This window comes from Bos grunniens, chromosome 3, assembly GCF_055505025.1.
Source record: "Bos grunniens cultivar Pamir isolate PY7600 chromosome 3, Bosgru_T2T1.0, whole genome shotgun sequence".
Classification (NCBI taxonomy): Eukaryota; Metazoa; Chordata; class Mammalia; order Artiodactyla; family Bovidae; genus Bos; species Bos grunniens.
This window is the reverse complement of record NC_141167.1, coordinates 96570364-96714542: the sequence shown is the minus strand read 5'-3', so window position 1 is coordinate 96714542 and position 144179 is coordinate 96570364. Positions and strand designations below refer to the sequence as shown.

Here is a 144179-nt window from a genome sequence, read left to right as displayed (position 1 = left end):
ACAAACTGGAATCAGGATTTCTGGGAGAAATATCAACAACCTCAGATATGCAGATGACACCACCCTTTTGGCAGAAAGTGAAGAGGAACTAAAGAGCCTCTTGATGAAGTTGAAAGAAGAGAGTGAAAAAGTTGGCTTAAAGCTCAACATTCAGAAAACTAAGATCATGGCATCTAGTCCCATCAATTCATGGCAAATACATCGAGAAACAGTGGAAACAGTAGCAGACTTAATTTTGGGGGGCTCCAAAATCACTGCAGATGGTGATTGCAGCCATGAAATTAAAAGATGCTTGCTCCTTTGAAGAAAAGTTATGACCAACCTAGACAGCATATTAAAAAGTAGAGAAATTATTTTGCCAACAAAGGTCCCTCTAGTCAAGGCTATGGTTTTTCCGGTAGTCATGTCTGGATGTGAGAGTTGGACTATAAAGAAAGCTGAGTGCCAAAGAATTGATGCTTTTGAACTGTTATGTTGGAGAAGACTCTTGAGAGTCCCTTGGACTGCAAGGAGATCCAACCAGTCCATCCTAAAGTAAATCAGTCCTGAATATTCATTGGAAGGACTGATGCTGAAGATGAAACTCCAATACTTTGGCCACTTGATGTGAAGAGCTGACTCATTTGAACAGACCCTGATGCTGGAAAGATTGAAGGTGGGAGGAGAAGGGGAAGACATAAGATAAGATGGTTGGATGGCATCACTGACTCAATGGGCATGAGTTTGAGTAAATTCCGGGAGTTGGTGATGGACAGGGAGGCCTGGCGTGATGCAGTCAATGGGGTAGCAAAAAGTTGGACATAACTGAGCGACTGAACTGAACTGAACTGAATTGCTCTTAGGAGCTAGAAGTAAGTACAGTTGACATCTACATAGTCATCTTACAGGAATTCCTTTACTAGTAATGGCTTTCCTTAAATTAACTCATTGATTCAAACTATAGGTTTGCTAAAAATATAAAACAGCATCACTTATGAATAAAAGCAGTTTTGATTCTTTCTTTCCACCTTCATCCCTTTACTTCTTTTTCTTATTACACTGGAGTACAATGGTGAATGGTAGTAGTGAGAGATATTGTTGCTTTGTTTTTGACTTCAGGGTGAAATTCTCAAAGTCAGAACATTAAGAATACTAATTTAACATAAACATAAGTTGAGTTTTATGAAATGCTTGCATCTATTGAGATAAATAAGTCCTTACCCTTGCTTTCTTCTGTTATTAGTTGATTTTTCTGAGTATTAAGACAAGCTTGGATTAAACAAATCCCACTTGGTTATAATGTATTATGCTTCTTGTATATTGCTTTTTTACTGACTGCCTGACGAGTTTGGGCCCTAAAATACTATGTGAGATTCAGTTTTACCCTGAAGAGATTTCAAAGCTATCTTTTGAGACAGTTACCCCATGCAATTTCAAAAGATGGCAATAATTTTGAGTCTTCCACTCTGATAGAACTTAATCTCCTAAGTCCTTAAAGACAACAGAGATTTCATTATGAAAGTTTGTAGCCCACATCCCTAGCTTCCTCTGCTGTTTCAGAACTCAAGTATCTTGCTGGAAAAACTGGTCATGTGTTTCAATCCTTTTGAAATTGTAGAGTTTAAATTTATAATTCAGGTAGGAGATTTGCAACTGAGGAGAATACATAAATTATGTGGAAAGGAATCATTCTATCAGATAGTGCAGAGATATTCCTGACCAATGTATAGCTTGTAAACTCTGTCTTTAAGCCAGAGAAATAAAAGGAGGGGCTGAAGGATGCCAATCCAGGTACTAGATTAATTTAAATGCTATTGTATCTCCAGCACTTGTTCTAACAGTCTCCTCCTAAACACTCAATACCTGCATTCATAATGGCTGGCCCTAGGGACTCAAAACAGCTCACTGTCCCCACTGAAAGGAAATGAAAAATCGACTGATGCTAAACAGACCTCCTTTAGCAACTACAGCCATCTAATAAGCACTGTATCCAGCAGTGTGATTAATGATTTTTTTCCCTTTACATTTAAGAGCAACGTGTTTCAGAAAGTAGGGGAGAGAAAAAGAATGGATAAGGGGGATGAACAAGAAAGAGGGCAGAGATGTAAAAGTGAAAAAAAAAAAAAAAAGAAAAACTACATGTGAGAGGAAAGGGAAGAAAACAATTACTCAGTATGAAACAGAGTTAGCCAGAATTGTATATTTTCTCCTAATATAAAGGATTACACCTTTAACCTATGTAAGAATGCCAAGTTATTGGCATTTATTGTTTATTGAAAACAATAAAGAGAAAGGAAAACCAAAAGAGGCTCTGTATCAGCCTACAATACTTTTGTTTTTATCTGTTCCTAATCTCAAAAATGAATGAAGCTTCACTACTACACTTTACAATTGCACATTAATGGCTTTAAAATTTAAATTCATTGGGAGGGGCAAGGAATTGAAAGAAGTGCTATTTGGCACATTAATATTCCTCTAAGCTTTCTATTTCATATATACATACATATATTAATATATATTGCATCATATATGTTATATATATGATGCATGTATATTTATCTAGCTAGTTAGCTAGCTGTGTATAAATAGATATAAATGTATCATGAGGAATATGAGATTGTAATATCCACCTCCTCATTTATTGACATCGTTAATTTTCCAAATCTGATTGCTTAGGCCAATGTCTGCTCTCTCCTTCACTTCCTCAAACATGTCAAGTAGTTCTACAACATGGAAAAAAATTCTGCCAGGGAAGAAGTTTATGCATTATGCATTATGAAGTGTTTTTTTTTTAAATCAACCTCAGCCTAGGTTAAAGATATTTCCCTTCTTCATTTTAAGTGCCTACTCTGGCACTGAATTCTCAACAGCTTCCCATAATGCTGTAGATATCCCATTAATATGAACTCCATACACTGGGGCCTGAGTGTTGAGTCATGTATGACGACAAGAGAACATTTTGCAGAGGAACCTGGTGGAAAGAGAGGGGGAAGCTATTTAGGGGTGTTTTGTGTAATTAAGGTTTGAAGCAGCCTGCAGCCAAGAGTCAAACACTTGTGCACATGAGAGAACAAGCCGGTTTGCTTGGCTGAGGCAAAAAGTAATTGTGGGTTAAAGATCAATCATAAATAAGAACCAGAATGCTGAGAGATGTTGATGGACAATCTTAAAGGCCCATTTGAAGCATTTGTAATTGATTTTTTTAAAAAAAAGACAAAAGAAAACCATGTAAATTTCTGAAAGCCTATCAATAGATCAAAGATAAGATTCATGCTTACCAGTCAAAGCCCTGGAGTATAACTTGATCAAAATGTTTGAGAAGGAAGAGTCTTTCTACTGTATAAATGGCAGACAGAAGGGGCAGACAGCTGGCAAGAGGGATGATTTGTAATATTCTAGGTGTCATATGATTAGAGAAGATTCAGACTAGAATATAGACTAGAATGAGTTGGAAACAATGGCTCTGAAAGGTTTTTCACATAAAGAAGCAGGAGGTCTTAGAGACACACTAGTCACGGAGGTGCTGGAGGAAGTAAGCTGTAACACTCCAGGTGATGCGCCAGGAGAACAGGATGGTAGAATGCCACTGATGGGGACAGAATGTTGTGAAGGAATCAGAGTCCTGTCTAAGCTGCAGTATCAGTTTCCTTGCCACCTCTTTATTAATGCAGGTTTTATGACACAGGTGTAATAATTAATCCAAATGGCTAGCAGATGTGGCTATCCATCTTTGGGCATACTGGCCTCCAGTCCCCCAATCAGCAAATTCTCAAGCTAGGCCAAAGAAAATTAAAGAAAATAAATTCTGTTGAGATATTTATGGAGGCCACCTGGATTGAAATTTGATGGCTAAGAACTTGCCTGGGTGCCAGGCAACTAAGGAAAGGTCAGAGCCCCTGGAGCAATAGGGCTTGGGGAGCCAAAGAACAGAAATAGAAGGGGGGTGTTCAGTCACATTTCTTTCCAAAAAGATTAAAACTGGAGTTTTACTTTTCAGGAAGAAGCACTGCTAAAATCTTTCCCTGGATGCACTGGAGAAACCTGCCTCGTCGCATGACAAGGGTCCCCCCATTTTCCTGAATTGCTCTCTCTACTCTAGCTGAACCGATCAATCAGGGTTCATGTTTACATAAATGGGTTTTGTTTACATAAATAGATCTCATCACTTCTTTGATTCATGCTCTTAAATATAGTTCCTTCAATATAGTTTCTAACTAGTCTCCCTGCCTTCAATCTCTTCCTGCTCATCATAGTAATTATTCTAAATTATAGCTTTGAACATATACTTTGCCTGTTTTAAACTTTTATCACTTCCTCTTTGCCTACTGAGTAAAATCTAAATCCCTTTGCCTGCTATTACAGTCTCTATATAAGTTAGATTCAGTTTATCTTTCTGGTCTCACTACATACTACCAATATCTCTTCTACTTCAGTCTTTTGCTTCCGATAAATTTATTAGTCTCTACTCTTCAAAATAATTTTTGCTCCTCCTATGCTGTTTACACAATGCTTGAATGACTGGGAACTCCTTTTTTTTCCTCTGCTGTTGCTGTTGCTGCTAAGTTGCTTCAGTCGTGTCCAACTCTGTGCGACTCCATTGATGGCAGCCCACCAGGCTCAACCGTCCCTGGGTCTCCAGGCAAGAAAACTGGAGTGGGTTGCCCTTTCCTTCTCCAATGTATGAAAGTGAAAAGTGAAAGGGATGTCGCTGAGTTGTGTCCGACTCTTCACGACCCCATGGACTGCAGCCCACCAGGCTCCTTCGTCCATGGGACTTTCCAGGCAAGAGTACTGGAGTGGGGTGCCACTGCCTCTACACAGATTCAAAACCATAATCTCACACTTTATGGTCAACTTACAGCCTACTTCCACCCTGTCATGAAAAAAACAGTGTAAAAGAATGAAGTTAGTGGAAGCATTCTTTGACAGAAATAGAATTAAACCAGAAACTAATACTAATTAAACAAGAAACTAAAACTAATACAAAAAGATAACAGAAAAATCCAACCACTTGAAAGCCAAACAACTTTCTTTTGAAATCTCAAAAGAAAATTTTAAATGTTGAACATAATAAAATTAAAAATCCATCATATACAAAGTTGTGGGATATAATTAAAGCAACACTTTTAGGAAAACTTATAGTATTAAAAGCTAAAAAGAAAGACTTCAAGTCACACTGAATTTCCATCTGAAAAAATTAGAAAAAAAAAAAGTGTTAACTCAAAGCAAGCAGAAGAAAAAAAATATAGACCAGAAATCCACAAAACTGTAAACATAAAAACAATGGGAAAAAATCAATAAAAGCAAAGTCTGGTTCTTCAAAAAGAACAATAAACTGATAATGAAAGTGAAAGTCGCTCAGTCATGTCTGATTCTTTGTGGTCCCATGGACTATACAGTCTGTAAAATTCTCTAGGCCAGAATACTAGAGTGGGTAGCCTTTCCCTTCTCCAGGGGCTCTTCCTGACCCAGGAATTGAAGTGGGGTCTCCTGCATTGCAGGTGGATTCTTTACCAACTGAGCCATCAGGGAAGCCCCAATAAACTGATAAACCTCTAGCAAAAATGAGAACACAAATTATCCATATCACGAATTAAAGAGGGGATGTCTCTGTGACAGGTGGGAAGGGGGCAGCATATAACCTTTAGAGAATGACATAATGACAAAAACTGGTTAGAACCAATTAGGTCCAAGATCCTAGAAGATTCAACTTCCAGTAGATCTTGAATCTTATTATACACTCACTGTAATACATTAGGATTCTAAATAACTCACCCACAGACACCAAGACAGTTCCAAGGCTGACCAAAAAAGGCCAAAAGGGGGGTGGTGGCCCAATCCCTGAAAATCCCCACCCCTTTCTCCCAAATAACTAAAATAATCCTCACATTTGTCAGCCTATGAAATTACCCAGCCCATAAAAAACCACCTCATATTTCATGGCCACTCTCACCATAAAGCAGACACATTACTTTGTCAACAAAGGTCTGTCTAGTCAAGGCTACGGTTTTTCCAGTGGTCATGTATGGATATGAGAGTTGGACTGTGAAGAAAGCTGAGCACAGAAGAATTGATGCTTCTGAACTGTGGTGTTGGAGAAGACTCTTGAGAGTCCCTTGGACTGCAAGGAGATCCAACCAGTCCATTCTGAAGGAGATCAGCCCTGGGATTTCTTTGGAAGGAATGATGCTAAAGCTGAAACTCCAGTACTTTGGCCACCTCATGTGAAGAGTTGACTCATTGGAAAAGACTCTGATGCTGGGAGGGATTGGGGGCATGAGGAGAAGGGGACGACAGAGGATGAGATGGCTGGATGGCATCACCGACTCGATGGACGTGAGTTTGAGTGAACTCCGGGAGTTGGTGATGGACAGGGAGGCCTGGTGTGCTGTAATTCATGGGGTTGCAAAGAGTCGGACATGACTGAGTGACTGAACTGAACTGAACTGTACACTCTGTCTATGGAGTGTGTAACTCTAAATAAATCTGCTTTCCTACGTAGTTCTTAGGGCAGAGCCCCCTTACTTGCCTACTTGTTTCCCTTACAGATGTCCTATACTAATAGATCTATTTCTTTCCTATTACTTTTCCTCTTGCTGAATTCCTTCTGTACTGAGTCATGAAGAACCTGAGCTTCAGTAAGTCCTGATACCAGGTGAGTGATTTTTAACTAAAAGACAGTAGGTTCAAACCCCATCTGAGGTGTGACTGGGTTAGAGTCCTAATTCCAAGGTGTGTGGTTTCATCACCATACACTCCACAGACTTAAAAAAAAAAATCCTACAAATTTATGTACATAAATTCAACAGCACAGAAGAAATGAACCAATTCCTTAAAAACTACTATATTAGTTTTCTGTCGTTTTGTAACAAATTACAGAAAAACTAGCAGCAAAAAACAATAAAACATCATCTGGCTGGGTTCTCTGCTTATGGTCTCACAAGGCTACAATTGAAGTGTTTTGGGTTGGTCTCAGCCTACTGATAGTCATGGTATAAGCTAGAAATGCCTGAAGGATCCTACCTGAGTCTGTACTATTTGTGATGAGTCATCACAGATACTTCCCTTTTCAGAGTAAATTTTGTGGTTGGACCAGCCCTTGAGGTCCTTATGATTGTAAGACATACTGCAGCAACAACCATCTGGGAACTTTGAAAAAACAACATTCATTACTCACAAGTCCTGGAGGGTATATGGCACACTTGGGGTCCAAGAGCAAGGTTGAGTAGAAAAAAGGATAAAGAGAGAGGACACAGACCTAGAATTCTGCCTTACTGGGATCTAAGTTAGGATGCATAGAATTTCACAGGTTCACTATTTACTGGTGAATTTAAAACATTAAACGTGTGTGCTCAGTTGTATCTGACAATTTGCGACCCCACGGATTGTATTCTACCTGGCTGCTCTGTCCATGGAATCTTCCAGGCAAGAATACTGGAGTGGGTTGCCATTTCCTATTCCAGAGGATCTTCCTGACTCAGGGATCAAACCCATGTCTTTTGTGTCTCCTGCATTGGCAGGCAGATTCTTTACCAAATGTGCTACCTGGGAAGCCCAAAACATTAAGAACAGGAATTAAAGCATAGCAAAGGGAAAGCAAGCAGCCAGTCAGTTGGTCAGCTATCTAAATCTGATAACTGAGGTCCTTATGACTGCAGAGCTATCTAAAAGGGGGAACTTTATGTGTAGAATGGCATGGCTCTTTATCTAGGTGGGTAACTGTGCAAAGTACATCATGCGAAATGCCAAGCTGGATGAGGCACAAGCTGGAATCAAGACTGCTGGGAGAAATATCAATAACCTCAGATATGCAGATGACAGCACCCTTATGGCAGAAATCAAAGAGGAACTGAAGAGCCTCTTGATGAACATGAAAGAGGAGAGTGAAAAAGTTGGCTGAAAACTCAGCATTCAAAAAATTAAGATCATGGCATCTGGTCCCATCTTCATGGCAAATAGATGGGGAAATAGTGACAGACTTTATTTTCTTGGGCTCCAAAATCACTGCAGATAGTGACTGCAGCCATGAAATTAAAAGGATGCTTTATCCTTGAAAAAAAAGACATACCTGGACAGCATATTAAAAAGCAGATATATTACCTTGCCAACAAAGGTCCATATAGTCAAAGCTATGGTTTTCCAGTAGTCATGTATGGATGTGAAAGTTGGACTACAAAGAAAGCTGAGCCTTGAAGAATTGATGCTTCTGAACTGTGCTGTTGGGGAAGACTCTTTAGAGTCCCTTGGACTGCAAGAAGATCCAACCAGTCAATCCTAAAAGAAATCAGTCCTGAATACTCATTGGAAGGACTGATGCTGAAGCTCAAGTTCCAATACTCTGGCTACCTGATGCAAAGAGCTGACTCATTAGAAAAGACCCCAATGCTGGGAAAGATTGAAGGCAGGAGGAGAAGGGGATGAGAGAGGATGAGCTTGCTGGACAGCATCACTGACTCAATGGACATGAGTTTAAGCAAGCCCTGGGGGCTGGTGATGGACAGGGAAGCTTGGCGAGGTTCAGTCCATGGGGTTGCAAAGAATTGGACACATTGAGCGACTGAACTGACTGAACTGTCAACGTGTTCATTTGAGATGGATGTCTTTGAAGTGGATGCCTCAGCAAATAAAAGCTTAATCAGGCCTTTAATTACAATCCAAACAGCTAATTTTCAGGCACTTACATCACACAAAATGTCAAGCGGGCATTATTCTCATCTGGATGCTCGAATAAGGAAGGAAGACTATGCTTCCATGCTCATTCAAGCTGTTGCCACAATTCGTTTCCTTGTACCTAAATGACTGATGGCTCTGGGTTTTGATGACTGTTGGCTAGTGGCCACCTTTGGGTCAGACATGTCACTACAATTCCTAGAGGCTACCTGCAGTCCCATGCCACAGAGGTTTCTCCAACATGAATATGTACATAATTCAGCCCATATGGAGAATCTCTAGAAAAAGCCTACTAAGATGATGTTATATAACAATGTCATTACAGGACTGACAACCTTTGCCTCGTAAGGCAACTTAATTATGGGAGTGATACCTTATTGTGTTTACCATATTCTACTGGGTAGATGCAAGACACAGGGACTGTCCACACTTGAAGGGAGTAGATAGCCTAAAGGTGTGAACACCAGGAGGCAAGCAGAATTGGGGGCCACGTTATGGTCTGTGCATGAGTGCGTGTGTGTCTGACTCTCTGTGACCTCATGGACTGTAGCCCCCTAGGCTCTTCTGTCCATGAGATTTCTCAGGCAAGAATACCAGAGTGGGTTGCCATTTCCTCCTCCAAGAGATGTTCCGAACCCAGGGATCGAACCCCCATCTCCTGCATTGGCAGGTGGATTCTTTACCACTGCACCACCTGGGTATGTCTTACGGTCTGTTTGACACAACAGTTACAAGTTACTAAAATTCACTGAAGAGAAAATAACCTAAATAGCCCTATAGCTGTTTTTAAAATGGACTTTGTAGTTTAAAATCTTTTAATAAAGAAACCTCCAGGTCCCCAGGCCCAGATAATTTTACTGCATTGAGTAAACATTATGAAACACTGATATTAAACATTAAAAAGAAAACTGCAGCAAACTGGGAACAGAAGAAACTTGCTCAATGTGAGAAAGAACATCTAAGAAGAAACCCCTTCAGTTAACATTAAAATTAATGGTGGAAAACAGAACGCTTTCCCCCTAAAGTCAGGAAAAAGTTAGGCATGCCTGCACTCACTACTCCTATTCAATACGTAGAAGTCCTAGCCATATAAAAAGGCAAGAAAAATAAATTAAGAAGACATAGAGATTGAAAATGAAAAAACAAAAATGCTTTTATTCATAGACAACATGATTGTCTTTACAGAAAAATCTTGATTCTATCAAAAACAAAACAACCTCCTAGAATCAATAAATGAGTTTAGCAAGGTGATATTTCTACATTCTAAAATAAACAAATTAGAAAACTAAATGTTTAAAAAATACCATTAACAATAGCTCTAAAAAACCTGAAATATTTATGTGTAAATCTAACATGACGTACAGGATCTGTTTGCTAAAAACTATAAAACGTTAATAAGAGAGACTTTAAAAGATCTAATTAAATGGAGAGTTATATTGTTTCTGGAAGATTCACCAGAGTAAAAAAAGTAAGTTCTCTCCAAATTTATCTATAATTTTAACACAATTACAATAAAAATCCTAGCAGGATTTTTGTAGATACAGACAAGTAAATCTTAAAATGTATATAGAAAGACAAAGATACTAGAATAGCTGAAACAATTTGGAGAAGAAAGAATAAAGTTTGGAGAATTACACTACCTCACTTTAAGACTTAGTATAAAGCTATAGCGTACAAAGAGAGTCGTGCTAGCAAAGGGATAGACACACAGATCAATGGAAGACGGTACAGCTTCTACGATTAGACTTACACAGATATGATCATTTTTTTTTGAAACTAAAAAATAATTCAGTGGAGAAAGGATAGTTTTATAACAAATTGTTTAGAAACAATTGCACATCCATTGGCAAAAAATAAACCTCAGCCCATACCTCATATAAAAATTAAGACAGCTGAATGATAGATCTAAATGTAAAACTATAAGGCATTAGAAGGAAACAAAGGAGATAAGTCCAAAAGTTAGGTAAAGAATTCTTCAACATGACACCAAAACATGATACACAAAGGAAAAAATTGATAAATATGAGTCCGTCAAAATTTAAAACTTTTGCTCTGACAAAGTTCCTGTTACAAGCTACAAGCTAGGATAAATATTTACAAATTACATATCTGAAGAAAGGCCTTGCATTCAGAATATATAAAGGAATCTCAACATTCAGCAATAAAGAAACAAACTTGAATATATCCTTCAAAAATGAGAATATGTGGATGACAGTAATTATATACATAAAAAGATGTTCAGCATCATCAGCCATCAGGGAAATGCAAATTAAAATCATGATGAAATACGCCATCCCTCTATTTAGAATGGCTTTAAAAAAAAACAAACTGACAATGCCAAGTCAGTACTAGTGAAGAATGCAGGGCAACTGGAACTCTCATGCGTTTCTGGTAGGAATGCAGTATGGTACAACCATTCTGGAAACAATTTGGTAGCTTCTCATAAAGTTAAACAAATGACCCAGCAATCCCCAATCCTGAGTATTTTCCTTAGAGAAATGAAGACTTATGTTCACACAAAAACCTATGCAGGATTGTTTATATCAGTTCTATTCATAATAACCAAATAAAACAATCCAAATGTCCTTCAACATATGGGTGGATAAACAAACTGCAGTATACCTGTACAGTGGAATGCTATTCAACAATTAAAATGAATGAGCTATTGATATGAACAACTTGGCTGAATCTACAAGGCATTAGGCTGAGCAGTTTCAAAAGGTTATATACTGAATGTATTATTCTATTTTATGACATTCTCTAGAGAGAGACATGAAAAAGACAGAACTATAGCTAGTTCACCGGTTGCCAGGGCATAGCAGTAGAGTGAACTTAATACTCTTTAGGAGTAACATAGGGAGCATTTTCTGGAGGTAACAGAGCCATTCGTGTCCTAATAGTGGTGATTATGGTGGGTTGCCATTTCCTACTCCAAGGGATCTTTCTGACCCAGGGATCAAACCCACATCTCTTGTGTCTCCTGCATTGGCAGGTGGATTCTTTACCAACTGTGCCACCTGGGAAGCCCATGAGCTGTACATGTATCAACATTAAGAATCAAAGAACTACCCCCCATAAAAGTTAATTTGACTACATTATCATTTTAAAAATTAAAAACACTCTGTGTTTAGAGTGTGACAGCATCTCTTTACATTGGCAATCAAGGAGAAGTTAACTTAAAAATTTGAGCAAAAGGTCTAAATAATGAAAAATGTTAAAAAAAAAAAAGGTCTAACCATCAGCTTCACTTGAGACGTGATGTACACAGTAGCTTTCCAATAAATGTTCCTGGGATGACTAAAAACTGGATTATTGAATTCCAATAAATGAGTTTTAGAAACCATGTCTTTGTTTACATTAATAGTATAGATGCCACACATATGGTCATTCCCTGGTGGCTCCGTGGTAAAGAATCTGCTTGCCAATGCAGGAGATGAGGGTTTGAACCCTGAGTTAGGAAGATCCCCTGGAGAAGGAACTGGCAACGCACACCAGTATTCTTGCCTGAGAAATACCATGGACAGAGGAGCGTGGTGAACTACAGTCCATGGGATCACAAAAGGGTGGACATGATTCAGCAACTAAACAGCAACATACATATTAAAAGTCCCATGAGGGAACAGAATGTACCTTTCTTATAGGTTCCTACTTCTTTATATATTCAGGTGAATCTGGCAAGGAATCATCTAGAAGAACCTTAGAATATAATCCTAGGGAACAAATGATAAACAGGAAAAAAAAAAAAAGTGCCTCTGTATTATACCAAGCAACAAGATAAAACCTGAAAATGTTGGATGTTTATAAACTTCCTGCAAGTATACAGCAAATATCTGCTACTCTATAGATACAGCCCAGTGCATGATGGCCAGGAAGAGACTGTATGTACAATCTTTGGACCAAAACAAGCCTAAAGGAGATTGACTGAACTGTGTTCCGTGTTCAGCTTAATAAGATAAATGTGGGTTCAACCATCACCCATGTTCCAAATCAATATTCCATTGCCCTTTCACAAGAGTTCAGAACCTAAAAATACAACTTTCTCATTTACCTAAACATGGTCTTTATTCATTCACCTATACCATCCCAATCTTGTGTTCAATAAACTAATTTGCCCCACCAGGCTGAAAGTATTCAATTCAGCTTAAGAACTTAGCTTCTATAGAACATAAATGATACAACTGCTTGGAGAAGCCATGCCTCTCTAGTAGGTGAGTCCTTGCTTTTCATGAGTAAGAATTCCTCTCTTCTTTCCTACTCAATGTTCTATTTTTTTAATTTTATTTATTTATTTTAATTGGAAGATAATTACTTTACAATATTGTGGTGGTTTTTGCCATATATCAACAGGAATGAGCCACAGGTGCACATGTGCCCCCCATCCTGAACACCCCCCCACTTCCCTCCCCACCCCTTCCCTCTGGGTTGTCCCAGAGCACTGGCTGTGAGTGCCCTGCTTCGTGCATCGAACTTGCACTGGTCATCTATTTTACATATGATAATATACATGTTTCAATGCTATTCTCCTAAATCATCCCACCCTCGCCTTCTCCCACCAAGTCCAAAAGTCTGTTCTTTACATCAGTGTGTCATTTGCTGTCTTGGGCATAGGATCATCATTATCATCTTTCTAAATTCCATATACATAATTAAGAGAATTCATTTCAGGATCAGCCTGGTAACTTGAGATATGTAATTAGCTTTGTAGTTTAAGAGAAAAACAATGACAAAACCTGCCCTCTTCCTTAGAATATAATAAAAGATCCTAAGAGAAAAGGGGATGGAAAGGAGTGTGGACAAATAATTCTGCCTACCATTATGACTACAAACGTAAGCTATGAAACAACAGGGACACCCACAGAAGTATTCATGTGGGAATCTCTGCCATTTATTCATTCATTAATTCCATGTGTAATTATCAAACTAGTGCTATGTACAACTATTATCAATGTTAAGTTAAATAGGCTGATGCTAAAGAACAAGTAAAATGGAATTCAAATTCTTGACTAATATTATATACAAAAATATCCCACTCTCCTATCCATCTATCCATTAATGGATACTCTCACTGTATTTCAGAGGCACTCTCCTTTTATGGGCTCACAAGCCCACTGATGACGCTTGGGTGACAGAATCAGTAGTTCACAAAGCCAGAGTTCAGGGATCTTATAAGTACATCCTTCTCCTTTTAGGAATGAAAAATCTCGAGTTTGAGAATGGGAACTTGGTCGGGCCAAACAGCCTGTGAGTAGTAGCACCATATGAAAAACCAGGTCTCTTAAGTGACATCTATTGTTTTTTTCTCCTCTGATCCACCTTCTAGCAAATTTCAAGGAGATGGAGAAAAATATCTCCCTGCAAATTTAGCTGTCTGAGGTAAAATTTGAGTTGATTTCTCTCTTCTTGAACTTCATCTTACTTAAAGATTTTGGTGGTCTTTTTCTTAGACTTTTTTCTTTTCAAGTCTTCAGTTACCCTGTAAGTCTCCAGGGCTTGGCCTGGCCTGACTTACGTGGATCACTATGCCTTGGTTTGCCCCTACTCAGCCTGGCCATTCCTGCCCTCTGAAACATGCCTTCCTGATAACTCCAAGGCAAACCACCTTTTCCACATCTGTGTTACCTCTGGGAAACTGCTGCTATTTATTTACCTGTCAATTATCTGGCTATATGTGTAATTCAAAATACAATTTAGAACTGGTGTGTTTGACAGTGATCTGTAAGTGGAATGGCCTAGGTGCTATTAGGTCTAGGACTACATTATTTGACTGGATTTTAGCACTCCCCTCCAAAAGAAAAAAAGATAGTCTACACTCTCCTGAACATTCATTCAGAGTAGAGTTGAAAGGCAAATTTGAGGTTTCTAAGGGAAACAGGGAAGCCTGCAAAAACTGAAGGTTGGATGTACACCAAAATAAGGCAGCCTTGACAGGCTTTGCAAACTCCAAGACACCTACAAAGACACTTCCTAAACACTGGGTTGGCAAAAAAAATTTCATGTGGATTTTTCCATAAGAGCTTATGGAAAAACCCAAACGAACTTTTTGGCCAACTCAAAATATTTGAAGAAAGATAAATATAATGGTTATGGTGAAGCTCATTAATAAAATCAAAGTGGTAAAACAACTGAATGACATCTTTATCTTAGTGTTTATTGAAAAATATTTTAGCAAATTTACAGTCCAAATCATTTTCTGAAATGGTCATTCAGGAATACTAAATCAGAGTGCCCCCCCATGCCAGTGATCCTTGCTCATACCCCAGCCCCATCCCTCGACCATGTAACAGTGAATAAAGAGTGGGCACACAGGCCTGTTATCTGGAATTAAGAAATAAAATACAAAGCTGGAAAGGTAAAAATAATGAAGAAACTCCAACATACTATAGTAATAAAGGATATGGATAACTTTTAAGTCTAAACTTGATGAATTTTATATATAGTACTGCCCTAAAATTCACTGGACTAATTCAAATGTCTACTTACCATAATAGAGTATTGATAATTTACAGTTTGAAAGCAGCCCTCACATACCCCATTTGACATATATGTGTTTATCAAAGACTATGATGATAAACCTGCTAACCTGTTTTCCATTAAGCCCTGCATAGGCCAATTTGCTTTAATGATCATCTTGACTATAAGCCCCATTATAGGATAAAGTATTACTCTTAGAGTAAAACAAAAAAAGAAAGAAAAAAACCCAACTAGTAGCTGCTGCTGCTGCTGCTAAGTCACTTCAGTCGTGTCCGACTGTGTGCAACCCCACAGATGGCAGCCCACCAGGCTCCCCCGTCCCTGGGATTCTCCAGGCAAGAACACTGGAGTGTGTTGCCATTTCCTTCTCCAATGCATGAAAGTGAAAAGTGAAAGTGAAGCCGCTCAGTTGTGTCCGACTCTTAGCAATCCCATGGACTGCAGCCTACCAGGCTCCTCCCATGGGATTTTCCAGGCAAGAGTACTGGAGTGGGGTGCCATTGCCCAACTAGTAGAGTCCACTTCAATTCAAAAGCACAAGACCACTGGATGAAAAACAAATGCTGTTATGTTTGTTACATTAAAATAACCAGCAAAATTGGTGTCAAAGTACTGTTAGAAGGTAGGGAGGAGTAGAAGCACCACTTTGGAGAGTTCAAAGAAGAGACGCTCTATTGGAAAATGAATCAGTCTTACTCTTTCTGACATTTCCTACTTGGAGGGTGAAAATTGATTTGCTTCTCCTTGGTCTCTCCTGTCACATTTGGGCTTCTGTTCTAATTAGTTACTATTTGGCCATCCACTTGCAACCTCTCCAAAGTTTGTTAACACCTCTTATTCATTATCTCTTTTCACATTTATTCATGGTTATGAGTTTAAGCTTAAGAGAATTCTAGTATTATCTTTATACTGGGATCTCAAAAGGAAGATATATGCACCCCAATGTTCACTGCAGAACTATTTACAATAGCCAAGACATGGAAGCAACCTAAATGTCCAGCAACAGATGAATGAATAAAGAAGATGTAGTATATATAGAGAATGGAACATCAATAAGCCATAAAAAAGAATGAAATAATGCCATATGCAGGAACACAGATGGACCTACAGATTATCATAATAAGTGAAGCAAGTCAGAGAAAAGACAAATATTATATGATATGACTTATATGTGGGTTGAAACTCAACATTAAAAAACTAAGATCATGGTATCCTGTCCCATCACATCATGGCAAATAGGGGAAAATGTGGAAGAAGTGACAGATTTGATTTTCTTGGAATACAAATCACTGGGGACAGTGACTAAAGCCATAAAATTAAAAGATATTTGTTCCTTGGAAGAAAAGCTATTACAAACCTAGACCACATATTAAAAAGCAGAGACATCACCTTGCTGACAATGGTCTGTATAGTCAAAGCTATGGTTTTTCCAGTAGTCATGTATGAATGTGAGACATGGACCATAAAGAAGGCTGAGCACAGAAAAATCAATGTTTTCAAACGTAGTGCTGGAGAAGAAGCTTGAGAGTCCAGTGGACTGCAAGGAGATCAAACCAGTCAATCCTAAAGAAAATCAACCCTGAACATACACTGGAAGGACTGGTGCTGAAGTTCCAATACTTTGGCCATCTGATGTGAAGAGCCAACTCAGAAGGGGGCAACAGAGAATGAGATAGTTGGATAGCATCACCGACTCGATGGACATGAATTTGAACAAACTCTAGGAGATAGTGAAAGACAGAGGAGCTTGGCATGCTGCAGTCCATGGGGTTGCAAAGAGTCAGAAATAACTTAGTGACTGAAAACAACCACCAAGGACACTTTTCCTTCTGATTAGCTCAAAGCTAATGATTTTTTCAAATCATCTTTACAAAGTTATATTTGCAAGTTCCTTTCACCTCTGTCATATCACTACAGGAGTGAACTACACAATATTCAAGGTGAGAGGTGTATAAATGGCACACATACAGTGGGACAGAAATCACGGGAATCACAAATAAACTACATGACGGTTTTATAGATGTAAAGAGTTTACTTGACAAACAGTTGTTCTACCAAAACAAGAGAGCAGATATAAAGTGGATGGACATTTTTGAAGAGCTAGGAACTGATTCCTAAAAATTGGAATTTCTATTGTTAATAAGGAAAATTCTAAGTGTACCATCCAACAAGTATTCTTGAGGAGATATAACAGATTGATACCATCACACTGGACTGACACAAAAATCAGTGTAATATAGGTTTGATAAGAACACAACTATAAGTCAAAATAAACTTACATCTGACTCTATTAAATTTACCACCATATAAAAGATGTCCAAAAGGCTGAAAGCAGTTCAAAGAAATACTATTAGAAAAGAAAGCAGAAAGAGTAAACAGCAGAGTAAGCTAGAACTAATCATCAACTCCTGAGAAAACAAGAAGTGGTACAAGAATGGAAATAAAATCATTGTCTTACCTTTAGCTTACTTGTGAATAATATTTCAACAGTCCCAATAGCAAACAATTAGCATTTTATGAGAATTGGAGACGGCAAATGCATTCATGTCAGGGAAAAAGATACATTAGAAGTTAAGCTTCATTTTACATTATGAAATTCAGTAGAAGACGACCAACTAAAACTGAAAAACCAACAACTAGCAGTATAAAGATGGTTATTAGTAATATGGTATCAAATACAAGCAATATGTCAAAGAGTTGCAAGTTATTGCCACTTGGTGTATACTGGGAGATAGGGTGACAAGGAATCTTCCTCTTGTAAGCTCCGTAGTGCTATTTGCTTTTTCCTTTAAATTGCATACGGATAAAAGTAAAAACTAAAGAAAAAGACTAAAATATTTCTTAAGAGACACAGAGGCAGAAACAGGACTTTTTGAAAAGAACAGGTACTAATAGAAGGGTATGCATTATCTCACTCAATTCTTAATTCATTCTACGAGATACGGTATTTTTTACTCAAGAAATCAAAATTTCAAGAAAATAATTACCGTGGCCAAAGCCACAAAATTGCTAAGTGGAAGTCAGTTTTCAAACTGAAATCTTTAAAGTCATGACTCCTAGATAGAAAGAAGAATATAATACTGGTAGGAAAAGCTGACATTTTAGATGCAACATGAAATGTTGACAGTATTTGAACATATAAAAGCATAAAAGAATAATATTATGAGCATAGTAAATAGCTTTTAAAAACCAGAGTTGAAAAGGAAGGAAGGATTATAGCAAAGGACTCATCTGACTAAAATAGTGGGAGATGAAATTCAAGGTCAGGTCAGGATTTTTATACAATATTTATTATCATTATAGCCCACATTCATTTTTTCTGTTCTATTTATCTTTATTGAAATGTAGTTTATATACAGTATTACACTACTTTTATGTGTACTATTGAATATATAGTAAGTTGATATTTGCATACATTATGAAATGATCACCATAAGTCTTACAACCAACTGTCCCCATACAAAGTTACAACAATATTTTTGACCACATTCCTTATTGTGTATATTACATCCACATGCCATTTATTTTATACTTCTTAACCCCCTTCACCTACTTCACTCATCCACTCTCCTCTGGCAACCATGCATTTATTCTCAGTATTTATGTCTATTTTGTTTTGTTTTGTAGATTCTACATATAAGTGAGATTACATGGTATTTGTCTGTCTGACTTATTACACATAGTACACTCTAGATCAATTCAAAGTGTTGCAAACAGTAAGATTTAATTTTTTATGGCTGAGTAATATTCAATTGTGTATGTGTATCCATCTGATAGATGTCCCTTTGACATCTATCTATCTATCTAGATATATAGACTGATTGATATTAAAGGGTGTACTGCCTGTGTTTTCTTCCAGGAATTAAATTTAAATTTTTCATACATTTTGACTTCATTTTTATAATATATAGCATGAGAAAGTTTCCAGTTTCATTCCTTCATACATAGCTGTCCAGTTTTCCCAACACCATTTACTGAAGAAACTGTCTTTTCCACATTGTATAATCTTGCTTCTCTTGTCTTCCTTAGATTAATTAATCATAGAACTGGGTTTATTTCTGAAGTCTCTATTCTGTTCCATTGATTTATGTGTCTGTTTAGCTACATACACAATACTGTTTTCTTCACTGTAGTTTTGTAGTATAGTTTGAAATTAGGGAGCACAATACTTCCAGCTTTATCAATATTGCTTTGGCTATCCAGGATCTTTTGTGCCCATGTACAAATTTTCTAATTATTTTTTCTAGTTCTGTGAAAAATGACATTGGTATTTTGATAGAGATTGCACTGAAAATGTAAACCTTCATGGGTAGTATGATCTTTTTAACAATATTAATTCTTCTAAGCAATGAGCAGGATATTTCTTTCCATTTGTTTGTGTCAATTTCTTTCATCAGTGTCTAATAGTTTTCTGGGCACAAGTCTTTACCTCCTTGGTTAGATTTATTCCTAAATGTTTAATTCTTTTTGATGTAATTGTAAATGGGATTTTTCTTAATTTCTCTCATAGTTCATTTCTATTGTATAGGAAGACAACAGATTTCTGTATATTAATTATGTACACTGCAATATACAAAATTCACTTATTCTCAGTTTATTTTTTGCTGGTATTTTTAGAATTTTCTATATCATAGTCTCATGTCATTTGCAAATGAAATTTGTTTCTTCCTTTCCAATGTTGATTCCTTTTGTGACAGTGGACATCCTTCTCTTGTTCCTGACCTTAGAGGAAATAGTTTCAACTTCTTAACATTGAGTGTAATGTTGACTGTAGGCTTTTCATAAATGGCCTTTATTATGTTGAGGTACACTCCTTCGATATCCATTTGTGAGAGTCTTTTTTAAATCATAAATAGCTATTTTTTGTCAAAGGTTTCTGCAACTATTGAAATGATCATATAATTTTTATTCACCATTTTGTTAATGTGGTATATCATGTTGATTGAGCTGCAGATCCTGAACTATCTTTGTACTCCTGGGGTAAATCCTAACTGAGACATGGGCAACCCCATACGGATGGGTTGCAGTGGAAAGTTCTGACAAAGCATGGTCCATTGGAGAAGGGAATGGCAACCCACTTCAGCATTCTTGCTTTGACAACCTCATGAACAGTATGAAAAGGCAAAAAGATATTAACACTGAAGATAACCCCGTAGGTCAGTATGTGTCCAATATGTTACTGGAGAAGAGTGGAGAAACAGCTCCAGAAGGAATGTATAGGCTGTGCCAAAGCAGAAACAACACCCAGTTGTGGATGTGACTGGTGATAAAAGTAAATGTTCAATGCTATAAAAAAAAAATTGCATAGAAACCTGGAATGTTAGGTCCATGAATGAAGGCAAATTGGAAGAAGAAAGACAGGAGATGGCAAGAGTGAACACCGACATTTTAGGAATGAGTTCAGTTCAGTTGTGCAGTCGTGTCTGACTCTTTGCGACTCCATGAACTGCAGCACGCCAGGCCTCCCTCTCCATCACCATCTCCCAGAGCCTACTCAAACTCATGTCCATTGAGCTGGTGATGCCATCCAACAATCTCATCCTCTGTTGTTCCCATCTCTTACCACCTTCAATCTTTCCCAGAATCAGGGTCTTTACAAATGAGTCAGCTCTTCGCATCAGGTGGCCAAAGTATTGGAGTTTCAGCTTCAATATCAGTCTTTCCAATGAACATTTAGGACTAATTTCCTTTAGGATGGACTGGTTGGATATCCTTTCAGTCCAAGGAACTCTCAAGAGTCTTCTCCAACACCACAGTTCAAAAGCATCAATTCTCCGGTGCTCAGCTTTCTTTATAGTCCAACTCTCATATCCATATATGACTAACGGAAAAACCATAGCTTTGACTAGACAGATCTTTGTTGGCAAAGTAATGTCTCTGCTTTTTAATATGCTGTTTAGGTTGGTCATAACTTTTCTTCCAAGGAGCAAGCTTCTTTTTATTTCATGGCTGCAATCACCATCTGCAGTGATTTTGGAGCTCAAAATAATAGTCTGTCACTGTTTCCACTGTCTCCCCATCTATTTGCCATGAAGTGATGGGACCAGATGCCATGATCTTTGTTTTCTGAATGCTGTTTTAAGCCAACTTTTTCACTCTCCTCTTTCACTTTCATCAAGAGGCTTTTTAGTTCTTCTTCGCTTTCTGCCATAAGGGTGATGTCATCTGCATATCTGAGGTTATTGATATTTCTCCCGGCAATCTTGATTCCAGCTTGTGCTTCTAGTCCAGCATTTATCATGATGGACTCTGCATATAAGTTAAATAAGCAGGGTGACAATATACAGCCCTGACGTACTCCTTTCCTGATTTGGAACCAGTCTGTTGTTCCATGTCCAGTTCTAACTGTTGCTTCTTGACCTGTTTACAGATTCTCAGAAGGTAGGTCAGGTGAACTGGTATTCCCATCTCTTTCAGAATTTTCCACAGTTTGTGATCCAGGCAGTCAAAGGCTTTGGCATAGTCAATAAAGCAGAAATAGATGTTTTTCTGGAACTCTCTTACTTTTTCGATGATCCAGTGGATGTTGGCAATTTGATCTTTGGTTCTTCTGCCTTTTCTAAATCCAGCTTGAACATCTGGAAGTTCGTGGTTCACATACTGTTGAAGCCTAGCTTGGAGAATTTTGAGAATTACTTTGCTAGCATGTGAGATGAGTGAAATTGTGCGGTAGTTTGAGCATTCTTTGGCATTGCCTTTTTTAGAGACTGGAATGAAAACTGACCTTTTCCAGTCCTGTGGCCACTGCTGAGTTTTCCAAATTTGCTGGCATATTGAGTGCAGCACTTTCACAGCATCATCTTTTAGGATTTGAAATAGCTCAACTGGAATTCCATCACCTCCACTAGCTTTGTTCATAGTGATGCTTCCTAAGGCTCATTTGACTTCACATTCCAGGATGTGTGGCTCTAGGTGCATGATCACACTATCTTGATTATCTGGGTCATGAGGATCCTTTTTGTATAGTTCTTCTGTGCACTCTTGCCACCTCTTCTTAATATCTTTTGCTTCTGTTAGGTCCCTACAACTTTTGTCCTTTATTGTGCCCATCCTTGCATGAAAATTTCCCTTGGTATCTCTAAGTTTCTTGAAGAGATCTCTAGTCTTTCCCATTCTATTGGTTTCCTCTATTTCTTTGCACTAATCACTGAGGAAGGATTTCTTATCTCTCCTTGCTATTCTTTGGAACTCTGCATTCAAGTGGGTATATTTCCTTTTCTCTTTTGCCTTTAGCTTTTTTTTCTTTTCTCAGTTATTTGTAAGTCCTCCTCAGACAACCATTTTGCCTTTTTGCATTTCTTTTTCTTGGGGATGGTCTTGATCACTGCTTCCTGTACAATATCATGAACCTCTCCCCCATAGTTCTTCAGGCACTCTATCAGATTTAATCCCTTGAATCTATTTGTCACTTCCCCTGTAAAATCGTAAGGGATTTGATTTAGGTCATAACTGAATGGTCTAGTGGTTTTTCCTACTTTCTTCAATTTAAGTCTGAATTTGGCAGTAAGGAGTTCATGATCTGAGCCACAGTCAGTTCTCAGTCTTGTTCTTGCTGACTGTATAGAGCTTCTCCATCTCTGGCTACAAAGAATGTATCAATCTGAAATTAGTATTGACCATCTCATGATGTCCATTTGTAGAGTCTTGTCTTGTGTTTTTGGAAGAGAGTGTTTGCTATGACCAGTGCATTCTCTTGGCAAAACTCTGTTAGCCTTTGTCCTGCTTCATTTTGTACTCCAAGGCCAAATTCACCTGTTACTCCAGTTATTTCTTGACTTCCTACTTTTGCATTCCAGTCCCCCCTAATGAAAAGGACATCTTTTCTGAGTGTTAATTCTAGAAAGTCTTGTAGGTCTTCATAGAACCATTCAACTTCAGCTTCTTCAGTATTAATGGTCGGGGTATAGACTTATTAGACTTTTCAGATTACTGTGATACTGAATGGTTTACCTTGGAAACAAGCTGAGATCATTCTGACATTTTTGAGATTGCATCCAAATACTGCATTTCTGACTCTTTCATTGACTATTATGGCTACTCTATTTCTTCTAAGGGATTCTTGCCTACAGCAGTAGATATAATGGTCATCTGAGTTAAATTCACCCATTCCAGTCCATTTTAGTTAGCTGATTCCTAAAATGTCAATGTTCACTCTTGCCATCTCTTTTTTGACTACTTCCAATTGCCTTGATTCATGGACCTAACATTCCAGGTTCCTATGTAATATTGCTCTTTACAGCACTGGACTTAGCTTCCATCACCAGTCACAGATGACCATCATATCTACTACTGTGGGAAAGAATCCCTTAGAAGAAATGGAGTAGCCCTCATAGTCAACAAAAGAGTCTGAAATGCAATACTTGGGTGCAATCTCAACCGAATACAAAAACAACAGAATGCTCTCAGTTTGTTTCCAAGGCAAATCATTAAACATTACAGTAATCCAAATCTATGCCCCACCACTAATGCTGAAGAAGATGAAGTTGGATGGTCCTATGAAGACCAACAAGACTGTCTAGAACTAACACCAAAAGAGAAGTCTTTTTCATCATAGGGGACTGGAATGTAAAAAGAGGAAGTCAAGAGATAGCTAGAGTAACAGGCAAGTTTTGCCTTGGAGTACCAAATGAATGAGGGCAAAGGCTAACCAATTCTTGCCAAGAGAACACATTGGTCATAGCAAACACCCTCTTCCAACAACAGAAGAGATGACTCTACACGTGGACATCACCAGATAGTCATTACCGATATCAGACTGATATTCTCTGCTGCCAAAGATGGAGAAACTCTATACAGTCAGCAAAAACAAGGCCAGGAGTTGACTAAGAGCTTCTTATTGTCAAATTCAGACTTAAACTGAAGAAAGCAGGGGGACTTCCACTTCAAGATTGTGGAGTAGAAGCACATGCACTCATATCCTCCTGCAACAGCATCAAATCACAACTAGCTATTGAACAGAAGGATGCTGGAACCTACCATAAAAGATATCCCACATCCAAAGTCAAAGAAGAAGCTACAGCAAGACAGCCGGAGGGGCACAATCACAATAAAATCATATCCGATATGCACTGGGTGGGTGACCTACAACCTGGAGAACAATAATGCCAAAGAAGTTCTCCCACTGTTGTGAAGGTTTGGAATCCCACATCAGGCTTCATAGTCTGGGACCTGACAAAAGCAGTGGGAATCCCCACGGGATCTGACCTTGAAGGGCAGAAGGATTTGATTATAAGACTTCCACAAGGCTGGGGGAAACAAAGACTTCAGGCTGAAAGAGCACAAAAAAAAAAAAAAACCATGTACACACCAAGAGTCAGAGGAAAGGGGCAGTGATTATATAGGAAACTGAACCAAAACTACCTGCTAGTATTGGGGTGTCTCCTGTGGAGGTGTGGGTCGGCAGGACTCACCAAAGGGGTGAGGGACTGGCAGCAGCTATCTGGGAAGATCCTGCTTGGCATAAACCCTCTTGGAGATTCACCATCAGGAAGCTTACACAAGCCTTTTAGCCTCCTCCATCAGAGGACAGACAGATGCAGCAAAACAACCACCCCACAGGGACTAAAACAAAACCACATTTCAGAAAGTCAATCAGCATGAAAAAGCAGAAAGTTATATCCCAGCTGATGGGACAAGATAAAACTCCAGAAGAACAACTAAATGAAGTAGAGATAGGCAACCTTACAGAAAAAGAATTCAGAATAATGACAGTGAATATGATTCAGGATCTTGGAAAAAGAAGGGAGGCAACATTCGAGAAGATGCAAGAAATGTTTACCAAAGACAAACAAGAACTAAAGAACAACCAAACAGAGATGAATAATACACTAGAAGGAATCCATAGTGGAATAGCTGAAGCAGAAGTACAGATAAATGACCTGGAGGGCAGAATGGTGGAAATCACTGCTGCAGAACAGAATATAGATAAAACAATGAAAAGAAATGAAGACAGCCTATGAGACCTCTGGGACAACATTAAACACATGAACATTTGCATTATAGGGGTCCCAGAAGGAGAAGAGAGAGATAAAGGACCAGAGAAAATATTTGAAGAAATAATAGCTGAAAACTTACCTAACCTGGAAAAGGAAATAATCAACCAAGTCCAGGAAGCAAAGAGAGTCCCAGACAGGATAAACCCAGGGAGGAACACACCAAGATATAGTAATCAAACTGACAAAAATTAAAGACAGATAAAATATTACAAGCAACATGGGGAAAACAACAAATAACATATAAGGGAACTCCCATCAGACTATCAGCTGATTTCTCAACAGAAACTCTACAAGCCAGAACAGAATGGGATGACATATTTAAAGTGATGAAAGGGAAGATCTACAACCAAGCATACTCTACCCAGTAAGACTCTCTTTTAGATTTTATGGAGAAATCAAAAGCTTTTCAGACAAGCAAAAGTTAAGAGAATTCAGCACTACCAAAGCAGTTTTACAACAAATGCTAAAGAAACTTCTCTAGGGAGAAAACAAGAGAAGGAAAAGCCCTCAGTTCAATTCAGTTCAGTTCAGTCACTCAGTCGGGTCTGACTCTTTGCGACCCTGTGGGTTGCAGGACTCCGGGCTTCCCTGTCCATCACCAACTCCAGGGAGTTTACTAAAACTCATGTCTGTTGAGTCAGTGATGCCATCCAACCATTTCATCCTCTGTCATCCCCTTTTCCTCCCACCTTCAATCTTTCCCAGCACCAGGGTCTCTTCCAATAAGTCAGTTCTTCCCATCAGGTAGCCAAAGTATTGGAGTTTCAGCTTCAGTATTAGTCCTTCCAATGAGTATTCAGGACTGATTTCCTTAAGTATTGACTGGTTTTATCTCTTTTCAGTCCAAGGAACTCTCAAGAGTCTTCTCCAACACCACAGTTAAAGAGCATCAATTCTTTGGCGCTCAACTTTCTTTATAGTCCAACTCCCACATCCACACAAGACTACTGGAAAAACCATAGCTTTGACTAGACAGACATTTGTTGAAAAAGCCCTACCTACAGAAAACAAACCCCAAACAATTAAGAATATTGTAGTAGGATCATACCTATGGATAATTACCTTAAATGTAAATGGATTAAATGAACCAACCAAAAGACATAGACTGGCTGAGCAGATGAAAACATGTGCATGTATGCACTTCCACTTATCACATCACTCTGCTTGACCCTTCAAATTGTACACAATTATTTTATACTGTTAGGTTAATCGTGTTTCCATTATGGCTTGTAATTGTAATTATTTTTTATTTTTTGATTATGAAAACTGATAAACATCTTTTACTATTGCAATTATTAACTATTACTCACTTAATACTTTGGTATCATGATTGGTCAACAGAAAAATTATAGATTTCTATATCACCAGAACTACCATTTAATAGAAAAATGTGTAATCACTTTTAAAAAATCTATATGCATATCAGAATTATCTTAGAGAGTTTTGAAAAACACAAATGCCCAGGTACTGCTTTTTTTTTTTGGCCTGAATTCTAGATATGTTTCTAATAAGTAGCCATGTTTACAAACAACGGGACTATATGAGGATCTTTTACTTTTATCTAGTTTCACTTTTTCTATTTCATATTCAGTGCTCCCATTTCATTCAGTTATGTTTTCCAATTTCCTCATCTCCTCTTTATTTTGATGTTCTTTCTCAAGCCTTTATCAAGTGTAGTATAAAGCTTTTGTATACATATATATATATATAAACAATATGTATAACACATAAATATTTTAGAAAACATGAATTTTTGCTTAGCTAAAAAATTATGGCATTTTGATTCCATTTGTTTGACTTAGTATGAATAGAATGCTAGATTTCTAATTAAAAAAACAGATATGCAACAAGCAACAAAGGTTTACTGTGTAGCACACAGAACTATAGTCAATATCTTGCAGTATATCAGAAAATAATTGCAAAAATAACATATGTGTATAACTGAATCACATACACAAAAAAGACTTCTACTTTTTGAAATTTAGTAATGTTAATCTTTTTGCCAGTTGTTTTAAAGGTCCTGCTGCTGCTGCTGCTAAGTCGCTTCAGTCGTGTCCGACTCTGTGTCACCCCACAGACGGCAGCTCACCAGGCTCCCCCATCCCTGGGATTCTCCAGGCAAGAACACTGGAGTGGGTTGCCATTTCCTTCTCCAATGCATGAAAGTGAAAAGTGAAAATGAAGTCGCTCAGTCGTGTCCGACTCCAGCGACCCCATGGACTGCAGCCTACCAGGCTCCTCCATCCTTGAGATTCTCCAGGCAAAAGCACTGGAGTGGGGTGCCATTGCCTTCTCCTTTAAATGTCCTAGGGACATCTAGTAACAAAGTATGAGATACAAAAATTTAAATATATTTGTTTAGGATATGATTAATATAAATTAATTAAATGTAAATATATTTGAATTATTAATGACATCACTTAAGATGCTTCTATCCTTATTTTTCCTGCATTTGATAAAACATTCTCAGAGAAATGTTAATAAGTCTCACTATGATTATATTTTTTCTTTTCCCTTATCTTTCTTCTGATGTTTGCTTTATGTATCTTTGTTTCTTTGTTGTTAAGATGTCTAATGCTTTATGATGTCTTCTTTGTGAACTGTACCTTTTATCATTAAAAATATTCATCTTGGTTTCATTTAAAATAAATTTTAAGAAAAGAAGGTAGGGAAAACTTCTAGGCCATTCAGGTATGACCTGAATCAAATCCCTTATAATTATACAGTATAAGTGACAGATAGATTCAAGGGATTAGATCTGATAGACAGAGTGCCTGAAGAACTACGACAGACACTGCAACATTGTACAGGAGGTGGTAATCAAAACCATCCCCAAGAAAAAGAAAGGCGAAATGGTTGTCTGAGGAGGCCTTACAAAGAGCTGAGAAAAGAAGAGAAGTGAAAGGCCAAGGAGAAAAATAAAGATACACCCATCTGAATGCAGAGTTCCAGAGAACACCAAGGAGAGATAAGAAAGTCTTCTTAAGTGAACAATGCAAAGAAATAGAGAAAAACAATAGAATGGGAAAGACTAGAGACTGCTTCAAGAAAATTAGAGATACCAAGGGGACATTTCACACAAAGACAGGCACAATAAAGAAAAGAAATGGCAAGGACCTAACAGAACCAGAAGATATTAAGAAGAGAAGGCAAGAACACACAGAAGAACTATACAAAAAAGGTCTTAATGATCCAGATAACCACAATGGTGTGGTAACTCACCTGGAGCCAGATATCCTGGAGTGTGAAGTCAAGTTGAACTTAGGAAGCTTGCTATGAACAAAGCTAGTGGAGGTGATGAAATTCCAGCTGAGCTATTTCAAATCCTAAAAGATGATGCTGTTGGAGTGTTGCAGTCAAGTAGAGAACAGTCTTAGGGACATGAGGTGGGAGCTGAGAAAGTACAGGTTGAGATGTATGGAGAGAGTAACATGGAAACTTACATTACCATATGTAAAACAGATAGCCAATGGGAATTTTCTGTATGATTCAAGAAACTCAAACAGGAGTTCCGTAACAACCTAGAGGCGTGGGATAGGGAGGGAAATGCAAGGGAGGTTCAAAAACAAGGGGACATATGTATACCTATGGCTGATTCATGGTGATATTTGGCAGAAAACAACAAAATTCTGTAGAGTAATTATTGTTCAATTTAAAAAATAAATAATGTTTTTTTTAAGTGCTGCAGTGAATATGCCAACAAATTTGGGAAACTCAGCAGTGGCCACAGGACTGGAAAAGGTCAGTTTTCATTCAAGACCAAAGAATGGAAATGCCAAACAATGTTGAAATTGCCATACAATTGCACTCATTTCACATTCTAGCAAGATGATACTCAAAATCCTTCAAGCTAGGCTTCAGCATTACGTGAACTGAGAACTTCCAGATGTACAAGCTGGATTTAGAAAAGGCAGAGGAACCAGAGATCAAATTGCCAACATATGCTGGATCACAGAAAAAGCAAGGGGATTCTTCTGCTTCATGGACTACTCCAAAGGCTTTGACCATGTGCATCCCAACAAATTGTGGAAAATTCTTCAAGAGATGGGAATACCAGACCACCTGACATGCTTCCTAAGAAACCTGTATGCAGGACAAGAAGCAACAGTTAGGGCCACACATGGAACACCAGACAGATTCAAAACTGGGAAAGGAGTATATCAAGGCTGTATATTGTTTACCCTGCTTATTTAACTTATATGCAGAGAACATCATGCGAAATGCCAGCCTGATTAAACACAATCTGGAATCAAAATCGCCAGGAGAAATACTAACAACCTCAGATGATACCACTCTAATGGCAGAAAGTGAAGAGGAACTAAAAAGCCTCTTGATGAAGTGAAAAGAGGAGCGTGAAAAAGCTGGTTTAAAACTCAACATTCAAGCCACTAAGATCATGGGCTACAGTCCCATCACTTCATGGCAAATAGATGTGGAAACAGTGGAAACAGTGACAGACTTTATTTTGGGGGGCTCCAAAATCACTGCATATGGTGACTGCAGCCATGAAATTAAAAGACACTTGCTCCTTGGAAGAAAAATTATGGCCAACCTAGATAGCATATTAAAAAGTAAAGACATGACTTTGCCAACAAAAGTCCATCTAGTCAAAGGTCTGGTTTTTTCCAGTAGTCACGTATGGATGTGAGAGTTGGACTATAAAGAAAGCTGAGCACCGAAGAACTGATGCTTTGGAACTGTGGTGTTGGAGAAGACTCTTAAAAGTCCCTTGGACTGCAAGGAGATTCAACCAGTCCATCCTAAAGGAAATCAGTCCTGGGTGTTCATTGGAAGGATGGATGCTGACACTGAAACTCCAATACTTTGGCCACCTGATGTGAAGAACTGACTCACTGGAAAGACCCTGATGCTGGGAAAGACTGAAGGCAGGAGGAGAAGGGGACGACAGAGGATGAGATGATTAGATGGCATCACCGACTCAATGGGCATGAGTTTGAGTAAGCTCCAGGAGTTGGTGATGGGCAGGGAGGCCTAGCATGCTGCAGTCCATGGGGTTGCAAAGGGTCGGACACGACTGAGTGACTGAACTAAACTGTTAGAGTATTCTAGCTGTTAGCTTTTTCTCTCTTCGTCACTTTAAACATCTGTGCCACTTCCTTCTAGTCAGCAAAATTTCTGCTGAAATGTTGGCTTATGTTGTTATGGAAGTTCCTGTCTATGTAACTGTTGCTCTTTTGCTGCTGCTTTTAAGATTCTCTATGCATCTTTAATTTGCTATTGTAATTATAATGTATGTTGGTGTGCACCTCTTTGGATTCATCTTACTTGAGCTTCTCTGTGATTCCTTTACCTGGATGCCTGTTTTCTTTCCCAAGTTAGGGAAGTTTTCAACTATTATTTCTTAAATTATTTCTGTGCCCCTTTCTCTCTTTCTTCTTCTTATGGGACCCCTATGATAGAAATCTGACACATGCTGTTGATCTGTCATAGTTCTCTTCAGTTCAGTTCAGTTCAGTCGCTCAGTCATGTCCAACTCTTGAGACCCCATGGACTGTAGCACGCCAGGCCTCCCTGTCCATCACCAACTCCAAGAGTCTACTCAAACTCATGTCCATCGAGTCAGTGATGCCATCCAGCCATCTCATCCTCTGTTGTCCCCTTCTCATCCTGCCCCCAATCCCTCCCAGCATCAGGGTCTTTTCCAATGAGACAACTCTTCGCATGAGGTGGCCAAAGTATTAGAGTTTCAGCTTTAGTATCAGTCCTTCCAATGAACAGCCAGGACTGATCTCCTTTAGAATGGACTGGTTGGATCTCCTTGCAGTCCAAGGGACTCTCAAGAGTCTTCTCCAACACCACAGTTCAAAAGCATCAATTCTTCAGCACCCAGCTTTCTTCACAGTCCGACCCTCACATCCATACATGACCACTGGAAAAACCATAGCCTTGACTAGACGGACCTTTGTTGGCAAAGTAATGTCTCTGCTTTTTAATATGCTATCTAGGTTGGTCATAACTTTCCTTCCAAGGAGTAAGCATCTTTTAATGTCATGGCTGCAATCACCATCTTCGGACTTTTCTAATTTCTTTTAATTCTTTTTTTTATTTTTTTCTGTTCACCTTGAGTGATTTTCACTACTTTGTTTTCAAGACTGCTGGTCTATTCCTCTATATTACCTAACTTACTGTTGATTCCTTCTGATGTATTTTGTATTTCAGTTATTTTATTCTTCAGCTCTGTTTGGGTCCTCTCTATATTTTCTAACTCTTTTGAAATTCTCACGATTGTCAACTACAAATTGGCACTTTCCAAGAGCACTGCCAATGACTGAACAACAAGGGCATTTGCAACTGCCTTTGCAGAGACTGAACCCTGTGCTGTTGCAGGTGTGAATTCAGGGTGGACTGAGGCACTCTGTGCTCCAGGGAATCTGGTGGGACAAAGTGAAGTGAAAGTGAAGTCACTCAGTCATGTCCAACTCTTTGTGACTCCATGGACTGTATGCTACCAGTTTCCTCCGTCCATGGGATTTTCCAGGCAAGAATACTGGACTAGGTTGCCATTTCCTTCTCCAGATCTTCCTGACCCAGGGATTGAACCCAGGTATCCTGCATTGTAGGCAGACACTTTACCATCTGAGCCACCAGGGAAGTCTGGTGGGACAAGTATTTAGATAGGTATTTTTAGGAACGAATTTTATGATCTCAATCCTTGTATCTCCTCATATCTAGAAAAACACTAAATTCCTTCATGGTGACATCAGATCTTCCTGACTAGCAGAAAACCTTTTGTAAAATGAGTGCTTAATGGTACTCAACTACCCTCTTCACCAAAATCTTGTCTATATTGACCTTCCACTATTGCCTGTTTGGAGCAGTCTCTCAGAGCTATCTGGGGTGCTGCTTCCTCGGCTGCAGTCCTCATTTTGCCCCAAATAAAACTTAACTCTCAACTCCCAAGTTGTACATCTTTTTAGTTGATACTGTGTCCATCCATTCTTTCCTTAACTTCAATTAGCATCTTTGGGATCACTGCTTTGAACTCTTTATCAGCTCAAGTGTTTATATCCACTTTGTTTAGTTCTTTTTCTGAGATTTTGTCTTGTTTCTTCATTTTTTCAAACATAGTCCTCTGTTTTCTCATTTTACCTAATTTTCTGTTTTTATTTCTCCTTTCACAAGACTGCCTCTGTGCAAGGACTCCGAGAATGAGAGCCTTTGTGTACTCCCTTTCCAGGGCTCTGTAACAACCCAGAAGGGTGGGATGGGGTCAAGAGGGAGGGGACATAGTACAACTATGGCTAATTTATGTTGATGTATGGCAGAAATCAAACCAATATTGTAAATCAATCATCAATCAATTAAAAATAAATAAATATAATTTTTTTTTTTAAAGAGTGGAGTTATCTGTTTCCTATAGCCCTCCGGCTCTCTGGACTATAAGCCCAGCTGGTTTTTAAGAGCCAGATGTCTTCCTAGTGCAGGTCCCCTGACCAGGACATCCCAGTGTGGGGCTCAAAGCCTTGCTCTTTGTGTGATTGTGATATTCTTTCTATTTGTGGGTCAGCAACCTGCAGGTGTGTGTCTTGACTATGTTGCATCACCCTTTTACTTGGTTCATTTGGTTCTTTATTTCTATCTTTAATTGTGAAAACTCTTTTGTACTGGTCTTCAGGTTGTTCTCATAAATAAATTCTCTGTAAGCAGCTATAACTTTGGTATGCCTATGGGAAGAGATGAGTTCAGGGTCTACCTGAACTCTCTGACCTTGGCCACACTTTCTATTTTTTCTGTTTTAAATCTCTGCTTTTCCAATGCTTTTAAAATTCCTCATATTGACACAAACCTGTGCAGATACAGTACTAATTATGCCCATCTATATGGAAATAGAAACAAGAGCACTCATATCTAACATAGGCATATTTTGCTGTTTAGTCGTGAGGCATATATACACACACATAAATATACACAGTTAACAAAAATGTTCACATTTCATATCTCATTAGATTATCACAATAAACCTCAAGTCTGGAGGTCAGTTATTATTATTACTACATTTATTTCATAGCAGACAAACTACTATTAAGATATTAATATAGCTGCCCAATGTTATAGAGTTAGTAAGTCAGGGTTTGAACTTTGGACTTTTGATCTGCATTTATTCACAGTGTTCTGCCAATTATCATCCACTATCTTCTCCTCTGCTGCTGCTGCTGCTGCTGCTAAGTCGCTTCAGTCGTGTCTGACTCCGTGAGACCCCATAGACAGCAGCCCACCAGGCTCCCCTGTCCCTGGGATTCTCCAGGCAAGAACACTGGAGTGGGTTGCCATTTCCTTCTCCAATGCATGAAAGTGAAAAGTGAAAGGGAAGTTGCTCAGTCATGTCCAACTCTTAGCGACCCCATGGACTGCAGCCCACCAGGCTCCTCTGTCCATGGGATTCTCTAGGCAAGAGTACTGGAGTGGGCTGCCAGTGCCTTCTCCACTAAACACCTACAAATACTTTCATATTCTTGCTCAACACAACAAAGTAAACTGAAAAAGAGGAACACTACTTGACTGTTAAGCGAGGTGAGATAGTTTGGACACTGACTTAGGAGTTCTATTCTTAAGCCTGTTCTCAGCTGATCAGTCTCAAACCAGACCAATGACACGGATACAAAAATTCAACTCAGTATTTTAAAAATTCAGCAACATTCAGACCAAGCAACTGGAAAATTATCTTTTGCAGTTGTCAAATACCTACTCAAGACTGAACATCTGGATAAACATTCAATTACCCAGATGTTTTTAAATGGCTAAATACTTTGCAACATGACTACCAAATATATAACTGATAGAATGTTTTATAAACATCCAGATGTTTTAAACTTTAAATGCAGTCTTTAAGCAATTATGGATGAATTATCTCCTTCCTTTATTACACCTGTAATATTCAATCACTCTCATAAGATGCTTAAATATGATGAGGTCCATTGAGATACTTCACAGACTCAGAGATGAAAAAATATTAATTTTCCAGCTGGATATTCATATGGTCAAAATAATATATTACTCACCATCATGGGGCGGGTTATGAAGAACCCTAACATTTCATTTGTAAGTAATTAACACTGGCTCACCCACCGGAACCATGGGGGATGATTTTGTTTTCCAAAGTCTTCCTGTTCAAGTAGTATCCATTTTTTTGCCCTGCAAATAATTATATTCTTCTAGAAGTTACATCCTGTCTTCTACCCTTTAGCAATAAAAAAGCACACAAAAAAGAGGAGGAAAACTAAAGCAATATATCAGTCCACATTCTTCACTGTCCTCTGCCTAATTCATGCCTTTTTCAGGAGAAAATCAACTGCCAGTTCTCTTATTATGGCCCTGTGAGTAGTTTATTATCCTCTAACATCAATCAATTCATTAATTTTTTTTTCTTATATTGAGGACTGAGTTCCAGTGAATGAAACATTGCACAAGATTTTATAGTAAAGAGTAAAAAAGAGACATAATATCATAATGATTTGAAGTTTATATTCTCCTATTCATTCAATATTTATAATAATTTTGAGAGACGGAGACTATAATGACCATTTTATCTATGAAGGCACTGCAGCTCAGAGACGTTAAACAACTTAAGGAAATGGGTCTTTGGGTCAGACCTCATTCCAAATCCAGTGGTCTATAGGTTTTCTAATATTGTGCTCAGTGGAAATCTTAGGTCTTGAGATGTTAAATATCTTGTGAAAAGGACTGCTGTGACTGAATGGTTGTGTCCCCAGACTCCAGATTCCTATGTTGAAATCTAATCCTTAATGTGATGGTGTTTGGAGGTGGGTCATTTGGAAGGTGATTAGGTCATGAAGGTAGGGCTTTCACAAATGGAATTAAGACCTTTATACAAGAGGCTTCTGAGAAGTCCCTTCCTACTTGCACTGGTAGAAGCCAAGAAAATAATGGAAGATGGTCATCTATGAGCAAGAAAGCTGAACCCTTATCAGACACTGAATCTATGGGCACCTTGATCTTGGACTTCTCAGGCTCCAGGACTTCTTTCTCCAGGACAGAGAAATAAAATGACTGTTGCTTGTAAGCCCCCTAGTATCTGATATTTTTATCATAGCAACCCAGAAAGACTAAAACAAGGATGTTCCTTAGAAAAACACTTTATAGAATCAGTTTAACTTTATTTAACATTTCCCACACTTATTGGGCTTTGAAGGCTTTCTACCAAAAACACTTATTAAATTCCTATAGTTCTAGCATTCTATAGAATAATTTGGATAATGATACACTAGCTATTATAGACTTGTTCTCAATTAAAGCTTACAGTCATAACTGTCAGTACATTCTCCATCATTTCCTTTTAGAAATGTTTTTTCTAATCTCCTTGCTATCAGCTAAGATCAGGTACTCCCATATTATTTTCCTGATATGCCTCTTTAATCTTTTCTTGTTCTTCTTTCTTATTGTTTGCCTGAATTTTATTTCTCTAAAGCTATCTCCCTCTTTATTCTATATCCCATCCTTTATTTTATGCCCCATCCCCATTTTTTTTTTTTTTTCATTAACATACTGTATTTTTTCTGAGATAATGTCTTGCTCCTTTTCTGGTACCTTGCTGCTTAAAAGTGTAGTTTGAGAACCAGCAGTATAGCATCACCATCACTTGGAAGTTTGTTGGAAATGCTGAATCTAAGACCCTACTGCACACCTAATCAGTCAGAATACACTTTTAGAAAGAATTTGCAGGCAATCTCATGAACATGGGAGACTGAGGAACCTGCTTTATCATAGTATTTACACCCCTCCTTGGCTCAATAATAACTATGTCCTCAAAGCAGTGAAAAGATTACTTGTGAAGGGTGGGTCCCATGATGAGGAATGAATTACATATAGACTATTAAACATGCATGTTTACAAATACACTTATATAACTACAATTATTATATCATTCAGCTACTACATATCTTTCAAAATTCCCCACGAATTCATGATAAAGTCTAAGCTCCACAGCATAAAAACCCCTCGTGATCTATTCCTACATAGCCCGTCAGCCTCATCTTTCCCATCTTGCCCCAAAATTCCACTGTTATTTATCTTCTAGCCATAATGAATGACTGTAATTTGTTAAACAGTCTGTGTTTTTTTTCTCTTGTCCTTGTTACTTTGCCCATTAACCCCTTGCTGTCTAGTATGCTTTGTCTTTCTTCATCTGGCCTATGCCTACTTGTCTTTAAGCTCCTATCATAAGTGGCAATGCATCTGAATGTCATTACCTGATCCCTTCACACCCATATATATTCACTTATTTCCTCAATAAATACTGATTACATGCCCATCAGCTACCAACTACCTCTATTATAGCACTCAACATGCGTTACAATTGTATGACATATTGTCCTCACCAGATGAGAAATTCTCTGAGGACAAAACTATCTTCATTCATTCAATAAATATTTGCTAAGTACCTTAACTGGGCTTCCCTGGGAGCTCAGCTGGTAAAGAATCCACCTGAAATGCAGGATACCCCAGCTCAATTCCTAGGTCAGGAAGATCCTGAAGAAGTACTTTAACTACATGTTTTATAAATGGTGCCACATACTGAGATGTACACATGAAAGTCATTCATTAAAGGGATAAGGAAGAGGAACTGACTGATATCCTCACTGTATCCTCTATGGGATATGAGAAACTTCATCTTAGTCTTTTTGGGAAGAGCTCCAACTCAAAATTCTTACTTCTATATTCCCCAAAGTTTCCTAAAAGATGTATCCACCATAATAATCAAATACAGTATTCTCATCTTGAAAAATTAAACAAGGACTTAAATCTGGGTATGCTGTGTTATAGGAGAGATTAGAGATGATAAGAGGGGACATGGGTTATAGCAAAAAAGAATATGGCTCTACAGCTAGACTTTCCTGATACAGACTACCATTCTAATGCTTACTTGTTTGACTTTAGCCTACTTATTTCAACTTTCCAAGAATCCACATACTCATCTATAAGGTGAGAATAATAACAGTACCTTCAACTTTTATATTTATTGAGGGATTAAATGACAAAATGCACACAGAGCACTTAGGGCAGGGACTAGAATAAAATAAATGTTCAATAAATGTTTACTACTATTACTATTTGTGCATGGGATTTACATTTGGACTATGTTTTCAAAACAACATTATACCACCACCAAAAGGAATTGCTAAGTGGAAGAAAATTTGGGGTTTCTTGCCATATACTTGAGACAATGGTTTATCCTCTTTCCTTCTCCAAGAAAATGAATGGAAACAAGAGTTTTTCTAGTTATAGTCCACTCAGTTTACCCAAAGAGTCCCCCCAGACCAGTTGAAACAAACTGAAGGCAGTCAACTGCAAGGTTGTAAGCAAACTCCCTTTACTGCACAAACCATGGGAAATGCCAAAAAATTGTGAAAAAGTACAAGACGTAAAAGAATCTCACTTGACACTCCAGTCCTTGGCTTGGGACAGCAACAAAAATGTTCTCAAGGACAGCAGAGACCTTTTCCATTGTTCAACTCAGCATTCTACTTAGGACTTAATGACAGAAGGCGTTGCAGTTCTAATTATTTTCCTCTGGGTCCCACCCAGGCCACCCTCCAGCAGTTCCTCTGCAGCCCTGCCCAAGCTGTGTAGAAGAGAAAAGGCACAAAGCGGGATGTTTGTGGCCAGACTGTCTCCAATTAGTCGGAATGAGAACAATGATTGGCCTTTCCTCTGGGCCAGCCTGGAAAAAACATCCTACATTGTTGGGTGGGATGGGGAAAAAGTTTCTGGCCAATGGATCAAATTCCAACCTGGAGTCTTCAGGGATCCAAACTGACTGTGACCCATTTAAACTGATTAGTCAGAGCCTCAGAAACTCAGAAGTATATGGTAATAGCCCTAGAAAGGATGGTGGTGTGGCTATTAAACCATGTCTATTAAGTCTAGAGCACTTAAAATCACCAGCTTGCTTGTTTTAAAAAGGCAAGTTCCCATTCTAAGTAAGCTGAGTCAGTAGGCTTGGGATAGGGCCCAAGAATCTGAAATCTTAACAACCATCTCTCCTCCCCCAGAACCATTCTGTTCCAGGTGACCTGTCCATCAGTGTTTTAGGGGGTAAAAAACTGCCCTGAATGGATCTGAGGACTGGCTTTAAACAGTCTGATGCCCAGGTCATAAGAAGGTGACACTTCAGATCATACATAATACAATTATGAAAAGACAGTAATGATTAATAGTTAGCATTGAGTCAGAAATAATGACCAGAATTAGTCAAATATAAGATTCAAATTCTAGCTCCTATACTTCAGGACCAAAAACATACTTTTCTGAGACTCCTGATTCTTCTAATATGGTGAGGAAAAATATGGTTGTTGTTTTGGGTAAGTGAGTCATTGTATGTAAATACACTTGTAAATTGCAGAATGCTCAACAAATATTTATGGTGATTAATATGATTCTCTCATAACTAAATGTATTTAACAGTGAGATTGTAACAATTTTAAGAACTAAGCCATAGAAACAACATTTGAGTAGTGGAGAGAGATTTTAAAGCCACTAATAAATAGATTTCAGAGCAAGTAAGGGGCTATTCAGGATGTCCAAATCTCATTATATAGATTATGAGCATATATTACTAACATGTAATACATATTTATGCATATGCATCTAAGTATACTGAAACACAAATGCAGCATATATGACAGCATTTCTAGGCTCCAGCGCCATCAGTGACCTTGGCTCACTCATTATTTTCTCAAGTCCAGTAAGCACAATCCAATAAAAAGAACTCCTGTGACAAACTTTTCCACTTTGTTTTAAACCCATCCACTCACTCGTCAACTGCTATAATTCTCTTAAGCTGTGGAGAATTTTCTAGCTAGCTCTAAGTCTAAAGAAACACCTCTGTTACTGGGGCCAGCTCACCCTAGAATGCTGTAAGCTCCTGGAAAAATACCTCAGCACCCAGCACTAAGACTAGGATTCACAGGAGCTTCTTCTCTGTACCTTGACGCTGACACAATTTGGCTATAGCTTACGTGAGAGGAAAAAAAAAATGAGGATTAAAAACTGGGGGCAGAGAGAGTAACAAGGTAAAGAAAAGGCTTGAGAAAAAAGAATCCCCAAGAAACTCTAGCCAAATACATATAATAATTTTTACATCTGGTGGGGAAATAGCCAGGAAAGAACCCCTATGTAGGTGGTGGGTCCTGAGGGAATGTCAAGTTGATGAAGCTATCATTCACATGCTCCAGGTTTGGCTTCCCTCAGCCCCCTCCCCAACTCCCCTACACACAAGCTGTTCCTTAGATCAGCAGAGGGTCTCCTCTCTGCAAATGTACCCTTAAAAATCTAGATCCTCTGTAGTCCCAGTGCCTCAGTCTTTAGGAGAACAGGAGGCTTAAGTCAAATGACCGCTCAGGGGAAGAAATTCAGAGGAAATGCATACTTAACCTCCACTGTACCCAGCATATCGCACCTCCCTCACAGCACAGAGGTGGCCCCCGAAGAGTCAGGCAAGTTGAGAGCTTGTAAGCCTGAGTGCTGGCAGTGCTGGAAATTGGTGGCAATACTGTGCAAAGACACACAGAGGAAAGCTGCTGCTGCTGCTAAGTCACTTCAGTCGTGTCCGACTCTGTGCGACCCCATAGACGGCAGCCCACCAGGCTCTCCCGCTGGTGGGGGTAAAGGGAAGTCTAGAGTGGCTTTCACCTTTATTAGTTGTGTGCCCTAAAGCAATCTGCTTTAACCTCTCTACACCCAGTTTCTTGATCTATCCAGTAAAATGGACAATATCTGCTCCTACTCTAACAGCAGAGGACTGCTGAGAACATCAAAGTCAAAATTCAGTATAAAATAGCATTTAGCCATTTACTCGGGATGTGTTCTCTCCCTCATTTCTACAAAAAAATCTAAGAAGGCATAGAACAATAACTCTGTATACGAGACAGCAAGAGTCACTGATGTATAGAACAGTCTTTTGGACTCTGTGGAGAGGGAGAGGGTGGGATGATTTGGGAGAATGGCAGTGAAACATGTATAATATCATATATGAAACGAGTCGTCAGTCCAGGTTCGATGCACAATACTGGATACTTGGGGCTGGTGCACTGGGACGACCCAGAGGGATGGTACGGGGAGGGAGGAAGGAGGAGGGTTCAGGATGGGGAACACGTGTATACCTGTGGCGGATGCATGTTGATATATGGCAAAACCAGTACAATATTGTAAAGTTAAAAAATAAAATAATAATAAAAAAAAGAACAAAAATGGAGATCAAAATCCAAAAATGTATTCTTGCAGTTTACATTAGATAAATTAGGAAGAAGCAAGCTCATTTGTTACACTAAAAAATTTAAATATTGATTTGCATGAGGTTGATTCAAAATGTGCAAAATATGGACTTAAGGCTATTTTTGCACATCACATTTTGTTTAGTTACAAATGAGGAAAAGATAATGAATACAATAATGACTGTCTATATGAATCACCTATACACATATTTTAAATAACCAATTTATGCATATTTTGTAGTCATTTTTCTATGCAATATTTCTTGTGGTTATACTTATCGAAATTTGATTTTATGTTCATTAAATCTAAGCATCTTGTTTAGTCTGTGTTTGCATTTTGGATGTCTTTGCCTTTTCACTTTATTTTTGTTGTTAATTCATTTTTTAAATATTGGTACCTGAGGTACTGGGTATAAAATAATAACCAAAACCTGGTTCTTTACCACAGTTATTTTGAAATATATTGTTCTGAACAGGAAATATACTTCTTTTGTCCAAATTATTCTTGGTATTGCTTTATATCTAAAAATAATTCATTACTGTATTATACTAAATACATTATTTCTGGTTGAGGGATTATGATAAACTTATGAAATTAATTTAAAAATGTCAAGTACTAATGATGCTCTCAGCATAACATCATTTAAACTAAAATTGTTTAATAAAAATTGTAACAAAAAAAAGAAGGCATAGAACAAAATAAAATTTTAATGATAACACTGAAAACTAGAACACATTATTAGCTATCCCTCCCTATTTTTCTCTATCAGTATTCTAGTGCAGCATCAGCTGCTGCTGGACAATTGGAACAATATAGCTGATTTCCTGGCTTCTGCTATTGGTTCCCAACAGGGCGGAGCCTGGTGGGCTGCCGTCTATGGGGTCTCACAAAGTCGGACACGACTGAAGCGACTTAACAGCAGCAGCAGGGCATTTTTTATAGATAGCACACAGGATTTATAAACGGTTTTTTATGAACTATATCATACATACAAAAGAGTAGGTATAATGATATATAGAGCAAACATCCAATTTAATAAATAGGTTTTCACCAATTCCTACAGCTTCCTGTGAGTCTCTTTCTGATTATATCCCCCCTGCCTTTTCCTGAACGCTAATCATGCACAATACTATATTTTATCATTTCCTTACTTTTTTCTTTGTATCATTACCATAAAGGTGTGCACGTGCTTAGTCATTTCAGCCATGTTTGACTCTTTGCGACCCTATGGACCACAGCCCACCAGGCTCCTCCGTCTATGGGATTCTCCAGGCAAGAATACTGGAGTGGGTTGCCATGCCTTCCTCCAGGGGATCTTCCCAACCCAAGGATCAAACCCATGACTCTCAAGTCTCCTGCATCAGCAGGTGGGTTCTTTACCACTAGTGCCACCCGGGAAGCCCACAAAGGTATATGTCCTCAAATAACAAACCGATTAGCTTTGCCTCTTCAACTTTATTTAATGGAATCATCCTAAGTACTCTTTGGTTACTTGCTTTTTATTTTTCAATGTTATGTTCCTGAGATTCATCCAAGTTGATGAATGTGCGTGCATGCTCAGTCATGTCCCACTGAGCCACGTGGAAAGCCCATATTGATGCATACACTAGCCCTTTAAATTTCACTATTGTATAATATCTCACTGTATGGATCAACAATTTGTTATCTTTTCTTCTAGTCATGTACATATGGGTTATTTTCAGTAATTTACTATTATAAGCAATACTGCTATGGATTTGCCTATACATGTTCTCTGGTACACATTTTAGAGTTTTTCAAGGAATGTTTCCAGGAGTGAAATTGCTAGTCTTGAGATACACACATCTTCAACTTTATCAAATAATGCAAAAGTGTTTACTAACAGAGGGATTAATTTACCAATTTATGATTTCACCACAAGTTCCTTTTGCTCCATATCCCTATCAGCAATTGGAATTGTCATATTTTATAGTTCTAGCTAATCTTTCAGTTTTAATTTGCATTTCCTGATTATTAGTGAGGTTGTATATGGTCAGATATGATTAGTAGTCACTCACATATTTTCTTTTATAAGTTACCTGCTTATATCTTTTGTCTCTTTTCACTTTGGGTTGTTTCATTTTGTTATTTATCTATTTTGCATGCTAATCCTTTTTCAGTTATGTATTACAAATATCTCTGTTATCTTTTCATTTTATTTATGACATCTTTTGATGAAAAATAATTCTAATTTTTTTTTTCTTCTGCCAAGACAGCTTTTTCCATTTATTTATATAGGTACAGGGCACAGATCAGCAAGCACATTGTATGAACAGAACCCAAACTAAGAAATAAAATCTCAGTAAGACACTCTGAGAGTTTCCACTTGAAGTCCTTTTTACAACGTAGGGATTTGAACAAAAGCAGCTTCCCTTTTCTCTCCCGGGGGAAAGGAGGAAAAAGCCACAGTGCCTGCATCCTTCAGCAGCACCCCCCTCTCAGGTTTCTCCTTTCTCTCCCTAATCTTCTGATAGAATCTGGATGTGGAAGGACATGTGGGGCAGAACCTGATGGTTCCAGAGTCCACTTGGCCACTTCTTAAGAACCCTGGAAGAACTGCCACTTGGTCTTGTTTCTCTTTCAAATCTGGGGCATTTCATACCTCCTTTTTCTCTGAGCACTTGGTCATGTCCCATCAACATGCTATTACACCCATTCCCTGAACATTCTTGTAATCTCTGGACAATTGTTCACATTCCATTTAGTAGTCTATTATATCCATTCCATGGCTCAGCTGGTAGAGAATCCACCTGCAGTGTGGGAGACCTGGGTTCAATCCCTGTGTTAAGAAGATCCCCTGGAGAAGGAAAAGGCTACCCACTCCAGTATCCTGGCCTGGAGAATTGCATGGACTGTATAGTCCATGGGGTCGCAAAGAGTCGGACATAACTGAGAGATTTCCCCTTTCACTTTTCACTTTCACCTGAATATTTTTCCTCAAATTATTTCTTTGATTTTTTTTCACATTCATTTTCTCTGTTTTCTCTTTCCAAAACTCTCAATATTCAAATATTGGCCTTCCTCTTTCGCTTTATACAATGCTTTATAAAATAATGTAAGGGTTTATATTTTCTATATAAAATTATACATATACAAATATAGATTTAATTCTAATTTTAGTGTAAAGTTTATCGGGCATTTTCCTTTATTGTTTGTATATTTTGAGTCTGTACAATAAGTCTTTCCATATCCCAAAGTCATAAAGAATTCCACAGGAGTGACTTAAGTTTTGCCATCCAAATTTGCCCTAATTCTATCTGGGTATTTTAAAGACTTTTTTTTTTATTTCAAAGTGTACTCATATATAGAAATGTACATAAACTGTAAATATATAGGTTAATTATCATAGAGTGATCATCTGTGTAACTACCACCCAGGTCAAGAAATAGCAAGTATGCCAGTCCTCCAGAACTGCCCCTGCAGCTCTTTCAATTACTATTCCCTGCCTACCACATCAAGTATAACTACTATTTTAACTTGTAACAAAGGAGTCCGATTTTGCCTGCCTGTTTTCAAAGTTCATATAATGGAACCTTCTTCATATAGTGCAATCTTCTGTACTTGGTTTCTTTCATTCGACATTATATTTTTCATATTAACCTATGTTGTTGCATTTATGAGTAGTTTGTTTTCACTGATATACAATATACTGTTAAATGAATTATACTATAATTTACTTATCCACTTACTGCTGATGGACACTTGCATTGTTTCCAGTTTGAGTTATTACCAATAATAATCATCAATATGAACATTCTTAAACATATCTCTTGGAAAACATCTGTCACAATTTTGGTGGGTACATACCTAACAAGTGTGGAGTTGAATTGCTGAGTATGCAATTGTTGGATATGCACAGTGTCAGTAAATATTGTCCAAGAGTTCTCTGAAATACTTGCACCAATATATAATTCCATTCACAGGGTATGGGGGCTGTGGTTGTGTCACATCCACACCATCAAATGGCACTGTTAGTCTTTTTAACTTTAGCCATTCTGATGGCTATGTAGCAGTACCCTGTTTTGCTTTATTCTGAAAATTTCCATTTTATTATTAAGTATGAACATCTCTTTATATGTTTATTGGTCAGATGGACATCCTGTTTCATGAAATGTCTATTCAAACATCTTGTCCAGTTTTCTATTCAACTGTTTTCTTTTCATGTTGAATGAAATTTTTGTATATTGGGTATACAATATTTATACTATACTGGATATTTATTACAAATTAATACAATTCTTTGTTAGTTATATATGTTACATATATATATATCTTCTTCCCATCTGTGTTTAAAGCCTTTGACTGTGTGGATCACAACAAATCGTGGAAAATTTTTAAAGAGATGGAAATACCAGGCCACCTTACCTGTCTCCTGAGAAACCTTTATATAGGTCAATAAGCAATAGCTAGATCTACACATGGAACAATGGACTGGTTCAAAATTAAGAAAGGAGTATGTTAAGGCTATATATCTTCACCCTGCTTATTTAACTTATATTCAGAGTACATCATGCAAAATGCCAGGTCAGATGAATCACAAGCTGGAATCAAGACTGCTGGGACCTATGGGATGAAGCAAAAGCAGTTCTAAGAGGGAAGTTTATAGCAATACATAATAGCCATACATGTAGCAATACAATCCTACCTCAAGAAACAAGAAAAACACCAGACAACTTAACTTTACACCAAAAATAACTGGAAAATGAAGAACAAAACCCCCCCAAAATTAGTAGAACGAAAGAAATCATAAAGATCCAAGCAGAAATAAATGAAAAAGAAATGAAAGAAACAATAGTAAAGATTAATAAAACTAAAAGTTGGCTCCTTGAGAAGACAAAAAAACAAAAAACAAAAAACTGACAAGCCTTTAGCCAGACTCATCAAGGAAAAAAGAGAGAAGAATCATATCAACAAAATTAGAAATGAAAAAAGAGAGGTTACAACAGACAATGCATAATGAACAACTATATGGCAATAAAATGGATAACCTGGAAGAAATGGACAGATTCTTAGAAAAGTTCAGTCTTCCAAGACTGAACCAGGAAGAAATAGAAATTATGAACAACTCAATTACAAGAATTGAAATTGAAGCTGTGATAAAAAAAAAAAAAATCTAAAAAACAAAAGCCCGAGACCAGATGGCTTCACAGGAGAATTCTACCAAACATTTAGAAAAGAGTTAACGCCTATCCTTCTAAAACTCTTTCAAAAAATTGCAGAGGAAAGAACACTTCCAAACTCATTCTACAAGGCTACCATCAGCCTGAACCAAAACCAAACAAAGACAACACACAAAAAAAGAAAACTACAGGCCAATATCACTGATGAACTTAGATGCAAAAATTCTCAACAAAATTTTAGCAAACAGAATTCATCAACACATCAAAAAGCTCATACACCATGATCAAGTTGGGTTTATTCCAGGGATGCAAGTATTCTTCAATATATGCATATCAATCTATGTGATATACCACATTAAATTGAAAGATAAAAAACATATGATAATCTCAATAGATGCAGAAAAAGCCTTTGACAAAATTCAGTAACCATTTATGATTCAGTTCAGTTCAGTTGCTGAGTCATGTCCGACTCTTTGCGACCCCATGAATTGCAGCATGCCAGGCCTCCCTGTCCATCACCAACTCCCGGAGTTCACCCAAATTCGTGTCCATCGAGTTGGTGATGCCATCTAGCCATCCCATCCTCTGTTGTCCCCTTCTCCTCCTGCCCCCAATCCCTTCCAGCATCAGCATCTTTTCCAACGAATCAACTCTTCTCATGAGGTGGCCAAAGTAGTGGACTTTCAGCTTTAGCATCAGTCCTTCCAAAGAATAACCACGACTGATCTCCTTTAGAATGGATTGGTTGGATCTCCTTGCAGTCAAAGGGACTCTCAAGAGTCTTCTCCAACACCACAGTTCAAATGCATCAATTCTTCAGTGCTCAGCCTTCTTCATGGTCCAACTTTTACATCCATACATGACCACTGGAAAAACCATAGCCTTGACTAGATGGACTTTTGTTGGCAAAGTAATGTCTCTGCTTTTGAATGTTCTATCTAGGTTGGTCATAACTTTCCTTTCAAAGAGTAAGCGTCTTAATTTCATGGCTGCAATCACCATCTACAGTGATTTTGGAGCCCCCAAAAATAAAGTCTGACACTGTTTCCACTGTTTCCCCATCTATTTCCCATTAAGTGACGGGACCAGATTCCATGATCTTAGCTTTCTGATTTAAACTTAGTTTTATGATTAAAACTCTTCAAAAAATAGGCATAGAAGGAATCTACCTCAACATAGGAAAGGCCATTTATAAGCCTACAGCAAACATTAGTCTCAATGGTGAAAAACTGAAAGCATTCCCCCTAAGATCAGGAACAAGACAAGGGTATCCACTTTCACCACTATTATGCAACATAATTCTGGAAGACCTAGCTACAGCAGTCAGAGAAGAAAAAGAAATGACAGGAATCTGGATTGGAAAAGAAGAAGTAAAGCTCTCACTGTTTGCAGATGACATGATATTGTACATAGAAAATCCTAAAGATAGTTTCAGAAATTTACTAGAGCTAATCAGTGAATTTAGCAAAGTTGCAGGATACAAAATCAATACACAGAAATCACTTGCATTTGTATACTAAAAGTCAAAAATCAAAAATAGAAATTAAGGAATCAATCCCATTCACCATTGCAACAAAAGAATTAACTAAGAATAAACTTACCTAAGGAGACAAAGGTTCGTCTAGTCAAGGCTATGGTTTTTCCTGTGGTCATGTATGGATGTGAGAGTTGGACCGTGAAGAAGGCTGAGCGCCAAAGAATTGATGCTTTTGAACTGTTGTGTTGGAGAAGACTCTTAAGAGTCCCTCGCACTGCAAGGAGATTCAACCAGTCCGTTTTAAAGCAGATCAGCCCTGGGATTTCTTTGGAAGGAATGATGCAAAAGCTGAAACTCCAGTACTTTGGCCACCTCATGCGAAGAGCTGACTCATTGGAAAAGACTCTGATGCTGGGAGGGATTGGGGGCAGGAGGAGAAGGGGACGACAGAGGATGGGATGGCTAGATGGCATAACTGACTCGATGGACGTGAGTCTGGGTGAACTCCGGGAGTTGGTGATGGACAGGGAGGCCTGGCGTGCTGCGATTCATGGGGTCTCAAAGAGTTGGATACGACTGAGTGACTGAACTGAACTGAACTGAAGGAGACAAAAGAACTGTGCACAGAAAATTACAAGACACAAAGAAATCAAAGACAACATAAACAGATGGAGAGATAGTCCATGATCCTGGGTAGGAAGAATCAATATTGTGAAAATGACTATACTACCAAATGCAATCTACAGATTCAACGCAATCTCTATCAAATTACCAATGGCATTTTTTTTTTTTTACAGAACTAGAACAAAAAATGTCATGATTCATATGGAAACACAAAAGAACCCGAATAGCCAAAACAGTCTTGAGAAAGAAGAATGGAGCTGGAGGAATCAACCTTCCTGACTTCAGATTATACTACAAAGTGACAGTCATCAAGACAGAATGGTCCTGGAAGAAAAACTGAAATATAGACCAATGGAACAAGATAGGAAGCCCATAAATAAACCCATGCACCTTATTTTTTACAAAGGAGGCAAGACTACACAATGGGGCAAAGAAAGCCTCTTCAATAAATGGTTCCTGGAAAACTGGACAGTTACATGTAAAAGAATGAAATTAGAACACTTCCTAACACCATACACAAAGATAAACTCAAAATGGATTAAAGACCTAAATGTAAGACCAGAAACTATAAAACTCTTAGAAGAAAACATAGGCAGAACACTCAATGACATAAATCAAAGCAAAATCCTCTATGACCCACGTCCTAGAGTGTGGGACCTGATTAAACTTAAAAGCTTTTGCACAGCAAAGTAAACTATAGGCAAGGTAAAAAGACAGCCCTCAGAATGGGAGAAAATAATAGCAAATGAAACAACTGACAAAGGATTAATTTCCAAAATATACAAGCAGCTCATACAACTCAATGCCAGAAAAACCAACAACCCAAACAATCCCAAAAGTGGGAAAAAGAGTGAAACAGACATTTCTCCAAAGACATATGGATGGCTAACAAACACATGAAAAAATGCTCGACATCGCTCATTATTAGAGAAATGAAAATCAAAACTACAATGAGAGATCACCTCACATTGGTCAGAATTGCCATCATCAAAAAGTCTACAAACAATAAATCTTGGAGAGGGTGTGGAGAAAAGGGAACGCTCTTGCACTGTTGGTAGGAATGTAAATTGATTCAACCACTATGGAAGACAGTATGGAGATTCCTTAAAGAACTAGGAATAAAACCACCATATAACCCAGCAATCTTACTCATAGGCATATACCCTGAGGAAACCAAAATTGAAAAAGACACATGTATCCCATTGTTCATTGCAGCACTATTTACAATAGCTAAAACGTGGAAGCAACCTAGTCATCCATCGACAAATGAATGAATAAAAAAGTTGCACTACAAAAAAAAAAAAAAGAAGTTGCACTACATATACACAATGGAATATTACTCAGTCATAAAAAAGAAAGCATTTGAGTCAGTTCTGATGAGGTGGATGAACCTAGAACCTATTATACAAAGTGAAGTGAGTCAGAAAGAGAAAGATAAATATCATATTCTAACGCATATATACAGAATCTAGAAAAATGGTACTGAAGAATTTATGGGGCAGCAATGGGAAAACAGACATAGAGAATAGACTTATGGACATGGGGAGAGGGGAGGAGAGGGTGAGATGTATGGAGAGAGTAACATGGAAACTTAACATTACCACAGTAAAACAGATAGCCAATGGGAATTTGCTGTATGGCTCAGAAAACTCAAACAGGGACTCAGGATCATTCTAGAGGGGTGGGATGGGGCAGGAGATGGGAGGGAGGTTCAAAGGGAGGGGATATATGTATACCTATGGCTGATTCACGTTGAGGTTTGACAGGAAACAACAAAATTCTGTAAAGCAATTATCCTTCAAGAAAAAAAAAATAAATAAAAAGACTGCTGGGAGAAATAACAACCTCGGATATGCAGATGATACCACTCTAATGGCAGAAAGCGAAGAGGAACTAAAGAGCCTCTTGATGAGGATGCAAGTGGAGAGTGAAAAACCTAGCTTAGAACTCAACATTAAGAAAACTTTAGATCATGGAATCTGGTCCCATCACTTCACTGCAAATAGAAGAGGAAAAAGTGGAAGCAGTGATATCTTAGGCTCCACAGTCACTGCTGATGGTGACTGCAGCCATGACATTAAAAGATGCTTGCTCCTTGGAAAGGAAGCTATAACAAAACTAGACAGCGTATTAAAAAGCAGAGACACTTTGTCAACAAAGGTCCGTCTAGTCAAAGCTATGGTTTTTCCAGTAGTCATATATGGATGTTAGAGTTGGACCATAAAGAAGGCTGAGTGCTGCAGAACTGATGCTTTTGAATTATGGTATTGGAGAAGACTCTTGAGTGTCCCTTGGACTACAAGGAGATCAAACCAGTCAATCCTAAAGGAAATCGTTCCTGAATATTCATTGGAAGGACTAATGTTGAAGCTCCAATACTTTGGCCATTTGATGTGAAGAACCAACTCACTGGAAAAGACCCTGATTCTGGGAAAGACTGAAGGCAGGAGGAGAATGGGGCAAGAGAGGATGAGAAGGTTAGCATCACTGACTCAATGTACATGAATTTGAGCAAACTCCAGGAGATAGTGAAGGACAGGGAAGCCTGGTGTGCTGCAGTCCATGGGGTCCCAAAGAGTCAGACATGACTTAGGGACTGAACAATAGCAACAACATCTGTGGTTTCCTTTTCATTCTCTACATGCTATTTTTTGATTATCAGAAGTTCTTAAATTTAACATCATCCAGTTTATCAATATATTCCTTGACAGTTGGTGCATCTATGTTATTTTCTATTAATAGTTCTGCTTTTTTATTCTTCTTGTTTAGATTTATAATCCACATAAAACTGATTTCTTTGTAAGACAGGTGCTATTATAGATAGCTAGATAATGACCAAGCATGATTTTTGAAAACATAATCATTTTTCACTTATCTACAAAACAGAAATAGTCACAGATGTAGAAGACAAACTTATGGTTACTACAGGGTAAGTTGCAGAAGGGATAAATTGGGAGGTTGGGAATGATAAACATATTCTACTATATGTAAAACAGATAACTAATAAAGACCTACTGTATAGCACAGGGAACTCTATTCAATACTCTGCAAAGACCTATATAGGGAAAAAAACCTTTTAAAAAAGTTGATATGTGTAAATGGTAACACGTATACTTAATTCAGTGCTGTACAACAGAAATTAATAGAACATTGCAAATCAACTATATGCCAATAATTATTTTAAAAAAGAAAAACAAGAAAAGTTAATCATTTTTCATGTGTGAAGTCCATAAACACAAGGCTTGGCTTCTTGGCTCTCTGTTCTATTTCACTGGCCTATTTGCTTCCCTCTGTATCAAAACCATGTGCTTTTAATTACTCTAAGTTTATAATTTGTCTTTTTATCTGTAGAGAAAATCTACTCTTGTTCAAACATGACATTGCCATTCTTAGCTTTTTGCTATACCATGTAAATTATGGAATCAATTTGCTAAATTCATAAAAAAACTATTGGGATTTTTATCAGTTGAATTCAGTTCATTTCAGTCACTCAGTCGTGTCCGACTCTTTGTGACCCCATGGAAGGCAGCATGCAGGGCTCCCTCTCCATCACCAACTACTGCAGCCTACTCAAACTCATGTTCATTGAGTTGGTGATGTGATCCAACCATCTCATCCTCTGTTGTCCCCTTCTCTTCCTGCCTTCAATCTTTCCCAGCATCAGGGTCTTTTCAAATGAGTCAGCTCTTCACATTAGGTTGCCAAAGTATTGGAGTTTCAGCTTTAACCTCACTCCTTTCAATGAACATTCTGGACTGATTTCCTTTAGGATGGATTGGTTGGATCTCCTTGCAGTCCCAGGGACTCTCAAGAGTCTTCTCCCACACCACAATTCAAAAGCATCAATTCTTTGGCACTCAGCTTTCTTCATAGTCCAACTCTCACATCCATACATGACTACTGGAAAAACCATACCATTGACCAGATGGACCTTTGTTGGCAAAGTAATGTCTCTGCTTTTTAATATGCTATCTAGGCTGGTCATAACTTTTCTTCCAAGGAATAAGCGTCTTTTAATTATATGGCTGCAGTCACCATCTGCAGTGATTTTGCAGCCCCCCAAAATTAAGTCTGCCTCTGTTTCCACTGTTTCTCCATCTATTTGCCATGAAGTGATGGGGCCGGGTGCCATGATCTTTGTTTTCTGAATGTTAAGCTTTAAGCCAACTTTTCCACTCTCCTCTTTCACTTTCATCAAGAGGCTCTTTAGTACTTCTTCACTTTATCTGCCATAAGGGTGGTGTTCTCTGCATATTTGAGGTTATTGATATTTCTCTTGGCAATCTTGATTCCAGCTTTTTTTTTTTTTTTTCTGTATACAGAGATTTTATTCAATTTTAAAAGAAAACGAGAACTTTAGACAATGCTTTGACCCTATTACAAAGCAAATCTGTCCAGCTTTGAACCAAATTCCAAGAGTAGCCAGCTATTTTTCAGCAGCTGGCAAGAGCACCCTTAATGAGCTCTACTGACATTTCTATCTTCTTTATCCATATGGTAAAAAACCAATCTAGACTCCTTGATAAGCTTTATGTGGCCATTTGAGTTTTACAAATGGTTTCTCTAATGGTATGCCAAAATCATTTTTGTGTTCTCTCGAGACAGCTTTACTATACAATGGCACCCCACTCCAGCACTCTTGCCTGGAAAATCCCATGTATGGAGGAGCCTGGTGGGCCGCAGTCCATGGGGTCGCTAAGACTCGGACAAGACTCAGCGACTTCACTTTGACTTTTCACTTTCATGCATTGGAGAAGGAAATGGCAACCCACTCCAGTGTTCTTGCCTGGAGAATCCCAGGGATGGGGGAGCCTCATGGGCTGCCGTCTATGGGGTCACACAGAGTCCGACATGACTGAAGCGACTTAGCAGCAGCAGCAGCAACAGCAATGTTTATCTTGGTAGTGAGTCTTCTGTAAACAGTCAACCAACACTCTATGTTATGGAAACCAATCTATATGCAATTGAAACAATCCACAGGTTCTAACCTGGAAACACTAGAAAAAGAATCTGAATGCATAAATCACAGCACTATGAAGACTATATCTACCCTATGAAGAATGATGTGAACAGCTACCCTAATACAAGCTTTACTTTCCTAGAGCCAATAGGTCTGTCATTTAAGTCAATGACAGCAGCTGTGGCTTCATCCCGAGATCCAAAAGCCACCATAGCTTCACTGGTGGGCATATCTTTTTCATTGTACTTTAAACAAACTGAGCCTGGGGTCACTTGATAACTGTAAAAGAAATCTAAAATCTCATCAATAGACACAGTGAAGGGCATGTTCTGTACTTTAATTATTGTTGGTCCTGGTTTTCCAGAACTAGATCCAAAGCCAGGAGGACCACCAATGTGGATTGGGCCAGAGCCAGGGCCAGAGCCAGGGCCAGGGCCAAAGCCTGGAGGCCCAAATGCCCGGGGGCATTTCCAAGGCCAGGGGGCCCACTTCCAAAGCCAGAGGGGCCACCTAAGCTACCAGGGCTATTTCCAAAATTCTAAGGGCCCCCTCCAAATCCTGGTCCACTTAAATTATTTGGTCCACTTCCAAAACCTGGAACATCCAGTCCTAGACCAGGCAAACCACTATTTCCAACTGAAGGCATTCCAGGCCTAGCATCACCAAAGGCCCTTCCTAACCCTGGAGGAGGGAGTGGTGTTCCAAAGGCATTTGACCCACCAAAATTACCAGGAAAGTTAAATGGAGGCCCACTGTTGGCCTCCTTAGATCCTACAGCCAAGAAGGCATGCTTTTCACCTCCTGCACTAGGCATTCCTGCACCGGGCATTCCCACACCAGGCACTCCTGCACTGGGAATTCCTGCATTGGGCATTCCTGCAGCAGGCATTCCTGCATTGGGCATTCCCGCAGCAGGCAGTCCCGCACTGGGCATTCCTGAACTGGGCAATCCCGCATTGGGCATTCCCACATTGGGAATTCCTGGAACTGCAGGATTACCTGGCACAGACCTCTTTAACCCCTTTTTTCCTTGGGCAGGAGGATTTTTCTCAGTCTCTCTCATATCTTCTAAAGTAACTACATGAACAAAAGCTTCTCTCCCATTAAGTTTTTTACGGTGTAAGTGTTCAGACTTACATGCATCATCTTCATTTTTAAACTGAACCAATGCCTGTCCTAGACCTTGCCCATTGTTATCAACAAGAACATGTACAGCATTTTCATCCACTGGGATTCCTTCTAGGAACTGAAGAACATCCATCTGGTAATGCTGAAGGGAATATTTGTTATATGGGCACAGACTTTGGCAGAGGTGACATCCCCCTCCGGATTTAAGATCATTTCCCTCTGGTCATAGCTGAAGTTCTGCAGTCTTTTTCGAATCATATCTATCTTTTCTAGCATACCTTTCTTGGTAATTGGATGAACTTGAATAAAGCAATTACCCATGTATTGTTTATGATGACACAGAGCAGCCTTATAGTCAGCCTCATTCCTGAACTCTACGAAGCCTTCACCCGTTGCTTTCCCATTGGGTCCATAAGCAATATAAATACTATCTTCCACAATATCCAACTTTTAAAAAAAATCAGTGACATGTTTGTTTTCTGCTTCAAATGGCAGCCCTTTCAAGTAAACACAAAAACCAGCCTCATGTAGTGATCTTGACCTTGGCCTTTTCTGCCCACTGGGCGATTCTGACCTGGGAAGTGGCTGAGGAGGGGGATGGGTTTGTCCAGAAGGTCCTAAACTTTGCTTAAAAGTGATATGGCCTCCAGCAGCTACCCACTGTCTCTCTGTGGCAGGACTAACTTCCACATAGCACTAAATCATCAGCATTCTGTTTCGTTTCAAAGCTTCAAATGTATCTTGAGGGGAGAGAAACTTAACCAATCCATTCCTGTTATTTCGATCTATATGATCTTTCAACAAATGCACCGCATCAACACGGAGCCCATGGAAAAAATCTCAGACATCACTTTCCATTGCAGAAAAGGGCATTCCATGCACACTGACATACAGATAGATCATCAGGGTTGATGGGAAGTGGTTCCACATTGCTTTGCGAGTTCATCTGGACAGGGTTAATAGGATTCAACGGACCCAGAAACACAGGGTTCAGGTTATTGTTCAGATTCACAGGTGCTCCAGAGCCATTCATTCCAGGAGGTAGAGGTGCCACAGGTGGTGGGTTCAAAGGTAGGATGCCTGACATGGGTGGCAGTGGGGTCATGGGTGACCCAGAAGGGACTGGGGGAATTGAGGGCACAGGAGGCATTGTAGGTACCAGAGGAGGAACTGGAATTGGGGGAATAGATGGAATTGGCGGCAAAGATGGCATCGCTGGGATTGGAGGAATTGGTGGAGGTGGGACCGTGTTCATCGGAGAGGCTGTGCTCGGAATAGTTGAGCTAAACGTTGGGCTCCCAAAGGAAGCCCCCATATTTGGAGGAGCTGTTCCTATGCTGGCTGTGGAAAATGTCTGTACATTTTTGCTGCTTTCATGAACAGAAGTGGTGGCAGTAACTACACTGGATGAAGGATTATTAAAGTTGGGGACTGTTGTAGGCAAGTTCACCCTGCCACTCATTCCTGAGCTAGGTGGTGGTCCTGATCTACTAGCATTTGCTGGTGGTATATCTAGGTTGGCAGTTTCAAAACGCCTACGACTCAGTTCAATCATATTCTGCATTTCTGTTTTACTACTCAACAACAGTGTTACTTTTGATCCTTTAATTGTACCACCTGTGCACATCACACCAAGCCTTGCATCTTCATCAGTGGCAAAAACGATGAAAGCCTCACTCAGTTCACCCCCTACAATATGCACACCCCCATCAGGAATGGTCAATCCAGAGAAGAAGCAGCGAATGTCCATAGTCCCCGCCACAATTGGGAGACCTTGCAAATGGATGACCACAGCTATGCTGTGCTGAAACCACACATACCTCCTTCTTCTCTGCTTCACCCAGCTTGTGCTTCTTCCAGGCCAGTGTTTCTCATGATGTATTCTGCATAAGCAGGGTGACAATATACAGCCTTGACATACTCCTTTTCCTATTTGGAACCAGTCTGTTCTTCCATGTCCAGTTCTAACTGTTGCTTCCTGACCTGCATACAGATTTCTCAAGAGGCAGATCAGGTGGTCTGGTATTCCCATCTCTTTCAGAATTTTCCACAGTTTACTGTGATCCACATGGTCAAAGGCTTTGGCATAGTCAATAAAGCAGAAATAGATATTTTTCTGGAACTCTCATGCTTTTTCAGATCCAGCAAATGTTGTTGTTTTGATCTCTGTTTCCTCTGCCTTTTCTCAAACCAGCTTGAACATATGGAATTTCACAGTTCACATATTATTGAAGCCTGCTGCTGCTGCTGCTGCTGCTGCTGCTGCTGCTGCGTTGCTTCAGTCATGTCCAACTCTGTGAGACCTCAGAGACGGCAGCCCACCAGGTTTCCCTGTCCCTGGGATTGTCCAGGCAAGAACACTGGAGTGAGTTGTCATTTCCTTCTCCAATGCATGAAAGTGAAAAGTGAAAGTAAAGTCGATCAGTCGTGTCCGACTCCTAGTGACCCCATGGACTACAGCCTACCAGGCTCCTCCGTCCATGGGATTTGCCAGGCAAGAGTACTAGAATGGGTTGCCATTGCTTTCTCCGATTGAAGCCTGGCTTGGAGAATTTTGAGCATTACTTTACTAGCGTGTGAGATGAGTGCAATTGTGCAGTAGTTTGACTATTCTTTGGCATTGCCTTTCTTGGGGATTGGAATGAAAACTGACCTTTTCCAGTCCTGTGGCCAATGCTGAGTTTTCCAATTTACTGGTATATTGAGTGCAGCACTTTCACAGCATCATCTTTCAGGATTTGAAATAGCTCAACTGGAATTCCATCACCTCCACTAGCTTTGTTAAGCTAATGCTTCCTAAGGCCACTTGACTTCACATTCCAGGATGTCTGGCTCTAGGTGAGTGATCATACCTTTGTGACTATCTTGGTTGTGAAGATTTTTGTTGTACAATTCTTCTGTTTATTCTTGCCTCTTCTTAACATCTTCTGCTTTTGTTAGGTCCATACCATTTCTGTCATTTATTGTGCCCAGCTTTGCATGAAATGTTCCTTTGGTATCTCTAATTTTCTTGAAGAGATCTCTAGTCTTTCCCATTCTATTGTTTTCCTCTATTTCTTTGCATTGATCGCTGAGGAAGGCTTTCTTATCTCTCCTTGCTATTCTTTGGAACTCTGTATTCAGATGCTTATATCTTTCCTTTTCTCCTTTGCTTTTCATTTCTCTTCTTTTCACAGCTATTTGTAAGGCCTCCCCAGACAGCCATTTTGCTTTTTTGCATTTCTTTTTCTTTGGGATGGTCTTGATCCCTGTCTTCTGTACAGTATCATGAACCACCGTCCATAGTTCATCAGGCACTCTATCAGATCTAGTCCCTTTAACGTATTTCTCACTTCCACTGTATAATCATTAGGGATTTGATTTAGGTCATACCTGAATGGTCTAGTGGTTTTCCCTACTTTCTTCAATTTAAGTCTGAATTTGGCAATAAGGAGTTCATGATCTGAGCCACAGTCAGCTCCTGGTCTTGTTTTTGCTGACTGTATAAAGCGTCTCCACCTTTGGCTGCAAAGAATATAATCAATCTGATTTTGGTGTGGACCATCTGGTGATGACATGTGTAGATCTCTTGTGTTCTTGGAAGAGGGTGTTTGTTATGACCAGTGCATTCTCTTGGCAGAACTCTAGTAGCCTTTGCCCTGCTTCATTCTGTATTCCAAGGCCAAATTTGCCTGTTATTCCAGGTGTTTCTTGACTTCCTACTTTTGCATTCCAGTCCCCTATAATGAAAAGGACATCTTTTTTGGGTGTTAATTCTAGAAGGTCTTGTAGGTCTTCATAGAACCGTTCAACTTCAGCTTCTTCAACCCCAGCCTTACTGGTTGGGCATAGACTTGGATTACTGTGATATTGAATGGTTTGCCTTGGAAACGAAGAGAGATCATTCTGTCATTTTTGACATTGTATCCAAGTACTGCATTTCGGACTCTTTTGTTGACTATGATGGCTACTCCATTTCTTCCCCGGAATTCTTACCCACAGTAATAGATATAATGGTCATCTTAGTTAAATTCACCCATTCCAGTCCATTTTAGTTCATTGATTCCTAAAACGTTGACATCCGCCTCAGTCAGTATATCCTATCAAGAAGCTTTCATAGGCCTCTTATCCTTCTCCACCAGAGGGCTGCTGCTGCTGCTGCTGCTAAATCGCTTTCAGTCGTGTCCAACTCTGTGCGACCCCACAGACAGCAGCCCACCAGGCTCCCCTGTCCCTGGGATTCTCCAGGCAAGAATACTGGAGTGGGTTGCCATTTCCTTCTCCAATGCATGAAGGTGAAAAGTGAAAGCGCAGCTGCTCAGTCATGTCCAACTCTGAGCGACCCCATGGACTGCAGCCTACCAGGCTCCTCTATCCATGGGATTTTCCAGGTAAGAGTACTGGAGTGGGGTGCCATTGCCTTCTCAGGGCACAGAGACTGAAAACCACAATCACAGAAAACTAACCAATCTAATCACATGGACCACAGCCTTGTCTAACTCAATGCAACTATGAGCCGTGCCACGTAGGGCCACCCAAGACAGATGGGTCATGGTGGAGAGTTCTGACAAAATGTGGTCCACTGGAGAAAGAAATGGAAAACCACTTCAGTATTTTTGCCTTGAGAACACCATGAACAGTATGAAAAAGCAAAAAGATAGGACACTGAAAGATGAACTCCCCAGCTTGGTTGTTGCCCATTTTGCTACTGGCAATCAGTGGAGAAATAACTCCAGAAAGAATGAAAAGACGGAGCCAAAGCAAAAACAACACCCAGTTGTGGATGTGACTTCTGATGGAAGCAAGGTCCAATGCTATAAAGAGCAATATTGCATAGGAACCTGGAATGTTAGGTCCATGAATCCATGCAAATTGGAAGTGATCAAACAGGAGATGGCAAGAGTGAGCTCTGACATTTTAGGAATCAGCAACTAAAATGGACTGGGATTCTGATCAAATCTTTACTAAATCTGACAAGAATTAACTTCTTTTTTTTTTCTATTTATTTTCAATTTATTTATTTTAATTGGAGGCTAATTACTTTACAATATTGTGGTGGTTTTCAGCATACATTGACATGAATCAGCCACAGGTGTACATGTGTCCCCCCGCCCCAAACCCCACTCCCACCTCCCTCCCCATCCCACCCCTCTGGGTTGTCCCAGTGCACTGGCTTTGAGTGTCCTGTTTCACGAATCAAAGTTGGACTGGTCATCTATTTCACATATTATTTAGGTCTTTCCCTCCATGAATTTAGTATATTTCTCTCTCTCTCTCTCTCTCTCTCTGTATATTATATTTTGTTTTGCATATAAATAATTACATTACTTGCTACCACTAGCACTTTTGTGTCTTTTCCTCTACATTTCTTATGCCTTCATTTTTTTTCTTACATTTTTTTCTGTATCTGTTGAACAAAAATCATATAATTTTCTTGCTTGAGAGGCATTACTCAATACATTTTTTCCCCCTACTTCTGAACTAAACTGACTTCTGGAATATTCACTACTTGGTCATAGTGTATTTTTTCCCACACACTGCTAAGTTCAGTTGCTAATATTTGTTTAAGATTTTATAATACTTGTTCATGACTGATTCTGACCTGTACTATTTCTCATTCTTTAAACTGTTCTCATCTGGTTTTGTTATTACAATTATACAAGACCATTATGGTTTCCCTCTTTCCCTCTATGATCTGAAAGACGTTTTGTAGTGTTTGCATTTTCTAATCCACGGATGTTTGGTAAAAGTTACCTACAAAATTAGGCTTGTTATTTTCATCATAGGATGTTTTTTAAAACAGTATTTAAATTCTTCAATAGTTACAGAACTATTCAGTTTTTCTGTTTCTTATTGAATACAGTTAACTTTATATTTCTTCTAGGAATTAAATATTTCATAAGCTTTCAAATGTGTTAAATAAAGTTAATCATAATTTTATTTTACCTTTTTACCCCTGTTAAAACTGAAGTTAGAGCATACCCTTTCAAAGTCTGATGTTTATGCCTTCTCTTTTTCCCCTTATTTTAACAAGATTATTTCTTTCTTTCTACTTGACAGATATATTCTTTTTTATTTTTCTCACTTAAGTTGTATGCTGCTGCTGCTGCTGCTAAGTCTCTTCAGTCATGTCCAACTCTGTGCGACCCCATAGACAGCAGACCACCAGGCTCCCACGTCCCTGGGATTCTCCAGGCAAGAACACTGGAGTAGGCTGCCATTTCCTTCTTCAATAAGTTGTACGCATGGTACATCAATTTTCAGGCTTTATTCTCTTCCAATATAAGTAGGCAAATCTATAAATTATCTCTTAAGCACTACTGTAGCTATATCCCACACACTTTTATATATGCTGCTTTTCTTAGCATGCAGTTATACAAATTTAGTAAGGGATATAGAATTGTGTTTTAAAATTTCTAATGTGAAAATAAACAAAAAGATTCTCCCACTGAAAAATTTTAAAAATAAATTAAAAATAAAAATAAATTTTAAATTAAATTTAAAAACTATTTTAAAATATATAACATAATACTAACCAAAAAATCAGTTGTGTTTCTTCCTGTACATTAACAATTGAACAATATGAAAAGGAAATTGAGAAAATTCTATTTACAACAGCATCAAAAAAGATAATACACTTTGGAGTAAATTTAACTCAGGAAGTGATTTATATACTGAAAACTATAAAACACTGTGAAAAGAAATTAGAGAGAATACAAATAAATGGGAAAACATCTGTGTTCATGGCATTGGAAGACTTAATATTGCTAAAATAATATTGCTAAAATGTTAATATTACCCAAAGAAATCTACAGAGTTAATATAATCACTATCAGAAATCTAGTTGCATTTTTTGCCAAAAAAAAAAAATCCTAAAATTCACTTGGAATCTCAAGGAAACTGTACATCCAAAATATTCTTGAAAAAGAACAGAGTTAGAAGTCTCACACTTCCTACTTTTAAGGCTTCTCTGGTGGCTCAGAGGGTAAAGAATCTGCCTGCAGTATGGGAGATGCAGGGTTTGATCCCTAGGTTGGGAAGATCTCCTGGAGAAGGTATTGACTACCCGCTCCAGTATTCTTGCCTGGAGAATTCCATGGACAGAAGAGCCTGGTGGCTACAGTCCACGGGGTCGCAGAGTCAGACACGACTGAGCAACTAATGAGCATCACAAAACTATAATAATCAAAACAATGTAATACTGGCATAAAGACAAACATACACCAATAGAATAGATTAGAGAACCCAGGAATAAATTCTTGTATATATGGTCAAATGATTCTTGACAAGGGTGTCAGGACCACTCAGCAAGGAAAGGACAATCTCTTCAAAAACCTACATTGGGAAAATTAGATATCCACATGGAAAATTATGAAGCTGGTCCTTATCTTATAACATATACAAAAATGGATCAAAGACTCAAGAGCTAAAACTGTAAAAAACATACAAAAACACAGGGTTAAAGCTGTATGACACTGAATTTAGCAGTGATTTCTTGGATATGATACCTAAAGCATGGACAATAAAAGTAAAAATAGTTAATGAGACTCCATTGAAATGAAAAACTCATGTGCAGCCATGTACAACTGTGTAATTACAATCAACAGCATGAAAATGCAATTAATAGAATGCAAAAGAGTATTTGAAAACTACACACACACACATATATACGTGAATGTATGTGTATATATATATATAAAACACTAGAATATATTTTTTAAAAACCCTACACCTCAACAAGGGTGTCCCAGTAGTAAAGAAACCATTTGCCAATGCAGGAGATTCAGGGGACATGGGTTCCATCCATGGGTCAGGACAATACCCTAGAGTAAGAAATGCCAACCTGTTCCAGTATTCTTGCCTGGAAAATTCCATGCACAGAGGAGCCTGGCGGGCTACAGTCCATGGGGTCGCAAAGAGTCAGATACAACTGAGTGACTGAACACGCATGCACAGCTCAACAACAACCAAAATATACCCCATTTAAAACATGTGCAAAGGACTTAAATAGACATTTTACCAAAGAAGATATACAAATGGCCAATGGGCATATGAAAAGATGTTCAACATCAGTAACCATTCAGTTCAGTTCAGTTCAGTCGCTCAGTCGTGTCCGACTCTCTGCGACCCCATGAATCGCAACATGCCAGGCCTCCCTGTCCATCACCAACTCCTGGAGTTCATCCAAACCCATGTCCATCGATTCGATGATGCCATCCAACCATCTAATCCTCTGTCGTCCCCTTCTCCTCCAGACCCCAATCCTTCCCAGCATCAGGGTCTTTTCCAATGAGTCAACTCTTTGCATGAGGTGGCCAAAGTATTGGAGTTTCAGCTTCAACATCAGTCCTTCCAATGAGCACCCAGGACTGATCTCCTTTAGGATGGACTGGTTGGATCTCCTTGCAGTCCAAGGGACTCTTAAGAGTCTTCTCCAACACCACAGTTTAAAAGCATCAATTCTTCGGCGCTCAGCTTTCTTCACCGTCCAACTCTCATATCCATACATGACTACTGGAAAAACCATAGCCTTGACTAGACGGACCTTTGTTGGCAAAGAAATGTCTCTGCTTTTAAATATGATATCTATCTATCTAGGTTGGTCATAACTTTCCTTCCAAGGAGTAAGCGTCTTTTAATTTCATGTCGGCAATCACCATCTGCACTGATTTTGGAGCCCCAAAAAATAAAGTCTGACACTGTTTCCAATGTTTCCCCATCTATTTCCCATGAAGTGGTGGGACCGGATGCCATGATCTTCATTTTCTGAATGTTGAGCTTTAAGCCAACTTTTTCACTCTCCTCTTTCACTTTCATCAAGAGGCTTTTTAGTTCCTCTTCACTTTCTGCCATAAGGGTGGTGTCATCTGCATATCTGAGGTTATTGATATTTCTCCCAGCAATCTTGATTCCAGCTTGTGCTTCTTCCAGCCCAGCGTTTCCCATGATGTACTCTGCATAGAAGTTAAATAAGCAGGATGACAATATACAGCGTTGACGTACTCCTTTTCCTATTTGGAACCAGTCTGTTGTTCCACGCCCAGTTCTAACATTAGAGAGATGCAAATCAAAACTACAATGCAGTATCAGTTTACATCCATCAGGATAGCTACTATCAAAAACAAACAGAATATAGCCAGGAAGAATGTGGAGAAACTGGAATCTTTGCACCCTGTTGGTGGAATGTAAAATGCTGTAGCTGCTATGGAAAAATATATGGCAATTCCTCAAAAAAACACAAACCAAAAAAAAGAAAAACATCACTATGTGATACAGCAATTTCATTTCTCAGTATACATCCAAAATAACTGAAACTAGTATCCCGAAGAAATATTTGTACACCTCTGTTTATAGCAGTATTATTCATAAAACCAAGAAGTGGAAGAAACCCAAGTATTCACGGGCAGATATATGAATATACAAAATGTGGTACATAGAAGGAAGGAAATTCTAACATGTGCTGCAACATGTATATACACTGAGGATATTATATTTAGTGAAAAAAGCCAGTCACAAAATAACCAACACCGATTTCATCTGTACAAAGTATCTAAAGTAGTCAAATTTACAAAACAGAAAAGTAAAATTGTGATTTCCAGGGGCCCTAGGGAAGGAGAAATAGGTAGTTGTTTAATTGGTATAGAGTCTCAGCTTTGCACTATGAAAAACTTCTGGAGACTGGCTGCACCAGCAATGTGAATACTTAACAAAGAACTGTACACTTAAAGGTGGTAAGATGTTTTATGTATTTGCAATTTTTAAAAAACCTAAAGTTGTTCTCTAACTTAAAAATTTTATGACTATGGTTAAGCCAATAAAAATGTGTGATGGACCCAAATGCAAAACAAAACAAAAACTACAACTGAGATATCATTTCAAAAATGAGAAAAACATGAGAAAACATTCTGCCTGCAGGGCTTTGGGGAAACAAGCATAGTCATACATTGCTGATAGGGATCCAAATTAGCATAAACCTTTTTGGTGAGAAATGGAGAAATATCTGGGACTTCCTTGGTGGTTCAGATCATAAAGAATCTGCCTGCAATGCAGGATATCCAGATTCAATCCCTGGGTCGGGAAGATCCCCTGGAGAAAGGAATGGCTACACATGCCAGTGTTTTTGCCTGGAAAATTCCATGGACAGAGGAGTCTGGTGAGCTACAGTCCATGGGGTCATAAAAAAGTCAGACACAACTGTGCACTGGTACCCAGGTAGAACTATCTAACACAATTAGGAATGTGCTTACCTTTTGACTAAGTTTCACCTCTAGAAATTTACCTTAAAATACTCCTCCCAAAAAAAAAAAAAATGCTCCTCCAACAATATGAAAGTAAAGCTGCACATTACAGCTTTGTTTTGTAACTGCAAAATGTTGGAAATACTCTAAATTCCCAAATATAGGTAAGTAGAATAAACTATGGCATATCTGTATATTTTATACAGAAATTTATACAAGCAATGTTTTACATTTATATTCGTGTGTGTGTGTGTGTGTATATTCTCCAATGTGTATAAGATTTAAGACTCCTGGGCCTAATATGTGGACATTTCACTAGTTTTTTTTTTTTCTATTTGTTTTCATGTTGGTGTCCAAAGTTTCACTGCTATCAGCACTATATAGATGTGCTAGTCTTACTTGTGCTAAGTATTATAACAATAATTTGAAAATCTGATTTCATATATGTAAGATGACACCATTAGGTTGCTTTAATTTACACTTCTCTAATACAAAGGATAAGTAATTTTTTATATTTGTATATTATTTGTTGGGTTTCCCTGGTGGCTCAGTGGTAAAGAATCTGCCTGAGAAGCTGGAGATGTGGGTTTGACCCCTGGGTTGGGAAGATCCCCTGGAGAAGGAAAAGGCAATCCACTTCAGTATTCTTGCCTGGCAAATCCCATGGACAGAGGAGCCTGGTGGGCTACAGTACATGGGGTCACAGAGAGTTGTATATAATTTAGTGACTAAACAGCAACAACATACTAATTGTTGCTCATCTGTGGATTTTTTGAAATCTAAGAGAGTCATCAAAAGTATGACTTCAACAAGTCACTCATCAGTTCAGTTCAGTTCAGTCCAGTCGCTCAGTCGTGTCCGACTCTTTGCGACCCCATGAATCGCAGCACACCAGGCCTCCCTGTCCATCACCAACTCCCGGAGTTCACCCAAATTCATGTCCATCGAGTTGGTGATGCCATCCAGCCATCTCATCCTCTGTTGTCCCCTTCTCCTCCTGCCCCCAGTCCCTCCCAGCATCAGAGTCTTTTCCAAGGAGTCAACTCTTCGCATGAGGTAGCCAAAGTATTGGAGTTTCAGCTTTAGCATCATTCCTTCCAAAGAAATCCCAGGGCTGATCTCCACTCATATCTATCATCAAAATGATTGCTTTAGAAGAATTATTGATATTATTAATGAACAATGACATAGTCATCAATTTGATACCTTTAGTGAATCCTTTTTTTGATATCCCCTCTTTGACATGACAAACTTTTCAGTAATAGTCATTAAATAAAATTAATAATGGTTAAAAACAGCAGGAGAGGTATTGTTCAGATATCTCCCAGACCTCAGATTTTAATTTCTACCAGGTTTAAAGTCAGTTACAAGATTGGATGTTCATTTTTTTGTCCCAACATCCAAAGTCTACAGACAAAAACAATTATTTCAATTGGAGAACACTGGCATCTTTTTTTTTTTTTTCAGTGTTTGGTAAGGATTTATAAAATCATGAAGTTGTCAAGTATTGACTGCTTCCTTTGCTCTTTTCTCCTCTTCTTTGAACTGTAGAGAAAGGTTCATATTTATTCTAAAAAGATTCGCTTCCTTTCTTAACTGGATTAACTCTCTTCATCTGGAAATAGTATTGACCAAGCAGAAATATCAAAATAGATTAAAATATCATTCACTGTCTCTTCTTCATCAAAGTCTTGGCTTTACTAGTATAATTTTCTTCTCCATTAAAAAAAAAAAATGCTGTCAGTGTTGACGCTTACTAACATTTCCTTTCTCTTCCGCATTGTCAGTGCTTATAGTAAATGATTCATTATTGTCTTTCATCCCTTTGTCATCTGAATCTTGTGTTGTTTCTCGTATGCATGCTTTGGATGTGCCAACTTGCACTCCTCACAATTTTTATAAAGTCTGGGCAATGTTGAAGGCATTACACATTTCAAAACAGATCCAGACACTGCTGAAATTGCCTCTTTTGCTTCTTGAGCTCCACTGAGTTGTTACCCTTTCATGTTGGCATTGGTTTTGACTTCAAATTACTTTATGAAATTCACAAAAAATTATTAAGCAGTTTCTAATTTTAGAACAATTTTCCAAATGACTGAAAGGTACTTCAAATTCCTGTAGGACAAAGGTGTAGAATTCAGTAACTTTTATATCAACCTAGTAGTTTTAATTTTGATGTCTTTTATCAGAATCTTATGCAAAATACTTTATGGAAATAACTGTCTAATAATTAGTTAGTGAAATTTAATATGACCAAAATATCAGAGGAAGGGTCAATTTATACAATGACTAAATTGTACCACTAGAACAATATTTTCTTGATTTGTTCTTTAGCTTAAAAACAAAAAGTTAAAGTGGAATATATTTCAATTTTTAAAATATTTTCCAGGATCATTAAAAATTTAACATATTAACTAAAATTTGTACTTTGGAAAGAAAAATATCTCACCTCAGTTTTCACTCTGTTCCACTGTTTAAATTTTAAACAAATAACAACTCCATGTAGTATTACAGAATAACAAAATTGAAGTAACTATACTGTTTCTTCATTTTTACAATTACAATGCTATTATTGCTTATTTCAAATACAGTTTAAATGCAGGACTGTATTGTTCTACAAGGATTGCAGGTGAAATAGTACACAGAGTATACACTCAAATTATTCCAACTTTATTAAGTTATGCTTGGAATGAATACATATACCTGAGTCTGACTGTGTTCAAGCTTAAGCATACAACTGGAAGTACTCAATATTAACTTCTTTATGGAATATAGTATTTATTAAAAATTAAGTTTAAAATGTGCTAATTAAAAGCTAAAATATAAATTATTGAAAAATCAACATTAACCATAGCAGTTATCTAGCTGGACAAACAAGGAATTCTGGGAGAAATATTTACCATGGATGTTCTTTAAAATTGCTAGCACATGGTGATAATATAAAGCAGATAAACTTTGAATGAGTTTATTTCAGTTACAAATTGTCTTTAGAACAATGTACCCAGGGTGGACTGTTCTCCATGCCCCATCCCAAGAATGCCACTAATAACAAGTAACACATGAATCACTAATTGAACTCATGTTTCTATTTCTTCAACTATGGCTTTCTGCACCCCTCTCTGCTATCCACCTAGATTCCAGGTACATGTATGTTTTACTTCCAAATATTATTCCACAGGCCCCCGCAGGTCTCTTCATCCCTCTCCCTTCCAAAAAAACTTCTCTATGTTCTTCAACTGGATACTTCATCTTCAAGTTCACTGACTCTTGTATCATCTCCATTAAAACCCATCTAGAGAATTTTTAATATTTCAAGTACTGCCTTTTTCAGTTCTATTTAGTTCCCCTTTTGTTCCTCTGCTAAGGATTTTCTATCATTGCATTCACTATGAGAAGATTTTCATTTACTTTTTAAAGTAGAGTTATAATCATTGCTATAAAACTGTCTATTAATTCTGACATCTGGGTCCTATCAGAACTGGTCTCCCCTAATTGCTTTTCTCCTCGAGAATTGGTCAGGTTTTCTTGTTTCTTTTTTGTTTATCAATTTTACCTTATATCATGGACACTGAAAATATGTTGTAGACATTAGATTCTTTCATATTCCTCTGAAGACCCTGACTTTGGATTTGTGTGTTTTAGCAGACATTTCTCGACTGGACTTGTACTGGAAACTCTGTGGTAAATGGTACCTCAAATAATCTCAACTCAGCTCTTTTTCCTTTCACTGGCTGCTTCAAATCTACCCTCAAATGTGTATCTCAAGGAGGAGCCACCAGAGATCAAGCTAGAAATTATCCATAGCTTTAGCAATACTCTATTTTTGGATTTCTCTTTTTCAGAATGTCTGCCCTCACTTTCCAATTACTGTGATTATTTCAAATTCTGTACTCTGGTTAGTTATTCAAGCCAATAAAATTGTAGATTTTTTCCATCAGAGTTCTAGATGTCCTGCACAGTGCTGCTTGGGGCCTGTCTTTGCAAAAGTCATAAAAATATGAAACTCACTTAGCACCATCTCTTTCTTCCAAGCATCGTATCCTCTGTAGAGTCTGTCTGTTTTTGGTCCATCTTTAGAGTGTTTAGATAGATTTTACAATTATTTTTTTTCCAGAGCTTATATGTACTATCTCTGAGAGAATTTTTCCAATAGGAGCTACCTGGCCACAAAAACTCATATTTTTCATTGAGGATTTCTATTTTCTTCTTTCCTTACTCTCCTCTTATAGCATCATTTTACTTTTTTGCTATCCTGTGCCAGAAAATGCTTTGGCTTAAGTTATGCACTTGAATTAGAGATAGCTTCATCATTGGTGCTAGGGTACCAAGGCTGGTGTATTAGTTTGTTAGGGCTGCTATAACAAAATATCACAGACTTACTTTTGCACAGTTCTCAAGTCTAAAATCAGGTGTCAGCAGGTTTGGTTTCTTCTGAGGACTGTCCTCAACTTGCAGATGGTCACCTTCTCACTTCACTTGCAGACAGCCCCTCACATGGCCTTTCTTCTGTGTATATGCATCCTTGACATTTACGTGTTCTAATCTCTTTTCTTTTTTTTTTTATTTTGAAATATGGAAGCATCTTTTAAATACTCTTAAGGCATTTATTTATTAAAACGTTCTCTGCCAAGATTTCACATTAACTTAAAATTCAAGTCAGTCTTTACATTTCTCTACTGAGGTCTCCACCTTCTCCAGCTATCAGTGCTACCAGCATCCACAAAGCGAGCCCATGGTCAGCCTCTTTGTTCCCTGGGTGAACAACTAGATTTTAATACTGCTCTGCTACAAGGTAAACGCTCCTAACTCAAATTTATTGGAAAAGGAGTGAAACTTCTGCAAAGTGCACTTTTAGAAGAGGTACTTTTGCTTATGAAAAGAAACCAGTGAGTCCTCTAAGAATAATAAAAGGGAGTATTTTACAGTCAAGCACATGATTTGGAGTGAAGAATTCAGATGTTGCTCGGCTGGTCCAGGCTATTAATACTCTTCCTGTTCCTCCTGTGGGCCCCCTTCATCAGGTATCACGAAGCCTTTGTCTGTGGCGTAGAGAATGTCCACAATCCTCTGCAGCACAGGGTTGTTCTCCCCCTCGTTCTCCTGGCAAATCAACTCAATGTTCCTCAGCTTTCCAAAATAGAAGTCTCTCTCCTTCTCCAAGTCTTCCACAGTCAGCTTCAATACATTGACCTGCTGCATCAATTCAGCTGCTTCGTCATCTCCATTCCCTACACCGGGATTCTTCCGCACCACACCCGGGCCAGCCTTAGGGGTTGCAGTAGTTCTGTGTCTAATCTCTTTTCATAAGGACACCAGTATACCTGGAGTAGAGCCCACCCCAATGGCCTCATTTTTAACTTAATTATTACCTCTTTAAAGACCTTAATTCTGTATCTAGTTACATTCTGAGGTGCTGGGGTTAGCGTTTCAACATATGAATTGGGTAAAATGGGGAGGGACACAAATTCAGCTCATAATAGCCTGCCATCTCTTCTTCATATAATTTTTATTTTGGGTGTGCTTTCCAAAAAATACTTTCACATAGTATGTTTAACCACATAGTGTACATTTTACCTAGAAGAGCTCCACAGCCAGTTGGTTTCCTTACTGCAGGAGGACCTCCAAGTAGTTCTTGACACGTCTCCATTGTATCTTTGCCTACCTTTTCTTTTCTCATCTTCCTTTCAAACCTATTCCATTACTATTGTAAGTTTTACTAAAGGCAAAAGCCTCAAACTAGATATTTTCAATCTAAGGGGCTTGGCTCAATGCATCATTAATTCTCTGATAATAGCTTGAACACGGTTTCCAAATCATGAAACAGATACCATGAGACATTAAACCCTGATAGTCAAAATTTGACCAAGAGTTAAGAACCTTTGTTCTGGTCAATTGGGCCAGAAGTTAACCTCCTTGCTCTATGGAATTAAGCTAGAAATGGTAATAAAGAAGAGGAAGAACAACAACATAATATTTCAGGTTATTCCAATTTTAAATTATTGAGATTCAATGTCACTCTGCTTCCTATAAGACAAACTCTAAACCCCTTGAGCTTGGTATTTAAGTCTTACTACAAATTAAACTATATTTATTTTTCATATGTTATCTTTAAACAGAAAAACTCAACTCAAGCTAGTCTAGATTATTGCTTCCTCAGATTTACTTCATCCTTGCTTATACTGTGTCTTCAGTCTCTAATATTCCTCTTTATTCTCTCCATATACTGGAAATCCTCCTTCATGCTTCATCAGATCAGATCAGATCACTCACTCAGTCATGTCCGACTCTTTGCAACCCCATGAATCACAGTACGCCAGGCTTCCCTGTCCATCACCAACTCCCGGAGTTCACCCAGACTCACGTCCATCGAGTCAATGATGCCATCCAGCTATCTCATCCTCTGTCGTCCCCTTCTCCTCCTGCCCCCAATCCCTCCCAGCATCAGACTCTTTTCCAATGAGTCAACTCTTCGAATCAGGTGGCCAAAGTACTGGAGTTTCAGCCCCAGCATCATTCCTTCCAAAGAAATCCCAGGGCCGATCTCCTTCAGAATGGACTGGTTGGATCTCTTTGCAGTCCAAGGGACTCTCAGGAGTCTTCTCCAACACCACAGTTCAAAAGCATCAATTCTTCGGCACTCTTCACAGTCCAACTCTCACATCCATACATGACCACAGGAAAAACCATAGCCTTGACTAGGTGAAACTTTGTTGGCAAAGTAACGTCTTTGCTTTTGAATATACTACCTAGGTTGGTCATAACTTATAGTACCCATAAAATCCTATATCATCCACTGTGATTTTTCTGATTATTTCGGTCCACAGTAGAATGTACCTCACTCCATCACTTACTACACCTCTATGAAGCTGAGGTCTTCATTTACATAAGAGGGATTACTGAATGAAGTTCACAGCACAGTGGACATGGCCCTGGAGTCCTGAGCTCATCCTGTTCCAGCCTCCAGGGGCAACCAGCAGTGATGGCAGCAGCAGGAGGCAGAGGGGAAGCAGGAGCCACTGAGACGAGGAGGTGCACATATGCCTGTAGACTGTGGACCTAACGGGAGAGTTCCCAGACAAGATGGTAGAGTACAAGGACCTGAGCTAACTTCTTTTCACAAAAACACCAAACTCACAACTAACCACTGAACAACCATTGACATAAAAAAAAAAAAAAAAAAAGATATTCTACTTTCAAAAACAAAGAAGCCACGAGATGTTAGGAAGTGTACATTCATGATATCAAATTCCAGACCCACAAATTGAAAAATAATTGTATCTCAGAGGTTCTCCCACAGGAGAATTCTGAACCCCAGGTCAAGCTCCCTAGTTTGTGGGTATGACATCAGGAGGAATCCCCAGAGCACTTAGCTTTGAAGGGGTTTGATCACAGGAACTTCACAGGACTGAGGGAAACAGAAACACCACTACTGGAGGGCACACAGAGGTTTCAAGCACGCTGGGAGGGACCCGGGGGTAAAAGCAGTGACTTCATAAGAGCCAAACCTGGCCAAACCTACCTGCAGGTCTTAGAGGGTCTTCTGGAGATGTAGGGAGTGGCTGTGGATCACTTCAGGGACAAAAACACTTGTGGTGGATGTACTGGGGAGCACTCACTGGCAAAAGCAATCCTGGAGGCTGACATTTTGAAGCCAAGACCTGGTCCCAACCAATAGCCCAGAGGCTCCAGTGCTGTAATGTCTCATGCCAAACAACCAATAAGGCAGGAACACAGATCCACCCATCTGGAGACAGGCTACCTGAAGTATTCCTGAGCCCACAGCTGCCTCTAAACACACACCTTGACACAGTCCTGTCCACCAAAGGGACAAAACCCAGTTCCATCCACCAATGGCAGGTATCAGGCCCTCCCAACAGGAAGCCTACACTAGCCTTTTAGACCAGCCTCACCCACCAGGGGGCAGACACTAGAAGCAAGAGGAACTTGCTATCTGCTACCATAATTCCGCTACCTGTGTGACCTCAAACACAGAAAATTAACAAAAACAAGACAGCAGAGGAATATATTCTAGATAAAGAAACAGGATAAAATCCCAGAAGAAGAACTAAGTGAAGTGGAGATAGGCAATATAGCTAAAAAAGAATCCAGAGTAATGACAATAAAGATGATCCAAGATCTCAGAAAAAGAATGGAGGTACAGACCAAGGAGATACAAGAAATGTTTAACAAACAGCTAGAAAATTCAAAGAACAGAGATGAAAAAGGCAATAACTGAAATGAAAAATACACTGGAAGCAATCAGCATGACGATAAACGAGGCAGAAGAACAGATAAGTGAGTAGTCTCAGAATGGTGGACACAGAATGGTAGAAATCACTGCAAAAGAACAGAATAAAGGAAACAAAAGAAATGAGGACAATGTAACAGACCTCTGGGACAACATTAAAAGGATCTACATTTGCATTATAGGAGTCCCAGAAGGAAAAGAGAGAGAGAAAGGACATGAGAAAATATTTGAAGAGGTAATAGCTGAAAACTTCCTTACAGTCCCATACAGGATAAACCCAAGGAGGAACATGCTGAGACACATATTAATAAAATTTACAAAAGTTAAAGACAAAGAAAAAATATTAAGAGCAACAAGGGAACAGCAACAAGTAATATACAAGGGAATCCTTACTGGTTATCAGCTGATTTTTCAGCAGAAACTCTGCAGGCCAGAGGGAGTGGCATTAGATATTTAAAGTGATGAAAGGGAAAAACTTACAACCAAGAACACTCTACCCAACAAGACTCAGGCTCAGAAGCAACAGAGAAATCGAAAGCTTTATAGACAAGCAAAAACTGATACAATTCAGCACCACTAAACCATCTTTACAACAAATGCTTACAGGAATTTCTCAAGAAGGAAGAGAAAAGGCCACAACTAGAAATTAAAAAATTACAAATGAGAAAGCTCACCAGTAAAGGCAAACATACAGTAAAGGTGGGAAATCATCCATATACAAATTAGACATGGAAACCAACAACTGTAAAAACAGAAGACTACAAATTGAGGATATTGGAAATGCATCTGAAATTAAGAGACCAGCAACTTAAAACAACCTTGTACATATACAGACTGCTAAATCAAAATCTCATGGTAACTGCAAACCAAAAATCTACAATTGATACACACACAAAAAAAGAATAAAAATCCAAACACAATACTAAAGATAGTCATCAAATCACAAGAGAAGAGAACAAAAAGGAAAGGAATGAAAAGTATCTACAAAAACAATCCCCATGCATATTGGTAATTACCTTAATTTTAAATGGATTAAATGCTCCAACCAAAAGACACAGACTGGATGAATGGATACAAAAACAAGACCCATAAATATGCTGTCTACAAGAAACCCACTTCAGACATAGGGACACATACAGAGTAAAATTGCAGGGATGGGAAAAGATATACCATGCAAATGGGAATCAAAAGAAAAAGAAAGCTGGAACAGCACTACTTGTATCAGACAAAACAGACGTTAAAATAAAGACTGTTAAAAGAGACAAAAAAGGACACTACGTAATGATCAAGGGATGAATTCAAGATGATATAACAATTATAAAATAATTGAACATAACGTAAATATTGTAGGACCAAAATAGGAGTACCGTAATATATAAGGCAAATGCTAATAGCCATAAAAATAGAAATAAATGATAACACAGTAATAGTGGGGGATTTTAACACCTCACACAGGTCAATAGATAGATCATCCAGACAGAAAATCAATAAGGAAACAAAGATTTTAAATGATACATTAGACTAGATGGACTAATTGATATTTATAGGTCATTCCATCAACAAACATCAAGTTTCTATTCTGACCACAGCATTCCTGGAAAGTCCCATGGATGGTGGGCTGCAGTCCATGGGGTCGCTGAGGGTTGGACACGACTGAGCGACTTCACTTTCATTTTTCACTTTCATGCATTGGAGAAGGAAATGGCAACCCACTCCAGTATTCTTGCCTGGAGAATCCCAGGGATGGGGAGCCTGGTGGGCTGCCGTCTATGGGGTCACACAGAGTCGGACATGACTGAAGTGACTTAGCAGTAGCAGCACAAGAAAAAAACTGTAAAAATTATAAACATGTGGAGCCTAAAGAATATGCTGCTAAACAACCAATAGATCATTGAAGAAATCAAAGAAAATCAAAAGATACCTAGGGAAAAATGAAAACACAACAAACCAAAACCTTTGGGATATCGTAAAGCCAGTTCTAAGAGGGAAGTTTACAACAATAAAATCTTACCTCAGGAAACAAGAAAAATCCCAAATAAACAACCTAATCTTACACCTAAAGCAACTAGAGAAAGAACAAACAAGACCAAAACTTAGCAGAAGAAAATAAAGATCAGAGCAGATATAAATGAAATAAAGATGAAGAAAACAACAACAAAAAAATCAGTGAAACTAAAAGTGGGTTCTTTGAAAAGATAAACAAAATGGATAAACCTTTAGACAGACTCACCAAGAAAAAAAGGGAGAGGACTCAAATTAATGAAATCAGAAATGAAAAAGGAAGTTACAACTGAGACCACATAATACAAAGGCTCACAGGAGACTACTAAAAGCAACTATATGGAAATAAAACAAACAACCCAGAAGAAATGGACAAATTCTAGAAAGCTACCATCTCCCAAACTGAACCAGGAAGAAATAGAAAATACAAACAGACCAATCACAAGTATTGAAATTGAAACTGATTTTAAAATGTGCAATAAGCAAAAGTTCAGGACCAGATGGTTTCACAGGAGAATTCTATCCAGCATTTAGAGAAGAGTTAACAGCTATCCTTCTGAAACTACTCCAAGAAATTGCAGAGGAAGAAATACTCCCAAACTCATCCTATAAGGCCACTATCAACCTGATACCAAAACCAGACTGAGATACCACCAAAAAAAAAAAAAAGAAAGAAAATTACAGACCCATATCACTGATGAACAGTCACAAAAATTCTGAACAAAATACTAACCTGAATACAACAATACATTAAAAGGATCATACACCAAGATTAAGTGGGATTTATCCCAGGAATGCAAGGATTCTTTAATATTCACAAGTCAGTTTAACATACCACATTAACAAACTAAATAGTAAAAACCATATGATCATCTCAATAGATTCAAGAAAAGCTTTTGACAAAATTCAATACCTATTTATGATTTTTAAAAAACCTTCAGAAATTGGGCAAAAAGAGAACCTACCTCAACATAATAAAGGCTATATTTGAGAAACCTGGGCTTCCCGGGTAGCTCAGCTGGTAAAGAATCTGCCTGCAATGCAGGAGGACTCAGTTCAATTCCTGGGTTGGGAAGATCCCCTGGAGAAGGGATAGGCTACTCATTCCAATATTCTCAGGCTTCCCTGGTAGCTCAGACGGTAAAGAATCCACCTGCAATGCAGGAGACCTGGTTTGGGAAGATCCCCTGGAGGAGGGCATGGCAACCGACTCCAGTATTCTTGCCTGGAGAAACCCCATGGACAGAGGAGCCTGGATGGCTATAGTCCACGGGGTTGCAAAGACTTGGACATGACTGAGCAACTAAACAGACGTGAGAAATCCACAGCTAACACAGCACTCAATGGTGAAAAGTTCAAAGCATTTCATCTAAGAAACAAGACAAAGATGCCCACTCTTGCCACTTTAATTAAACATAAAAGCAGTTTTTTGATCCATGATCAACAGGCACATGAAAATATACTCCAACATTGCTAATTATTAGAGAAATGCAAATACCTACAATGAGATAGCACCTCACATCAGTCAAAAAGTCTATGCACAAGAAATGCTGGAGAGGGTGTGGGGAAAATGGAACCCTCCTACACTGTGGGTGGGAATTTAAATTGGGACAGCCACTATGGAGAACGGTACAGAAGTTTTTTTAAAACATTAAAAATAGAGCTACCATAAGACCCAGCAATCCCACTCCTGGCCAAATATTCAGAGAAAAGCACATTTCAAAAAATACAGGCACCCAAATGTTCATTGCTACACTATTACAATAGTCAATATACAGAAGCAACATAAATGTCCATTGATAGGTGAATGGATAAAGAAGATAGGGTACATATACACAATAGAATATTATTCAGTCATAAAAAAAATGAATGAAATAATGCCATGCACAGCAATATGAAATGATCTAGAGATCATTATGGGAGAAGGCAATGGCACCCAACTCCAGTACTCTTGCCTGGAAAATCCCATGGACGGAGGAGCCTGGTAGGCTCCAGTCCATGGGGTTGCTAAGAGTCGGACACGACTGAGCGACTTCACTTTCACTTTTCACTTTCATGCATTGGATGAGGAAATGGCAACCCACTCCAGTGTTCTTGCCTGGAGAATCCCAGGGACGGCAGGGCCTGGTGGGCTGCCGTCTATGGGGTCGCACAGAGTCAGACACGACTGAAGCAACTTAGCAGCAGCAGCAGCAGAGATTATCATACTCAGTAAAATCAGAGAAAGATAAATATCTTATTAAATCATTCATATGCATAATCTAAAAAATGATACAAATTAATTTACAAAATAAAAACAGACTTACAAACTTATAAAACAAATTTAGGCTTACCAAAGGGGAAGGTGGGGAGTGGGACAAAATAAGAGGTTGGGATTAACATGTATTCACCGATACATATAAAATAAACAATCAGCAAGGATCTATAGCACAGAGAACTATACTCAATATGCTAATAACCTATAAGAGAAACAAATCTGAAAAAGAATAGAAATTTGTATCAGTTCAGTTCAGTTGCTCAATCCTGTCTGACTCTTTGCGACCCCATGAATTGCAGCACGCCAGGCCTCCTTGTCCATCACCAACTCCCGGAGTTCACTCAGACTCAGGTCCATCGAGTCGGTGATGCCATCCAGCCATCTCATCCTCTGTCGTCCCCTTCTCCTCCTGCCCCCAATCCCTGCCAGCATCAGAGTCTTTTCCAATGAGACAACTCTTCACATGAGGTGGCCAAAGTATTGGAGTTTCAGCCTCAGCATCAGTCCTTCCAATGAACACCCAGGACTGATCTCGTTTAGGATGGACTGGTTGGACCGCCTTGTAGTCCAAGGGACTCTCAAGAGTCTTCTCCAACACCACAGTTCAAAAGCATCAATTCTTCTGTGCTCAGCTTGATTCACAGTCCAACTCTCACATCCACACATGACTACTGGAAAAACCATAGCCTTGACTAGACGGACCTTTGTTGGCAAAGTAGTGTCTCTGCTTTTTAATATGCTATTTAGTTTGGTCATAACTTCCCTTCCAAGGAGTAAGCATCTTTTAATTTCATGGCTGAAATCACCATCTGCAGTGATTTTGGAGTCCCAAAAAATAAAGTCTGACACTGTTTCCAATGTTTCCCCATCTATTTCCCATGAAGTGATGGGACCAGATGCCATGATCTTTGTTTTCTAAATGTTGAGCTTTAAGTCAACTCTCCTCTTCCACTTTCATCAAGAGGCTTTTTAGTTCTTCTTCCACTTTCTGCCATAAGGGTGGTGTCACCTGCATATCTGAGGTTATTGATATTTCTCCCAGCAATCTTGATTCCAGCTTGTGCTTCTTCCAGCCCAGTGTTTCTCATGATGTACTCTGCATAGAAGTTAAATAAGCAGGGTGACAATATACAGCATTGATGTACTCCTTTTCCTATTTGGAACCAGTCTGTTGTTCCATGTCCAATTCTAACTGTTGCTTCCTGACCTGCATATAGGTTTCTCAAGAGGCAGGTCAGGTGGTCTGGTATTCCCATCTCTTTCAGAATTTTCCACAGTTAATTGTGATCCACACAGTCAAAGGCTTTGGCATAATCAATAAAGCAGAAATAGATGTTTTTCTGGAACTCTCCTGCTTTTTCGATGATCCAGCAGATGTTGGCAATTTGATCTCTGATTCCTCTGCCTTTTCTAAAACCAGCTTGAACATCTGGAAGTTCACAGTTCACACATTGCTGAAGCGTGGCTTGGAGAATTTTGAGCATTACTTTACTAGTGTGTGAGATGAGTGCAATTGTGTGGTAGTTTGAGCATTCTTTGGCATTGCCTTTCTTTGGGATTGGAATGAAAACTGACCTTTTCTAGTCCTGTGGCCACTGCTGAGTTTTCCAAATTTGCTGGCATAGCTAAATCACTTTGCTGTACACCTGAAACTAACACAATATTGTAAATCAAATATATTATAAATTTAAAAAATAGGGATTTTTATCCCTGTTTTATAGGATTTCTTAGAGGATCTCAGATAATATTTCTAAAAGAAAACATAATGATAACAAATACTTAAGCACAACTTCTAGGATTTAAACCCAAGAGGCTCCTGAGACTATATATCCTTATACGAAATATACTATTGATATATTAGTAAGCAAAAAGGGCTGCTATTATTAACTTTTACCATGTCTATCTACTGAATTTATCATGAATGCATTTTTTATTTTAATAAAGATTTTTATCTCTTTGAGAACAGGGACACTTTTTCTTTTCCTTCTATAGTATGCGTCTGCATGCTGCTACTGCTAAGTCGCTTCAGTTGTGTCCGACTCTGTGTGACCCCATAGACAGCCGCCCATTAGGCTCCTCTGTCCCTGGGATTCTCAAGGCAAGAACACTGGAGTGGGTTGCCATTTCCTTCTCCAATGCATGAAAGTGAAAAGTGAAAGTGAAGTCTTTCAGTCACGCCCGACTCTTAGCAACCCCATGGACTGGAGCCTACCAGGCTCCTCCGTCCATGGGATTTTCCAGGCAAGAGTACGGGAGTGGGGTGCCATTGCCTTCTCTAATGTGTCTGCATAGGAGGCACTTAACTAATATTTGCTGCATAAGTGAATAAATGATTAAACCTATTTCAGAGACATTATTTACCTGGTTAAAATTACTGTTTTACCTCTCACTGCATCCTTCTTGGAAAAAATCATAGAGTGCCTGATTCTTGTTCAAATATAAATTCCCCCAAGAAAGGGAACTTCCTGTGGCTGCTGAGGAGAAGCTGAAACCCCAATCCTGATTGCAGCAAGCAGAGATTCAGAGAGAAAATAAGGTTCTGATGACCACAAAAAATTCAAGACTCTGGATGTGTCTGAAGCATAAACTGCTAAGCCAACAAGCAATAAATGCAGCAAAAACTTGTTGCAAGTTGACTGAAGTTTTTTTTTCCTCTGTAACATTTTCATTCTGTAACATCTAGAGCTGGCTGGCTATGACCTAACTGGACTAGCAGTGTCAAAGGACTTCTGTGCAATATTTAGCATTTCCAGTGACTTAGGCATTGAGGCTGGATATTTTGTTTCCTAAAAAACAGTTTCCTTTACCTTAACATACTTATCCCAATAATTGTGTCATCTCTGCTTTTCAACCAGAAAATCTCTCAGTTCTGGACATTGTCAGGTTATGTCTCTTACTCACTAAAGACAGACTTCCTTCTGTCTTTATTTGGGGACTTCCTCCTGATTCATACTGGGGCCAAACTATAAAGTCAGGAAGACAGACCCAATCCTTTATGTGGGAAGTTAGAATAATAAGAATCCTGTCTCCTCTCTTAGTCTTGGAATGGTCTCAAACCCCACCATTACTTTGTCAACCTTTGCTCCAAGAGCCAAGGCAGTTTTCCACATGGCATTATGTAAATATATCACACATATTTTCTAAAACTGTGGTGTATTAATCCAGAGAGTTACCTGTATTTTCATGAAAATACCTACATCAATATACATTTTGCCTTTCAAGTTTTAAATGCCATTTTCATATAATTAAGTACAAAGATCTTGAATGTTAAGGTTATAAGAAAGTTTTTCCTTTTATATACTTTTAATCAACTTTATTGAGTTATACTTAATACAAAATATAATTCAACAATTTAAAATGTACATTTCAATGATTTTAGACAAGTGCATATAATCATGAAACCATCACAACAATCACGAAACAGAATATTCCCGTTACTTAAGAGCTCTGTCATACTCTTTTGCACTCAAAACCATTGCTGTCAATTCTGGCATCTAAAAACCACTAACATATTTTGAGACATTATATTTTTGCCTTTTGCAGAAACACGAATAAATGGAATCATATAGCAGTCTTTTGTATCTAATTTATTTCACTTAGTATGATGATTTTGCGCTGAAGAATTGATGCTTTTGAATTGTGGTGTTGGAGAAGACTCTTGAGAGTCCCTTGGACTGCAAGGAGATCCAACCAGTCCATTCTGAAGGAGATCAGCCCTGGGTGTTCTTTGGAAGGACACTGAAACTCCAGTACATTGGCCACCTCATGGGAAGAGTTGACTCATTGGAAAAGACTCTGATGCTGGGAGGGATTGGGGGCAGGGGGAGAAGGGGACGACAGAGGATGAGATGGCTGGATGACATCACCAACTCGATGGACGTGAGTTTGAGTGAACTCTGGGAGTTGGTGATGGACAGGGAGGCCTGGCGTGCTGTGATTCATGGGGTTGCAAAGAGTCGGACACGACTGACCAACTGAACTGAACTGATGATGATTTTTGTATTTATCCACAATTTTTTATATCAATAGTGCACTCTTTGGGACTCTCAGGAGAGAGAGAAAGTATAAATGACAATTTGTTTATCCATTAACTAGGTAACAGACATTTGAGTTGTTTCTGTTTTGACTGTTATGAATAATGCTACAATGGCTACATAAATATAAGTCTTTGTGTGATCATACATGTTTAATCTCTCTTGGGCAAACAGCTAACGGTAAAACTGAAGGTTCAATACAGTAGGTGAATGTTTAACTTTTGAAGAAACCATCCAATTGTTTTCCAAAGTAACTGTACCATTCCGTAATCCCTCCAAAAACATAAAAGAGTTCAGGCTGCTCTACCACATCCTCATAACATTCCAAGATTTGGTACTGCCTATCTTGTTAAACCTAATTCATTACAATGGATGTGTAGTATGTCACAGTGATTTCAATTTGTATTTTTTTTTATTTTATTTTTAAACTTTACATAATTGTATTAGTTTTGCCAAATATCAAAATGAATCCGCCACAGGTATACATGTGTTCCCCATCCCGAACCCTCCTCCCTCCTCCCTCCCCATACCCTCCCTCTGGGAGGTCCTAGTGCACCAGCCCCAAGCATCCAGCATCGTGCATCGAACCTGGACTGGCAACTCGTTTCCTACATGATATTTTACATGTTTCATTGCCATTCTCCCAAATCTTCCCACCCTCTCCCTCTCCCACAGAGTCCATAAGACTGTTCTATACATCAGTGTCTCTTTTGCTGTCTCGTACACCGGGTTATTGTTACCCTCTTTCTAAATTCCATATATATGCGTTAGTATACTGTATTGGTGTTTTTCCTTCTGGCTTACTTCACTCTGTATAATAGGCTCCAGTTTCATCCACCTCATTAGAACTGATTCAAATGTATTCTTTTTAATGGCTGAGTAATACTCCATTGTGTATATGTACCACAGCTTTCTTAGCCATTCATCTGCTGATGGACATCTAGGTTGCTTCCATGTCTTGGCTATTATAAACAGTGCTGCGATGAACATTGGGGTACACGTGTCTCTTTCCCTTCTGGTTTCCTCAGTGTGTATGCCCAGCAGTGGGGTTGCTGGATCATAAGGCAGTTCTATTTCCAGTTTTTTAAGGAATCTCCACACTGTTCTCCATAGTGGCTGTACTAGTTTGCATTCCCACCAACAGTGTAAAAGGGTTCCCTTTTCTCCACACCCTCTCCAGCATTTATTATTTGTAGACTTTTGGATCGCAGCCATTCTGACTGGTGTGAAATGGTACCTCATAGTGGTTTTGATTTGCATTTCTCTGATAATGAGTGATGTTGAGCATCTTTTCATGTGTTTGTTAGCCATCTGTATGTCTTCTTTGGAGAAATGTCTATTTAGTTCTTTGGCCCATTTTTTGATTGGGTCATTTATTTTTCTGGAATTGAGCTGCAGGAGTTGCTTGTATATTTTTGAGATTAGTTGTTTGTCGGTTGCTTCATTTGCTATTATTTTCTCCCATTCTGAAGGCTGTCTTTTCACCTTGCTAATAGTTTCCTTTGATGTGCAGAAGCTTTTAAGGTTAATGAAATAAATATCTTTACATGTGCTTATATGTCATTCATATATCTTCTCTGCAAGTGTCTAGTCAAATCTCTCTTGCCTGTTTTTTAATTGGTTTGTCTCATTAAGTGTAAGAGTTCTTTATATATTCCAGATACAAGCTATAGTTTTTTGTTTTGCAAATATTTTCTTCCTCTCTGTGGCTTACCTTTTGATTTTTTCATAGTATCTTTGGAGAGCAAAGCTTTTGAATTTTGAAGAAATCAAATTCACCCATTTTTTTTTCTTTTTGATTAGTGCTTTTATATCCTATTTAAGAAATCTTTCCCTTACCAAAGGTCACATAGGTTTTCCTCTTATGTTCTCTTCTACTAGTGTTACAGTTTTAGCTATTACATTTAGATAATTGGTTCACTTTTGGGCTAATTATTTCATATATGGTACAAAGTAATGGTCTAGGTTTATGTTTATACGTCTGGCTATCCAAATATTCCAACAATAATCTGGGCAGCATAGGTAATTTCTCTGCCATTCCCTGAGCTGGAACAATACCTTCTCCAATGAGATCTGAACTCCAGGCTTGAGGAGTGATTCCCCCCTCAAAGTTTATCTTTAATTAGAAAGTTTTCCTTAGCTCTTAGGGTGCTATCCAGCACTTCCTGTACATCATATATTTGCTATTTTCTTGTGGCCTAATAGTTCTCTATACTAAACCAAAGCAATAGACTGAAATCAACCAAGAATTATACCTAATTTTGTTGGACTGTTTTTTTCCTGATGGAACTGACCCTTTTACCATTATGAAATATTCCTGAAATATTCCTCTAATAATACTATCTAAGTCCATTTTGTATAACACAAACACAGCCATGCCACACCATATTTCTTATGTGTAATGATTGCATGCTACATCTTCTTCAACTGCATTACTTTTACTTGTCATCCTTAAGTGTCTCACTTATAAAAAGTACGTATTTGGTTTACTTTCAAATACAGTTACCAATATGGTTAGTTTTAGTTTTATTTTCTATTTATGACATTTATTAGTTATTACAGTCATTCCTTTTTAATCTTTTCTCTCCTTTTCAATATTCTATGGATTGTATATTTTTTGGTATTTATTACCTTCTCTACAGTCCTGTTAACTATAGCTTTGTGTGTTTTTTTAAGTGATTTCTCAGGATTTTCAATCTTTCATAATCTCCTAGTAGTTAATATCAAATCACTTCGGGTACAATGTAAGGTCCTTAACAACAGTATGCAATAATTATCCTTCTCTCATTACTTTTGCTATTCTTATATATTTTACTTCTAAACATGTTGTATATCCCACAATACATTGTTATTATTTTTGCTTTCATGAGACAACACTCTTAAGAAATTAGGAAATGAAAAAATATATCTTCTCTATTTACCCACATACTTGTCATTCTCAGTACTCTCTGTAGATGTGAATTTCCATGTTGTATCATTTTTCTTCACTCTGAGGAGCTTCCATTAATGATTTGAATACTGCAGGTCTCCTGAAAAGTAAATCCCTCCACTGTTTAACCAAAACTGTTTTTATTTCACTCTAATTTTGAGAAATATTTTCATTGGAACTGAAATTCTAGGTTGGCTCTTTTCCTAGCAATTTAAAGATCTCATTCCATTATCTTCTGGCTTCCATAATTTCTGATGAGAAGTTATTAGTAAGCCTTTTGGTTCTTCTGCTATATTTGTCTTTTTCTCTGCTCTTAAGATCTTCCCTTTATCATTGGTTTTCAGCAATTTTGTTGTGCATGTCTATCTGTATGTCTGTTTACAGTGCTTGGGGTCCAGAGAGCATCTTTGATCTGTCAGCTTATATTTTTGACAAATGTGGAAAAAATTCTACTATTAACTTTTTTAATATTCTTTTCCATGTCAGTCTCTTTTCCTTCTAGCTCTCTAATTACAGATATGTTTAAGATACTTTAATATTTCCCACAAGTCACTAATGGCTCTGTTCTCTGTTTCTGCTTCAAATCCACTAATATGTTCTTCTATAGTATCTAATGTGATAACAAGCCCATTAAGCAAATTTTCACTGTAGATATTGCTTCTACAGTTCTAAAATTTCCATTTGGTTCCTTTGGTTAACTGTCATTTCTCTATTGAGATTTTTATTTCATTCCTATTTATGACCAAAATTTTCTTTTAAATCCCTGTATTTATTTATAATAGATATTTAGTCTTTGTATATTAATTCCATCAATTCTTTTTTCTTTTCTTATACAGAGTACTTCCCTTGTGGCTCAGCTGGTAAAGAATCTGCCTGCAATGCAGGAGACCTGGGTTTGATCCCTGGGTCAGGAAGATCCCCTGGGGAAGGGAAAGGCTACCCACTCCCGTATTCTGATCTGGAGAATTCCATGGACTGTATAGTCCATGGGGTCACAAAGAGTCAGATACAACTGAGCAACTTTCGCTTTCACTTTCTAGAGAATGCTAGTTTCAACTCTTTGTGGATGTCTAAGGAATGACTACATCAGAAAGGGATAGCTAATGTCCATAAACAAATTCCCTACCAACTGTCTTGGGGCAGATGGCACTTATGTCTCCTATTTTTCTGCAGAAAGGAATGAAAGCTGAGATTACCACACAGGCCCTGATGCTCTCTCAGAAACCTCCTTAGACCTAAACTTTGCTCCATTATAATGAGCTACAGAAACAATCATTAGTATTATTTTCCATCATTATACTTAACATAAATAGGAATAAGCTTTTTCTTGTAAAGCACTTAATTAGATCTGAAATCCTCCCAATGGCCTGGAAAGAAGGGTATCATTACCCTTACTTCTTAAAAAACTATCTCCTATCTCAGGTTCACAGAAGTTCCAAACATGCATATTTGTCTGTAAATATTATGCATTTGGCATTAAGTAAACTGCATCTTGTCTCTGGGTGGTGTGTCTATGAATGTTCACTTAAGACCCACTATATGCACTGAAACATGTATATTATCATATGTGAAATAGATGGCTAGTCCAGGTTCGATGCATGAGACAGAGTGCTCAGGGCTGGTGCACTGGGATGACCCTGAGGGATGGGATGGGGAGGGAGGTGGGAGGGAAGTTCAGGACGGGGAACACATGTACACCCGTGGCTGATTCATATCAATGTATAGCAAAAACCACTACAATATTGTAAACTAATTAGCCTCCAATTAAAATAAATAAATTTTTTAAAGGAAATAAAAGACCCACTATGCAACATGAGTGAAAGTCTCTCAGTCATATCTGACTCTTTGCAACCCCATGGGCTATATATAGCTCACCAGGCTTCTCTGTCCATGGAATTCTTCAGGCAAGAATATGGGAGTAGGTTGCCATTTCCTTCTCCAAGACCCACTATGTGGTCCTGATGTAATGCATGATCAATGTCTTTTATAAACTTAGATATCCCTGGATCAGATGAGTAACACTGATTTCTGTTGGACTCGTCAGGCATCTTGTATAAGCCACTTAATTGTTACATATATTTTTCTGATTCTATTTATGATAATCATATCTCCCCTCAATTACTCTTATTTATTCAGAAAGTATACTGAAAGAAGGCCTAGACTCACAAGGCTCTCTACTTCTACATGGCACCCTTACAATCAAGAAGAAGAAAAACTCCCTGAAGGTTTTATAATTCTAGGCATAATTTATGCAGATATAAATGCAGAGATCCACCTCTAATTTAGAAGAATAAAAGCTACCCAAAATGCATTTGGTCTCTGATGTCAACAATTCTTTCTACACATTTCTATACAGCCATGTAGCAACTTTAATGTAGGTCAGTTATCATATAGTCTTTCTTAATGGAGAAAGAAAATAAGTCCAGTTCCCCAGGCCATGAAATACATGTTTCTCTGGAAGTATTTCTTCAGAAAAGGGTCCTTCTCACCCAAGACCTCCCATGGGATTAAGTTCTTACATTGTCTTACACACACGTGTACCTGATTCAGTCTGACTAGATAAAGCTCAAGGGCCCACTACCCAGAGTTCCAACTCCCCTAGAAAGGCTGTAAAACACATACACTTTAAACCATGCTCTTCCCGGCTGTGAAATCTTCCCCACACATATTAGAAAGGTTTTTTAAGAAATCCTTACATACATAAATCAGTTGACGCCTCAACCTTAGCAAGACCTGGAAGGTTGTAGGTTAGAGTCCATTCTGTAAGACTGGCTCTTGCTTTGCAGTGAGGTTAGGCCATTAGATATTCTAATGAGTGCCCAACTTGTACATTCCCATTAAAGATTAATTTGGCTGCCTTGCAACGTCTGTGTTCTGCTGACTCCTATCTGTTCCCCGGACTGCAGGGCCAAACTCATCCATCATCACAGACAGACACTTGGAAGCCACCCCTTGCTGTTGCTTCAAAATATCAAAGAATGAGTCATCTCAGGCAAGGGAGATTCCTAGAGTGGCCTGCCCCAGGGGCTTCTTCTCAAAAGCCTTTCTCAGGTCCCCCACTTGCCTTTTGGGGTTGAATCTTATGAAGACACCATCACAGCTGAGTCCTTGAAAGCACAGCAAATGGAGCATGCTGAAAGGTGGCTTTAAGGAGGCATTACAGCCACCTGGAATCTGGAGACATTTCTGCCATAGTTCCCTACCCAAAATAGCAATTGGTGAAATTTAACCTGAGAACTGTTGTCAAAAACAAGTGTGAGTATTTTAGTTAATGGAAGCCATCCCAACTGTGGGTGTGGGTTCACCCCAAGGCCCAAGGGATTTGAAGAACTTAACTTCTCTCTGTTTGCTGAAAGAGTACTGCAGGTGAGTAGGAAGCTACTCTGAGTGTGCAGTTAAGAAAGTCTCCCAGGAAGCTGAGAGAAACCCATAAGGACTAGCAGTCTTCAGCATCAGAGACTCACACACTAGGTATACAGACCCCAAGAGGGCTCTTTGCATAGGGAGAGAGGATTGGTCTGGGTACAACTTGCTTGTGATGCCCAGATTCTCATAGAAAGCACACTGACTGCTATCATTTACACATGCCATAGACAGGACCCCACCTCTGATATAGGCAGCTATGAAATATATCCACATGTGTAACACACAGATCAAGAGAAGAAATACAACTGAAGATGAGATAGGCAATTTGGAAAGTTAGGAAGCTTCCTGACAACTGAGGTATTCAAGTCAAGGCTGGTAAACACTAGGATAAGAAAGTCATACAGAGGGTTCAAGCATCAAATGAGTCATTTTTTAAAAAGATCGTCTTTGTGGACCCTTCCAACTCAGATTCCACAGTCTACAAATTCTCCAATTAACAGGACATACCAAGCGACATACGCTACCTGCAAATGTGTACATCAAACCATTTACAAATATATACCACACATATGCTGTCTGCTTGCCTAAATATAAATGGGGCAATCTGCAATATAAACAAGCCTCAGAGTCATTTATACACTTTTACATAAGCGAACTTGCTTGTGTACAAAGGTGTGCACATAGACAGGCTAGGATGACAAACGAGGCTGTAGAGACAATGTAACAGCTTGATCTGATAACTCCTAAAACTAAAATACAAAAAATTAAGTTTACAGCTCTTTTCCTTCTTCATTTTGTCAATGTTGAACTAAAATGAAGAACATCTCCCAAATAAAACCCTTGGGAAAAAATGAGAAAAAATGTAGATGAAGACTATGAAAGGTTGGGTAAGTACAGAGCATGGAAGAGCATGCTTCACTTCTCAGAAACATCACTGTATTTGTGAAAACACAGCAGGAGGCAGAGAAGGGGGCAAGAGCAGGAAATTGTGTTCAGTCGCTCAGTCATGGCTGACTCTTTGCGACCCCATGGACTGCAGCATTCCAGGCTTCCCTGTCCTTCCCCATCTCCTGGAGCTTGCTTGGAGGAAAGCCCTTCTCCAATTGCAACTGTCTTTTACACAAGGTAAAGGTGTTGAGTAGCCTTATGGATACAAGCATACAAGCTTATCCAGTCTTCCAGTACATCTGCTTCTGCTAGGCACCAAGTGATTTAATGTCCAGTCCACTCATTTTATTTACTGCCTCTTAATCTCTTTAAGTGGACCTCAGGGCTTTTGCACAAGCACGGATCAATGAAGGAGCATTCACTCCTCTCCTGCATCAGATGGAGAAGAAAGTTATGGGAAAGTAAAAAACAAAACAAAGAGATAACACAGTGAACAAAGCTTCAGTTTTCCCAGTATGACCTTGTTGAGAGAGCTAAGGAAAGCACCAGGATGTCCTTCTTACCTTTGAAAACTTCAGGGGAAATTAAATAAGGCAGAACTAATGGGGCAGACACCTTTGTGGACTATGCTACGCCTCCAAATCTGATTAGGAAGCGTTATGGACGGAGGAGCCTGGTAAGCTGCAGTCTACGGGTTGCAAAGAGTGGGACACGACTGAGTGACTTCACTTTCACTTTTCATTTTCATTCATTGGAGAAGGAAATGGCAACCCACTCCAGTGTTCTTGCCTGGAGAATCCCAGGGACGGGGGAGCCTGGTGGGCTGCCATCTATGGGGTCGCACAGAGTTGGACATGACTGAAGCAACTTAGCAGCAGCAGCAGCAGCAGCATGCCAGCTGCCATGAGTTCTGTTTATTTCCTATGCTTGGAAAGCAAGGAGATCAAACCAGTAAATTCTATAGGAAATCAACCCTGAATGTTCATCAGAAGAACTGTTGCTGAAGCTCCAATACTTTGGCCACCTGATACAAGGAGCTACCTCACTGGAAAAGACCCTGATGCTGGGAAAGATTGAAGGCAAAAGGAGAAGGGGTTACAGGGGATGAGATTGTTAGATAGCATCACTGATTCAATAGACAGAATTTGAGAAACTCTGAGAGATACTGGAGGACAGAGGAGGCTGGTGTGCTGCATAACCATGGGGTTCTAAAGAGTCAGACATGACTTAGCAACTGAACAACAACTTTAAAATGTGTTTTGAGAAGGGGCTAAAATGCCCATCAAATAACCTTTACCTATTTTCATCTGGTAAGAGTGTTAGAAGCATATTTTAGAAACACATTCACCAATTACAAAACACAATTATATGAACTACTTTTATTGGTTATCATTCAACTTTAATGTGGCTTTTTAAAGCCCTGGTCAATATCGATATATTATATTGAATGATCTTAAATGCAATTGTAATGAGAGCACTGACACAATAAACTATTTAAGTTTCAATACCAGAATTCACTATCTTTATTCTAGCCAGATCTATACAGTGAATTAGATCTGAATAACAAACAGGTTCACCACTGTCCCCAGTTATCTTGGACAATTGTATCAGGTATGCTGAATGACAAATATAACTAATGTCAAGAGTAATACCTACCATTCATTCTAGCAGGTCCTCTAAAATTATCTCTAATTCTTATAACAACCCTGCAAATTTCTATTACCCATTTTACAGAGAAGGGTACTGAAACACAGACATGTGGGGCTCCTTGACCAAAGCTTGTAAACTTTCTATATTACTCTCATCATCTCCTACTAAAATATCATGGATAAAATCATAACCTAAACAGGATTTGTGTACACGCACCATTAGGTAGAGCTGGTGATCTAAAATACAGCATAAGCTCTGACATCATCACCCTTGGGTAAGTTGAGGATCCATCAGCTGCACCATTATGGCTCAGCAGAAATATAGATAAGGAGGTGGCAAAACTTTGGCAGCTGAGACCTTTTCTAAAGCACTAAACATATATAAAGCAAAGTCCAAAGAGAAATATACTTAAGTTCTAAGATTACGGTTTCATAGGCTCTGATGATCTTACAGATTCTTTAAAAAATTCTCCCGAAGCAAGCAAGACCATAGGCTACCATCTCTCCAATCTATAAAGAGATATTAAGGTCCATATTGTCATGAAAGCTCACAGGAACACTTATCATGACGTGTGTAATTTGAGATACAAGTTGATCCAAATGCTTAGTTATCTAAGACTTAGCTATTACACTTAAAGTATGGTCAGTAGACCAGCAGCCTCAGCATCACCTAGGAACTTACTAGAAATGCAGAAATCTTAAGGCCTATCCTGGACCCACTGAATCAGAACCTATATTTTAAAAAGATCTTCAGTTTATTTACAGGTACATTAAAGTTTGAGAAGCATTACTCTTAGAGGCACTACTTACATGAAGAGCCTAAAATGCTGAATTCTGAACTAGACAGTTTATCTGGCAGGAAAGTGCAGTTGAAATGTTTTTTATCATACAGGTACAGGAACTGCTAAAAGGGAAAAAAGATATTTTTATTAAATGTAATCCCTAAAGAGTGTCCTGATTCACATTTTGTAAGGATCAAAACATCTTTAAATAATCCAGGCATTAGAAGGTCTAAATTTTACAGCCTAAATATAGTCTCAAAATGATTTGTAGAGTATTCATGGAAGGGCAATAAGTCTTGCTTCATTGGTCTCATGTCTGACCCTCAATTTTCTGATTTTCTTGGGATTTAAATTTCATTAGCAGTGTTACAGTTAAAAATATATTCAGGTCTTTGCATGACCTTTTCTCAAAGAATATAAATTTACCCTAAGAAGTACAGAATCTAACCAGCACCAAGAAATCATGTTTTATGGATTAAAGTGATGTGATAGCTTCAAAACACCAAAAATCCATGTTGTATGGATTAAGTAAAGTGATGCGATAACTATAAGTTGAACAAGGCAGTAAAAAAGATGAGCTCTTTCACAGAATCTACCTGTCTATAAGTATGAACAGCTGTCAAAATCATTAAGGCCAGCCCAGTCATAGCACTAACCTAGGAATGACCATCCTCGGGACCCTTGATGAGGCAATGCAGAGATGATCAAACAGAAGTAATTGTTCAATCCTCTAACAGCTCACCAACTACAGGAGATGAAATCACATATATGAATCTTTTGGAAAAAAATGGTATAAGACAGTAAAAATCTTCACCACATTATAAAAAGATAAAAGTATGATGCGAAGACCAGAAGTAGGGAAAAAAGGGAAAGAAGTGAAGAGGAAAAAAAAAAGAGAGAGAAAGATAGGAAGAGGAAGGAAGGAGAAAACAAAGGAATAAAGATACATGTGATTACTTTGAGCCAGATACTGTGGTGGGCCCTTCATTACATCTCAGATAACTACAGATGATACAATTGAGACCTAGAGTTTTAATTATTTTCTCAAGGTCAAACAGCTAATGTGTCCTAGTAGAGAATAGCTACTGAGTTCTAGTATTTTAACCTAAATTTGAAATCGTACCTTGACAGCATGGTTCTAAATGTGTACTGATTATAGAGCTACAGAAACCCTGCATTTTCAAAGTGAAAAGAACCTTAGAGCAGAGCATTAAAAATACGAGGCTTCTACAGTTCAAGTGACTAGTGGAATTAAAATGACCAACTGGTAGGGATGTGACTGAGACTGAGCAGTAGGCAGGCAGAAAAGAAAGCAAGCAAGAAAGAATCGGAGCTTTTCTAGAATATATCATTATGCACAGCAGGAGGTTATTTGCAAAGAGCTTAACTGTTGAGCAACATGGTCACCACTCCGAGGGTCTGAGAGTTTGCTCTGAAGTTCAAAACCCGGTTTCTGCATGACTGAAACCAACTTAGGATTTGCAAGTGTCCAAAACTTAGCCATTCCTAAAACTTGTCCAGAGTAAATGGCTTAGCCAAAGTCAAATATGACTTCCTGTTTTAAAGAAATAAGGCTTAAACCGCTTGTTTAAAAGACTCATTGAATTTCTTGGCCAAGATACCACTTAAAAAAAAAAAAAGAATCTATTTTGATGATATAAGTCTAATTGAATCAGAACCATATGGACTGCATTCCCCCTTTTAAACTACACATGAACTAGAAATTAAGTGTTCATGCTTCTCAAAGTAATTAATGATTCAATTGATTAAATATGATACTGGCCTTAAGTACCATGCTGAGCTCACACTGGCTCCATTTTGCAGGAATCAAGATACTTGCTGAATCCCAGACTCAGCTCACACACATTCCTATTTTGTCTCATCCAAGTTTTCTTTTGTTTGCTCTAAATAAAACCTACTCTTTACTAAGAAGCATGGGCAGCCTATTCACAATGCAACTGTTGTTTAGTTGCTAAGTCATGTCAGACTCTTTTGCGACCCCATGGACTGTAGCTTGCTAGGCTCCTCTGTCCATGGGGTTTTCCAGGAGAGAAAACAAGAAAAAAGCCCTGGAGTGGGCTACCATTTCCTTTTCCATTACAATGCAAAGCTTCTGCTCAAATCCCTTTTCTTTTAGGTGTGCCCTAAAAGTGGGGGAGGAAGCACAGACTTTCCGCTCCAACTCCTGACTGGGTTGAGTTCTGGCAATAAAGGCAGAAGGCTGGATCCTGGGAAGCTTCAGGGAGGTGGGCACAGTATAACTAAAGTACCTCTCCACTCTCTACCATGCACAGGGCTATGGTCCCTGGAAAATAATATTCTCAGCCAACCTGGCTTAATGTATTTTTTAATCACCTGCCAGCCAGCCCAGCTCAGAATCTTCACACCTGGCTTCATACCTAGCTGATCTCAGAGGAATGAAAAGTAAGCACTTCTCTTTCAGGGCCATTACTTGATATTTTGATCACTTCTTTTGATAAGGGCAACACTATTTCCTGAACTCTGACCTCTTTGCCAGACACCATACAGAGCATTTTACTAACAACCACCCTGAAAGGTGAAGTAGGTGTTATTAACCTCATTGAATAGATGAGGAAACTAAGACTTGAAGAAGTGGAGTCAGGTACTCATAGCCACACAGCTGGGAAGCAGCAGAGCTGTGATTTAGACCCAGATTCAAAATGACTTGAAAGCCTGCTTCCCTCTCTTTTAGGCATTGTTAAAGACTCACCTCAGCCTTCAGTCCTAACGGTCACTAGTTGAAGTGCTTTCTCACTGTCATTAACTCATTTTAGAAGTACAAGGAGGAACAAAGAGATGGGCTCGGTCACTGTCGCACATGTAGGACAAGAGTCATCAATTCTTACAGAACACCCTGCCCAAATCCCACCCAAAGAATCAAGATGCTATGGAAGTCATTCTTTTGGCACCTTCTCTAGCTTCTATAATTTCTGTGTATGATACTTTCTGCAAAATTCACAATTTTGAAAGAAAAGAAAGCAAAGATTTATGCATACATTATTGTATAGGTATAATATCTATTACTTCTAAAAGTTGTTCATTCATAAATCCTTGAGATAATTAATACATGTTGAAGTTTAATATAATTATAGACTCTGATCTGTTTATAAATATGCTTTCAAAATTTACAATATCTCACAGTTCAGTCACTCAGTCATGTTCAACTCTTTGGGACTCCATGGACTGCAGCATGTCAGGACTCCCTGTCCATCATCAACTCCTGAAGCTTGCTCAAACTCATGTCTATCGAATCGGTGATGCCATCCAATCATCTCATCCTCTGTCATCCCTTTCTCCTCCTGCCTTCAATCTTTCCCAGCATCAGGGTCTTTTCAAGGAGTCAGTTCTTCGCATCACGTAGCCAAAGTATTGGAGTTTCAGCTTCAACATCAGTCCTTCCAATGAATATTCAGGACTGATTTCTTTTAGTATTGACTGGTTGGATCTCTTTGCAGTCCAAGGGACTCTCAAGAATCTTCTCCAGCACCACAGTTCAAAAGCAGCAATTCTTTGGTGCTCAGCTTTCTTTACAGTTCAACTCTCACATCCATACATGACTACTGGAAAAACCATAGCTTTGACTCAGTTCAGTTCAGTCGCTCAGTCGTGTCTGACTCCTTGCGACCCCATGAACTGCAGCAATACCAGGCCTCCCTGTCTATCACCAACTCCCGGCATTCACTCAAACTCATGTCCATCAGGTTGGTGATGCCATCCAGCCATCTCATCCTCTATCATCCCCCTTTCCTCCTGCCCCCAATCCCTCCCAGCATCAGAGTCTTTTCAAATGAGTCAACTCTTCACATGAGGTGGCCAAAGTACTGGAGTTTCAGCTTTAGCATCATTCCTTCCAAAGAACACACAGGGCTGATCTCCCTCAGAATGGACTGGTTGTATCTCCTTGCAGTTCATGGGACTCTCAAGAGTCTTCTCCAACACCACAGTTCAAAAGCATCAATTCTTCGGTGCTCAGCCTTCTTCACAGTCCAACTCTCACATCCATACATGATGACCAGCTTTGATTAGACAGACCGTTGTTGGTAAAGTAATGTCTCTGCTTTTTAATATGCTGTCTAGGTTGGTCATAGCTTTTCTTCCAAGTAGCAAATGTCTTTTAATTTCAAGGCTGCAGTTACTATCTGCAGTGATTTTAGAGTCTAATTGGTCTACTACCTACATGCACATATACACATTACTCTATTGAATTATTTCTCACAGGAAAACCAAACATTTTTATATAGTTCACTCCCACATAAAATAAACACACCCACATAAACACAAGGAAACAATATGCAAAATCATAATACAGAAGAGATTTGCAAATATACTCACAAATCTGTTAAAAGTGGAAAAATCACAGGCTCATTCATATTTTACTTTCTCCCTCTCTCTTTCCCTCCCCTCCCCACTCTCTCTGATAAACACACATGCACATCAAAATCTTCAAACAAATAACTTTTTCAAATTGAAATACTGAGCAGGAGAAACTCTTTTGACTGAAAATACCTCCTCTTACAGTTCTGAGAAATAAGAAGTCTCTATACAAACCAACAGGCACGCCATAGTGCGGCCAAGAGGAGCCACCCCACGTCCGAGATCAGGGGCAGAAGCCGGAAGGACCCCATGCCCGAAGGGCAGTGGCCAAGAGGAGTTACCCCACGTCCAAGGTCAGAGGCAGCGGCCAAGAGTACTAGACTGCAACGGCACAGGAACAGCCAAGAGGAGCTACCTGGTGTTCGAGGCCGGGGGGGTGGCCGGGAGGAGCAACCCATGCCCGAGGCCAGGGGCAGTGATGAGAGGAGTTACCCGGAACTGTGGCTGTGCGGGCACAGGAAGGCCTAGAGGAGCTATCCCACATTGAAGGTCAGGAAGGGTGGCGGTGAGGAGATACCCCTCGTCCAAGGTAAGGAGCAATGGCTGTGCTTTGCTGGACCAGCCGTGAAGAGATACCCCAGGCCCAAGGTAAGAGAAACCCAAGTAAGATGGTAGGTATTGCAAGAGGGCATCAGAGGGCAAACACACTGAAACCATACTCACAGAAAACTAGTCAATCTAATCACACTAGGACCACAGCCTTGTCTAACTCAGTGAAACTAAGCCATGCCCATGGGGCAACCCAAGACGGGCGGGTCATGGTGGAGAGATTTGACAGAATGTGGTCCACTGGAGAAGGGAATGGCAAACCACTTCAGTATTCTTGCCTTGAGAACCCCATAAACAGTATGAAAAGGCAACATGATAGGATACTGAAAGAGGAACTCCCCAGGTCAGTAGGTGCCCAATATGCTACTGGAGATCAGTGGAGAAATAACTCCAGAAAGAATGAAAGGATGGAGCCAAAGCAAAAACAATACCCAGCTGTGGATGTGACTGGTGATAGAAGCAAGGTCCAATGCTGTAAAGAGCAATATTGCATAGGAACCTGGAATGTCAGGTCTATGAATCAAGGCAAATTGGAAGTGGTCAAACAAGAGATGGCAAGAGTGAACGCCGATATTCTAGGACTCAGTGAACTGAAATGGACTGGAATGGGTGAATTTAACACAGATGACCATTATATCTACTACTGCAGGCAGGAATCCCTCAGAAGAAATGGAGTGGCCATCATGGTCAACAAAAGAGTCCGAAATGCAGTACTTGGATGCAATCTCAAAAACGACAAAATGATCTCTGTTCGTTTCCAAGGCAAACCATTCAATATCACAGTAATCCAAGTCAAGGCGATGGTACCCTACTCCAGTACTCTTGCCTGGAAAATCCCGTGGATGGAGAAGCCTGGTAAGGTGCAGTCCATGGGGTCGCTAGGAGTTGGACACTACTGAGCGACTTCACTTTCACTTTCACTTTCATTCATTGGAGAAGGAAATGGCAACCCACTCCAGTGTTCTTGCCTGGAGAATCCCAGGGACAGGGGAGCCTGGTGGGCTGCCATCTATGGGGTCCCACAGAGTCGGACACGTCTGAAGCGACTTAGCAGCAGCAGCATGCCCCAACCAGTAATGCTGAAGAAGCTGAAGTTGAATGGTTCTATGAAGACCTACAAGACCTTTTAGAACTAACACCCAAAAAAGATGCCCTTTTCATTATAGGGGACTGGAATGCAAAAGTAGGAAGTCAAGAAACACCTGGAGTAACAGGCAAATTTGACCTTAGAATACGGAATGAAGCAGGGCAAAGACTAATAGACTTTTGCCAAGAAAATGCACTGGTCATAACAAACACCCTCTTCCAACCACACAAGAGAAGACTCTATACATGGACATCACCAGATGGTCAACACCGAAATCACATTGATTATATTCTTTGCAGCCAAAGATGGAGAAGCTCTATACAGTCAGTAAAAACAAGACCAGGAGCTGACTGTGACTCAGACCATGAACTCCTTATTGCCAAATTCAGACTTAAATTGAAGAGTAGGGAAAACCACTAGACCATTCAGGTATGACCTAAATCAAATCCCTTATGATTATACAGTGGAAGTGAGAAATAGATTTAAGGGACTAGACCTGATAGATAGAGTGCCTGATGAACTATGGAATGAGGTTCGTGACATTGTACAGGAGACAGGGATCAAGACCATTCCCATAGAAAAGAAATGCAAAAAAGCAAAATGGCTGTCTGGGGAGGCCTTACAAATAGCTGTGAAAAGAAGAGAAGCGAAAAGCAAAGGAGAAAAGGACAGATATAAACATCTGAATGCAGAGTTCCAAAGAATAGCAAGAAGAGATAAGAAAGCCTTCTTCAGCGATCAATGCAAAGAAATAGAGGAAAACAACAGAATGGGAAAGACTAGGGATCTCTTCAAGAAAATCAGAGATACCAAAGGAACATTTCATGCAAAGATGAGCTCAATAAAGGACAGAAATGGTATGGACCTAACAGAAGCAGAAGATATTAAGAAGAGATGGCAAGAATACACAGAAGAACTGTACAAAAAAGATCTTCACGACCCAGATAATCACGATGGTGTGATCACTGACCTAGAGCCAGACATCTTGGAATGTGAAGTCAAGTGGGCCTTACTACGAACAAAGCTAGTGGAGGTGATGGAATTCTAGTTGAGCTATTCCAAATCCTGAAAGATGATGCTGTAAAAGTGCTGCACTCAATATGCCAGAAAATTTGGAAAACTCAGCAGTGGCCACAGGACTGGAAAAGGTCAGTTTTCATTCCAATCTCAAAGAAAGGCAATGCCAAAGAATGCTCAAACTACCGCACAATTGCACTCATCTCATACGCTAGTAAAGTAATGCTCAAAATTCTCCAAGCCAGGCTTTAGCAATACATGAACCATGAACTTCCTCATGTTCAAGCTGGTTTTAGAAAAGGCAGAGGAACCAGAGATCAAATTGCCAACATCTGCTGGATCATCGAAAAAGCAAGAGAGTTCCAGAAAAAAACATCTATTTCTGCTTTATTGACTATGCCAAAGCCTTTGACTGTGTGGATCACAATAAACTGTGGAAAATTCTGAGAGAGATGGGAATACCAAACCACCTGACCTGCCTCTTGAGAAATTTGTATGCAGGTCAGGAAGCAACAGTTAGAACTGGACATGGAACAACAGACTGGTTCCAAATAGGAAAACAAGTTCATCAAGGCTGTATATTGTCACCCTGTTTATTTAACTTATATGCAGAGTACATCATGAGAAATGCTGGACTGGAAGAAACACAAGCTGGAGTCAAGATTGCCAGGAGAAATATCAATAACCTCAGATATGCAGATGGCACCACCCTTATGGCAGAAAGTGAAGAGGAACTCAAAAGCCTCTTGATGAAAGTGAAAGTGGAGAGTGAAAAAGTTGGCTTAAAGCTCAACATTCAGAAAATGAAGATCATAGCATCCGGTCCCACCACTTCATGGGAAATAGATGGGGAAACAGTGGAAGCAGTGTCAGACTTTATTTTTCTGGGCTCCAAAATCACTACAGACGGTGACTGCAGCCATGAAATTAAAAGACGCTTACTCCTTGGAAGGAAAGTTATGACCAACCTAGATATCATATTCAAAAGCAGAGACATTACTTTGCCAACAAAGGTTCTAGTCAAGGCTATGGTTTTTTCTGTGGTCATGTATGGATGTGAGAGTTGGACTGTGAAGAAGGCTGAGCGCCGAAGAATTGATGCTTTTGAACTGTGGTGTTGGAGAGGACTCTTGAGAGTCCCTTGGACTGCAAGGAGATCCAACCAGTCCATTCTGAAAATCAGCCCTGGGATTTCTTTGGAAGGAATGATGCTAAAACTGAAACTCCAATACTTTGGCCACCTCATGCGAAGAGTTGATTAATTGGAAAAGACCCTGATGCTGGGAGGGATTGGGGGCAGGTGGAGAAGGGGACGACAGAGGATGAGATGGCTGGATGGCATCACTGACTCGATGGACGTGAGTCTGAGTGAACTCCGGGAGTTGGTGATGGACAGGGAGGCCTGGCCTGCTCAATTCATGGGGTCATAAAGAGTCGACACGACTGAGCGACTGATCTGATCTCATCTGATACAAACCAACTCTCTAATCACTCCAGACATGCTACAGTGGTCCCCATTTGTAATATTCAGGCTTTCATAAGGAAACGTTGTTCAATCTAGACCTTAAAAAAATCTTTCCCCAGTTTTTGAGCCTCCTACCTGTTCTCCAATGTGATGTTTAGCCAAAGGAAAATCCTGCTTTTCTGCTGCTTCTCTTCTCCCTCTTTTTTTAGTGGTGATAGTGGGTAACCACAGAAAAGAAAATTCTGAGGGTACAATTCTTAAATTAACTAAAAAAAATTTTATGAAGTACCTTCTATAAAGCATGATAAGGATATATAACTGAACACCTTGGTGCTCAAAAAATTTAAGTAATGAATAAAGTAAAGAGGAAGATTTCAGAGACATTTCTGAGGTACACTTCATAGGTCTTATTGCCTAAACAGATGGGCTGGAGTGGGCGGAGGAGGAAGATATTTCTACCTCTAAAGACTAATGTTTGATCTCTAAAGGAGAGTGAGACACGGTCTGCATTGGAAAAAAGCAGATATTAAATTTCTGTGCATTTGAATTTGCATACTTGTGGGACATCCAGATGAAGATTTCTATTGGTTGTCAAAGGTTCAGAACTTGGTAACAGTCAAAATGTACATATGTTCTCCCAGAAAAACCATGTAGAACAAGAAAATAAGGCCAAACTTGAATCCAGAGAGTAAACATTTCCTTTAGAAGGTTCAGGACTGAACTGTTAACCCTTGCTAGGCCCCAGGTGCAGCAATGTTTTTAAACACGCAGGCTAATTGTGTTCAATTAACAGGATACCACAAAAGGCAGAACCAAAAATCCAGACTAAACCTGCTATGATTTGACCACAGGAACCACATATGAAACCTGTTGGCATCTAAAGGTACCTCTAATTCCCACCATGCTAAGACCTCTGCCAAAAAGGGGGGACTTGTACTCTGCTAGGCATAATCTGTGCCTGGTGCAAAGGAGCCTGAGGCACCGCTCTTGGCCAGCTGCTCCTGGCCCTCTCAGCCCTCTTTCCCACTTTCTGGTGACGCACACTTTTCTCCCTTCCAGAAGGTGCCTTTAGAGTATAAACTCCCCTTCTCCATTCTCTGACCATTGAATAAAAGCCTGTCCCACTGACACCAAACTCAATTTTCCTTACAGGCATCACAAACCTAGGCCCTAAGTCCCTTGGAAACCCTTCCTGGGGCACATCAATTCAGTATGGACCCCAAGAAGAAGACCCTGAAGTCTAGTGTCTAATTTGGAAACAAACTTACCAGCTGGTATTCAGCATGCAGCCTGCAGTTGTGGCTCGGGAGGCTCCCTGCTCTGAGAGTTAGAGGTCCACGCTTAAACTCCATGAGGTTCTGATGGCTCCATAAATGAATTACTCATATGCTATGTCTGATAAAGTTCCAATTCATACCTCCCAAAACCTTTAAAACGCTGGAGTGCACACACCGGGGCTGTAGCAGACACAGCTTCTGATGGGAGACTGCCCTCGGGCACCTTGCTTGGAGCATCCGCGGGCCAAAGTATTGAAGGCCGCAGCCCTACCGGAAATACCTGACTTCCCATGAGTCATAGTGTTCTAAGTTCCCGGATGCAGAAAGGCTGAACCTGGAGGTTCCTAAATGCACACGTTTGTGTTTCCAAAATTTCTCAGTGCCTTATCCAGAGCAGGTGATGCAAGGAATTTTGAAACTTAAGAGGAGTTAAAGATCTATCTAAGGTAAGGCATATCTCAATGTATCTTTATACCATTAAAAACTGTTAAGTGCGTAAAATTGAGGTCAGGATTGAATACACCTGGACCACAAGGCTGGTTGTTTGGAGGAAGGGATTTGACGTTTTCAGCAGCCCCTCCCCTCCCCCGTATCTTTTCTGGCATGATGTCTGAAATCTCATTACAAATTTTTTGTTCGTGTATTTTTTTTCTTATTAAAATCTAAATATCCCAAGGATGTGCTAACGTAGTGGTAACAAACAGAGCCAGAAGATGTTAGAGGCCAGCTATTCCAATAGTTTTTTTTTTTTTTTTTCAGATTCATAATTAGATTTTAATTTGTGTGCTTTTTTTTTTCTTTCCTCTTTTAACTTTGGAATCCTTGTTCAAATTATAGCTTACTCCTGAAGTTCAAAGTGAATAAAGGAAAACAGCAAAGCTGTTCTAGTATGTAGCAAAAGCAAAACAAAATACCACTGGTTTACTTGGAGTCCATTTTTAATAACCATTATTCTACTCCAACACTTCATATTTAAAGAAGCTCTTTTGTATAACTCTCTTTACTCTAGACTTGGATGGTATTAATGCTGCTTGTGGGGCTTCCCTGGTGGCTCTGCTGGTAAAGAATCCACCTGCAATGCAGGAGACCCTGGTTCCATTCCTGGGTGGGGAAGATCCCCTGGAGAAGGGATAGGCTGCTGCTGCTGCTGCTGCTAAGCCGCTCCAGTCGTGTCCAACTCTGTGCGACCCCAAAGATGGAAGCCCACCAGGCTCCCCCATCCCTGGGACTCTCCAGGCAAGAACACTGGAGTGGGTTGCCATCTCCTTCTCCAATGCATGAAAGCGAAAAATGAAAGCGAAGTCAATCAGTCGTGCCTGACTCCTCGCGACCCCATGGACTGCAGCCCACCAAGCTCCCCCGACCATGGGGTTCTCCAGGCAAGAGTACTGGAGTAGGGTGCCACCGCCCTCTCTGAAGGGATAGGCTACCCACCTCAGTATTCTTAGGCTTCCCTGGTGGCTCAGACTTTAAAAATCTGCTTGCAATTCGGGAGGCCAGGGCTCGATTCCTGGGTCAGGAAGATCCCCTGGAGGAGGGCATGGCAACCCACTCCAGTATTCTTGCCTGGAGAATCCCCATAGACAGAGAGTCCATGGGTTCACAAAGAGTTGAACACGACTGTGCAACTAAGCATAGCACAATGCTGCTTGTGTTTCCTAGTCAGAATTGAAAATTGGTACCACTGCACCTCAACTTCAAGCTTTGTTTCAGTTTGACACCTAGGAGCTTGGATTCCTTATTTAATTCCCTTCCTTCTCCCCACCCCATTGCATTTCTTTGTTTTGTTTGTATAACATCCACTTCCTTCACTAGATCATGTCTTTATTGTCTTTACCCCAATTTATTGATTTTTATATTTTTCACATGTATTAACTTCTCTTTATACCAGATGTAATGCTTTGCACAGTGTAGTTGTTTCAAAAGTGTTAAATAAATAGATTTTACAGAATTAAATACAGGCCTGCAGAAATTAAGCAGTATTTTCTATTTGGTAAAATATAGGGGCAAGATTCAACTCTTGGCACACATTTGGTGTCTGGTAAATATATGAGGTAGGAATGCATGAATGGATGAATGAACAAATGAACTAGGTGATAATGTATGTGAATGTACCTTGTAAACCGTAAACTACTTCACAAATATGAGTTCTTGTCCAGGTTATTTGATTATTTTCTAGCTCTCCCAATCTGTTGCACATTTACGAAATTTTGGCCAATTCAAGTAAAGCCCAGGAGAAAATCTGTGGCATGTGCCTCAGGGGGAGCTGTGAAGCAAAGCATAGAGAGATAAACCTAAGGGGGTGTACAGAGCCCATGGGCCTGGAACAGAGGGCTCCCTGACTACTAACAATCCGGTTCTCACCCTTGAATTTCCAATGATCAGCAGTAAGTAAACATGAATGTCTTAAGCAGCTCATAAATCTTCCCAGAGCCTGGGTGCTGAATAAGTCCTAGGAAAGTGGTAATGGTGGAAATAGGATCTCCTCCCTGGAAGTAGTTCCTTTCAGTGCCAGTTTTTGCCCCTGTTAGCTGCTAACACACATACCCCAGCTGCCTCAGTGAGTCTCCTATTCCCATAAAACAGGGCAAATGGAGGAATAGAAACCAGGAAAGGATTCTGTCGTCCCTGAGTTTCCCAACTGAGGACCCCTCAGTGAGTGATGCCACCCCCTTCAAGAGTTTCCATGTTGGATATCTGTCCCTTAGGTCTGGCAACCCTGAAGGACTGGGTTTTCAGGCTGAAAGAACAGACTGGAGCTAGTCAGCTTCTGCTCAATAACCCAAAATAAAGAAGAGAGGGGGGAAAAAAAACAACACACACAGAAAGGTTACAGTATATCTGACTGTGGAATCTAATGTGCACTGACATTAAGGAGATTTCTTTTACCATACTTTGATGAGAGGGGAAAACACCAAAATCTTGTTTAAAACATTTTCCTGGTTTGTAATTGTGCCTAGGAGATGACAAATCTCAGAGTGGCATAGAGCCAGAGGGTCACATCCTAAGCAGAGCTAGACCACTCTGCCGCTGCTGCTGCCTGCTAGCTTTCCATGTATTGTAATTATTTCTCTACATGAATGTCTAGGATGGAAGGGACTACATCTCATTTATCCTTTATTGACTCAATGATAGCCACTGATAAACAAGTTTTCAATAAGGACTTTCCCCAGTAATGTTTCTTGGGTTTTTTGGTTTGTTTTTTTCACTCTTTTTTAAAAATTGAAGTATAGTTGATATACTATATTATGTAAGTTGGGCTTCCCTGGTGGCTCACATGGTAAAGAATCTGCCTGCAGTGCAGGAGACCTGGGTTCGATCCTTGGGTTAGGAAGATCCCCTGGAGAAGGGAATGGCTACCTACTCCAATATTCTTGCCTAGAGAATTCCATGGACAGAGAAGTCTGGCAGGCTATAGTAAGTTATGTAAGTTACAGGTGTACAATATGGTGATTCACAACTACTAAAGGTTATACTCCTATTATAGTTACAAAATAAAATATTGGCTATATATGATAGTAATAATATAAAATATTGATTATATAAAATATTGGCTATATTCCCCATGTGATACAATATATCCTAGTAGCTTATTTTATCCATAATAGTTTATACCTCTTAACCTCCTATCCCTTTATTGTCCCTCCCCCTCCCGTTTCCCCACTGCTAACCACTGTTCTGTGCTCAGTCGCTCCGTCGTGTCCAACTCTTTACAACTCCATAGACTGTAGCCCACCAGGCTCCTCTGTCCATGGGGATTCTCCAGGCAAGAATACTGGAGTGGGTTGCCATGCCCTCCTCCAGGGGATATTCCCAACCCAGGGATCAACCCAGGTCTCCTGCATTGCAGGCGGCTTCTTTACCAACTGAGCCACCTGGGAAGCCCTAGTGCTAACGACTAGTTTGTTCTTTATATCTGTGGGTCTGTTTCTATTTTGTAAATTCATTCATTTGTTTGATTTTTTAGATCCCACAGATAAGTGAAACCAAACAGTACTTGTCTTTGTCTGACTTATTCCACTTACCATAATAGCCTCCCAATCCATGCATATTGCTGCAAGTGGCAAAATTTCATTCTTCTTTATGACTCAATAGTATTCCATTATATGTGTGTATATACAATATAATATTGATGTGTATATATATAAATACACACACAAACACATATATAATATATATATACCACATTTTATTTATCCATTCATCTGTTGATGAACACTTAACTTGCTTCCATATCTTGGCAGTTGTAAAGAATGCCACTAGAAACATTGGGGTGTGTGTATCTTTTCTAATTAGTATTTTTGGCTTTTTTAGATATATACTCAGGAGTGGAATTGCTGGGTTGTATGGTAGTACTATTTTTAGTTTTTTTAGAAATCCCCATACTATTTTCTACAGTGGCTGCACCAACCCCTTTTTTCCACATCCTTGTCAGTATTTGTCATTTGTGTTCTTTGTGATGAAAGCCATTCTGAAGAGTTTTGATTTATATTTGATTTGATTTGTATTTCCTTGATGACTAGCAGTGTTGAACATCTTTTCATGTGCCTGTTGGTCATCTGCATATCCTCTTTGAAAAATTTCTATTCAGGTCTTCTGCCCATTTTTTGATGTTGAGCTATATGAACTGTTTATATATTTTGGATATTAATCCATTACTTGTCATATTATTTGCAAGTATTTTTTCCCATTCAGTAAGTTGTCAATTTGTCAATGGGTTCCTTTGCTATGCAAAAGCTTTTAAGTTTAATTAGGCCCCATTTATTTATTTTTGCTTTTAATTCCTTTTCTCTGCTTTATTGACTATGCCAAAAACTTTGACCATGTGGATCACAATAAACGGTGGAAAATCCTGGAAGAGATGGGAACACCAGACCACCTGACCTGCCTCTTGAGAGATCTGTATGCAGGTCAGGAAGCAACAGTTAGAACTGGACATGGAACAACAGACTGGTTCCAAATTGGGAAAGGAATACATCAAGGCTGTATATTGTCACCCTGCTTATTTAACTTCTATGCAGAGTACATCATGAGAAATGCTAGGCTGGATAAAACACGAGCTGAAATCAGGATTTCCGGGAGAAATATCAATAACTTCAGATATGCAGATGATACCACCGTTACAGCAGAAAGTGAAGAACTAAAGAGCCTCTTGAGGAAAGTGAAAGAGGAGAGTGAAAAAGTTCGCTTAAAGCTCAACATTCAGAAAACTAAAATCACGGCATCCGGTCCCATCACTTCATGGCAAACAGATGGGGAAACAGTGGAAACAGTGGCTGACTTTATTTTGGGGGGCTCCAAAATCACTGCAGATGGTGACTGCAGCAATGAAATAAGAAGACACTTACTCTCTGGAAGAAAAGTTATGAACAAGCTAGACAGCTTATTAAAAAGCAGAGACGTTACTTTGCCAACAAAGGTCCGTCTAGTCAAGGCTATGGTTTTTCCAGTGGTCATGTATGGATGTGAGAGTTGGACTATAAAGAAAGCTGAGCTCTGAAGAATTGATGCTTTCGAACTGTGGTGTTGGAGAAGGCTCTTGAGAGTCCCTTGGACTGCAAGGAGATCCAACCAGTCCATTCTAAAGGAGATCAGTCCTGAGTGTTCATTGGAAGGACTGATGTTGAAGCTGAAACTCCAATACTTTGGCCACCTAATGTGAAGAACTGACTCATTTGAAAAGACCCTGATGCTGGGAAAGATTGAAGGCAGGAGGAGAAGGGGACGACAGAGGATGAGATGGTTGGATGGTATCACCAACTCAATGGACGTGAGTTTGGGTGAACTCCAGGAGTTGGTGATGGACGGGGAGGCCTGGTGTTCTACAGTCCATGGGGTCTCAAAGAGTCAGACATCACTGCGTGACCAAACTGAACTGAACTTTAGGAGACAGAGCCAAAAAAACTATTGTTGCAATGTATGCGAAAGAGTGTTCTGCCTCGTTTTCCTTTACGAGTTTTATGGTTTCTGTTCTCACGTTTAGGTCTTTAATCCATTTTGAGTTTATTTTTGTATGTGGTGTTAGAGAATGTTCTAATTTCATTCTTTTAATTGTAGCTGTCCAGTTTTCCCAGCAGCACTTGTTGAAGAGACCATCTTTTCTCCATTGCATATTCTTGCTTCCTTTGTCATAAATTAATTGACCATAAGTATATTGACACAGTAAGTTTTGATATTGGTCTTATTGACTTATTTAACAAAGTTCATTTCCAGGGTGTGATTTTTTATTCAGTACAGGTTTAATGCTATGCATACAGTGGTTGTACCTAGAGTAGCATAAGATGAGAAGTATTGGTAGGTATGACGGATCCAGTGCAACACAACATTTGCAACTCTCTGTTGGATTAGTCCACCTTGAGGTAGATCGTTCTCCTGGGTTAGTCACCTACTGCTAAATGATGGGGTCAGAAGTAACAAATATGGTCTGAAGTGGGAGTCAAGTAGTACTTTCTAGAAAAGGATAGTAGAGGGCTCTTCAGACAACTTAAAAATATGTCAAATGTAGACCTCAAGTTTCTATGTATAAATAGGTGCATTTTAGGATTGGAAGTTCGTGCATTTGATTAGCTAAGATAGTGTGTATGTGTAAAACTGTGATGCTTTATTAAATCTTGAAACAAAATAAGTTTCTTCCCTCCTCTTTGTTTCCATAATGCCTTGTACACACTTTTAACATAACCATTAGCAAGTTGTATTTCAAACATTTATTTAGGGAATACTGTCCTCCATTACAGTATGATCTTAAGAATGAATGCATCTTTATTTTATCTTATATCCTTTGTTCCTAGCACAGTGCCTTGGAGATACACTAGCAAATGATACAGAATCCTTTTCTCAAATTGCTTAGAATCTAGTGGAGAGGTCAGATTTGTTAAAAAGTAAAATATAAGTATAGTCTCTGTGAACTAAAATAAAGGAAGCAAATACAATGGGATTTCAGAAAAGGGCAGTCAATTCAGACTTGTTCAATCGAGGAAAGAGGTAGCCTTTAATCTGGGTTTGTAAGGAAGAATAGGATTTCAACAGACTTAGAGCCCTTTAAGTCTTTAAAAGATCCATTCATTTTAGCCAAGGAAACGTGCTCTCCTGAGGAGTGTCCTGGCCTGCCCTGATGGCTCCTGTACTGAGGCAGTGTTACCAGTAGGAGAAACTGTTCATTAAGGGTGAATTAAACCCAGCTACCTTTCCCTAAGCTCCCTGTTGGGAATTACCTTTATATGCTATTGCCTTTAAAGGGATCTTGTCAGATTGTTTAGGCCTTTCGCATGACTGATCTTTATAGTTGTGTTTTTAAGCAGGAAATGACCAGACCCCACCCTGAGCACTCTGTCTTTTTTAACAAAAAGTAAAATCCATCATTTCAACAATGAATCTCTTTTCTTGGTTTAAAGAAACATTTGAAAACAGAAAATCCATATAAGAAGCTTTTTAAAAAGTTACTTGCAAAAATTTGGCTTTACTGAAAGTTAGTCATAAGGAAAACAGCCCAATTTAAACTTGAATTCTAAAAATTAATGGAAAGCATTATACTTATGGCTAAGAAAGTTGGGACTAGCCTGGTCTATGAAACTGAATTTAATTCTAGAAGCAAAAAGGAATTTTATGCTTTAGGACATGGACCTTCTTGATTGAGAAGGGATAAGGCCAGGAGTGCTAGGATTCTGAAAAAAACTAAATAGAAACATTTTTTCCATAATGTGATTATATTTTCTCTATTGCAGCATTCTGGCTGAATGTAGCCTGGAAAGTAAGATTACACATTCATTAAAATAGATTTCTTGAAGGAACTGAGGATATAATAAGTTTTCTGAGAATTTATCTCCAGCATAACCTGCCACTTATCTTTCATAGGCTCTTAAACAAATAGATTATTCCCCTTTCCCCTGTGCCACCCTTAAGGGAGTCAAGGAAAGAAGAAATAATCAAGCTGCAAAAGAAGTATAATATCCTTCTATGGAAGTACCACAATTTTAGAAAAGTAGAAAATGTCACATTTTGAGAAACTGAATAATGATATCAGTATACATATTATGGTGACATTTTGAATGAAACTGGACTTCAAAAATTGTTTAATCTCTTTTTTTTCTTCCCAGTAGTATATCCTCTAAGAAGATTTACTTGCCTAAATAATTTGACTGTTTTATTTCCACTGCCTTGGAAACAAAATGTGAATTTCACCTCAATTAAAAAAAAAAAAAAGTACCAGTAGTAGTAGATTTTCTATGCTACTATAAAAGTTTGCCCAGTATATCCCTGTCTTATTGGTTATATAATTCTATAATGTAATGAAAGAGTATTAAAATCAATGGAATATAAATGCAAAGAAACAGTTGTTTGGGTTTTTCTGCAAGAAATTATATTGAATGCTTTGGAAAGATTCAGTAAAATCATTTAAAAAGTTGCTGTAGGCAAGACAGTGTGGAAGGTGAAGGAAATTTTTTTAGAAACACAGGCTTCTGCACTCAGATTGCTTTAAAAACGTACTTAAATTCTCATTACATTTTATAGAAACTATAAATGGAAATGAGAGATGTTGCTTTTTGGTGACACAGAACTCATACTCAAGGATTCATACTCAAAGAAAAAGTGTTGGCCTTGCATCAAAAGATTGGCACATAAATAGTCATTCACATGTTTTAAATTATAATAAAATGCATAAGCTATGTGTATATCATTTTTTATGATTTCTCACTTTAACTGGCTTTTTTGACCAACACATTAACTACTGGTCCCGACCACATTGGATAAAGATGACTTTCAGTGAACTACTTTATATAGCAGTTAATAAAGTTGGGGGTGCTCTTCCTTTCTTAAGGTGGTACAAACCAGACTTTGAAAGTATATATATATTTTTTAAAAAAGGCCACTCAGAAGCAATCAGTATTTATGCTTTAAGTTAAGTATGGTACATGAAATTTCCTACAACTTTTTCTGGCACATAAAACACTGAAATAGATGGATAAGGCAATGCACATCAATGTCTACCAGTATCTCAACTGCCTTCTACTTAAGATAAAGATCCTTACCACCATTCTTCTGTCTTTCCTTGTTCTCCTCTCTCTCCATCTTCTGTCTTGCATGCCTGCCTTCATTAAAAAAAAAAAAATTCCTTCACCCATTTTCTCACCCTCCACTCCATATGCCTTTTTTTTAACAATGAAAAATTGTTAAAATTTACATTCTGATCTATAAATATTAAATATTTGATATATCACCTATAGAGCAATTCTAAAAGTTGAGAACCAACAAATAATAGTATTACAAATGATGTGACTGATGCTCCCTATAGCAAATAAAATTAGAGGATGCCCAATTTGAATCTCAGGTAACAAATTTTTTTTAGTATAAATATGTTCTCTGTAATATTTGGGACATACTTATACTAAAAGAGTGTTGTTTATCTGAAATTTGAATTTAGCTTGATACCTTGTGATTTATTTGGTGAACTACCTACAAGGTATTGCCCTGAGCAAGGATTATATTTTCTCCATGGATCTAATGCCATGACTCCTGGGCCATTCCAAGGAGAATATTCCTGGATTAAAAGTCAAATAGATAATCTTTTCTTAAATAATATCAATTATTTAAACCCCAGTAGATTCCTTATTTAATATCAATCCAAATAAAAACTTGTTTCAAGAAATCTTAGTTGCTCAGTCGTGTCTGACTCTCTGCGACCCCATGAACTATAGCCCACCAGGCTTCTCTGTCCATGGGATTTTCCAGGCAAGCATACTGGAGTGGGTTGCCATTCCCTTCTCCAGAGGATCTTCCTGACCCAGGGATCGAACCCAGGTCTCCTGATTGCAGGCAGATTCTTTACCAGCTGAGCCACCAAGGAAGCCCATTTCACAACTCAGCATGATCGTACTCTTATTCTCTTCAGTCATTCTGAAATCATGTGATAGGTTTTATGACTTCTCATCATAAAAATGAAGCAATGAGACTATTTGTGTGTTTTTTTTTTCCACAAACACACTTTCTGTGCATTTTTTCACAGAAACATCTTATGAAATACCCGTCAAAATGATGTTTTACACACATATTTAATAGGCATTCCTCTGCTGAAAGCCCTTCTCTGGCTGCCCTGTTCACTTCAGATAATGTTCAAAATACATTAAATGGTCTGCTACCCATCCTTTGTTCCTTTTAGCTCTACCTGGCTGTGCTATTTTCATTTTGTTCATGTTCTTTGTGTTGTTTTTGTTGTTTATGAAAACTTACTCATTCCTCTGGAGAAGGCAATAGCAACCCACTCCAGTACTCTTGCCTAGAAAATCCCATGGATGGAGGAGCCTGGTAGGCTGTAGTCCATGGGGTCGTGAAGAGTTGGACACAACTGAGCAACTTCACTTTCACTTTTCACTTTCATGCATTAGAGAAGGAAATGGCAACCCACTCCAGTTCTTGCCTGGAAAATCCCAGGGACGGGGGAGCCTGGTGGGCTGCCGTCTATGGGGTCGCACAAAGTTGGACACGACTGAAGTGACTTAGCAACAGCAGCAGAAGTCATCCCTCAGCACCGTCAAACAGATTGTTCCCTCTACCCAAAGTAGACAAATCTACCACTTTGTCCCATTGCTACTGTACTTCACTACACTAATTCCTACTCATCCTTCGTATCTCAGCCCTAATACTACTACCCCAGAGATCCTTTTGACTTCACATCACATTTATTAATTTATTCATGCGATTCATCATTGATATCTGCCTTCTCCAGCAGAGACACTGTAAGCTTCATGAAGCTAAGAACCATGTGAAGCCAAGAACTATACCTTGGGTCTCTACTGTATGTACTGGACACGTCATATGTTGATGTCCGGTTCATCGTAAGCACTATATAGATATATATTAAATGAACAGATAGATGGATGAATGTATAAAGAATAAGGGTTATATTGTTTTCATCACCATTTTACAAATTAGGAAAACTGAGTTTTGGAGAAATTAACTAACTTGTTTATTTAGCTCATGAGTGGGAGTCAGAATTGAAATTCACATCTGACCATTATCCCTTTTTTCTATGACACTCCTCTCTCAAGTTCCTTCATGGTCCAACAGCTCATGATTATGTAATCTAAAATCCTCTTCATGAGACAATAGGTAGGGAAAATAATATTAGTTGGTTTTGCTAGAAAACGTCTTTCGGACTTTAAGTTATGTGTCTTGGAGGAGTTGCAGAGGAGTAGGAATGGCTTGTGGTTTGGGTAAAGGGAGGGGCAGACTGAGCCGCACAGCCACCAGAGACGGCACCTGGAACCGAAGAGGGTTTTTGCCCACACACTGAGTATCTGGCTTCCAGATGGATCCCGGGCACACATTTGTTTTTTTAATCTTCCCCCTCCTCCTCATCTCTTCATTCGCCACCCTCCTTTCAGAGGAATTTAAGGATGGGCTTTGTGCTGCATTGCCTCTTTTTTTCCTTCTTCAACCCCACCCTCTCTTTCTTTTGCACAAACAGCAGTGACAGACCTTTCCTGTGCTTGGAATCAAAGGGGAAACGAAATCCAACTGATTCACTCAGCACCCTTCATCTAGACACCTGGCTGTTTGTGCAGCTTTGAGGTAGTGCCTGATCTGTTTAATCAGGACAGTGGTAGCTCAATTCATCTACTCCAGCTAACTAGAAATTCTCTCTGTTGAACAGTGCTTACCTGTCGGGTGATCTGCATTCTGTAGGGACTACCTAGAGGATGCAGTACTGACCAGTTCTGTTATGACAGAGCAGAGGGCAGCTGTCTTGTTAGCAGAGCCACTTCCATGACTTAGGAAGCACGTCTCTAGGCATTTTACAGTCTCCTGTTCTGACTTTTCAAGAATAAGGAAGATTTCCATAATGTTTTAATACACTTTATTTTTTAGAGCAGTTTTAGGTTCACAGAAAAATTGAATAGACGGTAGAAAGATTTCCCATTTGCCCTCTGTCCCCAACACATGTATAGCCTCTTCCATTGTCAGCAGCCCCCCACCACCAGAGTGGGATACATTATTGGTGTGTCTGATGAACCAACATTGAAACATCATTATCAAACAGAGTCCATAGTGTGCCTTAGGGTTCACCCTTGGTGTTGTAATTTCTATGAATTTGGACAAATTTATGATAACCTATATCCACCATTATATTAATAATATCATACAAAGTATTTTTATTGCCCTAAAAATCCTTTGTGTTCTTTCTATTTGTCCTTCCCTCCTCAGGTTTTTTTTTTTTCCCTCAAAGGCGATCTTTAGACATTTTTAGAAAATAGTAAATGGCTCATTCATTCTGTAAGTGGAGGGCAGAGTCTAGGATGGTCTGTCTTCTATTATCTTTATTATTCTTCATACAACGTACCTGTGCTCAATGAGGATAGTTCTATAAATGGATCCAGGTACATCAGTGAACGCATGCCCATTTCCATCAACCAGATGCTTTGAGAAAGACACCTGCCTCCATCTTTCCACATTATGTGGGGGTGTGGGAGAGAAGACTCTGGAAAGGTCAAAGGAAGGTTGTAACAAAGATAGTTTCTGTTCAACTAATGTCTAGTTCGTGTTCTCACCCTAATTGTTCAGGCTAAAAATATAAGAATTTAAATCAAAAGTAGAAAAATATGGAATGTGATTATTATCCTCATTTGTTTATAAATTAATAGAGGGAGGGATCGTGTCCTTTTCCTTTCAGTGTTACTGCTATGGTAAGTTATTGCTACAAATACTCTTTTCCCACATGTAGGGATTATGTATCCTTTCCCTGTTGATGTTGGGCTTGGTTATGTTGCTTGCTCTGGCCACTTAAATATGAACAGACGTGATATGTGCCATTTCTGAGAAGAAAGCCATAACACAATATTCTCTCTTCTTTCTACCACAAGACTAGGAATGTCCCTGAAAAATATCATTCCTTCAGCTAGGGTCCTAGATAGAAGATGAGGTTCAGCAGAGCCATAGATGATGTATAATGAATATAGTTTGAACAAAAACAAATGCTGGAGTGGGTTGCCATTTCCTTCTCCAGGGGATCCTCCCAACCCAGGAATCGAACCCAGGTTTCCTGCATTGTAGGCACACGCTTTACTGTTTGAGCCACCAAGGAAGTCCGCTTATTACAAAAGTCAGTGAGATTTGGAGGTTATTTGTCATCACAACATAATTCATTCTTTATTATCTGACCAAACTGACTTCTCTGAGCATGGCCTAAAGTTAGGTATAGTTGTATCAGCCTCCAAGGTAACACATAACACTCATAAACATTGAAGCCCCAGTTCAAAAGCTACTGAAAGTGGCCTGGCTACACATATAAATGGCAATATCTATGGCATTTCAGTCAGTTCAGTTGCTTAGTTGTGCCCGACTCTTTGCGACCCCATTGACTGCAGCACACCAGGCTTCCTTGTGCATCACCAACTCCCTGAGCTTGTTAAAACTCATGTCCATCGAGTTGGTGATGTCATCCAACCAACACATCCATCCTCTGTCATCCCCTTCTCCTCCTGCCTCCAATCATTCCCAGCTTCAGGGCTTTTCCAGTAAGTAAGTCAGCTTTTCGCATCAGATAGCCAAAGTATTGGAACTTCAGCTTCAGCATCAGTCCTTCCAATGAATATTCAGGACTGATTTCCTTTAGGATTGACTGGTTTGATCTCCTTGTAGCATTTAAGTGTACTTAAACATTTTTCTGTTTGGGGGCTGAACAGCATGTGACTAGTATGATTTCTAGATACACTACAAGCTTCTGTGCCAATAAATTTTCGTCTTTCACATTTTCCCAATTAATTTGTCCAACCTAGGTTATTAGGGAATAGTCCTAATCCTACAATTTGTCAAAGTCTAACACCAAAAGGAGAAAGTTGAAGTATCAAAAATAGCAACCAGAATGTGAGTAGGGACACCATGGAGTTAGTCTGGCTTGGAATGTTACAAAATTTTCCAAGGATATTGTACTGAGTGGATAAAGGATAAATTACAGAATCAAATAGATGCCAGATTCCAAAAAGTGGGATTTCAGTAGGGACTGGAATACTTGAAATGTAGAGGAGGAATAGCAAATAAGTAAAGCAAACATATTTCTGTTGTGTTTCCATCACTGGCCTAATTCTAAAGGACATTCAATGAAATAGAAACATGGTTCCAAAAACTGGAGAAGTTCACTCTCTGCTTAAGGAGATGAGTAAACCAAACTGGTAAAAACAAACAAAAAAAAAGTGATGCTGAAATATAATGCAGAGAAATACTTACATCATAAGACTGCCAGATGAAGATTTTTACAAACTCAGTACAGTCTGGGTGACACTGAGCCTCTTATCAAAAAACAGATATTATCCATCCCCCAGAAACCACCCTCATGATTCTAATTTCCTCCCAAGGGTAACAGCTATCCTGGTTTCTAGTAACACAGATTCATTTTGCATGGTTTTAATCTATATATAAATAGAATCCTACAATATATATTATTTCATGTTTGGCTTCTTTGGTTCAGCGTTATGTTAGTAAGGATCATTTATGTTATCCACCATACTTGTAGAACTTTCATTTTCATTGCTGTATGGTAGTCACCCATTTTGTAAAGATACCATGCTGATTTATTCAAAATACTGTTGATGAGTATTTGGTAGTTTTTTCTCTGTGAGGCTGTTATAAACAGTGTTGATGTAATAAGTCTAGTATATGTCTTTGGTTAACATATATATGCATTTGTATTGTATACATGATGGGGTTACAACCCCTGCACCATAGGTGTTGGTAGTGGTTATGTGGAGTCTCCCTGTGTTGAGAGCTGTAAGGTCACATGAGCCTAGAAAAAATTATAAGATAATCAGTGTCTTCCATGGGCAAGGGACAGAGATGATATGCATACCAGTTTTTTTGGCATTCCTGGTATTGGATCTTAGCTGAGTCAGTTTGTAAAACAGGTGGTTCCAAGTATAAAGTTAAGGAACCAAAGAGGAATTCTGAGAGTCTTGGAGAAAAAGCCACCCAAAAAATGGTGATTTTGTTCTCCCTCATTCTCCCTTAGTTCTTTTGTTTATTTAGGGCAAATGGCTATATGACTGTTGTGAGAAACTGACAGTAATGGGACATGACTGCTAGTGTAAGCCACATTTCTCCAAGTGACATCAGCCTGGATGACTTGCAGTACAGGGTATCGATGAAGAGGATAGCTGGGATAATACTAAAAGTAGACAATATTAATATAAACTATTAATACTAATATTAAAAGTAGACAATAATACATAGAATAAAAACAATAGAGGAAATCAACTAATCATGTTTTTCTTTAAAAAAATAAATAAAATTGACAGATACTTAGCTAGATTGACCCAGAAAAAACAAATTACTAAAAATCAAGAATGAAAGAAGGGACATCACAAACAACCTTAAAGAAATGAAAAATATTGTTAAGAGTATACTCTGAATAAATGTATGCCGATGAATTAGATAACTTAGAAGAAATGGACAGTTCTTAGAAGAACACAAATTAAGAAAACTGACTCAAGAAGAAAGAGAAAGTGTGAACAGATCTATAAAAATGAAGATATTTAGCCAGGAATTTTAAAACTTCCCACAAAGGAAAGCCCAGGCTTTATTCACTTCACTGGTGAATTTTATCAAATATTCAAAGAAGAATTAATACACCTGCTCATAAACTCTTAGAAAAACAGAAGAGAAGGAAACTTCCTAACTCATCTTATGAGGTCACTATTGCACTGATAATAGAAATACCAAAGATATCACAAGACAATAAAACTATACACAAATATCACTTATGTATATGGGCTCAAGTATCTCCAACAAAGTACCAGCAAACCAAATCTAGCGTGATTCAGAAAGGACTATACACCATGATTTATTCCATGAATGCAGAAATCAGTGTCACATCATATTGATAGGAAAAGGATGAAACCACATGGTAAAGACAAAGCCTTGGACAAAGACAATGCTTTCCTTATAAAATCACTCAAGAAAAAACTTAGGATAGAAGGGAACTTCTTCCAAATGATGACATGCCTCTGTGAAAAATACGCAACAAAGATCATGAACAAGATAAGACGTCTGCTCTTACCACTTCTGTTCATCATTGTACTGAAGATTCTACTCAGGGTAAACAGGTAAGAAAAAGAAATGAAAAAACAGTAATGACAGTCACCCAACTGTAGGAATGACCAAAATGCTTTCACTCCTTAGTTTTTCCAGCTCATTGCCGAACAGCATCCCAGAACCCTTAACATTCCAGCCACCAGATCTGTACTCCAGAGCTGCCTCTTGCTTCAGAATCCATGACAGAGATGTGTGCACAGCTGGCAATGCCTTGAGCACCTCTCTCCGCCCCTTGCCTGGTCTTCCTCAAGGGCTAGAGGCAGACTGGGGTTAGATGCCATGACTAAGCTACTTTTTCCCCCAGAGAAAATATGGACCAGATATGTTCTCACCCCGTCCCAGACAACCTTTTATGGAAAGTATCTTCTCTGTTGCCTGGCTAGAGCTGCAAAGAAAGACCCTACTTTGGTAAAAGACTACAAGGAAAAGCCATAAACAAAGACAGACTTGTAGTTTATTTTGCTTTTTTTAAAAAAAATAAATACACTTTACATTAAAGAAAGAAAAAAGAAAGAAAGATGTCCAGATTGGAAAGAAAAAAGTAAAACTACCTCTGATAGATGATGAGGCATATGGAAAAAATCTTAAGGAATTCACTAAAAAAAATGTATTTTCACTAAGAAACGTGTCCAACAAAACTCCAAGATATTGGATTATTATACAGAATCTATTGTATTTCCATGCAGAAACAATACACAAGTCAAAATGAAATTAAGAAAGCAATTGCATTTATAATAAAGCATCAAAAGGAAGAAAATACTTAGTAAATTTATGGAAAGAAGTTCAAAACTTGTACTAAAAACTATAAAACTTTCATCATCAAAGAAAGTTAAAGGACATAAAACTGAAATATATCCTATGTTCATGGATTGGAAGAACTAATAATGTTGAAATGGCAGTGCCTCTAAAATTGATCTGCATATTTTGAATGATGTCTATAACTATCTCAGCTTCCCTATTTACAGAAACTGGTAAACTTATCCCAGAATTCACATGGAAATTCTAGGCACCCAGAATGGCCAAATAGAAAAGGGAGGACTAAGTTAAAAGACTCACAGTTTATGTTTTCCAAATTTCCTGTAGCTATGATTTCCTGTAGCTATAGGACCCAGAAATGTGGTACTGGCCTAACAATAGATATACAGGTCAATGGAATGGATTTAGAGTACAGAAATAAACCCTTATCTTTTTTCAATAGTCAGTTAATTTTCAATAAGGGTACAAAAAAATCCAAGGAGGAAAAAATAATCTTTTCAACAAATAGTGGTAGGAGAGCTAGCTTCCTACATGCAAAAGAATGAAGTTGGACCCCTTCTAAGCAAATACAAAATTAACTCAACATGGATCGTAGACATAAACATTACCATTAAAACCATAAAACTCTTGGAGGAAAATATAAGAATAAATCTCTATGACCTTGAATCTTAAATGATACCCAAAGCGTGAGTGATAAAAGAAAAAATAGGTAAATGGAATTTCATCAAAATTGGAAACGTATGTGCTGCAAATGATACCATCAAGAATGTGAAAAGACAGCTCACAGAATGGGAGAAAATATTTGGAACTTATGATAAAGGAGTGACATCTAGAATATGTAAAGAATTCTTGCAGTCAGCAATAAAAAGACAAGGAAACCTGATTTCAAAATGGGCAATGGATTTGAATAAGCATCTATACGAAGAAGGAATTCAAATGACTGATGAGCAAGTGAAAAACTGCTCATTAGTTGTTAAGGAAAGACAAAGTCACAGTGAGACTACTCACATCTGCTGGGATAACTGTTATCACAAAGACAGATGATAACAATGTCTTGAGGACACATAAAGAAATTTGAACCCTCATACATTGATGGTGTGAATGTAAAGTGAGAGAAGCAACTCCTCAAAATACTAAACATGGAGTTACCAAATGATCCAGCAATTTGACTACTCCCAAAATTGAAAACATACATCCACACAGAAACTTGAATGTCACAGCAGCATTATTTGTAATAGCCAAAAAGTAGAAAAAACCCAAGTGTCCTACAATTGATGAACGGATAAATGTAGTATATCCATACAATGAAGTATTATTTGACTATAAAAAATGAATGAAATACTGATCTATGCAACAGCACGGGTGACCCTTGAAAACATTATGCTAATTTAAAGAAACCTGTGACAGAAAGCCATATATCATATGGTGCAGTTTATATGAAATGTCCAGAATAAGCAAATCTATTGAGATGGGAGATGAGTGTTTGCCTTGGGTTGCGATTGGGTGGGAGGTGGGGTGGTAGAGGAGGAATGGGGAGTGACTGCTAATGTATTAAGGTTTTTTGTGGGGTTTTTTTTTAGGATTAAGACAATGTTCTAAACTTAGATTCTGATGATGTTTGCACAACTTTCCAATTATCCTGAAACTATGGATTGCACACTTTCCATGGGTGAATTTTACAGTACATTAATTATATCTAAGTATAATTTTGAGTTTTTAAAAAGTGAAGCTTAATTATGATGATGATTTTTAAAGTTGTTTACATGGAGGAGAAACAAAAGTACGATCACAGATAAAAGTGGAAGCAAGTACATTTTGTGTTAGAAACAGCTAATCTGATTTAATAGGGTCACATGGTTTCCAACTCACAGTACATAAATGGGGCCTTTGGTAAGGAGGGGTAAAGCATATATAGAACAAGGTATATAGTTTTTTGCTGAGTGCAGATCTAATCTTTGAACTCATTTCCAGGACTTCTGAAAGTCTTAAAGAGCTATTAACGTTATTTTAAAAAACTTTTCGTGAATAAGCAGTTTGCTGCCCAAATCTGTCAAAGCCACTTCTCTCCAGAGAAGGCTGGGCTAGGAAGGAAGCCTGGACAGGAATCTATGCAGGCAGCAGGCTGGGCTGAGTTGATTCTACAGCCTTTAGAAACGCCTTTCTCTCTGCCCTTTACCACCTACACATCTTCCCAGAGCTGTGCACTACTCCTAGCCCCACAGCAAGGTCTCTATTTATGTCAGCCAGGCCCCAACCAGCTTCCCTGTTTATGGACAGACTAGGTTACACTTGCACCTTAATTGGAGAGAGGTTGCAGGAAACCAGGAAAAAGTCTTCATTGTGGGCCTGTGTTTCCTGAAGATGCTGAAGTTCAAGGCAGTAGGGTGAAAATATCAATGTTTCCATGCTACCCTAAGCAGAAACCTTCTTTCCCTTCCCCAGCCTCCTTCTCTCACTTTTTTCCCCTTTTCTCTTTCATATTTTGGCCTGAGATACCTTGTTAATTTTTCAAGATTAACAGGCCGTTTAGCACAAGATGAATGTGATGCAGGTCGCAGATGAATAAATTAATACCAAAACTCCACATTAAGATGAAAATCAAAGCTGTCTGTTTTATTGCTTAAAGTATCTGTGAGTGCTGGACAGGAGGAAATTGGTATCTCATTAAAAAAATGAGGGGGTGTGGTAGAGAGGAAACTGAAAGCTCGTTAAAAGTGGTGGAAAAGCTGTCTTAATTATACCTTTCCATTTGCTAACAAGAGGACATTTGTTATGAGTTCAGGACACTTTATCCCAAGCAAAATAAACACAGTTAACTACATTATTTTTGTCTTTTTAGCCAGTGGTGGCTCTGGACTCCTGTTTCAAAATAAAGGTTTCACTGCGGGAAGTCAATTAGACCAGAGAGTGCTGGCAAAGGGTCAACTGCTTTCACTTTCAAAGATTGATTTGAGAGCTGCTACCCAACCTTTCACCTTGCCCCCATGTAAGGGGGAAGGTGGGCAAGGGTTCCTTATTAGTGCAAGAATCTGTGGGCCTGGAGAAGTATTTGAAGGCTGTGCTGATGGTCATTCAAAAACAGTTACTGAAAATATACTGCTCTTGTAAAGCATCAGTTTTCTCTTCTGGAAAATGGAGATACAAATGACTTTGTAGCGGTGGTGGTGATTAAATAAGATGTTATGTAAGAAAATGCCTCCAAAGAACTTTAATGACACTGGCTACAACTTACTGATGATTACTGAGAGTCAGGTACATCGTCTTAATTTTTACTATAAACATATGTAGTACTGTGGTCTCCACTCAATGAGTGGAAAATTTTGGAAAGGTTATATGGTTTTGTACAAGATCATCCAGGAAGTGAGAGAGTGGGATTTAGACCCAAGTCTCTTTTACAGTTTCTCATGAAAGGTCATGAAAAAAAAAAAAAGATATGGCCCCTGACTTCAAGACCCATAGAGGAATAGAAACACACTTTGATAATGAAGCCGAGTATGATTAATGGCCAAAAGGATTTAATGTGCTAAGGGAATTCACAGAAAAAAGAAATTTTGGTTGGAGAGTTATGCCAAGAGGCTGTAACATAATGTGCAAGAGCATATATAGAATATTCTTGGTTCAAATCCCAGATTTCTTAGTTTCTAAACTGTGTAGTATTGGACATATTAGTTTTTCTCTCTAAGCTGACTTCAGCTATGACATGAACATTGAAATACTACCTCCCTTTCAGGTTGTTGTGAGGGTTGGAAAAAAAAATGATGTCTGTTAAACACATATCAGTGCCTAGTGAATGGATTTTTAAAAAATCAAGGTTTATTTCATATAAGAAGTGGTAGATTAAAAGCTTTGAAGGACAGCAATAAAGTTTCGGCATAGACATGTAAGTTTTGGGAGAATAAAGTATCCTCAAGATTAAATATGCTGCAGTAGAATTGTTATTTTATGTACTGAATTTATTTAAGAATCCATCGGAAGCATACCATTTTCTAAGTATGTCAAGCTTAAGAACTGATTTTGGGTTTGAGTAATGGTGGAGTAGTTTGCATCAGACTAACCTTCCTGCCAGTAACAAGTATAAACTCTGCACAAAATATAAAAATCAACTGTTAAAAAGCACTGGAGGGGGACCAAAGGTAATCAAAAACGGAAAGGGCTTTGACACTTGATTGGAGGGGATCACACTAGATGAGATTCATATTTATAAGACTTTTCTTCTGAGGATAGTCCCAAATCTATATGGTGCTGAGGAGCTCGAACACAAGACTGCAGTCTAAGTGTCCTGAGGAGACAGAGAGTAGAAATCTAAAAACTAATGTGCCACAGTGGAAGGATCCCTCACATCTACAGATCAGCTCTCCTCGAACTCTTGACTGACTGCTGAATTGTCTTTGCATAAGGAAAGACTACAAAGGAAAAAAACAACAGCTGTAAGGCTGATGGTGCTGAGCAGATGTTTTAATGCCTTTCCATTGCAGGGGAGTCAAAGGCTTAGTGTTTGAATCCAGTTAGAGAGGCTTGGACTTTGCATTGAAACCACAGAATGATCATTCGTTAAGCATGATGATTATGTCTCATGACTAAAATAGTGACCTTAAGACTAAGAGGGGCTTCCCTTGTGGCTCAGCTGGTAAAGAATCTGCCTGCAATGCAGTAGACCTAGATTCTATCCCTAGGTTGGGAAAATTGCATGGAGACGGGAAAAGCTACCCACTCCAGTATTCTGGCCTGGAGAATTCCATGGACTGTATAGTCCATTGGGTAGCAAAGAGTCAGACACAACTGAGCGACTTTCACTTTCACTTCACTTTAAGACTAAGGGGAAAACCTTATAAAGGCCAACCTTTATGGAGTCTAAAATCAAGTGATCACACAGTAAAAGTAATCCACCCGTAGTTTAACTGACTTCTAGGACAAAGTAGATTTAATCAGGAAAAGTAACTGAATCCAAATTGGGCAATGTGGAGGTCTTTCTTTATGGTTTCTTTGCTTTCTATTTCATTGATGTATGTTCTTTATTAAACTTTCTTCTGTCTTTGGTTTTATTCTGTCATTCCTTTTTTGACTTCTTAAATTGTATGTTGCTACTGCTGCTAAGTCGCTTCAGTCGTGTCCGACTCTTTGCGACCCCATAGATGGCAGCTCACCAGGCTCCCCTGTCCCTGGGATTCTCCAGGCAAGAACACTGGAGCGGGTTGCCATTTCCTTCTCCAATGCATGAAAGTGAAAAGTGAAAGTGAAGGCGCTCAGTCGTGTCCAACCCTCAGCGACCCCATGGACTGCAGCCTTCCAGGCTCCTTCGTCCATGGGATTTTCCAGGCAGGAGTACTGGAGTGGGATGCCATTGCCTTCTCTGAATTGTATACTAGCCCTTTGCTTTTCAGTGTTTTTTACTTTCTAATATAAGCATTAACATTAAAGCTTATAAATTTGCCTATAAATCACTACTTTAGCTGTATTCCAAAATTTTTTCACAGGTAGTATTGTAATTCCCCTTTACTTCTACTTATTTCCAAGATTCTGTTATATCTTTTTTAATTTATTTGATTGGTGGTTAGAATGTGAGGTCTATAGTACACTCATTCTTGGAAATTGTTGAGACTTGCTTTATGGACTAAACTACAGTCAGTTCTTTTAAAAAATCCTCTATGTATGCTTTTAAAAATGGAAAATATACTTAGATTTGATAGAAAATCCAAGAGTATTTCATCTGTTATTCTGGGGTGGGTGGATAACTGAGAGCCTATGATTTTAAAACTTGACAGTTTATAATTTTACAAAATTACATAGTGTTGAGTTTTAAATCATGGTTGCTGTCACATTATACCAATAAATGTAATCCTTAGTTAGCAAGTTAGACAGGCAGAATGGTGGTGAACAGGCAGACACCCTGGCCTGGTGCTTTCTTAAGTAGAATAATGAAAAATCCAGAAATTTGTGATATGGATAACAGGGATAAAGGTGTAATTGACAACTCTCTGTAGCCCTGTCCTCAGGCCTGACTTTCACGCACCTTTATAATCAGTGCTTAACTCCTCTTCTTCCGAGGGTGTTCCTAATAATTCTACGTGTGAGGACTTTCAGCAACTCTCCATTGCATCTAAAATCCTGATGACAGCAATTAACGTATTCCATTACACTGATGTTTTGGGTGAAAAACATATAGCAGCTTTTGTCTGAAATCTGCCAAGTTCAAAAGTCAAAACACTACTGCTTTTCCACAGGCCCCCTGCCTCATCTTTCCTCTCAACCCCCTTCCTCCTTTGTCTGGAGTAACTTTTACTTAATGATTAGTGACTTTGCTCAGTTCATCAATACTGGTCAGAATTACATCAGGCTCTTGGGCATTCAACAAAAATCTGACCTGGTAGAAAACAGCCCTCCAAAGGAAATTCACAGTCTGAAGACTGGAAAAAGAGACAAAAGGGACAGGAAAAAGGACAGATTGAAGGTTGAGGCTGAGCGATAGAAGAGCCTTTGGAAGAAGAAACTTCAGATCAGTTCCAGTGTATTGTCACAGTATGAAATGAAACTTTTAACACCAAAGAATATGTGATTCAGAGCTAGCTGTCAAAGAAAAAACTGTGCTTGTTTTTTTACAGAGGTCATATCTTTTTTTTTTTTTTTTAACCTATCCTTTCCCTTACTTGATGCTGAAAAGGTTTTTCTTGAGCCAGGGACTCATTTGTACATTTTTCTCTTTATCATGTTTTTTTAAAAACCAGGGATTATGTTACACCTCCAGATACATGGACAGCCTAAAAGTGGATAGCAAACTCAGTGCTTTATGGGAGTAACTAGGGACCTTATTACCCTTGGAACTAAGGGCTGGAAAAGCAATAAGATGTGATATCTTTCCCAGGTTGGCAACCTTGAGATGTTAAGAAAGTTGAGGGGAATGAGAGTTCAGCATCATCAAACAGATTTGGCATTCAGCTTTTCACATAGCCTACAGTATAGGGAATTATACAGGATGTGGGCAAGAAGAAACATGATTTCCATTTCCTTGGGGCTCCAAGTTCACAGAGTATAATTAATCTATGTCTTTGACTACTATTTCTAATGGGACTTTTATCCAATGCAGTTAAACTGTGTTCGTGTTCATCTTTGGTCTTTTGACACTAAAGTGCCTATCATTGTGATTCCTGACTTGACTGAAGATGTTGTCTCCTCTGCCTTCAGAATGCCAGTGTGTTCTGGGTATATGGTGGTAATAAAAATGCCCTGGCTATCAATTTATCAAGTTGTATCCTGTCACCCAGCCAAAAACACAGCCTCCAAAGAATGAAAAGCTGAGCTGTTTAGCACTGGTGAAGACCAGAAGTATATGGTATGGATGTCAAAATGAAGAACAAGATAGAGAAGTGCCCTCGGTATGGGAGCAAGCAGCAGCTCTGAGAAGGCTGTAAAAGCCTGGCAGGTCTTGGGCTAATGAGAGATTCAAGTTAAATTTAGGAAGACACCATGGAAGGCACATTTTGATGCCTTCTTGAAAGTTCACTTAAAATGTGGTCAGTAAAAAGAGCTTTAGAGAATTTTGTTTCCTCCCCAGTTTCCTCATTGAGTGAGTTTGTGATGTTAGGCAAGGATATTAGAACTCAGTTTCCACCTGTGTGAAATAGAATAAAATCTGTCAGCCTACCTCACAGGGTTGTGTTGAGAGTTCACTACGATTGTGTAAGTCAAGGAGATTTGGAAACTGAAAATTCGTGTACAGGAGGAACATATTTAGGGACTGTTTATTTCCTCAAGCTTTGTTCCTTTTTAAAGATGTCTCTTTGAATAGGGAAATTAGGATTGTAGAATAGGAAATAACTGACCAAGAACGGTGAGACTCAAAAAAAAAGATGCAAGCAGGATGTGAAAAAAAAAAAAAAGTCAGTGCCAGGTTTATGTCCTATGTCAATAAGTGGAACAGGAACAGTCATTATCTGTTGCCTTTGTTTTGTTCAGTTCAGTTCAGTCGCTCAGTCATGTCCGACTCTTTGCGACCCCATGAATCGCAGCACGCCAGGCCTCCCTGTCCATCACCAACTCCCGGAGTTCACTCAGACTCACGTCCATCGAGTCAGTGATGCCATCCAGCCATCTCATCCTCTTCAGAAATGTAAATCAGACACAACTGAACATGAGCACTTTGTCTAAATGAAGCACATTCAGTTCAAAGAAATAGATCCTGTAATTTAAATACATATTTCTCATCACTGAAGAAAAGAGACACAACTGTTTCTCTTGGGAAGTGTGTGATGTTTGAAATAATTCTCTGTAAAAGAGAAACTCTCCCCAGTCATTTTGCTTTCATGTAAATTGTGCTGCAGTAATAAATACTTAAAAAGAGAATTAATACAGGAGACTTCAACTGTATGTATATGTTTAAAATTCACAATAAAGATTTAAATCAAATATAGCAAAATGTTAAGATTTTAGAGCTTCCCTGGTGGCTCAGCTGGTAAAGAATCTGCCTGCAATGCAGCAGACCTGGGTTCAATCCCTGAGTTGGGAAGATCATCTGGAGAAGGGAATGGCTACCTTCCCTATTAACTGTATGCTTGAAATGTCTCAAAGCAAAAACTATAATTAAAAACAAAATAGACCAATTCTAAATTTTTACCAATAATTTCATAGAGGGGAAAACTTTTAAAAATGAGAATTATTAATCCCCCCCCAAAAAAGAGAAAAAGAAACACAGAATTTACAAAGCTAGTAGAAAACAAATTTTGTAAGGTGTAGACTGAAGCCCAAATATATTAGTAATTATGTCAAGTGCAAGGAAACAAAATATTTCCTAATAAAATATTAAGATTATCAGACAGCTTAAAAATAACAAGCTATATGTTCTTTATCAAACGTACCTTTTAAATGACAGAAGGGTTTAAAGTGAAAGAATGGAAAATACAAAAGTGTAAACACTAACCGATAAACAGACAAGCTGATTTTATTTGTAGGGTGAAAAGATTAGGGGGCTTCCCCGGTGGCACTAGTGGTAAAGAATCAGCCTGCCAGTGCAGAAGACACAGGAGACACGCGTTTAATCCCTGGGTTGGGAAGATGCCCTGAAGGAAGAAATGGCAACCCTCTCTAGTATTCTTGCCTAGAAAATTCCATGGACAGGGGACCCTGGCGCGCTATAGGCCATGGTGTTGCAAAGAGTTGAACATGACGGAGCCCAGCAAGGCTGTAAGATGATTAGAAATAAAGAGGCACATTCCATAATGATTATACAGTCAATTCATTGGTTATACACATACTCACATGTAACATGTATATTTATACAATGTGTATAATACGTATAGCCTAACTATAATAGCCTCAAAAAATAAAAAACAAATGTTGAAAAATAGTAAACTTACAATTATGAGAGATTGGTTTATATTGTTTTTTTGAAGGCATGATTAGCATCCAGTGAAATGTACAATCTTAAATTGTGAGTTTAAATATTTACAAATGTATGTACCCATGTAACCCCCTCTCCTATCAAAGGTGGGATATTTCAGTCATGTTAGAAGGTTCACGCCTGTCCCACTGTCAAGTCTGACCTGCTAGAGGCAAGCACTGTTCAGATTTCTTTCACAGTGTATTAGTTTTGTCTTCTGCTGCTAAGTCACTTCAGTCATGTCTGACTCTGCGACCCCATAGACGGCAGCCCACCAGGCTCCCCCCGTCCCTGAGATTCTCCAGGCAAGAACACTGGAGTGGGTTGCCATTTCCCTCTCCAATGCATGAAAGAGAAAAGTGAAAGTGAAGTCGCTCAGTCGTGTCCGACTCTTAGCGACCCCATGGACTGCAGCCTATCAGACTCCTCAGTCCATGGGATTTTCCAGGCAAGAGTACTGAAGTGGGGTGCCATTGCCTTCTCCAGTTTTTGTCTTCTAGTTTCTTGTAAATGAAATCATGCAATATGCACTCTTTGACTTCTTTTTTTTTAATTGCTGAGTAGTATTCCATTACATGAATATACCATAATTGCTTATATATTCTGTCCTTATTGGATATATGGGCAGTTTTCAGTTCAGCTATTATGAATAAAGCTGCTATGACATGTTTGTACAAGAATTTTTATGATTATATGTTTTCATTACATTTGGATGAATACCCACAAGTGTAATTACTGACTTCAGGTAGGTATATACTTTAATGTACAAGAAACTGCCCAATGTTTTTTTTCAAAGTGGTATTGCTGTTAATAATGTATAAGAGTTCTTTTTCTACAGACTTTCCACTGTTTGGTGTTGTAAATAATTTTTCATTTTAGCAATACTAGGTGTCTGTAGTAATATTTCATTTTGCATTAACATTTAATTGAATTTCTATGTTCACCAATAATGAGGAGCATTTTTTACATGTGAGTTGAAAGTGCTGCACTCAGTATGTCAGCAAATTTGGAAAACTCAGCAGTGGCCACACTGGAAAAGGTCAGTTTTCATTCCAATCCCAGAGAAAGGCAATGCCAAAGAATGCTCAAACTACCGCACAATTGCACTCATCTCACACGCTAGTAAAGTAAATCTCACTCAAAATTCTCCAAGCCAGGCTTCAGCAATACGTGAACTGTGAAATTCCAGATGTTCAAGCTGGTTTTAGAAAAGGCAGAGAAACCAGAGATCAAATTGCCAAAATCTGCTGGATCATTGATAAAGCAAGAGAGTTCCAGAAAAACATCTATTTCTGCTTTATTGACTATGCCAAACATTTGACTGTATGGATCACAATAACTGTAGAAAATTCTGAAAGAGATGGGAATACCAGACCACCTGACCTGCCTCTTGAGAAACCTGTATGCAAGTCAGGAAGCAACAGTTAGAACTGGACATAAAACAACAGACTGGTTCCAAATCCGGAAAGGAGTATGTCAAGGCTGTATATTGTCACCCTGCTTATTTAACTTATATGCAGAGTACATCATAAGAAACGCTGGGCTGGAGGAAGCACAAGCTGGAATCAAGATTGCCGGGAGAAATATCAATAACCTCAGATATTGATATTTGAGGTGTCACCAAATACGACACCACCCTTTTGGCTGAAAGTGAAGAAGAACTAAGGAGCCTCTTGATGAAAGTGAAAGAGGAGAGTGAGAGTGAAAAAGTTAGCATAAGGCTCAACATTCAGAAAACTAAGATCATGGCATCTGGTCCCATCACTTCACGGCAAATAGATGGGGAAACAGTGGAAACAGTGTCAGTCTTTTTGGGGGCTCCAAAATCACTGCAGATGGTGGTTGAAGCCATGAAATTAAAAGATGCTTACTCCTTGGAAGGAAAGTTATGACCAACCTAGATAGCATATTAAAAAGCAGAGACATTGCTTTGTCAACAAAGGTTCGTCTAATCAAGGCTATGGTTTTTCCGTTAGTCATGTATGGATGTGAGAGTTGGAATATAGAGAAAGCTGAGCGCTGAAGAATTGATGGTTTTGAACTGTGGTGTTGGAGAAAACTTGAGAGTCCCTTGGACTGCAAGGAGATCCAACCAGTCCATCCTAAAGGAGATCAGTCCTGGGTGTTCATTGGGAGGACTGATGTTGAAGAGGAAACTCCAGTACTTTGGCCACCTGATGCGAAGTGCTGACTCATTTGAAAAGACCCTGATGCTGGGAAAGATTGAGGGCAGTAGGAAAAGAGGACGACAGAAGATGAGATGGTTGGATGGCATCACCGACTCAATGGACATGGGTTTGTGAAGAGTCTGGAAGTTGGTCATGGACAGGGAGGCCTGGCGTGCTGTGGTTCATGGGGTTGCAAAGAGTCAGACATGACTGAGGGACTGAACTGAACTGACCATTTCTATGTCTCTTTTTGTGAAGTGCCTGTTTAAAAATTTTACCCATTTTAGGGGTTATCATATTATTGAAAAAATGATCTTTATAATATATGTCTTGAAACATTTTCTCCTAGTTTGTGGCTTGACTGTCATTTTTCCTGAGGGTGAATTTTGATAGTCAAAAGTTTTGGATTTTGAAAAGGTTTAATTTATTCATTTTTGTTTCTTCTACAGTTAGTCCTTTCTAGACTGATCTAAAAATGTTTTTAAAAGATGAAAGTCTTGAATCTATTTTTCAATATTTCTTCTAGAAGCTTTAGAGTTGTAGTTTTTAATCTTTAGGGCAATGATATATCTGGAATAAATTTTTTGTGTGGTGTAAAGAAAAAGGGCGGGTGAGTTTCTTTTTTAATGGACATCCTGTTGTTTCAATGCCATTTGTTGAAATAGCTTCCCTTTACCCATTGAATTGCTTTGTTGACTATAACAGAATCATAGGCTGTGTAAGTGTAGGTCTTTCCGTAGACTCTCTGTTGTGTTTCACTAACCAGTTTTTCTATCTTTGCATTAGTAGTAATTATTTTCATTTTATTAGAAAACTTAAAGACAGTTAAGTTTTTTGTTCTTATTTGGTATTTTACTTTGGCTAGTCTAGGTCATTTATGTTCCATATAAATGTTTTAATTAGCTTGGACATTTTATAGAAAAAAATAGCTGAGATTTTTATTGTTTTTGTAATTGAGTTGAATCTATAGATCACTTGTGGAGAATAGAAATCTTAATATTTAATCTTTTGATGCATGAACATGCCATTTTATTCACTAATATGGATCCTCTTTAATTTTATCTTTAGTATATTTCTATGAATAGATTTTAAATATTTTTTAGTTTATCATATTTTATGACTTTTAACATACTATAAATGATACTGATTTTTACTACATATTCTAAGTTTTTATTAATATTATAGAAAAAAATGTTTGTTTGTTATTGACTTTATATGTTGTGATCCTGTTAAATTTACTCATTAGTTCCAGTAGCTTTTCTCATATATTCCTTAGAATTTCCTATATACCTGATTATCTCATCTATAAATAAAGATAGATTTACTTCTTTCTTTCCATTTTGTTTGTCAATTACTTCTTTCTCATCTTATTGTACTGGCTAGGACCCATCCAGTAAAGTTTTGAATAAGAGTAGAGAGCAGGTCTTCTTGCCTTTTTCACCGTATTAAAGGGAAAGTGCTCATTTCATCATTAAATGTAACATTGGCATTTAGATTTTTTAAAAGATGTTTTTTACCATTGTAGAGGGAGATTGCATCTATTACAAGTCTGGGTGTTGAATTCTGTCAGATGGTTTTCCAGCACCTATTTGGAAGATCATATGGCTTTTCTCCTTTATTCTGATAAATCTTACTCCATCATATTATGTTCTTCTTTCATATTTTGGTGAATTTGTTTTGCTAATATTTTGTTAAGATTTTTGAGTATATGTTAATAAAGCATATTTTAATATTTTTGTTTGTTTGTGGAAAGAGGGTAGAGTTGAACTGGTGTTCCCTCCTCTCCTACTTTATTAAGGTGATGGTAGGAATAGGCTATTTCTTAAATAAATGTTGACAGAATTCACCAGTTAAGTATTTTGTGTGTATATTTAATTATGAAGGTGTTTCATTATGAGTTCAATGTTTAGTAGTAGTTAAGGTTTTCCATTTTTTCTCTTTTAGTTTTGATTTTTTACATTTTAAGGAATTTGTTGTTCTCTTTATCCATGGTATTGGCATATAATTATTCACAATATTTATTCATTTTATTTTTCAGCCCCTTCTAATACTGATAATTTGTGACTTCTTTCTCTTTTAGCGAACAGCCTTGCTAATATTTTATAAATTTTATTGACCTTTACAAAGTTTCCATTAACTTTCTCTATTGTTTGTCCATTTTTAATGCCATAGATATCCACTCTTATGTGTTTTATTTCCTTCTTTCTATTCATAATGAGTTTAATTTGTTTTTATTCCTCCTGCTTTATAGAGAAGTTTATTCTAAAGTATTTTCTCTTTTCTTTGTGCAAGTGTTTTAAAATTGTAAAATTTCCCCCCAAGGTCTGCTTTAAACTTCCCAGGTGGCTCATTTTAATTTTATTTATATTTGGCCACACTATACAGCATCTGGGGTCTTCCCAGATGGTGCTGGAAAGTTTTTTCCAGTAGTCATGTATGGATGTGACAGTTGGACCATAAAGAAAGCTGAGTGCCAAAGAATTGATGCTTTTGAACTGTGGTGTGGGAGAAGACTCTTGAGAGTCCCTTGGACTACAAGGAGATCCAACCTGTCAATCCTAAAGGAAATAAGTCCTGAATATTCATTGGAAGGACTGATGCTGAAGCTGAAACTCCAATACTTCGGCCACCCCATGAGAAGAACTGACTCATTGGAAAAGACCCTGATGCTGGGAAAGATTGAAGGCAGGAGGAGAAGGGGACGACAAAGGATGAGATGGCTGGATGGCATACCAACTCAATGGACATGAGTTTAAGCAAGCTCCAGGAGTTGATGATGAACAGGAAAGCCTGGCATACTGTGGTCCAAGGGAGTCACAAAGAGTTGAACACAACTGAGCGACTGAACTGAACAGGTGGCGCTAGTGGTAAAGAATCCGCCTGCTAATGCAGGAGACACAGGAGACACAGGTTTGATCCCTGGGTCAGGAAGATCCCCTGGAGGAGGAAATGGCAACCCATTCTAGTATTCTTGCTGGGGAAACCCCAAGGACAGAGGAGCCTAGCAGGCTACAGTCCATGGAGTCACAAAGAGTCAGACATGACTGAGCATGCATGCAAGCACTGCTTTTGTTGCAATGTACAGGTTTTGATAACGTTGTATTTTAATTATCCTTCAGATTGAAATGTTTTCTGATTTCAATTAGTTTTCATTAGTTTTTATTTTAGCTTGTGAGTTTTCTAGAAATGTGTTGCTTAATTTCTGGCCATTTCCCAGATAATTTTACTATTGTTGATTTGTGATTTCATATCATTTTTGTCAGAAAACAAACAAGCATAATTTCACTTGTTTTAAATTTATTGAGCTTTGACCTCGAATATAATATAACCTTGGTTCATGTTCCACTGGCACTTTAAAATAATGTATTTTCTACATTTTGTGGTCTAAAGTTTTATACGTAACAAATGGTTGATGATAATGTTTAAAGTATCTACATACTTATTGAATTTTGTCTCTTTGTCTATAAGTTACTTAGAAAATAGAGCTAAAATTATCTACTCTAACTGTGGGTTTTTCTCTTCGTACCTTTGATTTCATCAGTTTTGACTGTATACATTTTGAAGCTATGTAATTAGTTGTACATACATTTATGTTTATTACATATTTTTGGTAAATTAATCCTTTTCTCATTATGAAAATCTCCTTTGCCTGAAATCTGCTTTGTTTCATATTTGTTTCATATTTGTTTCAAAGCCACTTCAGCTTTCTGACAATTAGAATTTGCACAGTGTTTATTTTCTGTTCCTTTTACTTTTAATGTATGTGTGTCTTTGTTTAAAGTACAACTTTTATAAATGTCAGGTAGCTGGGTCTTGCTTGTTTATTCAGTCTAACAATTTCTGCCCTTTGTTGTAGTGTTTAGTTCACACACATTTCATATAATTATTTATAGTGTTTTAAGTTTACTAAAGTTTTACTGAATGTCTTTTATTTCTCTTATCTCTTCTTTTTTCCTTTCCTCTATTTCTTGCCCTTTTTTTCATTAATGGAGCAATAAAAGGTATAAGATTTTATATCTTATATTGGATTTTTAATTATACCTCTTTTTTCATTTTTAATATTTGATCCAAGACTTACTATCTGTACCTTTATCTAATAGCATTTTATTTTGAATGAATATATCATTTCACATAGAATGTAAAACAAACAACAGTGTATATCTGCTCCCTTCCCATCTTTCTACAATTGCTTACTAGAATATATAAGCAATTGCTTGCTTCTACAATTGCTTACTTCTCTAGAATATATTAATTTTGCTTTAAAGAATCAATTACCTTTTCAAGCAATTCAAGAAGGTGAAACATAAAGTTATTCTGGACTTATTTATATGTTTTATCTTTTGAGAAATGTTTTGTGTAGATTTGCGTTCCCATTTACTACCATTGGCTTGTCCCTAAAGAACTTCCTGTAACACTTATTATAGTGTGGGCCAGATGGCCACAAATTCTTTCAGAATTTATTTGTCTGAGTATGTCTTTGTTCTGCCCTCATTTCTGAAAACTTTTTTCACTGGTTATGCAATTCTGGGTTTTTAACCATTTTAAAGAGGTCTTCTCACTCTCTTTGACTTTTATTGTTTCTTTTGAGAATGTTGCAGTAATTCTTATTATTTTCCTGCTTTTAATATCTTTTTGGAGGAAAAGGGTACTTTTAATATTTTCTTGTTTATTTTGGCAACTTAATTATGATGTGCCTACATGTGATATTCCTTGCATTTCTGCTGCTTGGGGAGTAGCAGATGTCTTAGACTTGTGAGCTTATATTTCTCATGAAATTTGAAAAACATTTGGCCATTATTTACTTCAATATTTTTGCCCCAAACTCTCCTCTCCTTCTTTTCTTCAGCGTGACTAAAATTTTCAGTTGTAGAACAACTGAATGTCTCTTATTAATGGTAGGAGTTTAAATTGGTACAACCATGTAGGAAAATTGGTTTCGCTATCTGCTAATGTTGATACATGTACTTAATTATACAAAAATTACATTCCTCGTATATATCCAAGAGTATGTCCATATATGCACCAGAAGATGTGTTCAAGAGTGTAAAAACACATATCTGGAAATAAATAAATGTAGTATAATCAATAACTATATACAATTGTCACCATTACATGCAGCAATGAAAAGAAACTACTACCTGCAATACCGTGGACATTGATCACAAACATGATGTTGAGCCAAAGAGAGAAGAATTCATACAGTGTGAGTTTATTTGTATAAAATATGAAAATAGACAAGATCAACCTATGATGTTAGAAATTGGGATAGTGGTTTTCCTTTGGGTAGAAGGACAGTGAATGAAGCAGGCATAAGAGAACTTTCTAGATGTGTTAAGTTTGTGAAACTTCTTTGGGCTATACCTGTTTCTATGTATTTCTATATGTAAAATGCAATGTGATTTTATCTCTATATATTATAGATCAATAAAAAGGTTAAAAAAGAAAAACTAAATGAAAATTAAGTTAAACAAGAAATGATTTATTTTTGCTAGTAAGCCAATACTGCTTTGGAAATAAAAATTATATAATTCAAAACAAGTATTAAATGGTTATAATGCATACTTTGGGTCTTTCTTCACAAGTTGTTTTCATTTAGCCTGCTTTTCTTTTATAATGTGGAAAATAAAACACAAAGGCAAATATTTGTCTCATTTAGGTACCAAATTCTAGAGTCATGAGACTCAACTTGCTCAACTTTACACTTTGTTTCCTGTCTGCATGTTCTGTAGTGTACTTCTCCTACTCTCCAACTCCAGATACTTTCTCTATTTTTTGAGCACAGATGTAAGTGGAATTTTTTTATGCCAAGGAAAGATTCAGGCAGAAGCTCTTCAGATGGTTAAAATGAAGAAACTAAGCTCTTTCTCTCCCTGCTTCCCACCCACCCCACCCTCCCCCACCATATGTTTCAGAAGGGCCAGGAGGAACTTGCTGCTGACTGTGGAGAGAGAATGTGAAGGAAACATACGGAAAAGATGTTTTGTACTTGGTGAAGCAAGTGTATGGATAATGAAGATCTTTGTGGTGGTTGGGGTTGGTGGGGGCGCAGTGGTGGTAAACTAATGAATACTGTTTGTTTGGACTTCCAAGTATCTCTTCACAAGTTTCTATATGTTCATGAAACCACTTTAAATCTGTGCTCAAAATTAATTTTTAGGTGTATTTGAACTATTTTATTCTAGATAATATATGAATCACTTTCAGTTCAGTGCAGTTCTGTCGCTCAGTCATGTCCGACTCTTTGCGACCCCATGAATCGCAGCACGCCAGGCTTCCCTGTCCATCACCAACTCCTGGAGTTTACCCAAACTCATGTCCATCGAGCCGTGATGCCATCCAGCCATCTGATCCTATCATCCCCTTCTCCTCCTGCCCCCAATCCCTCCCAGCATCAGGGTCTTTTCCAATGAATCAACTCTTCACATGAGGTGGCCAGAGTATTGGAGTTTCAGATTCAGCATCAGTCCTTCCAATAAACACCCAGGGCTGATCTCCTTTAGAATGGACTGGTTGGATCTCCTTGCAGTCCAAGGGACCCTCAAGAGTCTTCTCGAATACCACAGTTCAAAAGCATCAATTCTTCGGCGCTCAGCTTTCTTCACAGTCCAGCTCTCACATCCATACATGACCATTGGAAAAACCATAGCCTTGACTAGACTGATCTTTGTTGGCAAAGTAGTGTCTCTGCTTTTTAATATGCTGTCTAGGTTGGTCTTAACTTTCCTTCCAAGGAGTAAGTGTCTTTTAATTTCATGGCTGCAATCACCATCTGCAGTGATTTTGGAGCCCAAAACAATAAAGTCTGACACTGTTTCCACTGTTTCCCCATCTATTTGCCATGAAATGATGGGACCAGATGCCATGATCTTCGTTTTCTGAATATTGAGCTTTAAGCCAACTTTTTCACTCTCCTCTTTCACTTTCCTCAAGAGGCTTTTGAGTTCCTCTTCACTTTCTGCCATAAGGGTGGTGTCATCTGCATATCTGAGGTTACTGATATTTCTCCTGGCAATCTTGATTCCAGCTTGTGCTTCTTCCAGCCCAGCGTTTCTCATGATGTACTCTGCATAGAAGTTAAACAAGCAGGGTAACAATATACAGCCTTGACGTACTCCTTTCCCTATTTGGAACCAGTCTGTTGTTCCATGTCCAGTTCTAACTGTTGCTTCCTGACCTGCATATAGGTTTCTCAAGAGGCAGGTCAGGTGGTACTGGTATTCCCATCTCTTTCAGAATTTTCCACAGTTTATTGTGATCCACACAGTCAAAGGCTTTGGCATAGTCAATAAAGCAGAAATAGATGTTTTTCTGGAACTCTCTTGCTTTTTTGATGATCCAGCGGATGTTGGCAATTTGATCTCTGGTTCCTGTGCCTTTTCTAAAACCAGCTTGAACATCTGGAAGTTCACGGTTCACGTATTGCTGAAGCATGGCTTGGAGAATTTTGAGCATTACTTTACTAGCATGTGAGATGAGTGCAATTGTGTGGTAGTTTGAGCATTCTTTGGCATTGCCTTTCTTTGGGATTGGAATGAAAACTGACCTTTTCCAGTCCCATGGCCACTGCTGAGTTTTCCAAATTTGCTGACATATTGAGTGCAGCACTTCCACAGCATCATCTTTCAGGATTTGAAATAGTTCAACTGGAATTCCATCACATCCACTAGTAGAGCAAGCATAACAAAGTTTCTATGTTGATTGGATAATGATACAATGTGGGCAGACTTTTTGTTCAAGAGAAAATAAGAGTGAAAATGACAGAGAAAGACTATTGCTTCTTGCTTTCTGAGCAGAAGAGAAAACTAGAAAAGAATGTGCTAACAGTTTCTCTCACTGAGAGTTTCCCCTGGATAGCTGAGAAAGAGGGAATCAAGCAGAGAGAGAAAACAAGAGCACTGGAAATTCCAGGGCTAAGCATGAAGTGGTACAGTTGAGACACTTCTCACTAGCGAGCCAGAAGCTATACTGCTCTTGAAATATTAGGTCTCTTTATCCAAACTCATCCAAACTAATGTAAAGTTCCTAAAATATAACACACTACGGAAGAGCTGAGACAAGGATTTTACTCAAGTCTGTTAGAGGTTTGGAATGTTAGTTACTAGATTCTCTTAGACCTTAATTAAGTTCATCATAAACATAAAACAAATGATGATCAAAGTATCAGCTCTAAAGCTGGAAGTGAGTGCTCAATGACTCCCACAGGACAAGATTCCCAGGTAACCTTCACTTGGAAAATGAAGGTGAGTCCTCAGGACTCAGTAGGTTCCTGCTACTTCTCCAGGTTACACCTTGGGACTTATCTTGGCAAGTACGAAGTTTGAACTTGATGATTTTGAGTACATTTATCCAAGAAGATTGTAGATCTGTATTACAAATACAGTTACAAGAAGAATGCAGGTTGAGAGAGAGCTTGGGCTTCCAGGCAAATCTCTAATGGGTACAAGGAAGCAGGAAGAAGAAGACAGGCTACCTCCCTTCTTATCTGTTAAGTTCTCTGGGAAGCAGACATTGAGATGGAATGAGGAGTAAAGTAGATTTATGTGGAAGTAACACTTATGAAAGAAAAAAGAAGGAGGCAAGCAGCGTCAGGCAAGGAAATTGTCAGACCACAATGTAAACCTGGCAAAAGTCTCCGCCAACCTAACAGAGAGACCTGGAGCAAAGATGGACCCTTGCAGCAGCGCTGTTTTGGGGCAGGAAAGGTTAGGCTCAGGTACTACCAACTTGTTCAGTCACTGGCTGTGTGACTAGCTTGTTCTTGGCTCAAGACTTACACAGATCCTACAGAAGTGAAGAGCTAGAAGCTCTTGATGACCGTACTCCTGGAAGCTGGTGGTACTTTCTTAAAGGAGGATCTGAGCTGCTTATCTCTATGTCTGCTACAATCCACGCCCTGTGTCCGCATATCCGCTTCTCTGTATCTACATTGGAAGCAGCAGCTCCTTCAGGGTTCTGAGAGGAAACCCAGAAGAGGGAGGCGAGAAGAGTAAACTGAAGGCCGCATGACTGCAGTTAGTCTCAGAGCTGGGATTTGTTTTCCTCTTCCTCTCTGCATTCAGTGTCTCCTTACTCTCAACTGCCACCTCTGCTTACCTGATGAAGGTGAAAGTGTTAGTCACTCAGTTGTGTCTTGACTCTTTGCGAGGCCATGGACTGTGGCCTCCAGGCTCCTCTGTCCATGGGATGGTCCAGGCAAGAATACTGGAGTGGGTTGCCATTTCCCCCTTCCAAGGGATTTTCCCTATCCAGGGATTGAACCCACGTCTTCTGAGCCTTCTGCACTGGCAGGTGGATTCTTTACCACTGAGCCACCTGGGGAGCCCAGCTTGATCGTACATATGTATAAAATAAATAAGCAACAAGGAAATACAGCCAGTATCGGGGTAAGAGCACCATATAAAAGACTTCGATTTAATGTATTTTATGCATTGTGAAGAATAGTACCCCCATCCTCTCAGGGTATGAGGTCTGACCTGGCCCATCAGCAACATCTTTAGTAAGCTATTCCACTGATCTTTCAGGCTGGCAGCTTCTAGGTAGTTCAGTATGTGAAAAGACTGGTGGAACTGTGGTCACAGGCTCAAATCTTCAATGGGAGATGTATTCCTCAGTCAGATGGGATATTGTGTGGGATTCCAAACCTGAGGACCAGGCATGTGTGAGTCCCGCATAGTGATGTTGCTTGAGCCAACAAAACTCAGACAAAGGAGTGAGTTAACAAGTGAGAATTCTGACTCTTGCTTCTTCCTCTCTCTTCTCTTGCCAGCCTTTACTGGAAAAAAATTTCCTTCCTTTCTATATTATTGATAATGGCAAAAGTCAACATTCCAACCTTTCAGATTCATTTTTTAACTATACAGGTAATTTTTAAAGTTGCTACTGCTGCTGCTGCTAAGACGCTTCAGTCGTGTCCAACTCTATGTGACCCCATAGACAGCAGCCCACCAGGCTCCCCCATCCCGAAAACTTCTTTGTTCTCAATGCCTTACTCTCCAGAGTATATATTCCCCATGAACAAGAATCAGCTTTGAGAGCCAGAGCAGAAGGATGGCCCGTTTCTATTTGCTTCTCTGCTTTAACAGTCTGCTTCTGGTTGGAAAAGGAATTAACCACATTCAGTAAAGTGGAAAGATAAAAATCACATTAATAACTGCAATATTGAGACTATAAGGAAATTTGAAGTTTGTAGAAATTTAGAAGAAATATCTGATGAATGAAAGGCACTTCCCCTGATTATTTGGTCTTCCTCTACAGTTCCAGATTTCCAGCTCCCCAGATTCTTGGAATTTGCTAAATGTTGAGAGTGATCGTTTAGTCAAGGCTATGGTTTTTCAGTAGTCATGCATGGATGTGAGAGTTGGACTATAGAGGAAACTGAGCACCAAAGAATTGATGCTTTTGAACTGTGGTGTTGGAGAAGACCCTTGAGAGTCCCTTGGACTGCAAGGAGATCCAACCAGTCCATTCTGAAGGAGATCAGTCCTGGGTGTTCATTGGAAGGACTGATGCTGAAGCTGAAACTCCAGTACTTTGGCCACCTCATGTGAAGAGTTGACTCGTTGGAAAAGACTCTGATGCTGGGAGGGATTGGGGGCAGGAGGAGAAGGGGACGATAGAGGATGAGATGGTTGGATGGCATCACTGACTCAATAAGCATGAGTTTGAGTAAGCTCTAGGAGTTGGTGATGGACAGGGAGGCCTGAGTCCATGGGGTTGCAAAGAGTTGGACATGTCTGAGCTGAGCGATTGAACTGAACTGAGAGTAATAATGGTGTTTTGATATGTTAATGAGGTGACTTTTGAAAAGCATCCAGGGATAAGAGCCACTAGTATCTGAAGTTGGGTGGTGAGGGGGATGAAGAGTGAGGAGGATTCTTGTGTGACTGAACTTGTGGAATCTGATATTATGTCTAGATAGTAAGTGTCAGAACTGAGTTGAATTCTCAGACACTCTGCTGGTGTCTGAGAATTACTTTTTGGTGTGAGGGAAACTGCGCCCCCCCGCCCCAACATTGGAAATTGAGTCTCAGAACACTGAAAAAATAACATATTATGCCCCCTTTGCTAAATACTTATGATTTTCCTCATATGATGCAGTCTTCATCCTTCTCTGCCCTATATTATGCCCAGAACAATAACTTTATATTCTGCCTTGACCTGCCCTGCCTTTTGTCTTCAGGTTGGGAGCCAGTCAGTGGTTGACACAAGTGAGAAATCAGAGGTTGGAGTTGAAGTAAGGCAAGGTTTTCATTTTCCCATCTCCCCAGCTACCTCTGCCAGAGGTCACAGCTCCTGTCTAGCAGCCCTCCTGTGCAATCAAAGCTGCTGCTTACTATTCTAGTAACTTCTCCCTCCTTGTGTGTCTTCACATCTAGGGATGGTGACATTCTCATATCCTGCCACCTCTCCAGTGGCACACCATCCCTTGTTTCCCTTAACTTAAAAAAAAAAATAATCCCTTAATTAAAGTTTCTTCAGTTGTCCTGGTAAGTATGGCATTTACTTTTCTTCAGACCATTACTGATAAACTCATTATATCTGTATGATTTTGTACTGCATGAAGTATTTTTTGATTAGATTAGAACTCCTTAAAATCAGGGATTCTAATTCTTAAAATTCTCTCTTATCCTTTTCCTCTACTACAAAGCACAAATCACTATATACAGAGATGGACGTGAAATGCTTTCTGAAATTCTTCATTTAACCATTGAGCTGTTATGTGCTGGGCATTGTTTTAGGCACTGTAGATACCATGATGAACAAGATGGAAGTGTTCTTGTCCTTAGAATCTATACTCTCCTGACTCTAACAAGTTCCCCATTGTAGGTTGCAGTTTTTAATGAACAAAGTGTGTTGTAGTTGTTGACTCTCCCGGTCACATCCTTTTCAGGCATATCTATTCTACCTGCATACCAGGTGGCAAGGATAAGGCAGAATCATGTTTAAGCTGAAATTTGAGGACCCAAAGCTATAAATAAGCAGTGCAAGTATAAGGAGAGATCTGGAAATAGAAATAAATAGGCATAGAAAGAAATATAGGTGTCATGATGATTTGAGAGACCATTTTGTCTTGGCACTGATTAGATTTCCTATAAAGACTTTACAGCAGTTTCTCTTCTTAACATCTCAGGAGTTCATTGTTGAAACTTTAGAAGCAAAACCTTCTTTGCTTGGAACAGTTTGAACAGCTCCTAGTTCCTGAAATGTGGCTGAAGATATGACTCCCATGGGAAGGGGGTAAAGGGAAATAAAAGCGCTCTGTAGGTTTTGCGTTTGGTATTGCTGCTGCTGGTGGCATCCCTGAGGCATCTGGGGGAGCAGGCTGAACCAGTGAGCAAACTGCTGTGCTTTCCTGTTTTCAGAGAAGACTGCATTGCTTCTCAAGCTGGGCTTTCAGACCACCTTGCTTCATGAATCATGGCCCCACAGCTTGTTTCTCTTTCTCTGACCCTCATACTCCACACCCCCTCTCATCAGTAATTTTGTTTTTCTGGATGATGAGAAACTGCCAGATGGATCCCTTGCTTTGCTCGATCCCTGGATCATTGGTCCACCTGCTGCCTCTGCCGGTACTTGCCGCTGGGACTGCACTGTCTAAAAGGACTGCCAAGGTGCATTTGTCAGAGCATGGCTCATTATCATACAAACTAAAGGCAGGTTTATGTCCTAAAACCTAAGCGTTGAAACTGCCTTTATGAGTCCTGTTGAGCTAAAAAACACTCATGGAATCTGTCTGCAACATCTCATTATTCAAGAAGAATTTATAATGATCTACTGGTTACCCTTTTCCTGTGATTCTTCAGTCTCATTGCTGAGAAATCATTTTTGCAGTTTCAGTCTGAGTCCATTTTCTGGGACCAGCCTTGTCAACGTAGGGAGAGAGTAACCGAGCTCAAGAAACCCATCCCTTGCATTTCCTGCTCTGACCTTACAGTTGAGTTCTAGCATCTAGACTCATGCTTTGTTCTGAGAACCAGTCCCCACCATATGCTCCTGATTCAATGGCATCGTAAGCATAGGATTCACTTTTGACCTCAATGCCATGTGCCTTTGGGCATGTTCTTCTTTAGAATTCCCTTACATATACCCTTTTTCTCACTTGATTCACAGAATAGTCTCATTGAAATCAATTATTTTACACTTAAAATCCATTTTCAATGTAGCTGGGATTTGAACAAAGCCCTTATAACTCCATAATCAATGCTTTTTAAGCAATGTGTCTTTTCTGTTTTAGCATAAACCTGTTCTGAAACATGTGGAAATAGAGATTAATATGAAGAAGATCTAAATAAGCTTTACTGGTATTTTAGAATTTTTAGTCTACACATATAGTTTTTTTTCATTGTTGATACCATTCTATAAAAAAATTTCATAACCTGAAAATTTGCATTCAGTGAATTTGAATGGTCTTTTGGTTCTGTTTTCTTTTTTTAAATACTGCCACTGTTGATTTTGATCATCATATTAAATCGGTCCTAAGACTATACAAAAAAAAAAAAAAGGAGGAAAGAAAGGGAAGGAGGGAGGAAGGAAGGGAAGGAGAAAGAGAGGAAGAGAGGGAGGAAGGCAATAGACTCTCCCAGATATAATAGAAAGGAACTATCAGAGCAGGATATTCCTGAGCCAGGTTTCTTGAGCCGGACACTGCAGACTAGAGGAAACTTTGTAGAAAATTTGTAGATAGGCAGACTAGAGGAAAATCTGTAGATAGGCACACAAACAAAACATTACAATGGTTCCCTGGGCTTGGTTTAGAAACTATCTGATTCCCTCCTTAAGCTATGTAAAATTCGAATACCTCTTTCACAGTAGCCAGTGCAGGGAAACATCTCTAGTACAATCCCAGTGCCTACTCTGAGACAGTGTATAGTATGGTACATGAAACAACCAAATGAAGCAAGGCATTACTTCCTGAGCAGGTATGCTCATGTTAGGGAAACCTGTGCCCAAGAATAGCAGCAGAGTTCTTCTTCATCAATCTCATTTACCTAAAATGCCAACCTAAAAGGTGAGAGGAACAGCCAATTTTTGTGGTTTAATTGGAAAGGTCTTCAAACTGCCCCCCAATCCCAAGCCTACAAGTCTCCACATTCTTTGTTCCAGAATCCCCACTCTTTCTTTCTGATTAAGTGTTAAAGAACTTTGTTATAATATAAACCTATCATTGGAATGAACCATTACCCACTTTGAGCTTCTAGTTTGAATTAATGCCTAATGCATGATGATCTAGTTCATCACCATAGGGCAGTGATGTAGACTTAGCTGTAAGACCAGGTTCTGGACACCTAGATGTAAAAGAAGAGACAGAAGGGAACAGAGCGTGAGTACTGCCAGGAGGCTCTGCTGGGAAGCCAGGGCTCTGCATACACACGGTGCCCAGGAGTGCTGGAAGAGCGCGGGAAGCACCATGAGGGAGCACTGACCCCAAGAACGGTCTTCACCACTGTGAATCGTGAGGAACAGGGATGTAGCTTACAGGCCTGTGAAGAGCTAGGCCGTTCCATGCTTAGGAAAACTAATTTAGTAAATATGCATTCTCAACATTATAGCAGTTCCATCTGTGGGTGAAACAGAAAACTTTCCTTGGGAACAGCAGTAAGGTTCTGCAGTGGCCCAGGGCCCAGACCACTGGGCTGAGGCCCTTTCTGTTGGGAGAAAAAGTCACATTTCCTTGTTAATTGCGACAACTTCAGGACCCACAGGCTGCCTGCCATGTGCACACTGCAGAATTCAGCATGAAGGTTGCCAACAGTTTTTGGCCTCTGCTTTTTAACTGGTTTTCATTTAGCAACAATTTTCCATTTTTCCAGGACCTTTTGTGTGTTGATGAAGAAAAATTAGATGACCTTTAATCAACTTGGCAAAAGAGAAGGTGGGTGACAGTGGTCCAGAATAGTAATTATAGGGCTTACTATTCCCATTAAAAACCCCAGAGCAACCATCAGCAGTTCACTCTCATGGAGTCTGAAAGAGAGGCGGTCTTGTTCTTAAGAAATGATGGTCCGTACTCATCAAGCCATGAAGCTATACAGCCATCTGTGAATTTGGAAGCAATTTGTTGAAATAGAGAGCAGCATTGACTGCTGAGTGAATTGAGGACAAAAAAACACCACACAGCTTCTGCCACCATCTCTCACAGGACATATAAATAGCAGGTAGAGCTGCCACCTAATCAAGTATATGAATAAACTATAAATTGACTCAACTTATCTCATTATACATGTGACAAGACCGTAACTTTCTTAGGACAGATAGTGCTACACAAGCCTCCTACCCATCACACTTCTAACAGAAGACCTGTACCAGCCTCTGGGGGAAGTGGCCTACCACCCCACATAAGGGCTTATTCATTGATCTAGCGGAAGTTTTCACTGGACAACAAAATTTTCACAGGCTGACAAGGGGGCTGCTCTATTCTTACAGTGGAGCTTCCAGCCCAAGGCAGTGACCAGGACAGGGTTCCCCCAGGTCTATGGTATGGCGCTGCTCTGGAGCCAGAAGGAAATGTTCAGTCTTATTTCAGCATTTTGTTCCTCAAAACTCCATTGAGGAAATGGTCCCCCACCCTCTGCATTTGATGTACCAGATGTACAACGGCTGTGAAGACTGGTTCTCAGCTCAAGTGAGAATGTGGGGGCCACCACGAAGGACTGCTCAGATTTTGCTCCATCACCCACATCTGCCAGAAATGGACTTTTTGGCACTTGGCATTTTTTAGTTCTCTACGTTCAGTATGTGTAATTCTGACTCGGACCTCTTTGCCTTATGCTTTGGTCCATTCTCTTGGCAGTTTCACTTGAAAGAAAAACACAAACTTAAAAGGCAGAGGCTTTTAAGTTTCTTTTACAGCTTTATATTTATAACCTAGGACTCTCAATGCTTTGAAAAGATGTATGAAGTCTTTTGATCATATGTGATGAAGCTAGTATTACCAAAAGGCTGTGCATCTCTAT

At 38.9% G+C, this 144179-nt stretch overlaps 1 long non-coding RNA gene and 1 pseudogene across 2 annotated transcripts; one reads left to right on the top strand and one right to left on the bottom strand.

The window, feature by feature from the left end:
• Positions 1–52611: 52611 nt before the first annotated feature.
• Positions 52612–99970, bottom strand: LOC147376178 (RNA-binding protein 12-like; annotated as a pseudogene). The gene is made up of 2 exons (XR_015160810.1): positions 99847–99970; positions 52612–57556 (listed from the first exon to the last, which is right to left on the bottom strand). The product of XR_015160810.1 is annotated as an RNA-binding protein 12-like (transcript).
• A 187-nt stretch (positions 99971–100157) lies between these two features.
• On the top strand, positions 100158–134374 carry LOC147376177 (uncharacterized). The gene is made up of 3 exons (XR_015160816.1): positions 100158–100301; positions 133345–133429; positions 134139–134374. It is a non-coding gene; the product is annotated as an uncharacterized LOC147376177 (long non-coding RNA).
• Positions 134375–144179: the final 9805 nt, after the last annotated feature.